This window comes from Scomber scombrus, chromosome 12 (genome assembly GCF_963691925.1).
Source record: "Scomber scombrus chromosome 12, fScoSco1.1, whole genome shotgun sequence".
Lineage (NCBI taxonomy): Eukaryota > Metazoa > Chordata > Actinopteri > Scombriformes > Scombridae > Scomber > Scomber scombrus.
The window spans coordinates 5,272,003-5,416,181 of record NC_084981.1 but is presented as its reverse complement, the minus strand read 5'-3'; the positions used below and the strand labels follow the sequence as shown (position 1 = coordinate 5,416,181).

The following is a 144,179-nucleotide window of genomic DNA, read 5'->3' as shown; positions in this document are numbered from 1 at the left end:
AATGATGATTGTCCCCGTGGTCAGGTTTCACAGAGGAGACGTTCACAGACAAAAGACAGGGAGGGGAGAATCAGCTCAGTGTCAAACACTCCTAGAGACAGACTCCAGAGGTTTTTTGTATGAGGAAATTACAATTTGTCCTCTTTCTATTGTCAAAAACAACAGATTCAAACTGTTGGGTTCATAGAAGTCAAGAAATCTTATGTGGACATCCTAGATAGTTGAAACACACATAGGCTAGAGTTAAACTTGCTTTTTACCTACATTACATACATGTAAACAAACTGCAACTGGATATACAGTAGTTTCATTTTTGACTTTGCTTCATTTACTTAAACGTACCATGTTGAGCTTTTGACCACGTGTAGCACTATGGAGCAATGTTTTTACAAGCTGGTCCCCATTTGGTTGCGAACACACGGGTGACGCAATTCACATCCTGCTGCTCCTTTCACCCTATTCTGCTAAGTGACAATCGGTGTCAGTACCGGGCCAATGAATATGGCAGTGCGCTAACAAAGGCGATGAAGAAGAAGACTGCAAACAAACATGGATATAAACAAAGCAGGATTTAAGCTTTTCAAATGTTTTGAGAGGAAAGACGCATTTGTTGGCCTCAAGGATACACAGAATGGCTGTGGTCAGAATCGTGATACATAATATAAATATAATTGTGGATGGTTTACAAGGAAACTCCACAGGGCACCTTTGATTGCATCGTGCACATTGTGTAAGGATGCGTACAACCTCTGAACGCTATGAAGAAACACTAGATTGACAGGATAACTATCATGGGCACACGACTGTTATAAACAAGTGTATCATAGGCTTTAGGGTTAAAATACCTTCCCCCAAATTGGTTGAACAACTGGGAAAATGTATTGGAACCGCAGTGGAGCTCAGTAATATTTGAATCTTGTAAGTTATGAGTTCAGACGACACAACCGCCAATCACCGCAAGACCCACAAACACAAATACCCCTCTCAGATAACGACATGTGCGGCGAATCAAGTGATCGAGTGACGCTCACTCACTCGGATGCCTCTCTTCAAACACCAAACTCAAAGCCACCACAGATGGAGACGGAGAGGCCTCCGATGGAGCGAAAAGTCAAACTTCATCTCCGAACCAAACAAACAAGAAGATTTGCTTCAGACAAGCGAGACCAAACAGGATTAGAGTCGATTGAATGAAACACCGGCGTAAAGGACATGAAGGAGTTACTGGGATGTCGCAGACAAAACTCTGCTTTGCTTTTCAGACCACTGTTTGAAGTCTGAAGATCTGGATATAGGTCAACATCGCCTACTCGCTCTCTCTCTGTCTGTTTAAAAAGCATCCAGACCTTTCCTCTTTCCTCCAACCGCAGATATCCTACGATTTCTGCCAATTCTTCCCTTGGCTCCCATCCAGCAGGCGAGCTCAAACCTCCCCTCCCTCATTCCAAGCCAACCATCCATCCATCCCTCCTTCTTCTTTCTTTCTTCTACTTTCTCTGTCTGTTGTGTAAACCTCTGAACTACAACCACAGGGATTTTCATGTTTTTACAAGAAATGAAGTTTGACATGGCCCTTAAAGGTACAGCGAGCTGCGTGACCCCAGGTCCCCTGAAAGCTATTCAAACCCCACAAGAGCAAATTAAAAATGCATTGTCATTAATCTAAAGTGACGTCTGTTTTTTTCTGTTTTTTCAAGTTCAAGGACTTTTTTTTTTTTTTTTAAGGTTACAAGCTTTCCATCCCTGTCCCTCCTCCTACTCCTCTTCTTCATCATCCACCCATCTCCCTGGCAATAACTATTACCACTAATCCTGCTGTCTGACTCAAGCCTGGGACCCTTTTCGCATTGATGGCCAAGAGGGAGAAACCCCCAACCAAAAACCACATTGCTCTATGAAGGACGTGTGAAAACCCTGCAAATATCTAGGTTTGGAGTAATGAGAGGGAATCTGATGTATAGCTCGGAAACATGAACGCTGTTTCTTTGGTTTGTTCTCTTGCCCGCTCCTTCCCTCTGCTCCTTTCCCCCTCACATACATGTGATGCATCAGTGACTCTCGGTTTGTGTTGCTGGTACATTCAAGGAGCTGATAGTTGTATCAGGCCTAATTTTTATTGGCACAGGTCAAAAGCAAATACCAGTGTTCCAGCAGTCAAACACTGTACACACACACACACACAGCTTTCTTTGTTTAAAGATATGACGGCGTGCCTGGGATGTAAAATTAAACATGTTTAATCAACAAAACTCTTCTTTTTGTTTCCAGTCATAAAATTGTCCACAGATCCTCATCCAAGATTCGAATGTGAAAGCAAGTAGTGGTTTAACATGCAGTTTCACTATTCGAGTTACAGATAGCTTGTTTTTCTCAAGTAGACTGAAGTATATTTAAGTTCTGTATGTCCATGCCAAAACGCTTAATAGCTTAAAGGCTGCAAATGGAAATCAGACGGCTCCTGATATCACGTTTTAACTTGTGTGAATCAACATGAAGTATGAGCATTGTGCAACTTTGCAAAACCACGGTTGACTTATTCTCATTACTGATGGATTAAGTTTATCGCTTTAAACTCTCCAGAGTTGATTTCGACATATCTTCGGTCATTCCGCCTGCACACAAATATAGTCACAGTACGCACAGAGTATGAGAGAAAAAGCATACTGGCATCGTCCTTTAATAAATTATCTAAAAGCAACAAGTGAACAATTGTAACTATAATTTACATTACCCTCAAAAAAGCTGCTTAGACACCACGATGCTCAGCGGTGATGCTATTTACTTAAGGGGCGCAAGTCAAATCCATTAAGTTGTAGGAAAACAGAAACAAAAAGGACAGAGGTCACAATGCTTTTGTCCCCCAGGATGATTATATGATGATTTATATTGGTGGAGCTGGAGTGTCTCATCTTGTTTTGCTAAAGAGACATACAGAGTCTCAACGCTAACCAACATTAGACCACCCATCAAACACGCGGACATATACACACACACACCAAGGTTTACTTAAATCTGGTTTGTGTCCCTGAAAGTGACTTAAGTCCTCCACAAACACACACACATACACACACACACACATACACACAAATAAGGCCAGATTTCAATCCCAGTGGTGAGAGATAAATGGGAGGCCTGAACATGAGACTCACTGTATCAACAGGCCTTGAAGGGTCACTGAGGGAGAGGGCTTGTCTTTAACGCCTTTGTCGTAACAGCAAACATGCAGCCAGACCATGATTGGAATCTGAAAGGCATTCTGGGAAAACACAGCTGATGGCTGATGAAGGGCTAAACCACTCAAACAGACAGTGATGTGAAAGCTGAGTTCCAATACTGTAGTCCTTATACTCTGCAAAGTAAGGCACAATTTGCAACATGGTGTTTTATTTATATACACTCTTGCTGCTGTAAGCCATGTCACTAACTCTACTTTTGGTAAATTGCCTTAATTCTTCATGGCATAGATTCAACAAAGTGCTGGAGACATTCCTCAGAGATTTTGGTCCATATTGACATGATAGCATCAATGCATGCTGCAGATGTGTCAGCTGCTTATCCATGATGTCAATCTCCTGTTCCACCACATCCCAAAGGTGCTCTACTGGATTGGTATCTGGTGACTATGGAGACCATTTAAACATTGAACTCTTTGCCATGTTCAAGAAACCAGTTTGATATGATTTGAGCTTTGTGACCTAGTGCATTATCCTGCTGGAAGTAGCCATTAGAGGAAGGGTGCACGCTGGTCATAAAGGGATTGGACATGGTCAGGAGCAATACTCAGGTCAACACTGTGGCATTTCAACGATGCTTAATTGGTACTAAAGTGCCAAAATGTGCTTAGAAAATAACCTCCATACCACCATGACCAGCGTTGATGCAAAGCAGGGTAAATCCATGCTTTCATTTTGTTTTAGTAACATTTTGACCCTACCAACTGAATGTTGCAGGCGAAATCAAGACCAGACCATTTTTCCAATCTTCTATCATCCAATTTTAATAAGCCTGTACTGTACCAATTGTCTCAGTTTCCAGTCCTTAGCTTTCGGCAGTGGCACCCGGTGTGGTCTTTAGTCCATCTGCTTCAAGGTTGGATGTGTTGTACATTCAGAGATGCTCTTCTGCGTACCTCAGCTGTAACGACTGGTTATTTGAAAAACTTTTGTCTTTCTATCTGCTCGAACCAGCCTGGCCGTTCTCCTCTGACCTGTGGCATCAACAAGGTGCTGTCTTTTAAAATCATAAACCAGTCGGCAATGTCTATTGTTCGCTATCCATCCTTGATTTGTTGCTAGCAGTAATGTTTTTTCCTACTGTTTCATAACGACTTAAAACATGATGATTCAGTGTTGAACTTGGCTTGGCAACTTAATGTATTTAAGGACTTATCTTGGTACTTGCCTGTCTTGACTTTGGACTTGAAAAACAATTGACCCTGACCACCTCTGTTCTGCAATGTAGAATCTGATAAAACATTCAAATGAACTGCATTAGAACAAGTTCAGTTTAAGGGCTTTTCAGCACTGGTTGACAATAAATGGACCGCATCTGAAACCACATCTTTTAAATAAAAACATACATGCAGATCAACAGAATCATACATCAGTTTAAGGCTGATATGTCATGAAATATTCTAAAGTGCTTTCCTGTAGTGCTGAAATGGAGAATGGTACTCAAGGACTATTTTTCCTCTTCACACCCTACCCAACATACCATTTATTGTGGCATTTTTGAAGTGCCATTATTAGGTGCTATTACCAAGTAAATTACAGTATATCTCCCAGCACACATGCTAGCTGCAATGACACCGTTAAATGTGTTCATAAACACACTCACACACACACACAGCAGCTGGTGCATAGGCTGCATCTGTACATCTCAAACACTGATAGACCCCCATTACTTTAATATGAAAATTACAACCACATGAAATTTCTCCCATGGTTCAAACATGCAGCGGCTGGCGACCGCACTGTATGGCAGCCTGTCGCTCCAGTCCTGTTTTTTTTTTTTCTTTCTTTGCCTCCCCTCCCTCAACTGTAGATCAGGCACTTCAAGGTTTGCCAACCATAACACAGTTGGCACAGCATTTGCCCTCCCATCACAGCAGTGCACGCAAACGTTGTTTCACTTCTTTCTTCTCTTTTTTCCCCCCCTCCTCATCTGTTTATTTTGGTTTTTCGTCTCTTTTCCGAATGGAAATTTTGAGGTCGATTGGTGTTGCCTGTTCCGGGCGAACAGTTCCAAGCACAAAGGGTAGGATGAGGGATGGGCGGAGGGTTGAAGGGAGACAGTAAGAAGTCGCGGGGGAAATTTCGATTTTTAACCGGCATTGAGGGAGCTTCAAAACAGCTCCCATGTGTTCTTTATTTCAGCTGGGGTTCGATGGCAAATGGAGCGAAGCGAGAGCTGGCTAGACCCTCTCCCCGACACACAAGTACAGTGCACACACCCGCATACACACAAACAGAGAAAGACGTACATACTCTGCCCACTCTCCCCATCCGCCAACCACATCCACTGACTACAAACCAATACAGAGCAGAGGACTGTACTTTCCCAGACCCTGCTGCCAGTTTGGACTTATAACATTACCTAGATTTGGTTTATGACAATACAACAAGACACTGAGGTTTGCAGGAATGCAGGACTGTCTTACAAAGCCATGGATATACACATATTATAGTTAACAGTCATCCAGGGGAGGGAATTGAGTATATACTTTCACTTTTCCAGGAGCAACAGTCTGTTTCACATTCAATCTGTTTCAGGCCTGGGAGCTGCCAGTATGCTGTTGGCCACAGAGCAGTGTTTCCTGCCTTGCTCAAGGGGCATAGCAATGCTAGATGACGAGTGAGAAGACAGCATTACTCATTCATTTTTCCCTCATCTTGCTGGCTGGTCAAGACACTGAAAAAAAACAAAAAACACCCATCTAGCCACAACCCCACCGTGTCATACTTACATGACAAATTTCTTGGCCAAGTTATATTAAAAGGAAAGTTCTGGTTAATTAGAACTTGCGTCTTCGTTTCGTCTTTTTGGCCGTCTATTCTTTTGGTTACGAAAACAGTCTGATCTGATCAGGCAAGAAATATAAGAGGTCAGACAATAATCAGACTTGCTGTAAACAAATCAGTCTTTCATTTGGACAAGAAAGGAAGGTCAAAGTTGAACCAGTAAATGAGTCTGTAAACTGTGATGTGTTGTTTACGATGGATCATTTGAGATTTATTTTATTGCTGTTTTATCTTCCATTTCCAATACTAAAGCGATGTTTCCACATTCTAAGATCTAACCAATTAATTTGCTCAGTAAAAGTTTTATTATTAAAGAGAAAGAATTATGGCCCAAACTATTAAACTTCCATTATTTATTGTTTTGACATTTTGGGCCGGCGCTACAAGCTGTTAAAAGTTGATATGTTTAACGTCTTAGCCAGCAGACATGGACCAACATTAACATTCAGTTGGAGTTGGGTTTAGGCAACCTTACAATCACAATAGTCACACACTCCTTTAAGCTCTGCTTTGGTCTCCACAAACTCTATATGGTAATGCTAAATGTTCCACTATGTTCACTAGCTAGTCACTAACTCTGTTGGTCTGCTGTTTGTACGTTACCTTCCCAGTAACAATGTGTTTATCAGAGCTTTATTGCTGAGAACAGCTGCCAGCCACAGCTGGAAACTGATGAATGCAACAAGACATAAATAATAATTTTAAGTTGCTGAGCTAAAATATGCTGAAAAGATGTAATAGAGCTCATAGTTGTGGTTTATTGTTAACCTTCCTGTTGTCCTCCTGGGTCAATTTTGACTGTTAATAAAGCATAAAGTGTAAATCATCACCCAATTCTGAGTTAGACCTTTTTAGCCAACCTCATTCCAACTTTACACTTCATTAAATTATGGTGAAAATGCCTCATTTAAATGAGATTATAGCTAATTTTTTAGTTTAAAAAAAAGCAGAAATTATATTATATTAAAAGATGGATTATCGCAAACTGGTACATGTCAAAGTTTGGTCAGGATACAGTTTTGAAACCATTTCAAATATTTGAACAGCAGTAGTTAATCACACCCGTTGTCCTCATGTGTCCAAATTGACCTGGTCTGGTTTTACTGTTTATAAATCATAAAGTACAAATTATTATCCACCCATTATTATCACTTTCAAAGAATGTAGTATGGAACCATCCATGTGATTTTTTTTTAGGCATTTAGATGAAATAAATTCATACTTTTTTTTTAAACCAGAGGACAAAAATATTGATTAGTTCAGCTTTACAATAAGACAAAGTTATAATGAATACAAATGATCCTTCTACAGGACAAAATTATTGACTAGTTACTAATGTCTGACTAGACATTTGATCCCATTTGTGACACAACTGTGTAATCTTGAGTATAAATGCCAATGATCATTACTAATGACAACAAACATGTATCAGTTGTTCTTTTATGCATGCTTCTTGTCAGGATCTAATCCATCAGAGCAAATGTTTTGTTTCTTACTGCTAGGAGGGAAAGGCGGTCATGGAAACAAGCGTATTACAGATAAACACAGGAGGTGAAGCCCTCCTCTGTTTGTTCTGCTGTAAACATGAAAGCACTTTTCATGCTGGTGGAATGCAGCGATGAGTGTGTTTTCTGAGCGAGTGTGTGCGCCTCCATGTATGAATGTGTATAGAGCTATATGTCTGTTTATCCTCACCCCTGCATTTGTCAGATTTATTGCTCAACCTAGATATATCAGTTAGATCTCCATGTCATGTTTCAGTGAACAAACTGAGCTTACTCTCTGCTATTTGTAGCGCAAATGTTGTTGCAATAACAGGCGGGACATATAGTTATTCTAATCTTGGCTGCTGATGGGAGATGCTGATCCAAAGTACAGCTACAGCCAAGCTCTCAAACCCACCGAATGAAAAAAACAAGGTGACCGTGGTTAAGATCAGTCAGCCAAAGTTTTGCTTGTCATTGAAAATCAATGGATTTCTTGAGGTTTGGTTTATTGCAGTGAATACATCTCTAGCATTTAATGCATATGGTTATAAAGATGGTATACATAGAAACAATGGTCATAAATTCATGTGTTGAAGTCTGAGAAAGCAGTTAAAGGTGCATTTTTCAGCATCAGTATATATGTTAAATTGCTGTTAACATTGCTAAATCATGAGGTTTGTCTTTATATTTGAACAACATATGAACTGAAAAGACTATAAACCAGTGATGAATTTGGAATTTGCTATAACTGTGCTACAGAATTCAACTGTTGTCTTAAAAACTATTATAGACATGCTATATAAAAGAGACATGTACATTAGAAGACATCATTTCAATAAACATGGCCAGTGTGGCTTAGTCAGTTTATTGCCAAACTAGCAGAGCAGTCTAAACTAAGCCCTAAACTAAACAGCACCAGCAATTTTGGTGTAGTGGCCATAGTCGAAATTACCAGTCAAGTAACACATTGATGATTTTGTGTTTGGGAACATGTTGTTACCACACATAATCAAAGGAAACTCCTGTAAAACAATGGGGACATGAAGGAATGGTTCTTCAAATTATCTCAATTTGAGTCACAGAACCAATATGAATGACCAAGACAGGCTAACATGTTCACAATGACATTGTTAACAGATGTTTAGCAGGTATAATATTTACTGTTGTTATCTTATTTTAACATGTAAGCATGCTAAATGAGTTTGCTAATAGCAATACAGAAAAAGTTCAGTTGAGGAGAAGTTACAATTCATACTGCAAGGAATGGACATCTGTTCAGTATTATATTTTGGGCATTTTTTTTTTTGCCTTTATTCGAAAGTAGCTGGCATAGAGGCCAACAGGACACAGGGAGAGAGAGAGAGGGGAATGACTTGCAACAAAGGTTCTTTGCTGGAGTCGTACCAGGGACATTGCGCTAACGCTACATGCACGGTAAGTGCTCAGCTACCAAATTGCTCCGTTCTGCACCTAAATTCAATTGCAATCAGTCCAGTGGTTGTCAAGACATTTCAACGAAACCTTGTGGTGACAATAGTCCAACAATTCCGATATTATCTAGTGGACTGAATGATTGACAGTTGGTTGCTAGTTGCCGTCCATAAGGCAATGCTGCTAGCATGGTTAAAAAGTCATTACCTGACCTGTATCAGTATATTGTTCTTGAGTCTCCCTTCACAAAATAACATAATTGGTCAAAAGATGTAAAAATGACCCTGGTGTAATTTCTGGTGACAACCTTATCAAGTACTTTTGAGTGGTTACAGTTAACTAATCCTTAATTACTGAAGTGGCTGATCATAAAATGCTTAAATAGTCTATTTAGGAGGTCAGCAACATAATGTTGTTGGTGGCTCAACCAGATTGGGGGATCATTTTGTAACACAGCATGCAGTTCTACTCATACACCATTGCTGTAAACACATACCATGCTTGATGATGTCTTGCCTCTCACGGAGCTGCTTTCAACAGATCAAAAATGCAGATGTGGATTTACGTCAAAATAAACGGCACTGATCATGATCACTGTAATGAAGTAATGTACCCCACTGCTCTATTATTTATAATGCAAGCAGCTCTTAAAAAATAATGAGTAAGTTCAACTATTAAACTCTGGACAGCTGTAACAATGAGCAACCTGTGGCCTTGTAGTCTAGACACACTGTAACAGGTTCCCTCGTGACTGTGATTATGCTCTTAATCGCACAGAAAATGTCAACGTGCTAAACCTGTGCTAAATGACTTGACCTATACCTTTGATACACACACACACACACACACACACACGCACACAAATAACTTGACCTTTGGCCTTGTTACACATACATATAAACATTCACACACCAAGCAGATCAGGCAATACCCCCCCCCCCCCCCCCCCCACAGACACAGGAAAAGGTGTGGTATAACAGATTACCGGGATATGCATCGATCAGAACGTTACATCGCTCCCCAGGTTCTCACATACTGTTCAAAAACACACTCAACCATTTCAAATTGAGCCAGATCCTCCCTTGAGACGAGCTAACGGCAGACCAGATGTGGCTGTAATGCTGTTTTAATGTCAGACTTATATAGAAAAACCTCTATAGGAACAACCCGCTTCAACCAGAGGGGCCTTCAGCACCTCATCACCAACACCAGAGCCACCGAAGCGAAACAGTCAAATCCCTTGTCTGAGGATTAATTTAAGCTTCAGAGCAGCAAGTGTAGGCGGTCAGAGGGTGAGTGTACTTTGATAGCATCACTGCCAAACGTTTGGATGTTTTATCTTTTTTTAAAGTTTGGCTGTTCTGCTGTCTGGGGATGATGTTTGTTAACATTGCTATGGAAATGTTGGACATAACAATTATTATCATAGAGTCATGATGAGGGAATTTCCACTGGTGGTGTGTGTGTGTGTACGTGCATTTGTGTGTGTGTGTGTGTGTTGGCTGAGGAGGAGATGCAAGCAGAGATGGGAGAGATATCTGCGTGATGATAATGGTGGTTTGGACTAAATCATCATGCAGGTTGGTACAGCCAAATGTCTCTCTGTCTCATTTCTCTCCCTCATCCATGAAGCCTCTGCCTCTTCTTCTGATTCTCTCCCTCTTTCTTTTTTTTTTCTCTCCTCATTACTCTCTCTTATGCAAAACATCCCTGCTCTCCTGTTTCATAACCTACCATCGTCATCATGATTTGTGTTCAGGGCAGCTAAAATAAAAAGCTTTCCTTGGAAGAAATGAAATGCTTTCAGTGGAAATAAAGTCTTAACTGACCAGACCTGAACTGAACTGCAGCTCAGCATGATTTAAGAGGGAACACACCTCCAATTCTCCACTGACTCACCAATGGGACAGTCATTACAAACTACAGGCCGTGCAAGCCAAGCTTTGTTCAAAAACAGCAGCTTTATTTAAATTCCAGCGGATAATCCAGAGTTTACAAAGACACCAAAATAATGTGGTCTTAAAGCTCAGTGTAAAACGAGGAAAGTATGTTAATAGGTTACATTTTATATGAAAGTGAGTTGTGTCTGGAGCAAAGGTGTGTGAGTGTTTGTTCATGTTTGCCACCTCAAAAAAAAAACACTTGGTTGGGTGTAGCCAACTCATGAGTTAGATTTATTGTGGGTGTAATCATTACTGTTTGAGTGATAAAGAGAAGCAAAAGTATTTTGGCCCCTCTCTCACTTTGGACCACAACCCTGTGGGTGAGTTGCAGTTCATTCAGAAAGCTGCAGACAGAGTTCTGACTTGGAAAGAAAAGAGAGCACATTACATCTGTCTGCATACTGTATCATGGCTTCCAGTATGCACAAGAGCTAATATAAAAGAGTGAAGTAAAAAAGAAGCAAAATTTCCTTACTTGGTGTGGTATTATTTGTAGTTTATGGTGTCTAATTTTCACAAACGTAACATAGATATTACAATGTCATGAGCTACTTCAATGACACTTGTGCTTTTATTAGGCCACATTGTAGCTTCTACCATCATCCAATAGTTTGCATTTTTGGCCACTGCTCAGCAAAAGTTACATAGGCTCATTTTAAGGACTTAATGAATGCATCAAAATGGGTTTGACATGCTTAGAAGATGACTCCAACTACGAAGACTCTGATCCAGAGTTGTTTACTGACAGGAGTAAACGCTCAGAGTTTATTTTTTAAACTTGGAGCAGCAGAAACAGTGAGTGCTCCGTCTGTGTGTATGTTAGCACGTTAGCAGAGCAGTAGCAATAGTGAGTACTCAGTAGCGCTCTGTGGCTACTGGTTAGATAAGCTAGGGGGTTTATATCGCATTAACGCCATCATATAGAAAACCTATGTCAGGTTGAAAAATGACAATTTAGTGCTAAAACATATGGTCTTTTTTCAGATTTGAATACATATGGAACACTACTGGGAAACTACAGAAAACCATGTGGTTGGTGAATGGGTCTCCTGAACTACTTTGACTTTAAAAATGCATTTTTCTGTCTTTTCTTTTGAATTACCAACCTAATGGCACTGAGTTTTTCATAGCAAAATGTTGCCATTTAATGTCATTATATCAGCTTACCTTCTCGCCAGCAGTCAAGCTGTTAATAGTCAAAGCTTTGGATGATCTCAACATGAAAACTAGTTGGAACAGCACAGCCAATTTCAGTAAATGCAATCAGGGGAGATACGTTATAAAACCAGTCTTGGATGCCGTTGTAAGACCATTTGGACACTTTCAATCCAAACACTATTGAGCAACATGTATTTTTAGCACAATCCGAGTTGGAAATGAAGCCAATACCATGACAGTATTGATATACTTAAACCATAATTAGGTCTCATTATATCAGAGATACAGACCGTAAAGATGTCAAATCTCACAACAACTTTATGATATTCATCGTTAAAGCGGCTTTTGGCAGTCTGGCAGCACCTTCAGGCAGTAAGGGATAGCAGTTTAAACTGGAAAACTATTAGGTTCTTTATTCTTTATCCAACTTTAATTGTTGGCGAGTATTTACAGTTGAATTAATTGTGCAATCGTCCTTCAATATTTTTGGCTGGACCGTGACAGCTGGACCAGTCCGACACACGCGAAAGTCTGTCACTGACTGATTGAGTGACTCACTGACTTAGTGATGAAGTTGGACCATTTGGCCGCCAAAAGTACGTATCCAAGAATGGATTTCGCACCAACCAGCAGCAAGCAGTAATTGCAGGGATTAAGCCGTCGTAATTTTCGCTGTCAGGCTGTTAATATGTCAGTTTGTTAAGTTTTAATATTTTTTTAGGCGAGTATAGTGCCTACATTACCTACCGATGGAGACTGTCGTATGACATTTACGTGAGAAGAGTGGATTTGTTCGCCGTTGCCAACACACATGAAACTCATTTACACCCAACATTAATGATGAACTTCATGGTTACTGCATCAAAACTATTGCTTGGGTTGTCGGTAAGCGAAGTAATATATCAAACATAAAAAACAAGAGCACCATACAGTCTATAGTATTGTTAATGTTTTTTCTCAAGTGTATAGCGCCTCGAGAAAAGTGCTATACAAATAAATAAACTTATATAAATCAAGTATGTTAAAACTGCTGCATGTCTGATACTAACCAGTACAATTTAAAGGACCAGTGTGTAAGATTTGGAAAAGTTATGGTAGTGGAAAAACTTTCAACAAAAAACTCTCTCTAGAGTCAGTTTTTATCCGTTTTGGGCTACTGTAGAAACATGGTGGTGCAACATGATGGCTTTTGTGGAAGAGGACCTGCTCCCTATGAAGATATAAAGGGCTGATTCTAAAAAAAACCCACACAATTCATATTTTCAGGTGATTATACACTAATTAAAACTTACTTATTAATGTTATATTCCATTTCTGCCAAGTCCATTCCGCTAAATTCTACACACTGCACCTTGAAAAGCCCTCTAGCCTTTCAGCCACACTGGGTTTTGACCTAGTGTTGTTTATTGTACGTGAGATCCTGTTTCTCATGCAACGCGCCAGCACTCTGTGTATCCTACTGTGACGAGCTATTTGCCAATATGTCATCATCGGTGTAACAACATGAAAATTCTTAATTTTTATTGCACTCTGTGATTTAAAGTGGCTCTCGTTCTGTTCCTGATCTAATGAGTCAGAGTTGCAGACAGCCATTGCCAAACATTTCTGAGAGCCAGTTCCAAAACAAACCCTTGCAGACGTTGGGGTGAGTCTTTCAGTCTAGTGAAATCAAACCCATTAACCTCCTCTTAGTCCTCTTCCTCCTCCTTTACAGTAAATGTTGATGAATAAATACACCACAAAGAGTAGAGAGAAAATGCAAACAGAGAGCCCTCCTTTCATTCACAATCTCTTCTCCTTCCTCTTTCAGTATGATTACATAGTTGCACAAGTTCAACTCACCCTGAAATTAAAATAATGTTTGCTTTGAAATTAGTACAATGGTGTTTATTTTGACTTGTAGCATATTTGGCTGAAATTTAGCGCCCCCTGCATTAGTGTTCTCTAGAAGCATGGGCTTTGGTATCTGCAGTTTTATTGGTGCAATCTGTGTGGTCGGGGCACTAAAAATAGCATCTCTTGAATTTGTTAGCTTAGCTCTATCTGTGATTACAGGGGGTTACTGGGTAATCTACCAACATCTGTTCCCTTTGACTGTCTGGTTATCTGCCATCACCACAACTGGAGTCATGAGAAGGAGACAACGAATGCTAACTAGCTTTTATAATGTGGGATGAACATATGACTGAGTGTGCAGCAGCTGCCAGTGACTAAGCAGAAGTTGAAAAAACATAAAGGAGAAGAGAGTCTTGTGGGAATCAGCGCTAATGCTAATAGGCTAGGCTAGCTTCCAATTTCCGAGTGGAATAAAAATTTACCAGCATGACGGCTCCTTCCAAATGTTAAATGTTATAAAGGGACAGATGGTTCAGAACACTGCACACTAAAAACCACTGGGTTAAATATTGCCTCAGTTTAGGTCAAATATAGCACCAACAGAACACTGAGTTACCCAAAAAGCTACTCAAGACAATGGGTTGCTTTTAGGGGGTTTTGCTTATCTTTTTTTTTTTTTGCTAGCAAGCTACGCTAGCTTCCAGTTTCCAAGTGGAATAAAAATTGAACAGCATGACGGCTCCTTCCAAATGTTTGTTATAAAGTGACAAAACATTACACACTAAAAACCACTGGGTTAAATTTTGACTCACTTTGGTTCAAATATAGCCCCAACAGAACTGGGTTTGCAAAAAAGCTAGTTAAGACAAGGTGTTGCTTTTACCCAGGTTTAGTAGAATTTTTTATTTGATCATTGGGCTTTTACCCAAACTAGAGCTTTTTATAATCTTTTTAAGCTAAAATCTCTTGAGTGATATATGCACATTGTTTTGCACAAGAAACAATACATTTGTGATTGTTTTTAGCTATAGCTTGTTGTGTTTCAAAATAACAGATTGCTAATAGGTAACTGGGCTCACCCAGTGTTATACTGGTGTTATATTGACCCAAACTGGATAAACTTTTAACCAAGATTTTTTACTGTGTAACCAGTCATTACCAACACTGTGTGCACTTGTTGAAGAGGGGGAAGAAAGAAGGAATGAAAGGAACTAAATATTCAGTTGAACTTTTGCACACATGCTATATATATATGTAATTAAAAACCAAAGTCAACACACAAAAACATATTATACACACACACACGGGATCAGCAGCCAAGCAGGTGTACACACACTAAAGCCCCCCCTTTATTTTTCTACCTGATTAAGCACTAAATTAAAAGGCCTTCATGTTCCTGCCTGGGGACTCTGCTTTGGCACACCCACCTGGCTCGAGCTCTGCTGCACATCCTGGGAAAAATCATCATGTATGGGACTTACACAATTTCCATGTCGAAATCCAATGGAACAATATTGATGTTTAAAATTCTGTATTTCCACCATCCTTCATACACACACACTCACACACTCACGCACACACGCACACTTTAGGACAAGGAGTTCATTGAGGGAAGAAAATAAGGCTAAGCCCTCTTGATTGCTGGACCGGCCTTTTCCTCCGATTCCCTTGGGTCACCTGCTGCACCAACCCCCCCGCCCCCCCCACCACAACCACCAGCTCCTCCCTCTCCTCCCTACTCCACACATCTTTTTTTTTTCTCCTTTCTTTACATTGTTTGCAGACAGCGGGCCAGGAATGTGTTAATCCGTTGAGCACGCCTGCAGATTAATTGAGGGTGTTTTTCTTTGATCAGGACGGCGGCATCTGACGCTTGAAATATTTAAACTCAATCAGCGATGATCAATTAGCAGAACAATGGCTACGGGGTCGGAGTTGAAGAGCAGGCAAGTGCCCCCTCGTCTTTCTTCTCCTCCTTCTCCTCCTTGTGTTATTCTGCCTGTCTGTTGATGATGACCCCCTGGCCAGCAATCAGGGTAGCGCAGGAAGGATTAGACGGACATTAACTATGATTAATGGGAAAAATAACAAGACAGCCAAACAAAGGCTTCCCTTCCATGGCATCTCGGAGACGCTTTGAAGGGGGCTTCTCTTTCTTGAGCTCTTTGCACACACTGCACGCAAACACACACGTACGCTCACGCTACGCAATACTCACGGATGTACCATGCAAAACGTACAAACACACACACAGAATGTACACTTTTCCATCTGTGGGCCGCCTTTCACTCAGACTGAGGACCAATACATCAAAGCTGGAAGAAAAAGAAGGACCCCTGGGCTTGTGTTTGTGATATAAAGAAGCAGAGTGTGCGTGCATGTGTGTCTGAGAGGGAGAACGAGAGATTTAAGGGGAACTGTAGGGCCATAAACCCCCTAGGCTGAAAGAGAACAAAGGGCAGACATTCATTAATCTCTTTGTGCAGACCTCTATTCTCTCCACTCTACTGGAGTACAGTCAACCACACACAAACACACACACACATTCTGCTGCACAACTTGTGTGTGTGTGTGTGTGCGTGCATGTGATCTCAAATGAAGCCCATATGGAAACACTGCTTCTTGAAAAATGCATCTTTTCGGTACTGTTTATGTATTTATTCCATTGATGTAGACACAAATAAATAAGTGATTTGTGTGTGTATGTATGTGTGCATGTGTGTGTGTGTATGGTGCCTCAGAGGGAGCTGGTGCTGCAGCCGGGCCAGGGAGGCAGGATGTTCCCATGCTATGGAGTGTCAGGCAGCTGGCTGGCCCTCAGCCAAGCCAAACCTGTGGCGGCTGGAAGGAGAGCGGCCCAGCACCGAGATCCAGTTACCATTTCCTCAATCACCGAGCAGGAGAGAAAGAGACCTGATGAGCAGTCTTTCCTGTCTACAGGGAGATGATAAAATGATAGATTTTGGAGAGCAGGCTCGGCTGTGGGCGAACGCCCCGCGCCAGAAAGAAAGATGAAAGCCGCATTTCAAATTTCACTAAGAAAGATAAACTGCCAATTCTCTCATTCCTTCTTCTTCTTCTACTTCTTCTTCTTCTTCCAATCAACCTCTGTGCCCCTGTGGAAAAAGAAGGGAGAGGTAAAATAGCAAAAGGGGGGTTGTGTGTACCCCATATGGAAGCCATTCTCCTGTTCCTCTATTCACTGCTGGGAATGTTTTGACGTTTTCGGGAGATGAGCACCGTGATGTCACACACTGGCACAGTACTGCTGTGTCAGGAAAGAGGAGGAGAAAATAGAGAGAACGGAGGGGAGGGAGAGGTGGCGGTCTGCGAGAGGAGGGGGGGGCAGGAGAGAGCGAATTGCTGAGCCGCCAGTTTTTTCTCACCACACTGTAAATTAGCGTGCCGGTTCCTTGATGGAAAACATTTGGGGGGCAATACTGAGGGGCCTCCTGAGACCCCGAGAAATGCGAGAGAGCCGTGTTCAGTCAGGGATTTTGGGGAGGGGTGGGGGTTTTGGTGTCCTTTCAGTAAAAAAAAAAAAAGAAAAAGAAAAAAAAAAGCCTATGAACAAAACTTCTCTCCATCAGGATGAGTCCCAGAAGAGAGGAGCAAGAGCTTGAGAGAGAGCAGATGAGCCCTGCTCTGAACCAGCAGGGGCTGCTTCTAATAAAGTCTCAACATACCCCCCCTAAACCCCTTTTACGGAAAAATCAGAAGCAGTACAAACAGCCTGGCCTCACACTCCACTGGAGATAATTAGTTAAAAATAGAAGAGTAATTTCCACTGGTTAATATTCCAGATCTGCAGTGTTGTCCAACTGACTGTCTCTTCAAGGGGGGCATGCTGTGATCTTCAGATGCACTCCAATGGCTTTGTTTACCAAAGACCCTCCATATAAAGCAGATACACCTCACTAACCTCACTGGTCATTCAAAAAATATTGGATGTAATAAAATTAAGTCATTTAGTCCAGTGGTTTATACACACTAACTCCAAAATACTTACCATTATAAATGGTTTTGATACATTGATTACATCTATAAAAAGGTTCAAAAGAGGTGAACTCTTAAATTATGTTTCCACAAACTGATGCGCACTGCAGTTGTGTGTGTGTGTGTGTGTGTGTGTGTGTGTGTGTGTGTGTGTGTGTGTGTGTGTGTGTGTGTGTGTGTGTGTGTGTGTGTGTGTGCACGCGCATGTGTGTTTGTGTGTCCACCATACTGCCAGTTGTAATCGGTGCATTTCGTTTTTGACGTGAGCTTCCAGTATTTTTTAGTGTATCAAATCAGGCTCTTGACGTCAGAAAGTAAATTTTGAAGCTATTCCATAGCGTCAGTATGGGTCTGAGACATTATCCCTGCTATTGAAATTTCCTCTGTTACTCCTCAGAAGCTGCAGCTTAAAATTGTAATGTAGCTCTCTACAAACTCACCAACTCTCACTAACCAGTGGTCTCTTATCTAAAATGCAACTGCCATAAACAGCCATGCTAATGTCGCTAACGTTTGCTAATTAGCACTAAAAATACAGGATATTCCTAAGAAAATAATCGTGGACTAAACCCTGTAGCAGCCCTTAGCATAAGAGAGTCTGAAAATAAACACAAAAAGCTGCGTATTAAGCCTTACATGATAGGCCTAAGGAATTTTACCAAAATTGAGCTACATTTTACCAACATGAGCTAAGCCTACCGTTTGCTAGCTGTAGCTTCATATTTACTATAAAAAAACATGACAACCCTGTCAATTTTAGCATGCTAACAATTGCTAATTATCACCAAAAAAATAAAGGACAGTGTTCATGGTGGCTAAACCTTGTAGCAGTCCTTAGCGTAACAGAGTCTGAAAATAGACACAACAATCTGCTTATTAAGCCTTACATTCAAGGGAATTTTACCAACATTTTGATAAATGTGCTTATTTACTTGCCAAAAAGAAGAGACAGCTTAAGACTGGGTGACTGCGCTTGGCCAAAAGAGACCTACACATAAGCCTCCGTAAAACCACAATATGTCATGCTAGCTATTTCCTGATGTTTTCACATTTTTTGATGAGCTAAGAAGACTGTTTGCTGGCTGTAGCGTTACATTTACTGTAAAAATATGACAACTGTGTCAATCTTCCCAATGCTGCTCTAATCAATATTTATAGGCTATATTAACATTGGATCATTTGACTCTGTGTTTCCCTTAGTGCTACGGAACATTTTAGCATCCTTCAGCTCACTGTTTCAGTTTAATGATCCACAGCTCTACTGTTCTGTTAAGTCTGTCCTTGTTTCCAACTACACACTACATAGCCAGCACTAAACAGCAGATAAAGGTGGTTTACTAGTTGATAAACATAGTGTAGCATTTAGCATATAATGGCCACATATTTCTCTCAGCCCAGTTGTCATCATGGGATCCTTTTTTGAATGTCATTCCCTTCTCTCTCCCCTAATAACCTGTTTGCATCTACACTCCACTGTCAAATAAAGGCAAAAATGCAATTAAAAAACAATTTTCAAAAGATGGTATTTGGGGACCATATTTCGGTCACATGTTGACAACTGACTTCTCCAAGCTGACTGCTGAGAAAGGTCATGACATGTGGTTTAAAGGCCCAAAAAATATTTTATCAGTCTTCTGTTTCCAATGAACCTCCATGCATAATGTTTAAAGATTAATTCTACCATAAATATGTAATCACAATACCTGCAATGACTGAACCATATCTGGTATTTGATAAAAGGCCAGTAGTGGGCTGATACAGATCAGAATGACCAGACCAGACACACTCTTCTCCCTCTCCTCCCTCCTCCTTACAGTTGTGAGACCTGATTTTCTGCTCTCAGGTTATAAATTTGGACAGAGACAGGAGGCGAGAGGTATAAAAAAAAAAGGGAAAAAAGGGAGACAGTCTTTATGAGGCTGAACTGTATTGGCTGTGGCACACACAGTGATCGTGGGGGTGGGGGGGGTCTTCTGTCACACACACCTAAATTTAAGCCATTCCCAGAGGCCAGGCCAAACAAAGTCTCAGGAAAAGGCCCCTGCTCTGGTGCAGTGGGCCGACGCAGTGCTGTTAGTCTGAAAAACAACAGGAAACACATGTGGAGGGCTTGATACAGGGAGGGGACGGCGGGGCCGTGGAACAGCCAGGAACCAGGATCCCAGGGCTGAGACCCAACCTGACCTGGCTGGTTCCCACTGACACTTCCTTATCCGCTACATTAGGGCAAAGGTCAGGGCAGTGGGACAGGCCGGGCAGATATCAGTGCTGAGCTCAGCTACAGGAAGTGGCCTGGGCACAGAGTAACGGATGGAAAGAACGAGAGGAAGAGATGATTGATGTTTTATATCCACAAAGGGATATCGTCCTATCTATGGCACAGGCTTTCTGTGGCGTTGTCATGCTTACATAACAGATAAACACAGCCTTAGCGCTAAACGCTCCTGCAGAGCTATTCCTGAGTTAGAGATGAAAACAGTACATCAATATATCCTGACATTTATATACAAAGATAACAGTTATAGTGAGCAGCTGGAATTAAAGAGCGACACCTGTGTCTTATATTGGAAGCAGAGGTGGACGAGGGTCAGACAGAGATGTTTGTTTTGGGAACGACGACTCATTTGTAGAGAGCTGGATTACTGAATGACTTGAACAGAGGCTGAAATGGAGTGTCAGATGAGATATATGCGATACCTTGTCTTCTTTAAGCTCACACAAAAGAGACACACTTCCTCCTCACCATCATCACCATCATCCTCACTGTCATCATCTTGTTTGACATGCTTCTTCTCTGTCGTTCATCATCGAGTCAGACAGGATGCAGGGCCAGAGTTTAGATTGAATTTGGGAAACAGCGGTGTCCTTTTTAAATGTATTCCTGCTTCTCATCATACAGCCAATGTCAATGTTTACCCTGAATAAAGGGGAAATGATATCGCTTTAGAATTCTGACAAACATCCCCTATTAGATTTCTTTTTTTTCTCATTTCTTGACAATCTCATCTTTTTTTTGTTTTGAGTATATTTCCATATGCTCACTAAGTGTTTTTTTAAAAAAAAATTTTGAATCATCCAACTACCATAAAGAGCCATGCTAGTGTCTCTGTGAAGCTGTACTTATCAGTGCTTTGAGCTGAACGCTAATGTCAGCATGCTAATATTGCTCACAAAACCAATGCTAAAATAATGACTTTTGCCATGTTTACCATCTTATTTTGGCCTGCTAGCATGCTAACGTTTGCTAATTAGCACTAAAAAATAAAGGACAGTACTCCTGAGAAAATAAAAGTTCTCTGGTGACTAAACCCTGTAGCAGCCCTCAGCATAAGAGAGTCTGAAAATAGACACAAAATGCGACATATTAAAGAATTTTACCCACATGTTGGTAAATGTGCTTATTAACTTGCCAACAGTGAGAAAACTCAAGAGTGGGTGACTGTGCTTGGCCAAGAGAGACCCTCACATAATCCTCCGTATCAGGCTAGCTGAGCTAAATTGACCTTTTGCTGGCCGTAGCTTAATATTTACTGTAAAAACATGACAACCGTGTCTATCTGAGCATGCTAACACTTGCTAAGTGGCACTAAAAATAAAGGACAGTATTCCTGAGAAAATAATTGTTTTCTGGTGACTAAGCCCTGTAGCAGCCCTTAGCATAAGATTGTCTGAAAACAGACCAAAAAAAGCTGCTTATTAAGCCTTACATTCAAAGGAACTTTACCAACATTTTGGTAAATGTGCATATTTACTTGCCAAGAGTAAGACAACTCAAGACTGGTTGACTGCGCTTGGCCAAGAGAGACCTTCACATAAGCCTCTGTAAAACCACAATGTGTCATGCTGGCTATTTTTTGATGCGTTCAGATTTTTTGATGAGCTAAGTTGACCGTTTGCTGGCTGTAGCTTTATATTTACTGTGAAAACATGACAGCCGTGTCAATCTTCCCGTTTAACTCTCAGCAAGAAACTGAGTTAGCGTATTTCCCACACACTGTCAACTTGTCCTTCAACGATGCTCAACTGCTTGTACATAAAACTCAATATTACAAACTTTGCTCACCTTCCAAGGGGTAATACTGTGGGAAACTACAGAGTTTTAGGCGTAGTGCTTTTCTCTAGATTAACATGGAAACATATGGACAGGGCACATTTTAAAAAAAGAATGAAAACACATAACTAATCAGTGTTGGGGACAGAAGAGGCTTTTTGATGCGGATGTAGAATATGCTATTTAGATCCTGGGTATGACTGACCAGTCAATCAATGAACCAACTAACGGTTAAATGCAAAACTATATTTTCTATGTTTTTTAGAACAGTGGCCCTGAAGTGCTAATCACAACAGCAAATCACAAAACACAACAGCATTAGAGAGACTCAAACCGGAAAAGGTAGGTACATGGTAGGTACCTACAGGTTGGTAGGTATTGGACAATCAGGGTTTCCAGCAGAAAATGTGTTAGTTAAGGTGGTGGGGAGCAGTGAGACTGGGGGGGCGCGCGATGTTGCCGTGACCAACGCCAGAAAACAGGACAGTGTAACACGGCGGATATCACTCATATATATGTATATATATATGATTGTGTTTTCTGATTTGCTGTTGTGTTTTCTGATTTGCTGTTGTGATTTGCACTTCAGGGCCACCGTAGTTTATTTATTTTTGTATGGTTTGTGGGATGTAAATACAAATATTGTTTTTTTTCCTAACACTTCTCTATAAGTGAAACTAGAATGGCAATCTTCAGAATCAGTGCATAAATAATACTGAGATGCAGACCACTGGTTTAAATGTGTTGCCAGTTGGTTAAAATACACCTCACAATTCTGAAACCAACCTTTTGCCCATGCCATGACTCATATTTTCATGTTAAATACTCCAGATTTGCTTCATTCCTTTCTCTCTTTGATGAACCACATAATGTCACTACTTCAACCACCCAGTTTCCCTGCAGGACCATTAAAGTTTCTATCCTGACGCACCAGATAATTTGTTACACAGAACCTTGGAAAATTGCTTGGGAAAAGGCAGGCACTTTCAAAAGATACTTGGTAACTACTACAACAACTACTACTAATAGTAGTAGTACTTTCTGACCCAAATCTACTACAGGTAATACAAAGACTATGGATGACTCATACAACTCTACCTCAAAATCTGCAAACTATCCCTTTAAAACCTGCACCTACACCCAACCATGCACCTACAAGTTGTCTGCAGCCCTCAGCTCAATCGACATGGGAAAGTGTTGATTCACTGAGTGCTGTTTGTTGAAAAAATCAATCATGTTTAAAGCGTGGGATTGCGGACTGACTCTTTGAGATTAAATGAATTAGGCTGAATTTCTTTCTCATTTGCTTTCCATCCTCATTCGGCACGAAGCTCTCAGGCAAAGCTATTCCGATGGTAAGGAAAATAAATACAGGCCTTGGGAATCCATGTCCATTCCAAGAGCCATTCATCTATGAAGCAACCTCATTCTTATATAAGAGTCCCTATTTGGATTCGGTTCACATCACAGTTTATTTAACTTGATTTCCCTAAATAGGGTCCTGATTGGGTTGCGTAAGCTCTGAGGTCCTCTGTGGTAATGGGGAGGAGTAATGGGACAAGTAGGGAAAGGGGGGATCAGGAGAAGAAAAAAGAGGGCGAATGAATAATGAGAGGGGTGCTTCAAGTTTGTGTCTCACCTTTATTTGTTAAAACTGGGAACTGGTTTGGCAGTACGAAATTACAGTAACATTACAGAAATGTGTAATCCACCAGTGCAATGTGCTGAAAACGAGCAGTGAAAAGACAAATCATGACTGTCATCGACATAATCGACGACTTCATCATCGTCGCTCACATCATGATATCACGACTGAGCCAGAATCACAGCATTGAAAGAAGAAATAGCACATTACCGCTTTTACAAATGAAATTGATATGCATTAAAGTTCCCCTTGTTCAATTCAATTCAACAGCATTACTCGGTCTAATATGACCAGTAGCTTGTAGCGGCTAATGTTAGCAAATTTTAGATAGATATTATGGTATAACTGACATTACTCACTCAACTGCCTTTATGACTCTTCTCTACTTGTCTGATACTGTTTTAACATTTGCTGTTATCCTGTTATTACCACTTGTGGACACAGTTTAGCAAATGTTACTTCAGTTTGTAGTGTGGTAGGGTGATAATGTATTGAAAATGATGATTAAACACACTAGAATAATCATTTCCAAACACAGTGTAGCAGTGTTTCTATTGGACGAGCAAGCACAGCCAATAGGTCAAAGTTTAACAAAAGAGATCTGTTGAATGTGACCATATCTTAAAGGACCAGTGTGTAGGATGGCATCTAGCGGTGAGGTTGCAACCAACTGGATTCCCCTCAGGTTTCCTTCCAAACATGAGGAGAATTTACAACAGCTGCAAAAAACTTGCAAAAAATATGACTTTAGAGCCAGTGTTAGGTTTGTCCGTTCTGGGCTACTGTAGAAACATGACGCTGCAACAAGGCGGGCTCCATGGAAGAGGACCCGCTCTCTATGTAGATATACTGGGCACATTTAAGGTAACGAAAACACAGTTTTTATTTTCATGGGATTATATATTAATTACACATACTTGTCAATATTATATTCCATTTCTGCCAAGTTCACTCCCACAAAATTCGACTCACTGCACCTTTAAGCTTTATGTTTGTGCTTATCAGCAGACATAATTGTCAGATATGTTATATACACCCCTGTATTTTATGACTGTATATAATTAAACACGGAAAATTCTCACAGAGAGAGTTGTAGTATTTTTTACTTTCCAATACAAGACCTGTGTTTTTACATGTGTCCACTGGACTGCAGAAAAAAGATCAACTCTGTGTAACTCTCTCTGACCTCTTCATCGACATATAAAAAGTCACTTCTGATTCCACCAATGCTCGGAAAAACAAGTTCACGTCAGTCTTTTTCTGGCATAAACAACAGACGCTGCTTCCCTCATTTTGCACACCATTTCACTGTTACAATCAAATTTCAGTCAATTATATTTATATAGCGTTTCAGGGTGAAAGAGCCCGTGAACCGAGCAAGCTGAACTCCATCAGCACTTGAAACTATCTAAATAGAACAGTTGAATGCAAGACTTGAGCTGGACTCTTGAATCTCACAAAAGCATGTCCAGGAATTTGGCAATATCTTACTCACAATACCCCTAATGGTTTTTAGAGCAGGATAATAATCCATTGTCTGCTTTCATAAGACCGTTTAGATTTTATAGATGCTATGAATTTGGTTCTTTCATGGTGCATCGGCACCTGAGTAAAATATAATATCTATTTCTCATGGCAAAGACTGACAGGAAATGACAGGAAACCAGACACTTGGTGAAGAGACCTTCCCATGACTGCGTGTATCACAGAATATTTTTGCAGATATTTGGCCCCCAAAAACGTTGCGATGGTACATCCAAAATAAATTTGGAGCTGCAGCTGAGTGAAATAAAAACCCCAAGAACTAGTCTGGTGATTTATTCAGAAGAGGCCGGAGACATTTCACACACTGCAGACACAGCAACTGTTCAGTCAATAAAAAAAAGGTCACTCACACACACACACACACACACACACCCACACACACACATGCATACATTTCCACGCAGGGTGACCTCATGACCCCCCACCCCCAAAAAGCAGCACCGTCACACAAACTCCCAGACTGGTCAGACCGCACACTTAACACATACAGACAGGTGTGTGTGTGTGGGGGGGGGAGTGTGAGAATCCGTGCTAGTGTGACTACAATGGTGAGAGATTGCTAACACCACGGGGCTTAATGTATAGTTTCCAAGGTCAAGCTTTTTTTTCTCCCACATGTCTCATGTGGTGAATACCCCTCTGTGCGGCGCGGCGGCCCGTCCATCGCCCCATCCGGATGCCGAGGCGATTACCACGGGGATATTGCGGGTGGATTCCTTAGTGGCCGCTGTGACATTTCAGGATTAGTCATGATGGCTGATAGCATGAGCGCCTGTTAATTGCATTATCAATGGATGGTACTGTCTGCTCAGTTCGCCCACTCATATTTGAGGCATTCTCTCTTCCTCTCTCCCCCCCCCGACTGTCTTGTCTTTGTGTTTCCTCTCTGCTCATCACGTCTAATTCAAGTCGAGACTGTCTAGCAAACTTTTAAGCTTTTATCTAATGACCTTTCAGATCACAAATCTGCTCCACTCTCTGCTCCTGCTTCCTATTTTCTCTCTATACGTGCAGCAGTGAGTTCAGATACAGTTTGGAGGTCTAATCCTCAGGGGATCACCGTATAGAGACGGGAGGTGATGGACAGTGAGAACTATGTGGACTATGAGATCCTCCTCTAAGCCCTGGTGATTGTGGGATAAGATGAAGGTCTGCCGAGGCGTCTTAGTGGAGCGAGAGGAGGCTGTGTTAAAACCGAGCGCCAGCGTGAAAAAAAAAAAGAAAAAACAACCTCATCTTCTTCTCTTCTCAACATCTGCAGCCACTCACAGTTTCCATGTTCTGGCTTGATGAGCCACAACACATGTTGGGTCTGAGCGAACACACACGCACACACGTACACAACGAATCGGGGGCGACTGGGCTGATGTGTGTGTGTGTGTGTGTGTGTGTGTCTGTGTTTGTATTCACTGGAGGCAGGGGAGAGATGTTCTTGGCCGAGGCACAATCAGGAATCAGACATCTTGCCTTGCCAAGGACAAGTTTAACTCTATTCTGCTTATTTTTGGCAGCAGTGGCCCGAGTAAATCACAGCGCTGCTTTATTGGCAATCGCTGAGAAACTGCCACGGACTGCAGCCCCGCACGGCTCCTATCCGCTCAATACGTCAACAAGACTTCATGCCGTTTTGGGGGGGTCAGAGGTCAAACAGCTACACAACTCCAGGCCAGAGCTGGGGGCACGAAAAAGAGCAGAACGGCAGTTACAGACAGCAAATCTATTTTTCGGATGTCTGAGGAAAAGGAGACAGCTGCCCCTTTTTTTCTTAGTCACAGGCTGAAGAGGAATGTACAGTAATACTAGACTATGATTTAAGGATGCTTAAAGTCAGAGATGCTTCCATTGACTATTGCCAGGGCAATTAAAGGGCAATGATTATTTCAAATCTTAACTTTTGGTGTTCAGCTCAAGGGTCACTGTAAAACACAATACATTTCATGTGGTGTACTTTTATTGGAGGTTATGTGCCAGATCATTTCTTGGCCCTCCTCACAGCGACTCCTCCCAGCCAAGAAACAGTCAACCGCAACTTGTTCTTTTTTGCACGTTGTACATATTTAACAAATGAGGTATAATGTGTTAATTAGGGGAGCTTTAAGAGAGCTGGAGCTTTGTTCATCCATTGCGTAGCTGCTTCTGCCACTTCTCGTCCAACACCGTGCAATAAGACTGTCAGAGAGTCATCGTCCTCGATTATATCATTAATCATGTCGACTACACAGATGCACAAACAACACCGAATTCTTGCAAGGGAGGATCATACAAGCATAGTGACGTAATCCAAGCTGGTTAATTTCAAACATACGGAATCTTTTATACTTTATTCTCTTGTTACACTCAATTGATTCAAATTATGATGCATGAAATAAGAAAAATATCAGTTTAAATGTCAAAATCAGTTTAGATATATGTTTTTATGCAAAAATGAACTGATGAAAAGATATTATGATTTGTAATGTAACACAAATGTATCACCCATATATTGTATAGGACCAACCAATGTTTTTCTGCATTATGGGTCAATGATGTTTTTTTGTGTCCATGTGGTTTAGTCAAATTTAAAGGGGTTACAATTTGAAGAAAACAAACCTTCCTTTTTTTGTGGATCCAGCAAAAACATTTCTGCTTTTAATCCATTTTCAGAGAATATATTAGAGGATTATGGCAAAAATGTCTAAGTGGTGTAACCATAAAAACTTTGTACCAAATAATTCAACTTGCTTAAAAAACACTAAATTCTCAATAAAACAACATATCAACTAGTTTGGCATGATCTTACATTATAACTTTTTATATTAAATCTAATCTGGGGAATCATGTCAATCAGGAACCATTTAAATGGTTTAAAATGAAGTAATTATTTGTATAAGTACACTTAAATACACTGTAGGTGGATAAAATATTGAATATTTATCATTCTTTTGTGGTTACACCATTTGACATTTTCAGGAGCATTCGGTCTTACTTTTGGTAAAAAGAAATGGTGCAACCCAATGCTGCTTTAAGACTATTTTTAAAGACCTAAAATGATGATATTATATATATTAAGCTTACCGCTTACCGGTTTCAATATATAATAGCAGGATCATCTAAGATTTATTAACTTAAATGCTTTTTAAATTAGTTTATGGTTGGGGGACAGAAGGTTGCACCAATTTGGTAGAACTGCCCATATACAGATGTTCACTGCTGGAGCATTGAGATATTGCCAAAATCTCTGTTTTTATCTTCACATGAAAACAAGACTTGAAATGTGGTCAAATTAGGTGGCACTCAAGCACAACTTTCCTTCTCACCCAGCCAATAGAAACACATCAAATTTGTCAGATGTTGCAACATTTCAAACATTTTCTGAAACTTCAAGTAGTAGTTACTGTATGGATGAGAAAATGTACTAGTTGTCATAAAAGTACATAAAAGTTCAAGTGTTACTGAAGATTCTTTATAGTGTCATGGAAGTTCAAGCTGTCATGTTCACAGTCCAAGGTCCTGGTTTGTTGGGTTTAAGGGGGTTTCAGTGGGTAGGAGGGATAACAGGGATAACAGTGTTGGTGTCTCTCCAGTGATTAGAGTATCATTACAGGAGGATTATTCAGAGGATCATCCAGGAGGTTTCACTAAAGACAGCTGTGGGATGTCGGGTGGTCTGGTGGTCCTGGGAACTAAAGGTTGGACACAGAACTGAACACACAATAACGTCATTTAAAGTGTGAGAAAAATCTACTACCAGCTCAGGAACTGTGTTGTGTCTGGAAGTGCGACATGTGGTGGGCAGGCGGCAGAGGCCATTTTGGCTCCAAACTGCCCCCAGCGGTGTAAGCTAGTGTTTGCAGTGTCACCAGTGCGATTCGTGCAACCCTGTAACCAAACCTGCTCTCTGGGGAGCTCTGGGCAACCGCTGCCGCAGTGTGTGTCGCTGTGTGGTATGTGTGCGTTTATGTGTGTGTGTGTGTGTGTGTGTATGTGAGGAGGAACGTGAGAAAGTGAAGTGGAACCCCAGAGGTTCAGACTTACGGTCAGGAGGGGTAAAACATACAGCGGGCCAGATTTCACTACACAGTGTAACACTCAAATAGAGTTACACTGACCAGACCAGCATTTCCCCACACATAGCAGCATGTTGTAGGCCAGTGTTGCACATTGTCTGGTCTGCTGGCAGTTTTTATTTCCACTGTTGCACTTGTGGTGTAGATGTCAGGGCCATTTTTCATATGTAAGAAACACAGTCCACCTATGAAAGGAACTTCAGATTGTTTTTCTTTTCTCTCAGTGGGAGTGAAATAATATTTAGAGTTCTACAGAGAGGAAAACATGAGTTCAGATGTTTGAAATCACATACTTACGTTTTTTTTTTTTCCTTTTTAAATGAGAATCATGATTATTGATTTTATTTATTAATTCTTGTTATTAAAGGAATAGTTTGACATTTTGGGAAAGGCACTTTTTCTTTATGTATACTCTCTTGCCAAGACTTACATAAGATCGCTATCACTCTGCTGTTTGTGCATTAAAAGCCCCATGAACTCTTTTTTCTTTTCTTTTTTCATTTATTCATTTTACATACTGCTTATCCTACAGACAGGGTTCCCACGCTCGTGACATTCCTGGAAAAGTTATGAAATTAGAAAAACTGTTTTCCGAGTCTGGAAATGGTTTGGAATGAGGTGAATGCTTTGGAAAAGTTTTAAATTAGGGATGGCCCGATCTGATATCAAAGATAACGGATATAAGACAGGCTGCATGAACTTCACTCACATGTGTCACATGATATACAAGTACACAGCTAGTTGGCAGTGGGAATGTCTCAAGAGTGAGTGAAGTTAGCAAGCTAGCTAGCGGGATGCTTATCTGAAAAAATGGCAGGTAAGTGTGTTTTTAATAATGTGTGGCTTTTTTAAACTACAAATATAAGATGTAGCACAAGAGAGACAGACTCTAACCGTGCTGGATGTTAGCTCTGCAGCAAAACTTTAGACATTGGCAACATGATGGAAGCAGCCTTTATTTGTAAAGGCGTAGACCACCCAAAAAAAATCTGAATTTGCGAATGACTATCTCACCTGTATATTACTCTAATTGTTAAATGAATCCATATGTCACAGCTATGGATCAATGTCTATACTTGTAGCTTTTTGATATCTTCTAATATGTGATCTGGGGCCAAACACATCCTCTGGATGTAATTATAAAATGTTCCCGTCATTAAGTGAGATCAGAGTGTCAAAACACAAGTTAAAAGGATACAGAATACAGGAAATCTTAACTCAAAGTACAAATTGAATAAAATATCTTTGACATCGGGTCACGACCACGAAAGCTCGACTTCTGTCAAATCTTGCTCTGAGGTTTTATGAAAAGTTGGCAGCTCTGGCTATGATGTTCGACGAAAGCCTCAACAAAGCTCTTCAACTGAAACAGATGGACCTGCATGTCCAGATTTCGATACTGTGCCCTATAGTCACAATGTGGGCCTACCTTTGCTAAACTAATTAAATTAAGTGATGGAAATGGGGTAAAATATTATGGAAAAATTTTGAAAATTCATTGGTAAAAAAAATGTGTAGAGGTTCACTGGAGTCTATCAGTACTGACATTGGGCGAGAGGCAGAGTACAACCTGGACAGGTCACCAGTCCATCACATGGCTAACATAGAGTAGACATAAACCCACTCACAATCACAACTATGGGCAATGTAGAGTGACCAATTAACCAAATCTGCATGTTTTTGGTCTGTGGGAGGAAGCCAAAATATCTGGAGAGAACCCAAAGGCACGGGGAGAACACTCAAACTCCACACAGAAGGTCCCCAGCTGGCTGGTGGGTTCAAAACCAGAACCCTCTTGCTGTGAGGCAACAGTGCTAACCACTACACCACTGTGTCACCCTAATTGTTCATTTATCTCTTATTATATGCCAAATATATCTTTAAAAAATCAATATCAGTATCAGAGTATCCCTTTCTTTTCTCTGTCTGTAAAATGGTTTCAAATGTGTGATGACTCATACTGCACTTGGGGGGCGTTTCCAGAAGTTCACCCAATCAGATGTGACTTTGCCTCTCCACTGCTTAATATCCAATAAAATGTAAGAAATGGATAAAATGTTTCCAGTTGAATTGTTTCAAAGGGCAAATCTTAAAAAAGGGTTCTTAAATATGCACTTGAAGGCTACATACATGATATTGTGCCAAGATAAGATGAGGATAATGCTTCATATCCTCATCCTTACCATGAAACAGCTTGTTCTGCAGTGTAGAATTAGTTAGTCCTGGTATTATGAGTCAAAATGCAAGATAAGACTGTTATTTCCTTCTAACATTCAATACATTTTCACTTTGAATGTTACAAGACAAAAAAGGCCTTCAGGATGGGAACTGTTTGGCAAATGCGTCACTTTCCTCACCAACAGGAAACTTTCCCTAAATCTAATAAAGAGCAGGACAGAGCAGCTAACCCTTCCATAAACTCTGATAGCATCCAGGACCATTTTCCACAATGTATTAAAACCAAAGTTACAACACTTTTAGTCCAAATTTTGGTACAATTTTGTAGTTACAATCCTTCCACTGTAGCTCAGAGAGGCACTCCCTGTGGAAACACAAAGAGGGAAGGTGTTTAATGAGCAATTATAAGTTTTACAAAGGTGGTTGTAGCTGTGCTGATTACATTATATTGTTGCTTTTGTTTCACCCAACACACACACACACACACATACACACACTATCCAGCAGCTATGCACCAAACTCTGAAGACACCGTGTCCTCGCCACTCTAACATTTCTTCAACTTTTAGGGCCTCGGAAATCATAACAATCGTGCGTTCACCCACGTTAGATTGTAAGTCTGATACATAACTGATTGAGGAGGAAGGATGAATAACAGCCTTGTGTTTGACGTCACCGTGTCGGCCTTGAAAAGAGCCAAATAGGCCTCCATTCATAATCGCTAATCATAGCCCCGTTCCCCTTAGCAACGGCAACAAAAACACAACTGTTGCGGAACAAATTAGTCGATGTGATTCAGTGAAAATTCATAAAAGAGGACATGAGGCCTTTGGATGGCAACGTTTGAGTCAGGCTTGAGTTGCAGTCAGGCTGCTTTGTGATAAGTCACTCTGGAGAAGTTTTAACACAGAGGGAATCTCATTAGCATACACAATCAATTATCTATACACTTTAACATGCTTGAATATTAATGTACCACACAGACATTCCACCTCTTTCTCTCTCTTACACACACCCACACACACACACATCTCTGTACTACGGAGTGCCTTTACAACTCCCTGTGGATGAAATCCCTTTATTAGTGGCCAGTAGCCCGCTGGCTGGCTTTAAACCTGGCACCGTTTCGCCCGGGCCCCAGCGAGAGCGGCGAGCCATCTATAAATGTGATGATTGTTGCCCTGCGTTTTCCCCTGCGCTGTGTTAAAAAAAACAACAAAAAAAACAGCCAATGACCTCCCTACCTCCCACCCTGGCACCAGTCTCAGCATCCCACTGGCCCCAGAATGGCTCCCGCAACAGAGCCGCGAGCTCCAGCCGCCTGCATTTAACTGTAATCTCAGCAACGTTATTGGGAATTCAATAAAAATAACAGCCGCTGAATCTTTCACCCAAATTATAGGGTTGCTTGTGGGGCAGAGTCGGGAGGGGTAGGGGGGGGGGGGGTAGTAAGGTGTAGGGGTCCTGTGGAATAAAAATAAGGGGTGGGAACAGAGGGGAAAGGGGTGTACAGACTGATTGTTGAGTTATAGCCACAAACTGACCGCTAATGGACAAAACTCACACTCTTGTATGATTTGTGAGGGGTTAGGGGTCACTCCACCAGTCTCTCTCTCCATGCTCCGAATCCAAAAAGCTAACAACGCAACTATTTATTTTCTCCATCCTTCAGTTACTTCCTCCATCCACTAACACAGCGGCTCTCAGTCTGAGGGTCACGGTCCCCCAAAGGAGTCGCAAGGTGATTCATGGTGTGCGAAAACATGGATCTTTAATTCGCAGCCACACTGCAGAGCGATTAATGACTTTTTTCCATATGAAATTAGTGATTGCGGCTTTTAAAATTAATCACATTAAATTACCTCCAATGGGAACGTCGAATAAATGTGAACTTGTAGGAAAGGACTGTGAGCAGGAAGAGGCTCATACGCTATAAGGGATTGATTTGGACCACTGATATGGGCCATCAAAGGATGATTCACCTAATATAATACTGATAATGAAGACATATAAAATGTCAGTATAATCCAACCTGACACAGAGGAAATATGTGTGCACATAGTTGGCTGTTAGATCAGAGCTGAAAAGGGAAATTAGTATAAACTGTGGTGGATGTGTTTAACTGTGTAATAAGTTAGACGATCACCTTTGTTGTGTCTTCCAGATGCGTTTGGCTGAGCAGGCAGTTTATTTAAAAGCTGTCTGATCGCCTGTCTGACTGCTGAAGTTTGCTTTTAGCGATGCTGCTGCATTCCAAGATTTCAACACTTAACTTGGTGAGTGTTGTTATAGCCAACAGAGAAAGTTATAATAATAAGACCACATTTGTAAAGGAAAAAAAGGGACTATATCAGAGATTCAATTCAGATTGAGTCATTTGAGGGTACAATAAAAAGAGATCTGAAGAAAAGAAAGTTCTGGCATAGAGGTCGGGCTTCATTCCACACATACGTAGACTACATGCAAATAAAATAACGCTGCATAAGGGTCAAAATAGACAACAGGTCCATATATCATGTGGAGAATGAAAATCTTAACCAAGGTAGAGAGTAACAGGTGTCCATCTCCTTATAAATATAGGTATTTTTTAACTGTATTGGAGGGCAGTCATATGTTCCATCACATAGATATACAATAATAAACAAAACAATACATCTGAAGAAAAGCCAGCTCCTATGGTCTGCGGACTTTTCCTTTTTACCCATCACATAGATATGTCAGATTTTTTGTACCCATTGTGCTATCAAAGGAAGGTCATGGCTTCATCCAGTTTATAGTGATTATATTTCTCGCAATCAATGGTAAAACCGGGGTTTATGTGCTTTGTCCAATAAGAAAAGCAGAGGGTTCAGAGGGATGTCACTTCTTAAGATTCCTCAAAGTCTTTCCAGAATATCTATGTTGGGGCAGTCCCAAAAAATATGTGACAAAAACCTTTGTAATGCATTAATAGTAATCCAGTAATGTGTTTCTGAAAAAGGACATTACTCCAATTCAGGGGTGTCAAACATACAGCCCGTGGGTCAGAACCAGCCCGCCAAGGGGTCCAATGTGGCCCCTGGATAACTTTGCAAAGTATGAAAATTGCAGAAAAGTAATTCCAAATGTTTTGCTGCTTCAGCGGTTTTACCACTCTGACCAGAATACAATACGCACATATTGTGGTCACATTTAAACCATTCATATATTTAACATTGTGTAAGATGTTGTCAATCAGCAATGTCTGTGCAAAATTATCTGAGACATAATATTATTGAAATTGCACTCATTTTTCACAGTAAATGCTTTATTATAGTAAAGTTATGATATATAAATTATATATTATTGGTACGTTATTATGCAGTGGTTTTACTGGTCTGGCCCACCTAAGATCAAATTGGATTGTATGTGGCCCTTGAACTAAAATAAATTTAACACCCCTGATCTAATGACTTTTTCCAGTAACAAGTAGTAGTGTAAAGGTGGTACTATATGCAAATGTCCGTTTTTACAGTAGCACAACAGGTGTTACATTACACCAAAAAACACTTCACACACACCTCACATACAGCCCGCAGCTCAATATTAACTTGCACATTTACAAACTTAACTTACATAAACATATTCACAACTTTACATAGTATGCAAATCACTATCACGCACAACCATGCAATTGAATGCAACACAATAAAATCGTTCACATTCTTCTTAGATATAAATAAATGATAAACATACCTCGTCCACTTCTTACTACTTAATGAGGGAATCTTCTTGTATGCTTATTGCTTGTCCTTTATAGTTTTTTTTCTTCTTCTTCTTATGTGCTTTTACTTTTAACTTTAATTTATAGCTTATAGATTGTGCTGCTTCTTTCGCGCCGTTTGGCTAGGTACGTCGCTTAAAGGTGTGGTGTAGGAAACATATGACGGCGGCAATTAGTTCCGCCCCAGTGCCATTATAACCAGTAGGAACCAAAAACGGTGCCAATGTTTGGGAGTTACAAGTTTGAATCCTAATACATTACTTATGCTGTGTTACAGACACATTTTTCAAGTAACATGCTCAACAACGATCATAACTAAATAACAGCCACTCCAGTCCAACAATGCATGCATGTATTGCAAACCCCATATTAATCTTACTCATGTGGAAACCGCTCAACTTTTGGACGACGAGCACCACAAAAGCTGTGACTCAAGTAACCTCCAGGTCGCTGGTGTGCTTCATCCAGGGGTCCTGAGAGACCGGCCCGGGGAGGGTGTTTAATGGCTGGGTGGAGACCCAAATGCTCGGACATAAGACTCGCCAAGAATAAAAAACGGTTCAACAGGGAGACATAACAAAAGACGAGTTTGAAGTGTAACGATCCCTGTGAGGACCCTGGGTAGTTAAGGGCAGCCAGTGGTCACAAGATACCGCAGATGATAGTGTAACATGTAAGAGCTATGAAAGAAGTAGTAAATGCATGAACATACAGGCAGCGTTTCATATATATGTGTGTGTGTGTGTTTCCACTGCAATACATTCAGTCCGTGCAACGGTTTGCGCGGTGACGCCATCTCCCCTCTTTTCTCCCTGTTTGACAAGAAGCCAGCGACTCAGAGCAGCCAGCTGTTTCTTATTTTTCTTCTTTCACCCCCCTGAATCCTTCACCCATCCCCTCCCTCGGTCTCTCCTCCATTCCATCAGCACTCCCTCCATCCAAACATCCAACCCACCTCCCCTCCACATGGGAGCCGCAGAGCCATACCTGATATCCAGATCTTTCTCTCACACACACACACACACACACACACAACCACACACACACATGCACAGGAAGGGTGGAGGAACAGTGAACATATACGATTGGTCTTTACACTGTTGGCGGTTGGAGGTGATTTGATTGGCTCGTGCCATGCACACCACAATACCACTCCTACCAAATAAAATGCAATTTCTTCCCCAAACCATATACTTTGTGTATGCAATTTAAACGATGAATTTACAGATGTGTTTGCGTTTTCTTGCGTTCACAATCCTATATACAGTAGAGGCTGTCTATTCAAGCTCTCAGCATGCACCCTGAGGTCGGTAACTCGCCTTACAAGGTGCCGGCAGTGAGCCTCTACAGTGATAGTGTTGTGAGGGGTCCACACATGCAAACTGTCCAATTAGCTCCTGACATGAAAAACAGTGCTTAGTGCTGTTTTCCTGCAGTTTATTGAGTAAACAGCACAGGTAAATGAGCATCAGACAGCACACACATACCTGACAGTGCCTCTTTCTCACTTTCTCTGCATCTCTTTATATCACTCACTAACTCGCCCACTGAGCCTTAAATAGAATCTCTTTATGTATAAATATTTTCTTTTTTTCCCAGATTTTTTTCAGAAAGGGGATGAGGGAATGATTCCTGAAATTTAAACCTGTTAAAATAAGTCCATGGAAACGTGCGTGTGTGTGTGTGTGTGTGTGTGTGTGTGTGTGTGTGTGTGTGTGTGTGTGTGTGTGTGTGTGCATGTCAATGTGTGTGTGTATATTTAAGCCTTTCTAAGTCTTTTCTATCTCCAACTCGGTCGCAGTCACCGACAGCTTCACACACACACACATTTACTCCAAACAGGCTCCTTCATCCACGAAATATCGCACACTTTCTGCTTTTGTATGCTATTTTCTGACTTCACTCATGCGTGTGTGCTCGCTCGGTCACACGCACAAACATAACCACAAAAAGCATCTTTGTTCTTGCCCTATCTGGAGAGGGCCAAAGATAAACAAGCATTCTTTCGGGGGGAGATGAAAGAGAGCCCGAGTGATTGTGAGGGAGGAGGAGAAGGTAAGGGAGGGAGGCGATGATAAGATCTGACCCTAATTATGTGGGTGAGATAGGGCTCCGTCATGGCAGGAGGGGGGGCCTCAAGCCTCTCCTACAGACACCAAAAACTACCTTCAGATAGGCAGGATGGCACAGCTGTTAATCAGCATATGAGCATCACAGAAAGGCTTAGATACATTTTAAAGCAACCTGATTCTTTTACTGACATTTATAGCAAGTTTATTGGCTTATATGGGTAAACAAAAAGAATTCCTCAACATTTTTCTGTGCCTATAAAGCAGGATATACATCTCATTTATATAATCTGTAGTCAAATTAAAGGTGCAGTGTGTGGGATTCAGTGGCATGTAGCATAACAGACTTGGTAGAAATGGAATATAAAATTCATCAGTATGTTTTAATTAGTGTATAATCACCTGAAATTAATAATCGTTGTGTTTTTGTTATCTTAAAATGCGCCATTCATATCTTTATAGGGAGTTGTTGCTCTGCCATGTTTCTACAGTACCCCAGAATGGACAAACCAAACACTGGATCTAGACTTTTTTTTCTCACAAGTTTCATAGCCGCTGTAGGTTCTCCTACATGCTGAGCAGGGAGTTCAGTTTGTTGCAATCTGCAACCTCACCACTAGATGCCACTAAATCCCACACACTGTGTCTTTAACATGTAAAAATGGCAAATTGTGACAGGCTAGGCTCATTCATTTACCTCAGAAGGCATCAAAAGTCCATCTTGTCAGGCCTCAAGCAATGTGCTTGTGCCTCACAAAGTAAGACAGTGGTAGACAGATGGTTCATCCAATCACCTGCCCTTTTCCAAACCGTTTCCATGGACGACTTCTCAGATTGTTTTGTGTAACAAATCGTCTGGTGCATCAGATAAGTATTTTATGCAAAGCTAAGCAAGCTGTTTCCTATATTCAGCTTCACATGTAAGAGAGTTGTATTGATTTTCTTATCTCACACTCATTACATTAACATTATGATATTGTCAGTTACAATGGAGATTCATTGTCGTATGATGGTCTAACTACTTAAATATCACATATTTAAACATTTATAGATATTCAATTTTGTCTCTTATCTTCATTTCCAAAAAAATAAAAGTCCATATTGGCGTGAACCTTCATTCCCCTCGATAATCGGTTCAATGTGAGATTACGTATTAGCTATTTAAAAGGCTAAAGTGACTGATTCTTTGTCTGGTCACTGAATGTTCTGACAGGAACGCCTAAACTAACACAGCTGGTAGGCAGGTGATGCAACTCTCCCGGTGGAAACTTGGCAGGTTTAAAGAATCAGTGTTGATGGATGAAAATGGTTGTATTAACAGTTGTTTAATGGGTGTACAAAGCGAGAGCATGGGATTATTTATCAGTGCATGTCAGAAAGTTTGATTAAGAGTTGTAAATGTTAGGTCATTAAAACATGCTCACAAGTGTCTCATTTTCTAAGCCATTAAGTCGGCATAGTTACAAATGTTAGTGAGTCATTAATAAATTGTTTTTACAACAAGTCTACATTATTAAATTGTTATGAAATAGGGTTTTTGTTATCTGCAGCTGTTTTGTAGAGAATAAGTGGCTGGAGAGTTCTTCCTTATGAACTATAAATATCTTTTTTTTTTAAAGTGTTATCCAAATGTTCTTATTAATGGATTTTGACTGATCTATAAAGCAGTATTTAATTATTTGTCAACCTTTAATAAAACCATTAGCAAGGCTGGATTACCAGTTGATCATTTCTCCGACACAATCATTGATGCGACCTAACCATAGTCCAATGCCTGCTAACCAATCATCACTTGACAAATAAAACAAGTCAATCATGTGACTTAATTTTCTTGAAAACAACCCAATAGCTACATTTGCAGTCTCGAACACTCCCGTTTAGGCTGAAAAACGACCAAAACACACTACACATAACCCACACTGCATACACCCTTCTCCTGATACTGCTTCAAAGCGGTATTCAGAGCCAAGTGTATCCCACAATTCACCACGGTGTATTACATAACGTTGTTGACAGTAATGCACCGATAAGCCGGTTATGCGAAGAGTAACAACAAACAGACGTGAAGAAGTTGAAATTTATGACTTGTTGGATTCAGTGTAAATATTAACATCCAAACACTATACACTTGGCAGAACATCCGCAGATGGTTATCATTTCTTATTCAAACTTGCTCCTCGCGGTGAGATTGATAAGAACAACATTACGAATCTGAAACACTGATTCTAATAACACGATTTTACCGATGACTTCGTTCATTTTTTGCCAGAAAACTTTAAAAAATAACATTTTGTTAGGTACAGTTGACCCACTTGCTTCGAATTTAATTGCTTTATTAACTGAATTGCTCTTAAATGTGTTTTACGACCACATGACTGTAACCATAATACTGTATGATTGATTCTACCTGTTTGTTGGAAAAAATTAATAGAACCAACAAGCTCTGAGCCATGTACAGTGTTGTATTTGTGCAAACCAAAGCCTGGCCTCATTAATCAAGCTCTGATCCACCTCCACACTGTGGTGGTCTTAACGGGTATTTGGGAGCTGTAGCAATTACTGGAAATTCACCACACAAGTAGGCACTTGGCTACTGGAAAATGCTGCAAGTGTGGGTATTTGGATGGTCCCATTAAGTAATCTGATCCATTGTTAATATAACAATACTGATTAGCACAGCTTTTAAATCTGGTGTCAAATCTTTCGCAGTAAATGGCTGACTGGAATCTACAACCGCAGACATCAACAGACACTGACAGTCTTCCCTTTTTTTTTCGCCTTCAGTCTGGTCTTCAAGTGAAACATATGTTCAGTTAAAATTAGGTCAGGTGACGGGTTTGGCCAGTGAAGAACTTTCCGCTATTTTGGCCATCATTTTCTTGCTGCCTTGACTTAAAAGTACAGGGTATTATCGTTGAAAAGGACTACAAGTCATTTTTAAATCCAAAGTGTTTGAATCCAGAGCCAGAGCAACAGATACTGTGTCACTGTACAGACTGCACCGCACAAGGGATTTTAGATCTTTTTAATGGATTATGTTAACATTAAAGTAATGATGCAGTGGTGTAACAGTGGATCATAGCAGCGCTCATCAATATCAGCCACATCTAAATTTGTAACAGTTGGTTCTTGGAAGGAAAAATATATGGTCCAGGTATTCTTACATAAAGCAAGTCCCCTTTATGTAAATCATTAATGTTAGGGTGAAGACTTTGTTTTAAGTTAAGGTTATTTTGGGGTCATTTTAAGGTTAGAATAAGTTTCCAGGAAATGAATGTAAGTCAATGTGACGGTCCTCTGTACTGACTGTGTGGTACAGCTGCTGATACCATGCCACAACTCGAGGCCTCATAAATCACACAAGGGCCAATCCCTTACTGTAAAACACTCCAAGGCACACTGTAAAAAAAGGAGTTATCAACAAGGGAGGGATGGGTGATGTTTGAATGGTGTGTGTGTGTGAGAGAGAGAGAGAGAGAGAGAGAGAGAGTTGGACAGAGGGGGTTGAATGCAAGAGAGCAAATAGTGATAAGATTGAAATATCTCAGCAGTGTGTTTACTTTGAGAGTTAGCGCTGCTGGTCATAGTCCAGACCAGCTGAGAGTTGTCCGCAAAATGAGGGCTCAGGGCGTATGTGTTTGTGTATGTGTGTGTGCATGTGCGTGTGTGTTTGTGCATGTTCATTCCCTAAGTATCGTACAAAAGGTCAAGGGGCTAAAGTAGCAAAAGGCAAGTAACTTGCATCATATACAATAAAAGAAAGAATGCTCTCAATCTGGAAGAATCTTTCTCTATGTCTGTCTCTCTCCATCTTGGTTTCTCATTCTTTCCATCAGTCTCCTTCTCTTTCTCGCTCTCTGTGGGGATTTAACGTGGATCAGTGTGCCCCGTTGCAGCCAATCACAGCCTCCCTGTAGTCTTTTGTGCCAAGTGCGAGTGTGTTTTTTGAGTTATGTGTACTCAGCCAACCGCAAAATCCAAACATACGCATGCACGCAAGCACACACACACACACACACACACACACACGCACACACATGCACATCAACCTATCAAATTTTCTCGGTGTGCATCACATCCCCACTGTTCCAGTGTTGTTCAATCATGCCCCACAAACTTTGGTATTTTATCCTGTACGGCTGATAATTGCATCTAATCAAACACACATGTTGAAAATATTTATTAATCTAGTGGATTTATGGGTTTAGGCCTGTATAGTATTTATCAGATTGTGCATGCATGTGTTTAGATTTTGCGGTTCGCTGATGTAGCAGAACAGTGTCATTCATATTAAAAATGAAGCAACTTTGACTACATACTTTTTTGGGACGGGGGAATAATTAATGTGCTTATTCTAAATTCTAATCAGGTTGTGTAGCTAAAAACACAAAATCCCTTTAATTTGAATTACAACCCTATTTTTAGACCAAAATTAAATAGCATATTAATACAATATAAATATGCTATTATGTTACATATGTATGATTTGTTATTAGTTATTATAAACATTCCTCCTTTCCATATTGACTGGGAAAACATCAACTATCTGTATGAAAGGGAACCAAATCCACAGTCATTTTTTAGGCTAAAATGCACCCCGGTTCAGCCAAAGCTAATATTAGCCTACATTAGACGGAGTTAGCCAACTGAAGAGAGGATCTTCCAAAGTCATAGTCTTGCTAGTATGAAATTCCTTCTTTGTGTTAGTATCCCTCCGGTCCACTGCAGCTTAGCGAGGAAACACCGTCTGGAGAGGTACAAAGAGGGAATTTTGTCTTTAAAAACACGCTAACTTTGGAAAACTACTCACTTGATTTGACTACTTCTTTAACTTCTTCAGTGTGTAGTGGAGGAGAAGCAATCAATAGGCATATGAGTGTTGCATTAAGATAAACTTTAAAAGCCTGAGTTTATCCTCTAAGTGACAATCATCTGTTCTCATGAGTCGAGCGAGGAAAACCAAGTATGCAGGAAGCTAGCTCACGGGTGAATTGCATTGTTTTCCCAGAATTGAGCTAGATTAAACAGAAAATAACTAATTAAGATAGAAAATGTTGAGGCATTCCAGCCTGTGGCTCATAATGAATGAACTCAAACATCCTCATTGACACGTCTTGGTGTTTCTTCACATGCAGAACAAACAAAACTAAACCTCTGATTCATTTTGGGTTCCGACCAACAGTTGAAGAAAGCAGGATCTAAGCCGAGGTATTTTTCCTATTCCTGTGCTTCCCCCTCTCCTTACACGCTCTGCTGCTTTTCATTCTCTCAGATGGTGATTGCTGTCTGTTTTTCAAGAGCCCAGCAATAGTTCCCCGATGGATGGGGGGCCGTGATACTTTACAGATGTGTGTGTGTTTGTGTGTGTAAATGTGAGCATGCCAGTGCAGTTTCCACTGATCTGTTCTTGGATTTATGTGGGCCTATCAGATGAAGAGAGCTCCTGAAACGTCGCTGCAGGTTTCATCTCACCGCAGCAACTGCGAGCCTGACGTATATGCATGCATGCATTTGTTTGTGCATGGATGTGTTGCCCTCCCAACCAACCAGCCTTCCCTCTCTGTCCCTCCAAAGCAGGACCCAACAAGCCTGCATTTATTAACCAAACCAATCCTTTGGAAATCCCGCGTAATCCTCCATAAGTCCCCTATAGCCCCTTTATAAACACTCCAAAAAGTTTACCTCATGCTTTGCCTCATCAAGGATCTGCATTTCCAACCACCATAGACAAAAGATGGAGCACGCCCACCACTCAATAATCAGACAGGCTGATTGAATGGCGAGCAGACTCAGAGGCAGCCAGCGCTCGTCATTTGGGTCACTGTGTTACAAAAGATGAGGATCGCTATTGTCGTGTGAACCAAGATATATTTTCTGTTTGTCCGTCTTTTTCGGCGTGTTCGTGTACTTTTAAAGATTGGAAAAGTCAGTTTTGTTGTCATAACACATAAAAACAGAAAGTGCTTCACAAAACATTTTAAGAAAGACCAGAAAAACATCCACATTACAGTTTTTAAATAATCCACCTCTTCAAACCAGGACTACCAGGCATACGTTTTTTATCATCTGCATGGAAGTTGCCCTGATTGGAGCACAGGTAGATTTGGAAGATTAGGAGGATGGATCCCTGATCTCCTGTTTTCTTCACATGCGAACTTCGCTACTGTTTCCAACTATGTACAAATATATCCATGACAGCAAAGCATAAACTGAAATCAAGTCAACACCTGAGATGTAAAAGGCTGCATTTTAATCAAGTAAAAGTTGGGATCTTTTGACAGAAATAGTAACTTGGGGAATGGGCTGTAAAAAGGTCAGTAGAGTTAAAACATGCTCAGAAATGAACAATGCCAATGCCAAACACACATATACATGTTATTAAAGGAGACCAATACCTCTTCACGTAAGCCATTGTTAGTGGCTTACATCTTATTGCTATTTGCTAGATTTCAGTTGTATTTAACCTTCCAGTTATCCTTGAGTTAATTTTGACCTGGGAGGACAACATGTGTTACTCAAAAATTAGGTATAGTTTATTTAAATGAGGCCTGTTGACCATCATTTACTCGAAATATGTGTAAAACCTGTGGTAATAAGTTGGAATGAAGTTGGCTAAAAAGGTATATTATTTTTTGGGGCTTTTTTGCCTTTATTGGTCAGTTGGTGGCAGAAAGGCCAACAGGAGGAGAGAAGAGAGAAATGGGTATGATATGTCACAAAGGTCCCTTGCCAGATTAAAACCATGGACGTTGCAGGCATATGACATGTACTGTAACCACTCAGCTACGAGAGTGCTCGGTCATTTTTGACCAAGGAGGTCAAAAGAATCGTGACCCCTAGTCATTCTATTAATACAACATGATGTATACAAATCCGATGAAGCTGCACCATCTCATTGAGCAGAGATGTGTCACTTTTATACATTATAACTCAACCTTTGATATGAGATGATATGACGTGCAGTATGTAGCTTCCCTAAAAATCTTTCTATATAATGTTTCTATGTGTAGGTTGTAGGTTTACCTCTCCATGATTTAAGCGAGCCATATTACACAGATTAAGGGATCAATGCAGTTATTGAAAGGGACAATCAAGTGTGTGTGTGTGTGTGTGTGTGTGTGTGTGTGGTGACAGGAAAGAGATCTAGAGTAAGACAGGGGTCACGGGGGGTGTATAATCTCACAAGCACTCACACAAAAGCACCATTATCTACACACTTCTACAGATTTTCACAAATACATTCTACATACATACGTGCACAAACACACGCGCACCAACACACCTTCTCTTCTACTCTCAGTGTAAATGACGCAGCAATAAAGGGGTCAGCGGGTGTCTGCGTGCATACACACAGACGTGGCAACATATCGGTGCAGGTACTGACAGGAATATGTAAGAAAGAGCAGACACACACACACAAACACATATGCACACACACCTCCCACCAACATAACCCCCTACTGCCACTCATGTAGGTCTGGAGTAAAGCTTCTTAAGGCTTAGCATCCACTAACAAACAAGACTGGTTCGAGTCAAATTATCAGAGCGCATATTTGGCAGGTCTTGTTGCGACCCTGCTGGGAGAAGGTCAGCAATCCAACATGCCTGATGTGAGTTTTGTTGAGCAGTTTATGCCACTTGTATGCTAACTGAATGTTTGTGAGAGTGTTATTTGCTGCTGTACATTACCATCACTAGTTTCAGCCTGGTAGCAAGTGGGCAAATGCTTATTGGTGCATCAAATGGGGAGAAAAAAATGTCACACTTGAACAAAGACGTTATTTTTCACTAAATGTGTGTGAGTGCAAACAAACAGCATATTGTAATGTGTTCTAGTTTAATGCGTGCAGATGTAGCATCTCCAAGTCTGCACAAGGCCTTAATTGAAGCACTCTGGACTCATGGTGAGCGGTGTTGCGTTTCAAACACTAAGCAGTCATAATCCGTGTTGCTTCCAGCACCCCACTCTGACACTCTCAAAGAGGGGTCGTAACACGGGACAGGAGTCCAATCAGTGCACCTGATTTGTGTCAGAGGAAGATGGTTACTGGAATAGCGCTTGCTTTAAGTCATGTGCATTAGTCTTTATTTGAAGAGGCCACAGGGAGGTTCTGACGCATGCTGGCGCACCAACAGAGAGAGGCAATTAGAACCAGACTGCAGTGGGTTGGGGGGGTTGAGGGGGGGTGGAGGTAAAGAAAGAGGGAAGGGATATAGAGAGAATTTGATTTCTGACACGTCTTTATGGTTGCAATATAATACCACATACAACTGATAGAAATACCTTACGCTAAACCGAGCACCAGTGCAGCCAGATTGTCTCACATTCACAAATCAAGTTCTGGCATGGCATGAAAATAAGAAGAAAAAGGAACAACAAGTGAGAAGAGCAGCAAAAGGCAGTGAAATCAAGGTCAGCTAAACCATAAGTCTTTTTTTTTTTTTTTTTTTGGCTTTGTGGCCAGTTTGGCAGAGCTAGGTTGGAAGATCCCAAAGAACCCAGAGTTCCAATTAATTTCCAGTGGGTGGATCTGCGTCCAAGGGGGCCACAGTCATGTCCCAGTGTCCCATACAGGCTTGACTTCCTGCTGTCCAAGCAAAGTGAACGGAGTGTGAAAAGACCATCTGGAAAAATGAGAGGTGATCCAGGAGAGGCAGAGAAAAAGGACAGAGGGGGGAAAGAGGTAAAATAAGGGATGGTGGGATATTTATCTTTTCCAACAGAGGCACACAGCTCAGAGACAGCTCTCCTTAGAGTCACAAATGACATCTTGTTGCAGTCCGTTCATGCTGAAATCTGCATCTTAGTTCTTCTGGATGTATGTGCTACTTTCAATATCATGTATCATAATATTACATATGTATATAATCATCTGGAAAAGTTAGTTGGGATATCTGGTACCTCTCTACCCTTTGATGTTCCTCAAGGGTCAATCCTGGGACCTTTTGTATTCTTGGTTTACATGCTCCCTTTAGAGCACTTTAAGAAACAGGTAATCATCGGCTTAAATATATGCCGACGATGCCCTGCTTTATGTATTTGTGTAACCTTTCAAATTTGACCATTTAACATCATTGTCTTAAGGAGATTAGTGCCTGGATGTCTCATAAATCCATGCATTTGAATCACAACAACACTGAATTTCATGTCTTTGCTCCAAATCTGACTCTTCCTCTTTCCAACGGCTCGAACAAATCATCCATTGTTATGCCTCCTCGTGTCACAACTATTGTAAAGCATTGTTTTGTTCCTTGAGCCAAAAAAGCTGTGGCACATCTATAATTAGCTGAAGATAATGCTGCATGATGACTAACCTACTAATTACACTTCAGGATTGACTTTTAAGGCTTTGCACGGTTTGGCTCGACCGTGAATCCACGAGTTTCTGACTCTATAAAGGCCTATTCCTCCTCTCAGGTCATCAGAACAGAGGCTCCTTGTTGTGTCCCAACAGATCAAGACCTGATATGAGATTTTGCCATCCTGGCTGTTTAATTACGGAGCTCCCTCTTGGGGTCAGATCACCACCAACAAGCTCCAGCCTTTTTTATTCTTTCAAATATATATTTTATTGATTTTTTTTGTCTTGGATTCATTCAAATGCTTTTATTCCCTTTCTGTAACTGTAAAGCACTTTGTAATGCAGGTTTTTAAAAGTGCTATATAAATAACATTTTACCTACTTGACTTTAGCAATAGGGTTGTCATTTTGTTGGCGTGTTCCCTCCTTTATAAAAAGAGTCAGATTTGATTTGTTGGGTGTTTAAATATGACTGAAAAATGGAGGAAGAGAAAAGCTGTCAAAGGGAAAAGAAAGGTGTGATAGTATAAATGGGAACAGACAGATATAGTAACAGAGCCAGGTTAAATCATTTTGAACATTTATTTAAACCTGCTCGAAGCATCGGCAGGTTAGGTGGGGTTTACATCATTTAAACGGCTCAAATAGTGTCAAGTCAAGTTGCAAGCCGCAGAAAAGTTCAACAAACTGACTTTCAAATACTTTCAAATGATTGTCTAATAGTTCTGGCACTCATTGTATTGTTCTATGTGGCAAATCCCACCCATCTGGCACCGACGCAGAGCCAACACAAATCATAAAAATTATCGTCAAAAGTTATTTGGCTCCATTTTGGGATCCCTAGTGGGAAGAGAGGAAAGGAAGAATGGAAAAACAGAAGAGTTGTCCTCTCTTCCGTGAGGCTCTAGCTCCCCCAGTGGGGCGGCTGAGGTGTCTCTCAGGCCTTCTGCATCCGTTTGTCATGTTCTTATCTGACATCCATTAAATCATAATGGAGAGCAGATGCCCTGGAGATGGATAGCTAACCATAACACCCACCCACACACACGTACACACACTGAATCACACACACACACACACACACACACAGACATCTGTAGCATCCATAGAACCAGGTCTAATTACATAACACTCACTCGGCACGCTGTGGAACACTGGCAACCATGCCAGGCTTTACTAAATCTAGAGATGCTGAGGTGATAAGTGACACACACACACAGTGTGACAACCTGAATGTACACTCACACCCACTCAAACAGAAGAACATGCATACAAACACACCTCTGCACAAATATACAAAACCAATCAAGTGATCACAGGCAGAAAAAGTCAAATGCACGCACACAAACTCAATCAGTCACACATTCAGATGCAGTGATGTAGCGATGGGGAAATGGAATAACAATTAATGCAACGCTTTGGGAGAGCTACGCCTATAAACTGCTGAGGACGCAGAGTCATCGGCCAAGAATAGACCGTCAGAGAGAGGAAGGGAAGAGAGGAAGAGAGAGAGAGAGAGAAAGAAGGGGAAAATGTGCAGTGTCACTGGGACCGAACCACCATCGTGCGTTTTCACCTGCCAAGAAAAACAGCACATGACCAACAACACAGAAGTAGAAAGAGGAAGAGAAAGAGAGGGAACAGACAGGGAAGGGAGCAATGGAAATAGAGGAGGGAGGGAGAGAGAAGATGGAGAGAAACAGAAGCAGAAGGACAAAGAAAGAGAGGAAAGAAAAAGGAAACCAATGTGAGGTGGATAAGTTGCAAGTCAGTGCGTGGAGGTCAATGCCAGTGGGACGACATAATTTGATGACCCCCTGATTGCGATTATGATGCTGATTGGAGGTGAAGGGCCAACGCTGTGGAGACGGGGCCAAAGCGGCCCTCCGTTTACGTGGAAACGAACATTGTTATGAGTACAGTTTGTCCCCTGATGTCATCCTGCTGCTTCTCAGGGCCGGGCCTTCAGCCATACCGCCGGTCTGCTGCTAACACACACACACACACACACACACACACACACACACACACACACACACACACAGTAGCATCCAAAAGTAGAAATCACAAAAAGAAACTCACATAAAATGCAAATAATGACACATTAACACTCACAAAAATATACAAAAAACCATTTAAACATGCAAATGTATAAAACATCACTCCTGTCACTCACTGCTTGGACCTTGTACTATTTTACCATGAGTCAACGTGGTGATGATGATGATGAGACAAGAGGCTCTGTGTATGGAAATCCAGCAGGTAAGCCGCTGAAAAGTGATGAGAACTTTCACCTCCCTCCCTCCCCTCCTGCTTCGGGGGGGTAAAAGTAAGCTGGCTTAGTCACTCCGGGACTGGGCTCACGTTGACGGATTCTATCTCCTTCTGAGTTTGGCGAACGCTGACTGATCCTGTCACCGTTGGCAAAGTGTGTCTCCACATGCGCAGTCACTGTTCACTCCACCCGCAGTCTCTTAACACACACACACACATACACACACGCTAACACACACACACACACAGTTCGTTGGCTTTTGGGTAGCATGCACGTTGGCTGCCTATTCCAACAGCTTGTTCTAGTATATAATATTATCGAGTTGGGACGATTGTTGCTTATGGAGGATCTGCTCTTTTCTTGTATCATTGGGCCAAACATGACTAACACTTAAAGAATAAATACACCCAAAAACATGTTTTTTTGTTACTAATAAGTCATTTTTCCATCAGATAAGCACATAAGAAGGTGGTGAAATCTTCCAATCCATGCGTGTCATTATCCACGTGTGATCACCCTTTAAATGTTCCTAGCAGAAATTGAGGGTGTGCGTACTCTTTCACGGCTATTTGAGGAGATTTCTTGACTTCTCTTTGCTGAGAATGAGCTCAAACTAGCAGCACTTGGGATAGTTTTGGGACAGTGACGGCACCCAAAATTGGACCAATGATGGATATATTTTGACATGCTATCCATCACATGACTGGCATTAATCCCAGAATGAGGGGAATACTGAATTTAGACCTCTGTTTGGCCTAATATTGGCAACCTGGGAATCTAACATTAGTTTCAGTTATAAACAACATTAGTAGCTTAATCTGAGAGGTCAAAAGGTGCTTATGATGTAATATTTCATGTAATATTTGCCTGTCAAAATGACCACAGTATCCATGACAACGTACTAAACATAGCATAGCCTATACTGAATGTTAGCAGTTAGCAGTCTAACTAAAAAGCTAGGGTTAGGGTTGGGTTAGGGTTATATCGCTCAACACAATGGATATCTGGGTCTTTTTTCCTACATTTTAACATATCCAATAAGCTTGTCTCCACCAAAATAATTATGTACCCCATTGAAACAGAAAGGAAATCCCAGTCGCTGAAGAACATCAGCCAGAGCATACCGATTGTGAACTCCGCTGTAGGTGAGCCAAAACAAGACTAGACCTGCTCCATGCATGGACTAATAATACATGACTGGATTTGTTCTTGTTTAATTAGTCTGGTTGATGTGCAATCTACAATGGGAGTAGGTTTATTTTGGCTAAAGTGACACCGCACTCTTGATTCGTGTCATGACAGATGAGGTGAGCCGGGATCTCGAGATAATTATACGTATGAATTGTGCGATTTGAAGTTTCCTTTTGTTCCTTTAAGTGGTAAATGTTGTCACAGATCTTCTAAACAAGGATCAAGAACCTATTATATTTCAGAAATGTTTCGATGTATTGTAGATTACGATGATTTAGTTATGATTGGACAAAACGGTTCAGGAAGAGTACACAACAACAGCCTGAGGACTTGAGTTGAACGGGAAGGATCAAACACTCACACCTGGTTGCTGTGCTGCAAAACCACAATGAAATATGTTTGGATTTGAACTGGCATCCAATATTCCTTAATGGGAATACATCCCCATCAGGGTGTCCTCAAGCAAGCCACTTGATATGGCTACCATAACTACCCCACATATGGTATGTACATTGAAAGTAATAAAAAGACACCACAAGATTAAAGAGGTAAAATAAAGGTAACAAATATTAATAAATACGTTTAATTAGAAGCATCTTTATGATTAGCTGTGATTAAGTCATCGTTATCTGTATAACATCAACCAAGCTTTTTATTGTTGTTTACAGCTGAAATACGGCAACCAGAGAGTGCTGACAGATGTATAAGTGTTCTCCAGGGCCTGATTATGTGGGTAAGTCCAGTGGGAAACCCAGATAATATGAGTCCCCTCATAAATTTGCAGCTTACCAGGGGACTGCATGTTCTTTGGGCAGCAATGATTAACTGCCACTCCAAGGGTCATTATTTTCCGGGTGAGTGGCTACGTCTTAGGGGAGACAGCGAGTAACTCATGCCTCCAGGACGAGAGCTATAAATCTGTGTGTTTGTGCCAGTGAGCGGGACTACAATATGTATAAATGTTCTGCATGTCAGTGTGATGCTGCTGTGGGGCTCGCTCTCGCGTGGCCATCAATCAATTCTCATGTTATAAATGTAGTGTCTCATATACACAGACAGAGACATTGTGGAGTTACCTTGATTAGTTGATTCTGAAGTTATAAACATCTGAATCCTGCAGCAACTTTGCTGTCGTCCTTTCAGCTGTGCCCATAATACATACTCTAAACCCATTTTGTAGTAACAGGTGTAGCTTGTATTGTAGCAAGATTTTCTCTTTTCTTACCTGTAAGCAAATATAAAAATAGTTTTCTGTTGTTTTTCATTTTTATCTGTAATTATTTTGGGTTCCTTCAATATAAAGGATGTGTATAGGACAATAAGCATGAACCTCAAGGGAGGTCAATCACACCTATTTAACTTCATGATATTTAAATACTTTTTTGGCTATGATAAACCCACATCTAATCTGCAGTATCCTCAGCTCTTTGCAGTTTTAGCATCTTTTAGCTCATTGTTTTGGTTTCTTGCCCCACAACTTTACTGTTTTGGTTCACTCTGACCACTTCTTATCATGAACAACAGGCAGCTGTTCAGTTGGCTTTGTGTGAAACTCCTGCATTACCTGCACATCACCTAACATCAGACAGACAAAGCTAGGAACTGTGCACCTTTTTATCTCCCCTCCCTCGTCCTACCTTGTGACTCAGGTCCTACTTGTTTTGGCAGCACCTTGAACTCCTTCACATCATCCATATATCTATCTAACAGTGTCATTCTGATTTTTTCTATATTATACTTTACTGTTACTGTCTATTCTCTACACTAAACATCTATTTCATGTCTGTCTGTTGCTCTTCCAGTGGTTTCTTCCATTTTTTTTGTTGTTAAACTGTTTATTTTGGGGAGGGTGGAGAGGGTTCCTGATGTGAATCAAATGTCTAAGGATATGGGGCGTTGTATTTAGGGCTACAATTATAAAACTGGCATAACTTGACATTTAACATATAAGGAACCAGATATTTCCCTCAGGAGTTGGTATAGAGCAAAGCAAAGCTAAATGGAGAAGGAATACATTTATAAGGTTGCTTGAAACACTACTCCAAATGAATGCTAATGTTAATCTGTATCAGTTAGATGTGTGAATAGTCTGGTTGCTCATGTTTGTCATATTAACTCTATAATGTCAGTGTTAACGTGGTGTCATTCATTTCAACACAGGAAGCTCACCTGGGCCCCCTTTAGCTTCAGATTAGCTTGACTTTGCTTGTTTGCTAGCCTGCTAGCTAGCAGGATAGCCAACAGCAAGACCTAGTACCTAGTTTAACACCTTTATATTTATTTAACACCTTCACTTCAACAAGAGTCAGTCCAGACAAGAAACTGCTTGAACTTGCTCTTTTCACACACACATGTTTTTGTGTGCATAACTGTCACATCACATGCACTCCTCATAACTGACTTTACTGGTTACCAACTGATGTTCTAAGACATGAACAGGCCTGCGGTTGGCGCAATGAGGATGACTCACTTACCCATAATAACACCCTCTGCTGTGATTTGCCTAAATCAATCAAACCTCAACAACATCCAGTCAGTCTTCTTTGACCTTATAAAACTGAGATTTGAGGTGAACCGGGTCATGATTATAACCTGCTTGGGTAAAAGCTTAAAGGATAGGTTTATAATGTTTCAAGTGTGTCTTAAAACAACAGTTAGGTGTCCATATGAATGGTGAAAGAGGTTTTCCTCGTTGTGATTGTTCCTACTGGCTCTTAAAAGATCTCCTTCAAATGTGTTTTCAATGGATGTGATGTGTGATGGAAGCCAAAACCCACAGTATGTCCACAGTCATTTGAAAGTAAATGTGAAGCTATATGAGGCTTCAGCAGTCTGAGTTAGTAATATCAAGTGGATATCTGCCACATTTGCAGTGTCTTTGTGTTTCCCTGTTGAGCTGTGGCGGAAATATAGTAACAAAAAGAGGGACTTTGGGACTAAAAAAAAATGTAACATTGAAAGATATCTACTTGATTTGACTCATTTGGATGGCTGAAGCTTCATATTAGCTTCAGAGCAACTTTTAAATACAATTTAGCACAGAAGTAGGACTGTGGAATTTTCCCTCCATCACGTACACTATAAGTGGATAATGAAGGGATTTTCATTTTCAGATCACCATTCCACATCTAATAACTATTATAAAACACAGAGAATACAGACTCTTAACAGTGTTTCATTATGTAAGTATTATGTAAGTGCAGAAGAAGTTTTCAGAAATAAGTAAAATCCTAGACAGAAAGTTGGGCAGCAATTTTTTTGATTCAGCCATATTAGACTATTTAGCCATAATTGTCTAATATGGCTAAAGCATCTAAAGCAATGCCAGCTCAGAGCTCTGTGGTGTTGTATATCAGCCCCCTGTCTGCTTCTCATTGATACCATCACATCACTATTTCTGTAAATAGCAACAAACTTCCTCAATCATTGTGACGTAGGCAGAACAAAACAAAGACACACACTGAATGGCTTGACGAAAACCTACGACAACATCCCTCTGAATGTGAGAAGGCGGCGGCAAATCGAGGAAAAGCATTGTGACAAAAATCTGCGTTCTTCTTGTTATTGTTATGATACAGCAGGGCAAAAGTGAAACATTTCTTCTCTTTGCCTTGGAGAACCACTGGGCTCAGCGTGCTCCAGCTGCCTCGGTTTCCTCCCTCACCCGTCTACCCCAGCAAGATGTCTTTCATGCTATTGTGGATGTGGCATGCTGGAAACACAATGAAACAAGCATGAACCCAAACTACACTTCCCCTGGCACTACTGCTGCATTGTGGGACATGGTGGGAGCAGATGCTGGGTTAGAGGAAACTCCACTAGGGCCTTTTGCACCCACAACTAACAATTTACAGTTGAGAAAGCAAAGACAAAGGCTTGCCATGAAGATATAGATTGACCTTCTGGCTGCTTCCTTGTTATCACCAACATCATGTCTTTACATTTACAAAGGTAATTCTCACCATTTTACAGTCGGTTGGTAGGCAACTATGTGGAGGTTAAACAGGATGAAATCAAATCCAAGTTTGGAATTGCTTCACTTAATTTCATCAATTAGAGATATGTCAAGTAATGCAGAAGATAGGGGGACATGTCATGTAACCTGTCAGAAAATGTTTCGTTAATGTGACAGATTTACAGGTGTGTGCTGTCCAACTTTAAAACTTGCACGAACGGAATAACCACAGTTATGCTGCGTTACGTTATCTTGGAAGTTGGAGCTGAAAATTGAAATGTCTATCTGGAACTCAGGAATTCCGACTTCTGAGTATAATTGGAACGCCCCATTAGACTAAAGATAATTGTGCCACAGTCCTAGCTAGAAAAACTCTCCTGACTGACTAACCAGTTAGTATTTGTCAGTGACTGTTTCAGCATAACACAAGTAACAGAGTAAGAATCCCACCCAGTGTCTGTTGGAGCTAGTCTGGTTTAGCTAGTTTTACAGAGACTCATGCTAATACAAAATTACTAGCTTTAACAGAACGGCTAACTTTGTGTTGTCTCGTAGCATGTGATGTGGGGATTTAGAGGACACCCATGAGTGACTGCTGGAAGCACAGACACTCTGCTGGTGATTTGACACTAGAAGTTCATTCATGTCCCTTTAGTTTCTGTATGGTACCAGAAGGGGAGTTCCGGTCCTCTGAAATGAGGCCAACGTGGAAGTAACTTAAAACTGCATCCTATCAAAAGGCCACCAGGGGGCGACCGTTTTGGTGTCAAAAGGACTTCCGTCTATATACAAGTCAATGGAGAATTCACCAACTTCTCATTTGATTTCTAACCTCAGTAAACGTTTTCAAAATGTGTTTATGGTCTCAATCGCTAGTTTAAAGCCTTCTTCAATGCAGTATGATGTTCATTTGTGAAATTTTGGCCTCCCTGATTTTATATGTGACGATAAAGCAGGGTATGCATTAGGGCGTGGCTACGTCGTGATTGACAGGTTGATTGGTTCACAGGTTCAGGAGGGCGCCTCTTGCTCCTCCTGATGCCCATATAAGTAGAATCCGTGTTTTTATTTTTCCCGGCATGCACCTGAAATTTTCAAGATGGCGCTGCTCAGATCAGATACTATTGGCTTCCAAGCAGCAGTCCACAAACCAATGGGTGACGTCACGGATGTTACGTCCATTTCTTATATACAGTCTACGTATGGTACCTGTGTTGTAGCATTGCTAGCAGTTATATACATCTCTGATGTGTCTGCGTGTCTGTCAGGGAATGCTAGTATGTAGCTCCAGCCCTGCTGTTTATCATGGCTGACTTTACTGTCGTCAGCCTTGAATATCTTATAGCCTAAAGCTCTGAATGTAGCACAGTTATCGGTGGACCCACGTGTTGTGTTTACTGCCACAGAAAAGAAATAAATCTTTGCATTATTTGCATAACCATCATTCTCTCAGTCACATGAATGAGTTCACATACAATGTTGCCACTCTGCTGTCTCTTATCAGGCTTGTTAATGGTACCAGACGTTATGTGTGAGAGGCACAGACTGAGGCTATGGTTAACCACTGTTCTGATATTTATACTTGGTGTGGCAGAGTAGACCTCAGAGTCTTGCCTAATATGTCATGATTTTGGAAAGGCAGAGACTTCAGCTGAAATGAATCTTCAAAACCAAACAGCAAGAAATAAACTAATTTTGTGTGGAAAAAAATATTTTATGTGTGTTGGAAAAATCCCCTGTATAACATCATATGCCAACAAAGACTTAAGTGTGTAGTTACCCTTTAAGGAAATGTGCATCCCTAGTTTTGGGAGAAACATGCACTTGGCGAGTATGTATGTCTATCAGCAGATGTAGACATAAAAAAGAGGTGACCACTTTTGATTTTCTAAAGAGCAGCAGAGAGAGACAGAGAGAGAGAGAGAGTCAGAGCTTTTCTAATCATCTGCTCATTTTACACCCAGAACCTTGGAGCCAAGAGTTTTAGAGGACAATGTATTGGTTTAAATAAAGAAACACCCCCAAAGCCCACCAGCAGCCGTTTACAGCACATATCATGAAATCACCCCAGGGGGCTCTATAGGTAGCAATTATAGCCACCACCCACCTGAATCACACACACACATACACACACACACACACACACTCTCTCTCTCTCTCTCTATACCTCTTTCTACTGACCATGACCCCACTACCACCATCTCCTGTGTCTACTAAGCCTCTCCTCCAAGAGAGATCAGATTACAGGCTCATCTGATAACAGTAAACACTGTGGTTAAATCCTGGGTTGGTCCTGTGTGAGTGCATGTGTGCGTGTGTGTTTGTGTGGCTATCACCATCCCTGTTTTTTCTAGGAGCCATACTGCTTTAAGCACACACACAAACACACGCTCATTGTCTTGTTTGTGTTTTAAAACAGATTATAGCCTGTTTTGTTCTCCTAGTCTCCTAGATTCAATTTGCAACCATACACGCAATCTGTGCTATGTGTTAGCAGTAAGCTACCTGTCTGAAGCGTGAAGCATGCTGAAGTGCCTTAAACCTGCATTTCTTTCCTTTGGCCATCGGGGGGCTACTCCGCTGGCTCCAAAAAGAAATTGTATAGAGGTCTTCTCACTTGACTTATTACCTCAGTAAACAGTTTCCTGATGTGTTTATGGTCTCAAAGGTTGAAGTCTTCTTCAACACAGCATGATGTTCATTTTCTACATAACGGTCCCATTTAGAGCATGCTGAAGTGCCTTAAACATGCACTCTTTCCTATGGCCAACAGGGGGTGACTCCACTGGCTCCAAAAAGAAGTCTGGTTGTTTGTAAGTCTGAGAAAATGATTATACTTCTCACTTGACTTTTTACCTCAGTAAACAGTTTCCTGATGTGTTTATGGCCTCAAAGTTTCAAGTCTGCTTCAACACAGCATAATGATCATAAACGATGGTCCCATTTAGCGTACAATAGACGATAGAGCAGGGTATGCTTTACGATGTAACAACATTGGTTACACACATTATGTATCGTAACCCCAGAGGCGTAGCTGTTGCTATTTTAATGTGTTTCCAGTTCATGAAAGTTCATTTTAACATTTCGGTTCAAGCTCAGTTTCGAGTTCAGTTGTACTAAAAGACCCTCTAAGGAGTCAATCAATCAATCAATCAATCAATCTTTATATAGCGCCAAATCACAACAAAAGTCATCTCAAGTTGTTCAGTTTTTCTTTGTTTTACTGGCTTTTTTTTTTTAAACCTGTTTTTCACTAGCCAAAATAGCATAAGTATTATTACAGTTAACAATAGACTGTAAATACATTGTACTAACCAAGCTAGCAGGTAGCATTAGGGTTTGCTTCCCCCTCTCTTCTAAAAATTCAAGATGCTGAAGGTCAAAATGCCAAATTCAAGGCTTCAAAACAGGAGCCCGCAAACCAATGGCTGATGTCACAGTGGCTACGACTATTATTTTTTTTATAGTCTATGGTTGAACTCCATCATCTCTTAGGTCATGGTCTGTTCAGCTGTGACATTCAGACCGTTCTGCCCCTGCAATCCAGTCAGCCAAATACAGTAATCTTATTCATCCAAAACGCACCTAACCCCACCATTACATGTTATCTGCAGGATCGACCAAAACTAGTGAGGCAGCCTCTCGCTGTATACATCCACGCGGTGAATAACCTCTCTGAGCAGCGCGTGATATTTATTAAAGATGACAACTTCCATCCAAATCAGGCCCTTCACTGAAGCCTCCTCCCTTCAGAGTTTGGGTTGGATCGAGAAAAGAAAAAACTCGACGGCTGTAGAAATGTTGCTGTGGTTATGTACAGCTGTCTACTGCCCAAGACGAGCTGGATTTATGTTTACATGCTAGCCTTGTATAATCTGAGCAGTCTGAGTCGTGTGTAAAAGAGCTGGAATGTGGCGGATGTTAATCAAAAACACTCAAGTTTAAAGGGCTGAGTGGAGAATGTCAATCATGGCCTGTCAAAACATTGCCAAAGAGTTTTCGATCAAGATTTTTGTTTTATCTTCATCCTAATGACTTGATGGTCTGGTATACTGGCCAAATTCTCTATGATGGTACTGTATGTGCTGTACGGTTCAAGGTTTTCCTTGAAGGTCTTTGGTCTTAAGGTGCTGATAGCCAATTGTTTTCATGGTCAGTATTTTTAGAATGATATCAATTTTCTTTCACTTCCAGTCAAGTTTAAAAACGTGAGGTTTAGTGTTGTTTTTTTCTTGTAAATAGAGGAAAATATACATAGACAAAACAATAAAAGTCTCCGCTGGTTGATTAACTTTATTATCCCAAAGGGAAATTGACTCACAGTGTGGGCACAAAAAGAACATTACATCAAAGACATAGTCCACACATGACAGACATCCCATGTGATGCATGCAGGCAGGAGAAAACAACACAGCAATAAACAGCCGCAATACTATGCAGGCCTGGCCTCCAGTGCGTGCACGAGTTAAAGATATAACAGCTAATGACAGCCAAAGTGCAGATGAAAGAATACAGCAATGAAAATACAGCAGCTGCTGTAGTGCTATTGTCATAAGAGTGCTAAGAATTATATGCAGACTAGTTTGCAAAAATGTGTGTGGGCACCGGAGCTGCAACTCATTTATTTGTGTTATAAAGTGCAATGGCACTTTATGGGATTAACAAGTTCCTGCTGTTGCTTTTGTAGCAAGAAGCCCGAGGATGTCGTCCTGATGGGAGAAAGTGAAACTCAGATTTTTGAGAGCACACAGCCTCTGGAGGCATCCTGCTTGGTACGTATGGCTTTGTGAAGTAAGCTCTTCTGTGCAACATTAATAATACCATGCAGACAAAGGATACAGAATGTCATGATTCTTTCAATAAAAGGGAAAATAAAAACACTCAAATATGAACAACATAAGGCCAGCTTTCTTTAAATGTATATATAGTCATTGCCAGCTTTTCTTAAACATGAAATCTTATAGTTCCTGTATCCTGTAATCCTCGACAAACCGTATTGGCCGATGGGCTAACAATTTATGGCTGTAGGTGGTGCTTGTGAGCAGTTTTTCTTAAAAGCAGAATGAATAAAATATTTCCTAGTATGTTAGAGGCTCCTTAAGGCAGTTTTTCCACACTGTTCAAGTCTGTTCAAGTCTTCCCATGGTTGAAAATTCATATGTGGCCACTGATTGGAATTCTGCTTATTTTTATGGTTTGACCAACATCAGCTTGGATAAACCTTCCAACTTTTCCGAGACGGACAACTGAACAGTCCAATTTCTGTTTTTCAAGACAACAACATAAAAAACTGGCAATATTTTCATATCGAGTTTCATTTTTATGTGTCTTTGGGACTTTAGTATGTACGCATCATTTGGATAATCGAGCGATATTAGTGCATAAGCTATGTTGCTAAGGAGCTCAGTAGGACTAGCGACTGGCTCTATAAACAGATATACACTGTTTGATAGCAATGCTCATGTGCTGAGTGTTGACGGACTGGCCACATACCATCGTGACAGGCCTGTTTCCATAAAAACAGAGTCCTGTGATCACCTGCTGCTGAGGGGTGGGACTCTCATCTGTTGCTACAAGAGCGCTGAGAGATGGACAGATTGGAAGATGTGGAGGGTGGAGGTGGTGGGTTGGTGGAGGGAGCACAAACACACACCTGAGATCAGATCATCACCTGCGAAGATAGAAAGAAAGACAGGCACACATACAGATTAGACCTCCCTATCTGCCTGTTTCTCTTTCCCACACACACACACACACACTCTGCACAGGCAGACATAGTCCACGTGTACTAACCGCTGAAATGAGTGTAAATTACAGTGACATAAATGCAGAAACCTCAAGGATTTAAATGAATAAGCGGCAACAACAGGTACCGTGATTCAAACCAGACCTGTAGTGTTTGCACATCAATTTTTTGGGCTTTGTTTCACTCCGATGAGATAATACAGTTCATGTCAGGTAAGTGGTGAGGTCACACAGACGACTGCGTGGCTTTTGCGTGCTCTCCGATTAATGAAATTTCTGCTTGAATCGTTATTAAGGTAGCTTTATTTCCAGGAGCATCTGCCACTATGAGCTGGGAGACATACCTCTCCACAATGACACAAAAGAGGTACACAATGTACTTTTCATCCTGGTCAAACACACACATAAACACACACACACGCCAGCACATGGAGTCAGGAGGCAGGCATCCCCTTGTAGGCATTTCTGTGGGCAGCTGGGGCTCTTTAGTGGTCAAGGCAGACGCAGACACAGTCAGAATCAGAGCGGCATGGAAATCTAAGGCCCTCATTAACACAGATGATTCAGCCCCTTTTCACAGGGCCATGCTACGTGTGTGTGTGTATGCATGTGTGTGTGTGTGTGTGTCTGTGAGATTGGGGGATGAGAGTGGGCGTGACAGCATCTTCCACTAAAGTACTGCTTACAATGGAGAGGTTGTGACCCCGTGTATTTGCAAACACTTCTTACAGTTAATTTCTTTCCTGCGTAGATGCCAGGAACTTAATAGTTTAATACACTCGCTGTTACTGTCGTCATGTTTCCCCTCCATCTGGACTGTCCTCGTGTAATCACATGAACATAAACAGCTTTAGACATGGGGGTTAGATTCACGTAAATCTGCTGATGTGAGAGGTTATGGAAGAAAGGAAGGCTGCAGGTGACCACAGGTGTGCGTGGGTGTAATCACCGAGGTGTGTTTTACTGGTAGCAAGGGGTCAAAGGTCAACGGAGAAACTGCCACATAACACCCACAGTAAAGTGCTGGTAATGACAGACGAACTGCACCGTCAAGAATAACAAGGAGGGAATGAGCTGCTCTCCAAACACTATGAAACTGGATCCCTTCATGTCTACCCTTTAGTATTAATCACTGATTTATTAACGATGATGCAATTAACATGTTTTTAAGGGGAAATTAGCTTTTTTTGCATGGATTGTGTCATATGATGGTATTTTAATGGATGTGGTGTAAAGGGCAAAAACACCTCAAAATTTACCCAATAGCATTAGAGCCATATGAAAAAAATCCCTTAATTTATACCTTTAAAAAAACTTAAAATGTATATTAAACCCTCAATTTAAACTGTCATGCTTTCAATGATATAAGGATGAATTATTTAGTAAAGCATTAAAGTGATAATCTAGTATCCCTTCCTAGTATTTGTAGCCCTTCCAATCTACTTAATTTGTTAATTCAGATACTTTGAAGTTAACCTAATAATGACACCATAAATCAGGTGTCCAAACTATTCTATAAAGGTTCATCTGGCTGCAGGCATGACTGATTTCATCTACTGATTAAATGAGTCTTCGTACAGCTGATTGGTTGAATCATGTGTGCTTCTAATTGGTTGGAACAAAAACCTGCAGGCACATGGTCCTTTATGGAATAATTTGGACATGCCAGCCTTAAATGATGGTGAATTTTCAAATGTATCAAACTAATGTGTAAATTAGGTGCCTGAAATCTTTACTTTTTAATAACTATTTAAGGGAATATGTTTGTCTGGGTTTTAAGTTCAGCCTTTTTAAATTAAAGGACAAATTAAGTGGTATCTGGCTAATTTTAAAGCTGTTTTTTGTTGTTGTTTTTTTTTCTTCCCATGTTGGGGCAGCAGAACAGCTGTAAGCTGTATTTACTTATTTATAATAAAGTGCTAATATTATGGTCCATCTCATTTTTAACTTTCTTTTAAGAATATGTTGGTAATTATGTGTATGTGAACAGTGTATGTGAACTTATGTATATATCTTGCTAAATGCCCCACTAAGTTCACCAGCTAGCTAGCTAGGTTCTGGGCAGGTAGTTGTTTTTTATGTTTTTATCAGCACTTTTCACTGAAAACAGCTGTTGTGGGTCATAAAACCAAAACAATGAGCTGAAAGACGCTAAAAGTCTCTGTAAAGCTGAGTTGAACTGCAGGGTGTGGTCATAACTCTCTGTGGGTTCATCAATAGGAATGACCCCTTTTTACTGGAACACACATGTAAATTGTCAATGTATTATCAATATCATCATCGTCATAGTTTCCTCCCAAAGTGGCCTGTGGAGGATCAGAGGGAGATCCATCCTGTCCATGTGTCTGCAGGCGTGGATTGAAACTCAACTTTAACCTTTAATTAATGCAGCCTGAGGAATGATGGAAAATAAGCCTGGCTGCCTCAGGTTACCTGAAGCCAGCCACACACACACACACACACACACACACACAGAGGGAGAGAGAGAGAGAGAGAGAGAGAGAGAGAGAGAGAGAGAGAGAGAGACCTGCCTTCGTGACCACCTGAAGCATTGTGGGATATTGGAACAGCCCCCCCCCCCCCCCCTCCCATCCTCCTCCCCCCTCTCTCTTGTTCCCCTCCACCCAAACCCATTAAAAGTCAGCTCCTGGAGGAAACACCCACTTCCTCCACATTCCTGAAGGATTTTCCATACAGAGAATAGTAAACAAACCTGCGAACAAAGAGCGAGTGGGGTTGGGGGGGCAATGGGTGGGGGGGGGGAGTGCACGGACAAGTTAATGTTATTTCCTTCGTGTAGTAAATCAAACTAAAGGGGGCGAGGAGGGGGATTTCTTTTGTGAGTTTGCTTGAGGTGTTTACCGTCAGCAGCGACGGCGGCAGGAGTAAGAGAAGGAACAAAGGCCTGGGCGAAGGCCTGCATCACCCTCCTCATCCTCCCACTTACCTTTCCCAGCTCCCTTGCCTACACACACACACACACAGAGAGAGAGAGAGAGAGAGAGAGAGAGAGAGAGAGAGAAACAGAAACACCACACACTGCCTGGCACCACTTGGGAGGAGACAGAAGTTGGCGGTGGGAGGAAGGCCTTCTTATCAGCTTTCAGCATGGGAACCTCTGTGTTGCTCACTGACTCGTGTCAAAACCTCGGCCTGAACTTGACGCAGAGGGAGTGCTTTTGTGTGTGTGTGTGTGTGTGTGTGTTAAAAGAGGAGAGAGAGCGAGCGCCGAATTTGGAGAGACAGGAAGTTAAACGGTCTGTCGTTAACTGACATGTACAAACAGCCAGTCAAACAGTTAGCTCAAGAAACAGACAGCTAAATGGAAAGTAGACATTTGGCTTATTCCCAATTGGGCTTCTAGACAGGTACAGGTCTGATCTGTAAACTGATGTGTTTCTGTGTGTGTGTGTGTGTGCCCATCGACAACATTTCGTTTTTTTTATTCGACAGAGTAGGTGAGTCTTTGAATTTTCCAGTGCCGAGGGGTCACGTTGGCATCACAGCTGTTGACTTTTAAAAGTGCTGATTTGTACAGTTGTACAGACGTTTCCTGCTGGCACACTCAGACACTAATACACACTAATACACACACACACACAAACACACACCCCCTGGCGTACACGCAAGCCTCTAAAAAAGTCGGCTTCCTTCTTTAAAGGTCGCTTCGCTCGGTGTTGACAGTTTCAGAGGGCATGTGAATTGGACATCCACCGAGCGTCCAGAAACAATAAACCCCGTTCCAACCTTAGACCTCCGAGCAGCAGAAAATATCTGCTGCGCTCATAACACAGGAGGCCCGTTAAAGCAGTGTGTTCCAGTATCACGGAGGGCCGGCCCAGGATGTGTGAATGACTCATCCTCTATCCTGCTATCTAGCAAGGGCCTACTAAATGTGAGTCCTGACCTGCTGCTTGTTCTGACGACGTCCATTTTCACTCAATCCCTCTGGCAGAGGCCGGCCTGTAGCTGTGGATCCTGCCCCGGCTTGCACACAGGAATGTACTATTGAGAAAGCGCTGCACCGCAAACCCTCCCAGCCATTCCAACCCGTAATCAGATCCAGCTTGTCATCCCCCATCCCGTCTCCAATCTCTCTCTTTCTCTCTCTCTCTTTCTTTCTTTCTCTACTTCTCTTTCTCTCTCTCTCTCTAAATGACATGCTCACACTCAGAACACAAACACCCACATACAGAACAAGCACCCAGACACCCACAAAAGAATCGCAGACACCAATTTGTAGACATGTACGCTTGTGCAAACATTATCGAAAAGTCAAAGAGTCTTCTTAGAGACTTCCACCGCGACAAGTCGATGCAGCTCTACTTGGAGGGAAATGAACGGCGTTACACAACGGAGAGACGAGTAGAATAAACCGATCATTCCATCAGACGTTTCCAGTCTTCAGATTTCTATCATTAAGAAAACAAAGCTGGAATATTGAACATGATGGCACTAGTCAGTCGTAATATGTCTCTGTGTTTCAGTCTATTGTGTTGTGTCTGTTGACTCCCCTCCGGCATTGTGTTCTCAGGACTGTACATCACTTCATTCAATAAAGAGTAACTGAAGATGGGAAAAGCTTAATTTAACAATATAAACTAATTAGAAAAGCTAAATTATCTAGTTTGTTAGCTTGAATACTAGCAGGATAAGCTACGCTTAATCAAAAGACTTAAAAAAAGAAAAGAAAAAATCAATGACACATCTCATGACCTGCTGCACACCATACCTCTTTCATGGAGTAGTTTATATTCACATTATTCAGTCAAGCAACTCAGCCAATAAGCTGTAGTTTCCTCTCCATTCTCTCAAAAGTCAGCACTGTGAAGAAGGTTTGCTATAGGGCAATGGCAAAAAATTGGTGTGTCATAGTTCATCAAAGTTGATCTGTTTCACCTCACCATTGCGACAGAATGTACTGTATATGCATATACATACATGCATACTGTATGTATCCCTGCTGGTGTGAGCCTGGGTACAGTGGGCATCTTTCATGAGACAAGCACACACAGTTATTATGCTTTCCATGTTTTGAATTTCAAATGTGATTCACATTTCTGTCATGATTCTGACACCTTATGAATGATTCAGTTTACCTTCCCTACTTAACATACTCCAGTCGCTGTCTCCTGGACATTGAATAATGTTTAACACATATTAAAACAAATTTGAAAATATATAAAAAATCTGATCTAAGACTTTTTTCATTGTTCATGTATTTATTAATTGCTTTTTAAAGCTATATAACCTTATTGTGAGCAGTTCATTGGAGATCATCTTTATATGTTAGCAGCAGGCTAGCAGCTTTTCGGGATCGGTGTGCTTTTGGATGCAGCAAAGTGCAAAAAAAAAAAAAAAAAACATAAATGAAGAGGAAGTTAGAAAATGACAGAGAGGGGCTTTACACAAGTTTCGCTGCAATTTCAAAGCCCACAAACCAGCCTCAATTACCGGCTGCTACAAGACCCTCAAAACCCAATGACTCAGCAGGAGAGGCAGGTGATTTTAGCCCCGATGTTACATTTCTAGCAGTAACAAGTCACAACTTTGACTAATACTGAGGATGATTCCTTTACAATGACGCAAAAACGACGGATAAAGACATCACATCAACATCAACATCAGCATCAACATCACAGTCCAAGACTATAGAGGAAGTATAACTTCATTTACTGCACATGATACATTATTCTGTACACAACACAAAAAACATCATTTCTGATAGACTACGCATTGCAAATTCATTGTCTCTAGGTATGTGCTGTCCCTCATACCTTCACATCACCTCACTCATACAGCTGTTGTAATGTTTGTTTGCAACAGACATTACTGGGCTTGCCTTATTTGGTATACATATGTGTGCAATGATTTTTTTTTAGACCTACTCTGTAAAGGTTTTTGTATGTAGTCCTCGTAAAGGCTATTTATGATGGAAATAATGATATATAGCATGACGTGATGCATTGGGATGTGAGTTGCATTCAGATTGTAATGTGTAATGTAAGGGTTAGTAAGGTTTTGTAGGCCCATGACTATCTATGGTATCGGTTTATTTGATTGTATCTTAGATTTTTCTGTAGTGTGTGTGTACTTCAGCATTACGTTAATGTAAATCTATGTTTTTTTTTATATGCACATAAATGTCTGTTTTTTATTTGTAAATTGGGAGAAAAGGGGGCACTTCAAATGTGGTGACGATAGGGTACCGCACTGTGTTAATCCAGGCCTGGTTAGTCATTTTGTGAGTGTCAAATATCAAAATGTGTGTATGTGTGTGTGTGTGTGTGTGTCTCTTTGAGGGTGCTCAAATTTGTTGAATTGGATGCAAATGTTTCAGTCTTAGTCAGAGTCTCAGTTAGTCAATCATCCTAACGATGAGCAGTCTCTTCATCCCTCCATCTCTAACCACCAATAATCTCCTCATCTCGTTCCACCTGACCGGCTCAGATTGCTGCTGATCCTTCCCTCTTGATCTCTCCATCTCCAGACCTCCCTCCCTCTCCCTCTCCTCTCTTTTCTCTCTCGCCTTCTTCTCGCTGAGGCGGGATGGGGAATATTTCTTTAAGCTCTCTTTTTCTCTCTTCTTCTTTCAGGAAACTCTGACTGCGGGGCTGTTTTGCTGGCTTTCAATAAACTCTTGGATCCTGCGCCTCTCTGAAAAACCACAGCTTCGATTACACAAAATGAAGCACCACACAACCCTGGGCAACCGAAAGGTGTTTTCAATAATTACTTATTATATGTGTTTGGCGAATCAGAAACATCTGCGGCGAATTTGACTGAAAGAGCCCCAAAACATTCCTAAAATAGGAGTGACGCACGCAGGCCTCTGAGACACACACTGTCTCTCACACACATGCACACACACACTGGAGGGCTACACTGTGCCATTGTCAGTATGGGTCTATTTGCGGGCTGTTTTTTTAGCTGGCCACAGCTGCGGAAATGAATATCAAATGTGGTTCTGCTCCCATAAATCAAAACCGTTTGCCGTGTTCTGACTTTCTTTCCCCCGTTTAAAGTCAATTCGCAAGGGCAGTGTGCATTACACTTACACCCCACGGCTTAACTCTTTCCTCTGAAACAGTCACAGAGGAGTGTTCAGGAGCTGGAGGTTAAAGAAGACGCAGAGAAGAGGAGGAGGAGGGGGGCAGGAGGGATATCAAAGCTTGTTTTGAATGTACAGGCGTTTGAATGTGTATCATGTATTATGTATGGTAACAGTGAGGGTGAAGGGGGGGGGGGGGGGGGGGGGGGCATCCAGTACTGAAAGTGTGGGTAATGAAGAGTATGATGACTACAGAAGAAATGACATATAATGAAAAACTGCCATGTTGTACGCTCAGTATGAATAATGTGAATCACTTGCTTTCTATTTTTCTTCTTGGTGTTAGAAAACATTCTTTTCTCTTTCAGCATGAATGGTTAGCCACATCTTTTCAAACGTTGGGTTAATACTGTCTGGAGTATGTCTTGTGATCGGACTTGGCTTCATGGTTAAGATTAGAAATGATGTAAAGGGGTTGGGGGTGAGGGTGTAGTTCAGGGTTATGGTGTGGGGTTATTTGAGTTTTTTATTATCTAATCTAAAGAAGAACTTGTTCTATAACATGGTCACATCAGCATTTAAAATCCATGCTAATGTTGATGTTGAGTTTGGTGAACTTTTGACGCACTAAAGAACAATGGTTTGAAGACGGTCATGAGACGGAAATTGATTATACAAATATGTTTAAATGTTTATGTGTTAAATAAACTATGTGAGCTAATTTTTCCAAGCAACCAAGCTAACAGAACCTGGCTTGCTAAGTGTTAGCTCGTTAGCTTGGGGAGTTTCTTTTTCCACTTCAATAAAATTAGTCCTGTACCAAGAAAATAGAAAATATGCTTGAAAAGCTACTGTTACTATGTAGCGCTAGCCATGGGCACCTGGAAAATTTAGCCTCTTGGATTAAGTCACGAAACAGGTCTAGATTAGTTAGATTGAGAGAGCTATAAAAACCAAGAATGGATCAAGAACTGTATAACCGGGTGGATAAGGACAGGAAACGATTATCATTATGAAGCCTAAAATGGTAGCAGGTTGCAGCCTACTAGGCCATGTTCAATGCCCAACAAGGACAAACAATTTATATAACTAGCCTTACAACCCAAGCCAATATGATTTGGATAATTAAACCTGGTTAAACAATGTTAGGCCTGAGGTTTGCCATTCTAAATACTCACAATGCCATCTTCAAAGTCTAAACATCTAAGAATTGCAACAAAGTACAAACAATTTGGATGAGTAAAATGGTCCCACAACATCTAATCTATTTAATTCCAATTCCACCAGTTTATTTTACACACAAGTTCAAGGTTTAAGGTTTTCTCAATTTGCCACATTACACATATAAGAGCGAGACTTCCCATCTCCACAGCCGAATCCTGTCTAATCAGCAAGCTAACGTTAGGTGGGCGGGCTCACGCTGGCTAACGTTGGCCCACAAATCAGTATGGCATTTCACCAGCAGTACAATCCTGCTTTTAGCTCATTTCAAGTTTTGCTGGAGTCAGTGAGCCAAGCAGGTTTATTCAGCATATGATAGCCTAGCTTTCCCTATGTGCTATGTTAGTCAGTGATCACAGTTAAGCTAACAAAGGGTAGTCCAAAAGTTTTTGTCAGTTGCTGAAAATAGTGAAATGATCACTGATATAGGCTTCTTAAATATAACCTAATATAACCTGGAAACAGCTCACCAGTTAGCTATGTGAGTAGTCAGTACACCTCTGACTTCTAGAAATACATATTTTGCAAAGATGGGAGGATAAAATTTGCTGTTCCACTTTCTGGTGTGACCAGGCCATTGGGTATTAGAAGACATCATTGCTTATCTTTATGGGATGGGGTCCACTATGTCCACTATGTGTGTGTGTATGTGTGTTTGCAGGTGAAGGAGGGTGTATCCTGAAAGCGCCGGAGGTCCTGGACTCAGCTTTTCCTCTGCTTTTCTGGGATTAGAGGGGATCCAACGCTGTCCAAATCTTATCCTAACCTACCGGCTAGGCCAAACCAACACACACACTCCAGATCAAGCTGTGGGACAATAGACCTGGCCGTCTGTTGGTTTAACAGGTCTGGATGCTTGCTAAAGGGGGATTGGGGAGGCCTGCTCTGATGTCAAAAGGGATGGGGGAGGGCGAGGGAGGAGGCGAAGCATTGCCAAAAGGGAATGTGTGTGTGACTGTGTGTATATGTGTGTTCAAGTAGGGCAGGGTGGAGAGGGGTCACATAAGGCCGTGCATGTGAGCGTGTATGTTTGGGACGGTGGAATGTGAGGGAGGAGAGAGGGGGACATACAGCAAGGGACATCCCATTAATACCACAACTAATCTCCACCCTGGGCACTGAGTACACACACGCACGCACAGGCACACGCACACCAACACACACAGTGAGACTGACAGAAAGCAAAGGGGGTGAAGGTCCATATTTTCAGAGCTGAAATGAAAAGGAAGAGGAAATGTTTTTTATTCCATTTCAACCAACACGGACGCTAACAGAATCAGAAATGAGCAGAACATTAAGTTTCACAAGATTTAACCACTTATTTTACATTACTACACAAGTCAAATGTAACACAAAAAGTACAAAATATAAGCTATAATACATACATACATACATATACATTGCACTGTAACACAATGGTGTGGAGTGACTTACTTTTTTAAGAAGGCTAATGTATCTGAAATCACTCTAATTCATTCTTTCACTACTTACTATAACTGATACTCTACAGCTTACTTAGTAGTGAGCAGTAAACTGGAATTTAACTAATCACTTGCTAATCATTATCAGTGTTTGTGTCATCACTGTCAGATGTAGAGCAGTTGTAAAAATGAAGTTCATTGGGGATTCCTAGTAGAAAGACATTTTTTTTCAGTATTTTATGGCATTATAGTGGATATATTCACACACTCAGAATTCAGACACTCCAATAAAATGGATCAGGGTAGCTTCAGTGCACAATATACCAAACGAGCGATTTCAGACACATGCGGCCTCGTGTTATCTGACACGTTAATACCAAACACGCGATCAAAAGTTGTTTTCCGTCTTGCATGAAATACACACACATGCTCCGGCTTTTGTTTTCCACACCACGGCCATTACGAGCATGTGTTGTTTTCTGTGAATTCCTTGTGTGCGGCTGCATAATTTGATTTCAAAGGCAGCCAATTAGAGAATGTCACACTGAATGTCTATCACTAATATAATAACATGTTGACAGTACATTTAATCAAAATTAGGGTTTGACATAATGAAAATCTCAAGGTTTATAATTAATAACTAGGGTTTTTTGTTTGTTTTTCTGCATAACAATACATGAAATACCCATTTTAATCATTGGCACACTACTTCGGACTCACGCTGCTTTTGTCACTTTCAAATGTTCTTTGCTTTTCATACAAAGCCAAAACAAAAGTGATGAATTGCATCCAACATTTGTATCAACTTATGATGGGTTAACAAAGTTTTAAAGAAGGCTTAGTTCCCATCAGCTATTTCCCACAGTCTGACTTTTTTAAGGCACATGTGAGTGTGGATGGTCAAATAAATTCCAGATTGCACCTTTAAACTCCATTCAGTGAAAATGACTGTTTCACCCGCACCGGGCTGTCAGGCTTCATAAATTTTTCCTGAAAGCATGTTCTTTGCATGCAGCCTAATGTGTTTAAGCCCCGAGTCTGGGCAACATGTGCAAACAAGTGCCTACTTCTACCGACACACACACACACACACACACACACACACACACACACACACACACACACACACACACACACACACACACACACACACATACACACGCCCCCAGCCCAGCTTTAGCTTATTAAGATGGACAGATTTTACAGTTGATGTTGAGCCATAATTGGCGGTTTTACCAGGAGTGATAATGCAGCAGTGTCAGCCCTACACTCTCTAATTAAAATGGATATTATCTACCAGTGTGTGTGTGTGAGTGTGTGTGAGAGAGAGAGAGAGAGAGCTTGGTCTTTTTTTTAAAGCTTACAGTATGTAGGAGTGAGAATGTGAAAGTCAGTCAGCGAGACTGTATCTAAGCGTGTGTGTGTGTGTGTGTGTGTGTCTGTGTGTGTACAGTAGGAAATGGCAGAGCCCCTCTGATGTGAAGTTCCATAGAAATGTTTGTTGTAGTTCCAGCTCCGCGAGCCGAGAATGGCAACAACCCCCTCTGCACTGGAAGGAATGATGTCAGCCTCTCCCCTCCCGTCACACACACACACGCACACACACACACACACACACACACACAAAAACAACTGACACCCCCTGGATCGCTCACATCAGACACTGGCGTGGCATACCAGGCTACGTTAGCCAGTCCTTTACAAAACACAACTTCCTTCACTTTGCTCTCCAGCCTTTCCTCGCACCCTGCGCTGAATAGCCACATTCATAGCCGTCTGTGGCAAAACATAAAACACTTATAATAAAACAGCAAGGGCCTGCTGAGTGACACCTGCCCGGCCCTGCCAATGTACACTTACACTGCTTGGGCACCAAGTGTTATCTTAGTCAGCCCTCTGGAAGGTGTCATAAAAATACGTTAGTGTTTAAAAATATAGGAAAAATAAAGATCCCGGAGGGTGAGTTGTGTGTGGCTGGAGGAGGAAGAGGAGGAGGAGGAAGGTTGTACTGTAGCTCTAAGGCAGGGCAGGGCAGAGCAGAATGGCAGGGCAACAAGTATAACAGTATCTAAAGCCAGGTGTCACTGCATGGTCTGCAGGTAATAAACACCAAGCGATAGCCAGCCTGTATGTAGGGCAGAGAAGAATGGTGCTACATAGCGAGCCAATGGAATAATACCAGCGGGATGACTTCAGTGAGCTGCTGCAGTATGGTAGCCAATGGAAAATAAAGCTGCGCCATGCTAGTGGAAGTGCCAGAGAAGAGGAGGATGAAGGATGAAGATGAAGAGACCATGGCGAGGGGTAAAATGGGTAGGACTTATGCGGGTTAGAGAAAGTGTGTTTGTTATCTGTTAAGTTTTTATTTGAAATTTTCAAATCTGTAAAAATGGAAAAAAAAAGGGGATAAACTTGTTAATTGATATCATTTGTCCTTTTGCTTTCCCCCAGTCCATCCAAATCAAGTCATCCAAATCTTCAAAGTTATTAGCCATTACATTTGTAATAGCAGAAATTCATGTACACATGTAAAAACAATCAAATTTATGAATAAATACTCCTTTTCACCAAAGTGGTCTGCGAGCCGTGTTTACCCACAGATCACAAATGGCGCCAGTTCCTTAATTCACAAATGGTTTTCACTCGCAAAACTGCAGATCATTTTTCAATCAGCTGAGGCAGAAGGAAATGATCTCGCAGCTTGTATGTTACAAATTTGGTGAAATGAGGGCCAGGTCTTCTCAACCAACAGCATAAATAAATAAAGGCCTTGAAAAATACCGAGGGGTGTGCTCTTTGCATTTACTTTTCAAGTCTCTTCTATTTGCTGTTTTTCAAGCGCTGTTAAATAGCTATAAATAAATCTCAACACTTCCTGTACATGTTTCAAATTGAAACCCTGCCAGGAACAGGAGGGATTTTTTAGTGGCTTTTAATGTGAAACATTAATGAAGGAAGTGGTGAGTTTCATTAACCGTAAGTTAGCCGCGCTTGAAAACCAGCTAAAGGGAAACAACTGGAAATAATGATTGAATGAAGCAGTATTTTTTTAATAGAGAAGAGAACCTAAAAGCAACAGAGTGGGTGTTGTACTGATGGAATCAGTGCTGTCTAAATGTACAATATACAATTTATCAAGACAAGTAAACACAGAGGAAGTGTTGGGTTTTTCATTGACAGAAATGATCATCAGGAGCAAATCACTCTCAATAATTTATTAAATACTCTATTACTAAATCATTAATTAAAAGAAAACAAGGCCTGGTTCTCTCTACGGATGATGTAAATAAAGACACAGACGCTACTTGAGAATTTAGATACTACCAAGCAGGTAGCTCTAGGTCTGAAAAGTGAGGCCAATGTGGAAATGCCTTAAGCCTGCATTCTTTCAAATGGCCAGCAGGGGTCGACTCCACTGGTTGCAAAAAGATTTCCCATTGTATGTAAGTCTATGAGAAAATGACCCTACTTCTCACTTGACGTATTACCTCTGCAAATACTTTCTTGAACATAACGTAACCATGATGTAACCTCATATTCACAGAGTATATGCGTAGCTGCCGCTATTTCAGAGTGTTTTAAGTTAGTGAAAGTTAATTGTAACATTTTGGTCACCTCAAAAACTGTTGGTGGTAATAAAAGTCCCTCCAAGGAGTAATACATATTGTTTGAATGGTTTTAAGCCTCTATTTCACTTCCACCCTCTTATCCAAAGATGGACACTTCTGGCTCCAAAACCAAAAGATGGCGATAGTCAAATTGTTGAATTCAAGACTTCAAAACAACAATCCATATAGTATTTGGCTACTATATGGTTACTACTGACTGCTCAGCTTAGACAAAATTCCCTGGTGTGAATAAAAAGATATCTTTCAGCTTGGGTCTTTTTTGTGTTAAGAAATCATGTTTTCATTTTAGCAGCATTACACAGCATTAATGTACATGTATTACCTGTCAAAGACCAGTACACTCTGGTTTTTGTGGCCTCGTTTTAAAACTGTTTCACTGATTGATGAAGACCAGTAGAAATTTAGACATTTAGTGAAAGTAGACATTTACCCTTGTTCTATCAAAATACTTTCAATTTAGAGTTGCAATAAGGCTACATTAAAATAAGTGAAAGGCTGGAAAGATTAAGATCACGTTTCCAACTTCTCGACAGGCTGGCAGATATTTTCACACACTACACTACACTACCATCCGTGCCATCCATCAACGCTTTGCTCTCATTGAAATACATGGGATATTGTGAGTTTTTTCGACAGATCGCAGATTCTGGCATATCACAGGGCCTGAGCAGCACTGTGCAGCACCTGTAAGTCCACTTGCCTCCTTGCCTGTAACCACTCGCGAGGAAGGGGTGGGGAGGGGCTTTGGGAGTTTTCCCAGGCTCGGCCAAGGTGAATATAAAAGCCGGTCTGTTCGCTCTGTGCCTACATCTTCTCCACCATCTCTTTGAACTGGGCGGTCATGTCAGCAGCTCCCTGCCCCCAGCCACCATACCCTTCATGTGCCCACGGGGAGCGATAGGCTGGGCGCAGACAGATCCACACAACACCCAGGACTAATGCACACATGCATACACGTCTATACTGTACGCACACACACACACACACACACAGGCCCGGTTGTACCCTGTCTGACTACATGAGACGTTGATACTGGCATGTGCAGTACACATAAGACAAAGACAGGAAGGAGGAATATGGGCCATTGCCAATATTTTTGCATTGAGAACATATAGACATGTACAGACACAACATTTGAGCCAGACCAAGCTATTGCAATAATAATTTTCTTAAAATATAAAAGTTTATATCTTAAAACCTCTGAGTGACTGTGCAATCATGTTATAAGCGGTATAACATTGATTTTGCGTTGGCCAAACAACAAAATAACTTGTTGGCTTTTACCTAGGAAGCATTCATTATAAAGCAGTGTCTGTGCACTTGGTCAGAAACTCTCACTAAGAAAAATCACATAATATCACATCTGCCACATCTCATTTGTGCGGAGACATCTACATTCACACTAATATATCAATATTTAGAATTTGATATAGGTTATGTAAACAGCATATTCCATTTGTATATTCCAAATGAGGCCTTATTTGTATATTCCAAATTAGGCCTTATTCCAAAGGTAACATTTTCCAATTCACACTTATAATCGACTATTATTCCTAATATATCAATATTATGAATTTGATATAGGTCATGTAAACAGCATATTCCATTTGTATATTCCAAATTAGGCCCTTTTTCCAAATAAAGCATTTTCCAATTAAGACATGTGGGATATGCTGATGTTATCCAAGTTTATGGAGTATTCTTTGTATTCAACATGTGTATAGCGCATTCAGAATATGCCTCTCAATTGGGGTTTATACCGTACATTGTAAACAAACCTCCTAGCCAACAGTTTGCAAGGCTGGGATAGAGGTGCATGACAGGCTGGTTGTGTAACGCACCCCCTGTGCAGGCAAAATGACATGCAGGAAAGCAAGAAAGCAGACGGAGGAGAGGAATGAGAGGAAAGTGGAGAGCTGTTCAGGAGGGGGGCTGGAAAAACAGTCTGCAGCCATGGATTGATGGTGATGACTCAGTGTGATGCACCAAAAACACTCAGCAGTGTTGTAAACATCATGGGACAACCTAGGTGCTGGATGTGCCTGTAACTTTACTTGTATAATATCAATCATACATATTATCACTAAGGCAGCAGCTCACTAAAGTTTTTTACCTTGCTGATTTATTTCACTGCCTGCAGACATCTTATGATTCCCTTTCCCCCTGGGGCAAAGGAAACCCTCACAATATTCATTTTCGGTAGTCATGTAAACAGCTTAGTAGGATTTGTAGATACTGAATTTTCAAATCATTTCATACTGACTCCCTTAAACGTTTCTGAAAAATTCTCATAAGTTTAATGTAATAAAATAAAAAACAATATACTTTATGACTCATATTAATTGTCATATCATTTTAATATTATATTGTATCATTTTATATTTTGTAGCACTTAACAGTTGTACATTTCTTACAGTAACACTGAGCACATGCAGAATGAGAAGTTCATAGACGTAATATTAAGAAGGACAAGCTGTCATTTTTAATACATAACCGCACTAATAGAAAAACTAGAAAAGAATGATGTATTCATTCATTAATAAAATGTTGAAATATGCTCACACACGCCAAGAGTCTTTGCCTAAACAAACACACATACACAAGCGAATACAAATGCACATTCTTTCTCATGAACTAAAAACACACCAATCAGGCCCTCCTTTTCCGGCTGCAGTGGCATTAAGCTGGCCGCACAGGTAGAGCACACAATCGCATTGGCAGAGGATCAGACAGTTGGCCTCAAAAGGTCATGATTCTGTTATTTATACAATCCATATCTGACTCACACTGCGATTGTTACGCAGTGAGCAAAACTGACACAATGGACGCATTATAAATCATTGGGTCCATATTAAGTATTTGTTGGATTTATGAAACACACCTGGCTCATGCCAAAATGAAGATTATGGTGTTTGTCGTAGCAACAAAGCAGCGAATACACAAGTCATGGTGTCTGGACGCCAGTGTATGCGTGTGTGTGTGTGTGTGTGTGTGTGTGGGAGCAAGTGTGTGTTTATTTCTGTGTGTGTTACAGAAGAAGCAGATGTTTCAAACTAGAATGATCAAATTCAGAGATGTGAAACATATGTGTGTTTATCTGCACATGCAAACTGTATAACTGTTCATGGGAAAAGACAGTGCAACAGCAAAGGAGACAACTGTGAAAGCAAGACAAATACACACTGGTATTAACAACATATAAAAATGCTCCTCTCTCTGTTTGTCTGTCTCTCTCTCTCTGTCTCTCTCTCTCTGATGAGTTCAGGTCAGTCAAGCCAAGAATGCAGTTTGGCTCAGACTCTCAGGAAGGACCCTTTTAGAGATTCTGGCCCTCCATCAGGTCACACACTCTTCCTCTTCCAGAAGGCCCTGCGCACACATAAATCAAACAAACTCCCAGCGCTCCCCCCATTATTTGTGACATCTATCTGGATGGGCATTCGCGCAGTAGAGGATGTGGTCGTTCACCAGCCCCCGCCAGGCCAGAATCCCGGGCCAGAGGAGAGGGGCGGACGCTGAGATTCAAACAAAAAAATCTCTGGTCTGGATGATAATACTCCCCATGCTGTTTTTTCCTTTAACAAATGAAAGCTGTGGAAGCCTGAAAACTCTGAAGATAAAGGAAGTTGCAGTAGTTAAGAGGTTATAAGTCCACGTTTCCTGGAAGTTACGGGACGCTGCAATAGTTTGTTGTAAACTTTTAAGTATGAGTTTCCTGGATATAAAACAAAAGAATGAGCACATCCATATATACCTATACAGTACACTGACTCATACAACAAGCTGCATACCTGACCCAAAAGGCCGTAAATGAAGAGTGAAGTGCTGCAAATCCTTTAAATCCACTGTAATTTCCAGGAAGACTGTGCGTGTTTGTGTGTACCTACATGTGTGTGATTGGAGTTGGCGGAGGAGCCAGGCTGTTGGAGGGATGTTTAATTAGCTTAAGGTGGTGCAGCAGGGAAGACAGCCAACAGGCCTTACACACCCTTGTCCTTGACACACGCACACACACACACACACACACACACACACACACACATACACGTAGACACTCCATTTCTTAAGTGCATCTGGCTCTTCGGGTTCAGTGCAAGAAAAAAGTTTCCTCCTGCCACCTGTTGCAGTACTCACTTTTCATTAGTCCTTAGAGAGAAGGCACAGCACAAATTACAGCAAGCAGCAAAATTTCATTTATTTTTAGTTTCTAGTAGAACTTGAGAGGGCAAACCGGTACTGTGTTCGTCATTAACCCCTTAAACATACATATATAACATTTGCACATGTATATGCTTGTCAGTATTGAAGTTCCATGCTTCACCAAAACACAGGTAAACACTGACACACCTGGAAAGCTCTCTGTAGTACATCATAATAAAAAAAAGCATCACCCCACCACAAAACACAGTAACATGTTACTTTTTTTAGTAACAAATAGTGTAAGAGATTCAACTTGTTTGCTGTCTTCCCAGCATTTTAATGGGAGGGGGGGGGGCTGATATCAGTTTGGTATGTTCAGGGAACAGGCTGCTTAGTTTGTGGCAGTTGTAGGTGGAGTTGGAGGCTGTGAGAACAATGCGATGCAGCTTCAGCGAGAGGACGAGACTTCTCATGTAGCCACCGCTGCAGACAGGCTTGCTTGTTTAAACCGCAAACGTCTCGTATTCCTTTTCAGCACAAGTTCAATGAGGTGGTGATGTAACTTGTGGGTGTGGAAGGCTCTGAAAAGCACCTTCAGTGGAGCTGATGGCTGAGAAAGTAAAGTAGTAAGTAAAGTAACTCGCCCCAACATCCTTCATTCATTTGAATAGGAAGCACGCATAAGCACAGCAGAGTTCCCATCACTTTTAAATAGTTAAATCCTGCCTAGTTATATAAACCTCTGATACTGTAAACCTTCAAACTAATGTATGCATTACTCAACTTCTCACCTGTGCCTATACTGTACAATCACACCTACACTATCACAGACTATTACATTCATTTTACACAATACTGTCAGTCTGAAAGCCCACTACGGTCCCTTTAAACTACTAATATGTAGTATAATATAATGTATATAACCGAATCAGCCTAAGAATCTGGGCAGAGGTAGACTTTGCATTTCTTATGTGTTGTTATGCACTAAGACTTCTGTCTTTATGTGTAAAAAAAGAGTTATATAATAGCCAGAAATACACACAACTTAAGCATTTTATGTAATAAGATCATTTAAGATATTACCAGTTTTCTTCAGGGACCAATGAAAGAGTATTAAAGAGTACGCTCTAGACCTGCTCTATGTGAAAAGTGCCTTCAGATGAGTTTTGTTGTTATTTGGCGCTATATAAATAAAAATTGATTGATTACATGAAGTAACGATGTAAATCCATTAAAATTAGAGGCACACCAAAGTGTGTATATGTGTATATGTGTATATGCAGTGTGTCTGATGCTTTCAAACTTCTTGGATTGAAGTTCATTGTGTGTAGCAACACTATCCCATTGCTTTATCACAGTGTTACTCTCAGTGCTACTCCACCCCCCCCACACCAAAAACCGCCCACACACACAAACACAACTTTCACACACTAACCTCCTCTTAAACAGTTGCTGCTAAAGATGAAAGATGACGGTGATGAAGTGTGAGCGACATTCACAGCTTACCTGGGGAAAAAAAAATGTAAATGGCACATCTGGGAATTCTTCACCAGATGACCCCTAAAATTTCACACACTTGCCATGAAGAACACTCACATAATTGGCTTCCTAGGAACAAAACATTATCTCATGTCTTCTTAAAAACTCAGCAACTCCCTGGCCGTAGGTTACATCCCACAGTTGCACACAAAAAACTCAGACACACATGTCTCCCCGTTCTCACAAGACACACCTTTGACCTCACAGTTTGCTGGTGTGCTGCCAGGCAGAATGACATCACTTCCTTTTGGCAACTTGACAGGCTCTTCATCACTAAAGTTGCCCCAGGCTTAAGAGAGCAGTGGAAGAACAAAAAAAAAAAAAAGCAAAAAAAACAATAATGATAATAATTATACCTTCACACGTAATGACCAGAGCCCATGGGCCACAATACATAACAGCTGGGCCTGGGAGCTGTCAGACAGCTAGATAGTGAGCGAACACTCAGTCCTAACCAAACACAGATGTGAATTACAGCTTGTGACACATAGCCGTATGGTTTGTAACATGTTGGACGCTGGTTTAGGTCCAAAGTTCTTAATATATTCTTGCAGGACGTCTTTCAAAAAAACACTGCGATGCAACATTAGAGTTTGACGTAGCTCAGCCCGTCACCTGTTTGCACCCTGCAAAATAGTTGTTGCATGCATTCGATTAAAAAAAACATTTGCAGTCCTTTGCAGAGGTGTGTGTGCATGCAAGTGTGTGCATGAAGATGGCTGGATAATGAGAGGAGGTGATTAATGCTGCAGGGCAGATCAGGGCAGAGATAGAGGAACAGGCCTTTGCCTCAACACCTACAGACTTTACCATTACGGTGCCTTCAAGCTGTTTATTCTCAGCTCTCTCCATCGTACATGTCTCCCTTCTTTCTTTTTTTTTCTTACCTACTTCGCAATCACAGTTTCACTCTTTTAATTACACCATCACTCATGATTCACACGTACACACCCTGATCTCACCTCTCCATTATAATGAAACGGGTCGGCGAGCTGTATATTCGAATCATAACAAACCTAAGCTATTGCGCGGTTAATAAATAACACGATGACCCACATCACGCTCAGACGGACAAAATGTGTCCCAAGAGGAATGTGTTGGTTGATATGAACCTTACTGTATAACCAATACTAACCCCTGATCTCATGATGCTGCACAGGTTGTTCTGACATAATGGAAACAAAACAAAAAAAAAGATGCACTGTGTATATTATTAGACGTTAAGAGTGTACGAACACTTAGCCCTGAACTGTTACATTTTAACCGAGGCACCAATGTCACCAAGACATTGTTTGGATGTGGAAAAATTGTCCCACATGTGAAGGTAACAGGAATAGAAAATCATTCATTTAGCTGTAGATCTCTTAGATTTAGCTACACTAAAATGAGACAGAAGACTCTTAGCTGATACTTTTACATAAGTTATATTGAGAGATAGCTTCAGTAAGGTTCTGTTTTTATCTCCTCTAACACAGTTCCACCATACAATGACAGCTGATTGCGGTTCATACTTTACCCACCGTTGTACCGTCACTGCATAGGATGTTTATCCTACACACAATAATACATCATCCCTCTATTGAGGCTGGGGGGGGGGGAGAGAGACAACACCGGTAGAATGAAAAGAGTCTCCCTGCAGATGTTGGACAGGCAGGTATAGTGCAGCGATTATAAGTACTGATGTGATGAAAATTAAAGAAAGATTACAGTGTGTGTTCGTTGAATCAAGTGGGAAATGTTCTGAGTAGCTTTTATGAGTTTTTCCCCTCCCACACTTCAATAAACTAAATATTCCTTACTTGAAAGAGTAATCCAGTACTCTTTCCAAACCCCGAACACACACACACACACACACACACACACACACACACATACACACATGTCCCAACTTTTTTTGTAATCTGGTGATCTCATGCTCATTGCATCTGGTTTAAAGTGATCATAATGGAGCGAGTTTAAGTCCCTCAGCAGGCCCTGTTTTCTACATTAGCCCTGTTCTTGCGCTTGTCACAGTCAATGATAGGCAGTTAACTCGTCCATCATGAGGTTAACAGTGTTGAAACCAATGTGAGTGTGTGTTGAATTGAGGTTTACATCATAGTTGAACTCCTATCCAACTTTCAGTTCATATATAAATATACCGATCACATCTCTAGAACTTTACTCTACCTTCTTGACAGTATGGCAACCTGTTTCACTTTCATATCATGCGGGAGCAACCAGATGAGTGCAACTGTTTGACTGAAGCTGCACCCTACAAAAGGAACTTCTTAATCTTCATAAAAGCACACAAATAACATTAGCAGACAACCATATGTGCAGATGTGAAGTGATCCCTACAGTGTCTTTGCTCCCGCTGGATAATAAAGTCAGCTTGTGTAAAAAAAAAAAAAAAAATGTTGCTGCGTGTGTAAAATGTGCACACAGATGAAAACACACTGGAGTGCACAAGTGGGAAGATCACAACCGGACCAACTGTTTTCATTCAAACAGGAGACACAGCCAGTCATATTCAAGCATTCACATCTGCATCAGGACAGAGAAGAGAGGCGAGCTCTCAAACTGGTGGACAACAATGACCCCTATTGACAGGATAGCAAAATGTCAAGCCAATCACAATTTATTGTGCATAATTAACACTTTTCACTCACAGTGACTCACAATCAAATCACTTACATGTGAAGTATTTTTTACATTCTGTGATCTTTAAATCAAGTTATTGATGTTTATATACTAATGAAATGCATTGGTCCAAGAGTTCAACTGAGTCTCTTGAGTCTCTGTTAAAGAACAGAGAAAAGAAGTTGTGGAATGATTTAACTCTTAACCTTGAAATTTACAATGCAAAGAAGAAAAATCCTGACCTGAATATACATTTATATATATTTGAATTTAAGTATGTGCTATGGGCCTGATTTGAGAATTTATAACAATTTTAATTACTTAAATCAATATCAAATCTGACATGGTGCAAGATGTAGGATTTGATATTCATTTGAAACAAATTATTATTATATGATGCAATTATGAAGTCAGCATATCGCTTACTGTAAGTGGAAGTGTTCCTCTCTTTTAAGGCATGACTGCAGAGATGGAGAGATGCTACCTCCTACTGGTCATGAAGCTGAATTACTGAATTTGAGTCAACTCAAATAATCAAACTTACATGCTTTGTTACCCCCAAGTCCATGATGTTTTCATGTTCCTCACAAATATGTATATAAGTGATATAATGTGTCTTTGTTGGTAATAAACGAAGATTTCCCATCAGAAAATGTAAATATAATCTAATGCCTCCCTATATGCTTAAATTCTCTGTGCAGACTTTTGTATGTCTCTGATAAGTGAATTTAAGGGTATTGTAGCCTGATGTATGGCATTTGGTATGTTTTTAAGGTGTCACAATAATATCCTCATATGATTTAGGCCTATGTGTAAGAATGCCAGTTACATTACATTTAAAGCTGTGCCACTTATTGTCGTTAGGGGCTTAATTAATCACAGAGACACGACAATAATCTCGGTGTGAATAGAATTCCTATCTTTAAAAAAAAGAAAAAGAAAATATACACCTACACCTGCGATAGATCAGTATCAAAAGACTGCTCCAGGTGAGGCTCGAACTCACAACCTCGGCATTGCTCTACAGTGTACTGTCATATAAGTACCGCGCGCTAACCGATTGCGCCACTGGAGCTCACTACAAGCCGGCCGCAGTTGGGTTTATAAACAAGCACCGGTCAATCAATTGTTCCGGTTATCTTTGAATATATATGATATTGTTGTTACTTCAGCTCCACACAAACGTTTACATTTAAGCTGAAAGTATGAAAAGAAGACGGTAAACTGTATGAATTACTGTGAAATGACAGCTGATTTGTAACACAAAACGCCGTTTTGAACACAAAAGAATAAAACAAACAACGACATTATGTGTAAAATTTCAATTGTGGTGAAATAATGTGTCATCAGGGACTTTTCATGACCTCCCAGACCCCCTGTTTCCCTCAGATGAACATAGCGGAAAGCGGCGCATTGCTCAACGGCTGGCAGCCGAGGCCGGGTCACGTGGATGGACGTCATACACAACCGACACATGAGGAAATACTCCACTATTTTGGAAGTATTTGGAGAGTAATTTTTTTAACCAAAACTTCACTGATCTGTATTGAAAAAACTATTATTACCTGTTGTGTAAAAAAAAATCAACATTTGTAGGTTTGTAAACCTTTTTACTTTTATTTTACCAAAAAGCCAAAATATCAAAAACAACCCCACCATTTAAGTTATTTTTAATTTAAATAAAATATTATTTTGTGTGCCTACTTGTATACTCTACAAGTATAAAAAGAATTAAAAATAAGAGATACCAGACTGGCATGAACGGGGAAAAAAGATTTTTAAAAAGAAAGGAAGAAAGAAAGAAAGAAAGAAAGAAAGAAAAGACATAACTAAACATCTATTTTATGAATGTTAGCACAGATTCTAGAGAAAAAGAAGATAATTGTAGTACTCTTTCCAACTATTCAATTAAGTTGGAAGCCAAGGTTGTAATATTATACTATCAAAACAAAAACCAGACTCTCAATTTATTAATATAAGTGGGAAAAAATGTTCCTTGACGTCTTGACCCATTATTTGAACTTTTCATGATTTAATTTATAAAGTATTTTGATTCTATCCAACGTATAAACACTGTCTGAGGCACTGAACAGCCTTATTGCAACACTAGTGAACCCTGCAGCGAGTGCGGTCAGGTTCTCATCGAGACTGTGGAACCATTGGCGTTCAAATCTTTATGTGTATAAATGAACTTTTTACCTATTGTGGACCTTTGTATATATTATATTTATGTATCTATTGTATGTCTGTCTGGTTGTTTTTTTTACTATGGACCTTCACTGTGTCCTGAATTAAAGTTTGATTGATTGATTGATTGATTGATTGATTGGTTGATTGATTGATTGATTGATTGATTGATTGATTGATTGATTGATTGATTGAAACAATAAGAAATGTGCACATACAGCTCCAAGAATCTTTACTTTTTCTGATTTGTTATTTTTCTGTCTATTTAATTATTATTAGTTCTTTTACCATTTGTCCTGTTACCCTGATGTCTGTATCAACAAACTGAAAGTGTACAATTGTCATACATGTTGTAAGTGACGCTTTCTATAAATAAAGTGATCGAGGGGGAAAAAACACTGATAGTACCTATCATTTTATGATAATTTTTGCACCTGTGATACCTGAATGTTGCAATACTGAACCTTTTGTTTCAAATAAAAAAATTCAGAAAATAAATATCTTTATTATTATTCAGCTTAATGATGTAGTGTGGCAAATATATGAAAGTGGTACCCATAGCTTTCTAGTGTGCCTGCCTCCTCCTATAACCAGCAGATGAAAGGCATTTTTAAATACAATATCAGTAGTTATATATTATATATAGTCAAATTAAATGTCTAACAAGTAGTGCTGCCTAATGCAGTTATTTTCATATTGGGACAGGTTAAATGAAGTTGATTAACATTACATACCCAGTAAGCCAATTGTTATAACTCCTTTGTCAATCATGAGGAAAGATTATTGAAACAGTATTTGTGGAACATATTTGTTTATTTATTGAAAGTTTGCACATTTGTACATAACAATGAATTTGCATACATTACTACCAGTTTATAAAAGACAATATTGATTTTTATAAAATAGAAACGCACCGTATGAGAACAACAGACAACAGTCATGGAAGACACCAGTTCTTGTATGGTAGCAGATAATGTGAATTTTGATATAGCTTAGACAAACTGACAGGTCACATTCATTCATTTTAAAGGCAAGCCAGCTTTATTTATATAGCGCATTTCATACACAATGGCAACTCAATGTGCTTTACATAAAACAAACATTTAACAGTAGAAAGGGGAATGGGAAGAACGGGATGGACATAATAATACAAATAACAATTACAACATTGTTGTGTGTGTCTGGTACATTTTTGAGCTTAATGTCTAACTATCATGTATCTGTCTGTCTTTTGTTTCTCAACCTATTTTCACTGGCACACTGCCACATTGTGTTACACTGTTACACATTTCAAACATTTCCACTGTACAGATTGTACATGTGTGGAAGCATTGTTCAATACATTGTCTCGTTAATGTGTACATGGCGTCGTATTGACGTGGTCGGTGTACAGCAGCAACTGACTGGAGCAGAATATCCACTAAAAGGATAATAATCTATCTATTAACTGACTAATTACTGATTAACGTTTTCTTTGTAAACATTTACATGGTAAATGTCACCTTCTTTCCTTTTGTACATGTTAATCAACAATGATTTTTTTTTGTAGTCATACTGGAATCCATAATCCGGCTGTGTGTGCATGTATAATAATGTGTCATTCTACAATGACACAGTCCAGCATAGTTGCAAAGCTATGTGTTATGTGTAACCATAATGTAAAAAAACCCCAAACAGATACAACCAATACCGCCAGATCAACACAGGTTCATACTTTGCTGCCTTTATTTGTGTTCACATTTATATGATGCAGCATTAAGGAATGAATATTGAATAGTTGCAGGAACTCCGCTGGTCATATTGTATTTTCTCATGTTAGTGTTATTCAGTTTAAATATCATTGCTGTTGGACACAAACCTTGTATGTCCAAAATCAAAAAAACAAAACTCCTCCATTAAATTGTCTTGGATAATACTGATTCTCACTTCCTCTGATAGACAAACCCTTACAAGGAAGGGGGCTCTACATCACTCATACTAGCAGTCATTGGTTTCCCTGCTTGTGGTTTTGACCTTCTTCTTCACAATGCCCAGGTCTCTCATGGATCTCCTGAAGGCGTTGTGAAACATGGAGCTGGAGGAAGAATAAATGATGGGGTCCAAAGCGCTGTTCAGGTAGGTGAAGCTGATCGACATCATAAAGAGCTTGACCATAGGTTTGTAGAACTTGCAGTCCCTGGGGTAGAACCTCTTTATGTACAAACAACTGAGGCCTGTGGCTATACTTGGCAGGAAGCAGATGGTGAACACCAAACAGATCACCCCTACAGCTATGATGGCTCTCCGCACCTTCTTCTGCTGGATCATCTTACGTCGGCACAGGTAATAGGTAATCTTGGCTGAGCAGAACAGCAACAAGAACCAGGGCAGGAAGAACTCTGCAATGTAAGCCACATAGTGCACCTTTATCACCACAGGAGTTACCGTATAAGAACTGAAGCTGCGACACAGGGTGAGGTTACCGTGCTGTCGCAAGAGGTTCATGGACAACAGCGGAACCCGAAGGGCAATCACAATAGTCCAGATCAGGCCTGCCATCTTCCCCGCCTGAGATGAGGTCATATGACTGATTCTGTGATGTGGATGAACCACCTTAAAGTATCGATCCAGTGCCACCGTTGTCATGAATGCAATACTGGCAGCGCGATTGACAGCCAGCATGAAGAGGTTAATGCGGCACCAGACCTCTCCAAACACCCAATCATCAAACCGCAGTTGGGTGTGGATACGGAAGGGCACGCTGATGAGGACCAGCAAGTCAGCTAGAGCCAGATTAAAGAGATAAAGAGTGTGGGGTCTCCAGAACTTCATACGGCAACAAAAAATCCATATGGCTGCTGTATTGCCTGGCAAGCCCACTATTAATTCAATGATCATGACAAACATCAGGGCCATGGCTCCATCTTGGATGGGTGGGCAGCGCAAGAAAGTGTTGGTTTCATTCATCACCTTGGGGATACCAGTCACCAAAGCCATTTCAGCGGTGAGTGTAGTCTGATCTCTCAGGTTTTTGCTCCTTTTTTAGCAGATCTTTCAGCAGAAACCTGAAGAGGAGAAAAGGACAGAGAAAAGTATTTTATACTTCAATACGTCATCGCCGAAATAGTTAAAAGACCACTTTATACAATTTAGCGACATCTAGTGGGGAGGTTGCAGATTGAAATGAACTGAATACCCCTTCCCTGCACCTCCCATCCAAGTGTGTAGGAGAACTTTCTTTTTAAGTCAAACTTGTGAAAAACGTGAAAGGTCCTCTCTAAATCCAGTGTTTGGTTTGCCTGTTCTGGGCTACTGTAGAAACATGGCGCTGCAACATGGCGGCCTCTGTAGAAAAGGACCTACTCTCTATGTAGAAACAGAAATACAAATATTCCCTTTTTTCTGGTGATTATACACTAATTAAAACTTACTTATGAATATTATATGCAGTTTCTGCCAAGCTAGGTGCCGCTAAATTCGACATAGTGCGCCTTTAAAGCAAAAGTATTTTTTTGGGCAATATACTCACGTTCTGTAAGGACCGCTACCTACATGTCTATAGTGATGTCACACTTCGGAGGTCTGAGTTTACTTCAATGGTATAAGATGCACATGTAAACCTTGTACCTAATTTTGTGTTAAAAGTATGTTTTGGAGCACTGAAACCATGACCGGTACCACAATAACATCTGCCTCAATAAAACTACAGCTGAAGTGAGAGTATTTTTCGTCAACTGTTTGTTTGCTAAACATGAAGCTACAGGCAGCAGCCAGTGAGATTAGCCTGGGGTAAAGAGTGGAAACAAGGAGAAACCACCAGCCTGGCTCTGTCATATAAAACAAGATATGAATACAAATCTTTGAACTGAACAGAACAAAATGATTTGGAAAAGGCAGTGATTTGTATTTTGGGATTTATATGAGGTTGCCAGACAACCAGTGGAAACAACTTATTAGATGTCTATCAGAGCCACGCTCGCTTTTTTCCAGTCTTTATACTAAACTAAAATAACCGACTAATGGCTGTAGCTTCATACATAATGGGCAAATATGATGGTATCAATCAGTGGTATCAATCTTCTCATCGAATTCTCCACAAAATGTCAAACTTTGCTTTTAATCTAAATATCCCATACATGATAAAACAGTGAATACATTTTTAACTGAACAAATGAAGAGGGACATGTCAGACAAAGTTACACTTTCACTGAACACGTTCTTTAAGAAGTGTTACAATATATTATATAACATGTAACATGCCAACAGAATTTCACCATTTCAATTTTAAGAGTTTTAATGCAAATGTGATACAGAATAGGTAAAAAGATGAAATTTCAGTACTCACCCGTATCCGTTTATAGTTTTAAGTATTAAATCTGCTGATTCTCTGAGAAACCTGCACACACTCCTGCTCACAAGCTACTGCATGCTTATCAGTCTTTTGAGGGCGACAACAGTAGTGAGATTAGTTCCTTGCCAGCATCCGCTGACGGCTTGTTATAACATGATGGTTCTAGAGAAATCAAGCTGTGGGTTAGGTGCGTCAGGTTTATAAGATCACAGCTGTATGATAACTTTTAAAGCACCAGAGTGTACGTTTTAGTAGAATCTAGTGGAACAAGAAATGGAATATAATATTTATGAGTAGGTTTCTGTATGTTTATGTTCAGAGATGTTTCTATACTAGCCCAGAACAGATAAACCAAACACTGCTACAGAGGGCTTTTTGTTTAGTGTACAATTTGTCATGGAGTGCTGTAAATTGTTACAGCACTGGGTCAAACTAGGCCTTGTGGTCATTGTAAAGCCGTACCAAATCTTAACCGTTAGACACTGTTTCCCCTTGAGACAAAAGCAGACAGTAGGGCTTCTCCTTTTGGGGAAAGCAGGAAGCACCCTGATAGAGTTGCTATGGCAGCCAGGGTCAGATATGTGTTTGCCTATCTCTCTCTGAAGGGAGCAGAGGTAACTGTAGGTAGAGGTTGGATATTGTGGACCCCAGAGGAATGGAGGACAAGGGTGCTGAGGTGCATTCCCAGACATTGTCCTCATCTGTAGACCAATAGACTCATTTCTATAAGCTGTAGATGTGTTGGACCCAACCATATTTGGGAATGGTTAACTTATGGCCTTATCTGTGTGGGTTACTATAAGACTGTTATTATCATTTTTCATTCTCCTTGATCAAGTCTCAATAAACCTTTTTGGCATAAGACATCTTGGACTCCTGTGCACTTTCTCCACTGATGTATGGGTTGCATATATAAACATCTACAACAACACTCAATTATTCTCCACTGACTAACTCATCTCATCTCATATCAAGTCATCTACTGTCTAAATGACTTTAGATTTAATCTGGCTGCATTCAATTCAGAGAACCAGGGCTGCAAAGATAAGCAAAGGTTTTTCTGCTTATTTCCCCAACCAAAACCTTTCTTGGTGATCACTTAGCATGCATCAATATGCAACACAAACATTCTGCACACATGTACACAAAACTCCACTGCGTGAAAAGTCCGACCTTTGTCAGTTTGATAACTTTATGGTCACTGACTCCCATGCAGCGGTGTAGTCCCCCCTTCCGAGTCCTAAAGGTGTGTTTGCTAGAATCACTGGACTCTGATCTGGAGGTCCGCCATTCATCAAACAGTTTTATTAGAGTACACACAAAACAAACACGCAGGACCCAGCAGTGGCACCCACGTCAGGACTGACACCTGCTCTCAAAGACACTTTATAGCAACTACAGTATACGCCGTGCGTGTGTGAAACTGTACAAACCGCAATCGGCATCCATCTGTACGTGTTCTTGTGCGCGTTGGCATAAATAAATGACTAATAATGATCCTGATGGTATCATAAAACTATTAACGGTAGCCGAGACATTCAACTGCTTTAATGAACAAAATCAACAATTACAATGCTTCAAAAAAGATGAGCAATTCATATAGAAGACAGGTTTTTATTGGACCATAACCCTAACCCCCATTCCAAAAATAGCTTGAATATGACTAAGCAAATGATTTGTAATATTTTGCATATAGGCTATACAAACACAGATGTCCTGAATAAACTGACCAACACAGATTTCATCATGCACACAGTATATCAATCAATGTTTGTGTCATTTGTGAAGTTATAAATAACATTGAGAACCTTTTAAATCAGGTGTTTTGTGACTAACAATTCCCTTCATCCATTTTAATTATAAAAAAGAGATTTGAAAGCTGGACATTGTGCTTAAATACTGTATATTAATATGGATGTCCAAAATATATCACTAATGCTAGTGAAGTAGTAAAATGGTTTAAAACAGTACAAAGGTATGTATTTGTGTATGTAATGTAATGTTTAACAGGAGTACCCCAACAATCGGTTTTTCCATCTGTCACTATGTGTATATTATTGAGTAGCTTCCCTGACACACCCAGCTACTGTGGTTCATTGATAACCTCCAAGCTGACCCAAAACACGACTCAAACACAGCATTAAATGGAGCTTTTGCATGACGACCATCCCAAGTTTGCATTCTGAAAGCACACATCGATACACTTACTGTGTGCTTAAAGGAGACCAGTTATCCAGCTTCAACCTGTGACAGGGACATCACTGTCTCACTCTGATAACATGGAGCAGCTTAATGTTTAGCCTAAGATCCACACACACACACACACACACATGCGCGCACACATATACACACACGTGGAAGCAGAGGGATTACAAAGGCACGGAGACCCATATGCTGCCCAAGGATGGAGGCGAGAAAGCTAAATGCGAGAAGAACACAAGGTAATAATGACCAAGGTGAGAATTATGTCTGTTAATGACAGTTTTACATTATGTTGGCAGAAGGCTGCACTTTATGGATTGATTTGGCATTTATTTGCATCCTAATCTCAGTTGAAGTTAGTGAAGTTATGGAGGATTCAACACTATCGTGGAACTTTTGTTAATTCTATTTTACTTTGAGGAGAAATACTTTAGGGAAAGGGACAGTCAACCCAGTTAATCTGTCACTGATACATGAAACTATTTTCTAGTGCTGTGTGAAAACCTGTTGAAGATTTCCCATGCCTTTAACTTGCTAAGAAGGGCTATCAGCCTTGTTAATCCATATTAGAGCACATACACTATGCTGTGTGGAGGATGGACGAAGGCAACGATACACACTTGGAGGTATTACAACGTGCTGAAAGAAAATGAAAGATAAAGGTTGACTCTTCCAACAGGAAATAATATTGTCAATTGTAATGCGATTTTAATATACATGTTATACAAATGTAATCTATTTAATTAAAAATGTCACCGTGTCTTCACCCACTTAAAAGGAACTTGAAAAGAAATTGAAGATTCACTATTATACTTTTATATCTATTAAAGACGGGAGAATTTGATCGCATACGTATCGGTGTGTGTGTGTGTGTGTGTGTGTGTGAGTGTGTGTGTGTGTGTGTGTGTGTGTGTGTGTGTGGGTGTGGGTGGGTTGATTGTGCCACACCAGCAACTGAAAGAGTTTTGCACTTTCATTATTTGTCAGTAATTTTTACTTTTTTGCTCTTTAGAACCATGAACGTGTTTTTACTTAAGAGATTTACGACTTTTTAACGAAAGACATTTCTTCAGACATTTATTATTGTAACCTCTGCGCTAAACTTATATTGGGAGGGAAGGTTAAGCAACTTTAACATGATATACCTATTGTCCAAACACAATTAAGTCACCTAAGATTCATGTTCTTATTCTAAACTATAAATAATATTTGCAATAATTATTTTAAGAGTACCACCATGTGTGTCTTTGACATGGCTGGATTTACCATGAAACATAAAAGTTGTTTGGGGAACATGAGCTATATGAACAGGAATGATTACCCCATGAAAGTGACACTGTCTATATGACTGTATTGTTTTTTGATGTGTTTCAGTGCTTTTTCCTTCTTTTTTTGTATTCTATAGTAAAAACTATTTTAAAAAAATTAAGTTTAAATAAAAGGATGTGTCACTTTTACCACATGCCAACAACACACAGTAATTCAGCTTCTTTGTGACAGGGACAGATGAAGACGACGTCCCAGGAAAGCCACAAGTGAGCGTCTCCAGTCGTCCTCTGTCTTCTCTGCTTCGTCTCTACGTGTACGCGTTGCATGGCTGCCTCTGTGAGGTGGCCTTCACCGCTGTGTTGGACTGGTGCAGCACCCGAGACAGGAGGCTGGCGGGACACAGCAGCCTGTGGGCGCTGCCTATGTACGCCATTGCAATCTACCTCATGGAGTGCCTGAGGGGTCGGCTGCTGGCTCGGCATCTCCCACTACCTGTGCGTCTGACAGCCTACACCGCGTTCATTTACCTCTGGGAGTTCAGCTGGGGGGCGGGGCTGAGGCTGCTGGGGGCCTGTCCCTGGGACTACTCAGGTTATAGGTACAACCTCAGAGGGCTGGTGACACTAGAGTATGCAGTACCCTGGACTGTGGCTGCTTTTGTAGCAGAGCAGCATGTGATCAGGAACACTCTGAGGATAAGACTGCACAACTGAACTGATATCCCTGTGATCTGGATTATGTGCTTCCAACAACAGCCACAAAGCATTTTATGAACATTGTTTTAGGATCAATACCACACTATTGTGAGTTTTTTTAAAATTTTGATATTAAAAAACAAATGGTGAACAATCTGTGAGCTGTCCTATATAAAATCTGACAAGCATTTTTCTTACACACTGACCTGAAATAAGAGAACTACTTTATGGGAATAGTTTGACATTTGAGAAAGACTTATATGAGAGTTAGATGAGAAAATCATAAAATATGAATAATAAATATGAAGCTACAGTCAGAAGACTACAGAAGCAACAGGAAACAGTTAGCATGGACAAAAACCAGACTATAAAAACAACAAATGATGGTTTTATAAGTACAGTAGGAGTTGTGTTGGACTATTTCTCGGTTGAGCACAGTGACTTCACATGATTTCCGCTGACTCCAGGACGTCATTCTACCCCATGAAATACATCAGCATGATCAGCGTGTTTCCAGTGAATTTTACCTACAATAAGCTTACCTGTATGCTTTGTCTGTAATTGTACCCATTACTGGAACTCAGTTTTATATTTCAGTGGGAAAATACCTTCTATTATGTTTCATAAATCAGTCAGCATTGGAATCTGGGCCAGACAGAAAAAACAAGCTGAACTTGGCATGCCACACACAGATATCATTTGATAAGTTGACTACTGCTAAAACTTGTTGAAACTTGAAAGTTAAAAAATGTTAAAAATCCTATAACCTTGAAAGTGTGCGTTAAGCTAAATGATCACATCACACATTTTTTTCACTATAGATATTTATTCAACCTTAAAGATGTTGATATATTCGTTTATATATTTCCGTGACAAAATTAACTTACGCAACTACTACAAAATGCAATTCACAGTTTTAGCTTCAGCAGCTTCTGGTATTTATCAATATGGTCAGAGTTCACTTTGCATTAACACATAACAGAATCCTCTCAAAGAAATGTGGGCGTGATTTACAACACTCACTATATGTAATGATATGCACTCTATCAGATCCAGATAGTGAGTGTTGTAGTTAATGTCGTACACTTTGATTTTGTATAGGTGCAGAATAGGAGTTATCCTCCCCCAGATATACAACATACTGTATATATAATGTGTCAAAGCTCAGGATCTTTTCCGCTCAGGGTTTTGAGCCACAAACAGTGCAACAGTCCCCTCATCTCTCTGCCACCTGTACCTAGAAAAGAAGAAAACAACAAATACGTTTTTTTAACTGCCAAATCACTTCCTTTAAAACTCCACCTGAATGGGAATATTTTAGAATTGCAACACCTTTTGCAACAGGAAACGTTAATTCATAATAATGACTCACTGGCTCTGTTCAGGAATGATTAAACTGTCTCCTGCAGAAAGAGTAAACTCCTCTTCATTCATAGTTACTCTTGATGATCCCTCCTGATGGATAAAGAGAGAAAAGAAGAATGAAACAAAAAAGATGTGGAAACAAAGGATTTAGACATGGATCCTTATGTATGGACTGCAGCATCTAAACAGCACTGACAGACTGCTGGGACAGTATGAGCTAAAGAACAAACAGCACATATAGAGGACGTACCATCTGCCAAATCCACGCGTCACTTTGCCGTAATGACGTCTCTGTTAACCCGGGTCCAAACAACATGGCCTGTGAGGATCATAAGATAGTGAGGATCATAAGATTGATATAAGATAGATATCCTTCACAGGAAATTGCTTGGTTAACAGCAGCTACATCAACAGTTAAGACAGCCACACATAACATCACATAGAAACATAACTCTGACTATCCAGTGGAAAAAACTAAAACAAACGTCTATAATAATAAAATGCTCCTGTTGTCCTTAATGATAATTCTGCCTTTGCTTTTAAACTTACAATTAAACCAACTTTAACTTATTTCCTCTTAAATAAATCAGAGGAGATCTAAACTGAGTCACAGGAAAATTGCTTTTCATGAACAAGTGTGATTTGGAGACTTGAAGCCTTCAGTGCATATACACTCACAATTCAGTTAAATAGGAGACATCTTGTATCCAGCAGTAAAAAAAACACGTTTTTTTGCATATTTTAATATTCTGGATTGTCTATGAGGAAGAAGTAGTAGATGTAATTTGAAGATTTTTAACTGTTCAATTGAACTTTTTTGTGGAACTAGGTCAAAACCTAATCCAGACTCGATCCTACGTGGTAAATATGTAAAATAGTGGTCTATTTGTCACAGGGATACAGGGGTGGTAGTGTCTATAATGTGATTCCTGTATATTAAATGTTCATCTGCAGTTTTCTGTAGTGGTCCCAGTAATACGTGCTGGTAAAGTGTACTCAGGTTGCATATCACATGACATTAAGCGACGTTTGAGTGAAAAAAAGATTATAAATGCGATTGCAAGAACAATACTTTCCACTTATGTCTTGGAAAGTTTGATTTGAAAAAGAACTCATTTCAATTCTAATTATCCGTTAAATCCCTCTCCTCTTTCACCTGGTTCACTCTGTGAACGTTACTCATTTTGAATTTGGCTGTGGTGAACATTATAAGTGAAAGTTTTGGCAGCATTTTTGGTGCAAATCCAGAAAGCTTATCTCTGTCTGGTTACTACAGTTACATTCAAATCAAGCGCACCTGCAGAGCTGCTTCCCCACACTAAACTGATATAACTGCCGACATGAACTGCATGTTTTAACTGCAAGACCGGTGTTTTAATGCTGTAATTAATCATCTGTCATGTGAAAACATCAGATATAAAACATTTGCATAAAATCGTTGGTAGAGGAGATGCAGAGATGTTGGTATGTGTCTGTGTAATCAGGAGTTTAGCCAACTTCACTGCACTTAACATTAGAGCTCAGAGTAGGAAACAATCACTCTGCCATCTCGCACCGATTTATTTTGAAAGAGCAACAGCCAGTGAGGAAACTCCAAAACCTGACCAGCTGACCAATGTAGTAACTTCATCACTCAGTCACTCCCTCACGCACAATTGTGGTTTGTGTGTGTGTGTGTCTGTGTGTGTGCATATATAATGAAACATATCTGTAGGAGAACTTTAAAGATTTAAATTTGAAGTGTCACGTGATGTACCCTGTTCACAGTTTTCATATTTCCAGGTAAACCTAAAGTCATGGTTTGAAATTTGAAAGAAGAATATATAAGTTTCAATAATTATTAACACGATTAAAAACTGTAATGCTACCTCTGAAAACACATTTGCTAACACGTGTCCTCGTACCTCTGTCTCAAACTGAGCTCCGAACATGTCGATGGGCTTGCCGCTGGACAGGAACGGCCTCTGTTTCTCCAGCCAGTCCTTAAAGCAGAAGGGTGACATCACATTCAAGGTGTTCATCTGGAACGGAGGCTCCCTGAAGACTTCATCTGCTCAACCAAAGACAATTATGAAGCTATTTTAACAATGTATAGGGTCCTGGACTGAACAATACAAGAAATCCCCCCAAAAAACTCACTTGGATCAGGTCTTCCGGTTCTGTGCTGCTTTGATGCCAAGAACCTGCGAGTAAGACATCAATCAAGAACAAGGAAGTGCATGAAAACAAATGAAGACGGATGAGGACTGTGTTTAACTGTATATGAAGAGAGAATGTGTCTTACTCTTTGATTATCGGCACGAGCTGGGTCCCTAGATTCTCACAGTAGAACCATTTCTCAAACAGGATGTTGGTGGTGTTGTCCACATAGTACCTGAAGGCACCAACACACCTAAGTTTTAATGCTGGCTTTGAGCACCATTGATTAAAAGCATGAATCCTCTGGTTTATTTGGTAAATGTGTACTTTTGATAATAGGAAGTCTTTGTATTGCACAACTTTATATTTATATCGATTTCCTGTTTTCTCTCTAAATCTGTTGTTGTGGTTTTCCTCTCATACATTGTATGCCATGTTGAGAGAAGACAAGAGAAGACAAGAGAAGAATAGTTAACCTGAGGCAGTCAGTCTCAGTCAGCAGCCGCCTCCTCTCCACCACCAGTCCCACGGTGTTGACCTGTCTTTGGGGGGAGTGGGGGATCCGAGCTGGCAGCAGGAACATCTAAGACCGGTGAGAGAAATGTTCATCGTCCAACCTCTACTGACCAAATAGCAATGGAGCATCTTATTCTCATGTGGAGTATATACAAGCATTTGAGAGCTCACCTCGCCCTCTTTGATGTGTACATCCTTGTGTTTGCCATTTTCAATCACCTTCAGACACATGTCCCCCTTCAGCTGGTAGAACAGCTATTTGAAACAGACAGAGGGTTAATAAAGTGTCAACTAGAACTGATAACACCACATCTTTTTTTTAAGTATCTCACATGATTAAAAATAATATTCAGGGAAGTAGCAGAAAATTATGACATCTTTGAAAATGTTACTCAATTGCCACTGTTCTATGTCAGCTGACCACTTGGATAGCAAAGGATGCCAGCAACAACAAGACCCAGACAGAGTAAATAGTGGTAACATTGCAACGTAGTGCTGGAGTTTGCCCTCAATGGGGAACTACAGTAGGAGTGGGGACTTACCTGTAATTGTAAAATTGAAGGCTCAAATAACAGCCTCAGTTATGCTCACAATTATAAAACATTAATTATGTTATGCTCATAAAGTAATTCACATTTTTTGTACTTAAGCCAAGTTTGCATGTTAATGATTGAAATGAAACCTTGTGAATAAATGATTGCTGCTTGTTTACCTCCTCCCCTTCTTCTATATGGTAATCCTTCCTGGTGTTAGGACCTCCTACAAACATTATGTTCAGCTGGAGAAAGTGCCTGAAAGAGAGAAAAACAAGCATGTACTCACTCACGCACTCACTGCATGTTTTCATGTGGTCATGTGATAGCCATTAGTCGCTCATTTGACTATTAAAAAAATTGTACCCTTGTTGTGATATGCAGAGATTAACAACCTGAAAACACATTGCATTTACACACAAATGAACAATGCAGCTAATATGAAAGAACAAGTGATTACTCACATGAGCTTGTTGCACACCGGTGGCACGAAGGCATTCTGGTTCTCTGCAATCCAGTTTTCCACATTCACAAGAAGAGGACTGTTGCTCATTGTTAAAATCTCTTCAGACTCTCTGCTGCACTATTCAACCACTCTGAACAGTCTGCTTTAACTAGAATAAACAATCTGACTGACACTCTGATGCTAAAAGTCCAAAAAGCAGAAGTGTGTGTAGGCGGAATGGGGAGGAGTTCTGTGTTCTGTAAAGCCGGTGAAAGGTTGCCTTCGCAGTTACAATAAGTAACAGAGTTGTCCTGCAGAGACCCCGTTGCAAGAGTCATCAATCCAAGCTGGAAACTGACATTGTGACTTCTTATTAGGATTTCTTGTGGAGAGCCTTCATAGAGGCATGACAGAAGGATGTAGGACCTGAAGGTCATTATGCTCTGAGTAATTCCTGTGAGACAATAACATACAAACACTAGATAAGCAAAAAGCAGAGCACTGTAATGTATTAGAGGGGGAAAACACAGTTTAAACCTATTATTTAGCTTATTATACATATTAAGATGTAAATTCTAATTTTTAGGATATATTTGGTTATAAAAACAGTGTTGAGAAAAGAGCACATTAACCTATTACAACTAATTGTCATATTTAGTCAAAAACATGTCCCATAAATACATACATTTAACATAAGACACACTATAGTTATACTGTATGTTATGCATACTTGTTGCTAGGTTTAGCAATATAATATAAATCTATTAGGTGATTGATGAGTGATGAGAAAAACGAATATACCACAATAGGATTTTACTCAGGGTATCTTTACAGTAGATGCAATTGTTTAAACTGTCCACTAGATGGAGCTGTTTAACCTGCTGAGATTAGATAAAGCAACAAGTTTTCTAGTAACTCAACTCAGGATAGACAACTTGCAAACAGTGTAACACTGAAAATATATTCATATAACTTATATTCTTATTGAATGTGACTAACAGAATGTGCCTGCTAACAAGGAAAAACAGTGGAGTTAATACCTGCCTTCCTTTATTTATGCAGAGCAGTAGCTTTTATTTGGCGATGCACTTTTACATTTACCATGTGGGACATTGTTACCTTACATTGCTCATGGACGAGCCCCCATTTATTAAAAACCTGGCTTAGGATTTGCAACAAATGAGAGTCCACACACTACTGATAAACTTGGCTTAACAACTCATAATGATATATGGGGATGATATGCATCAGCGGTGTAATGCGTGTGCGGATGAGTGAAGTGTGGGTTGTAGGGGTCAAAGAAAAGAACAAAAGTGAACTAATCTGAAAGGGAAGTCGATGTGGAAGTCTGCTCAGCAAAAGAGGACACTCCAAGGACAACAGCACCTTTTATCTCCTGAAGACACTCCTTCTTCAGGTGCAGACAACCGCCTTTATAGACAGATCTAATCTGAATCTTAACTGAATACCTACATTAGAGATTTAGATGACTCACAGTTTGAGTTAAAGAAATAACCTTTTGTCAGCTTTTATCTGTTATCAGTAGGGTATGCTTTGTTGGAGGGAAAAATGACCCCCGGGTCCAAATTAATAATAAAAAGAGAGGACATTTAAGGACTCCTACTTTTTCGTGAAGGTTCTCCCAATAAACACAACACAGTAATTATTATTATCTATGTTTTTACACACTGAAATGCACTTATGACGCATTATTTTTTAAAATCTTTTTTAAACAAATATAACAGTTATAGTAACTAAAATTCTTCAATGACCAAATTGAAGTTCATCAGTCTTGAACAACATACTTTACAACATTAACTTGCATGCATTGAGCTAATATTCCCAAAGTGTCCACTCAGCAACATACATTAGTTTGTATACTACCCTGTTTTCAAACCATGTTACAAACTATTAAATAATTATGTTCGTTAATTCCTCTTCTTCTCGAGTTTTAATGGTAATTGCATACAGTCTATGGGTAATTGGCAAACCTTAAAGGTGTATTTACCGCCACCTATTGGACTACATAGTGAAACAGCATATTAAAAAAATAGATTATCTCCATTATTCCTGTTACTCTTGAGTAATTACTTAGAAGATTGCGTACTTGGTGTCTTGCCTAGCATATTCCCTAGTGTAATATTGTGTTTTTCACTTCTTAGTACAGATATGAATTCCCTTCTTTCTTCATCATACATGTTGCAATCTGACAGTAGGCCTACATCATTGACAGTTTCCGGTTTATTACAGTGTGTAGTGTACATAATCCAGCAGGGTGATTAATCTCTTCCTTTGGCTCCCACCCAGTATTTCACCAACGCGAACATGCTTTTGAATACTGTACAGATGTCTTACTGTGTCAGTTAGGCTAAGGCAAGGCAAGGCAGCTTTATTTATATAGCACATTTCATACCCAGGGGCAACTCAATTTTTTACATTAAAAAAAAAACATTTAACAGTAAGAATTTGAAACAAAACACATAAGAACATACAATTTGAAAAATACAAATAAAACCCAATTATAGTAAAAATTGGAAACATTAAAACATACAATTAAAAACAAAAAAACACTAATATTAAAAATAAAAGTACAGAAAAATAGAGAGAAAAATAAAATAAAAACCTGACCAAAAATAAAATAAAAACCTGACCAAAATAAAGTATTATATATTAGTGCAGCATAAAATAATGATTTGCTTTAAAATCATTAAAAGGACATACAGTGCAAATGAAAGATTTAAAAAAAGTGCTAAATCTCACTACTCCTGCCAAGTTTTGCGTATATAATATTTGTATGTATGTATGTCAATTAACTGTAGTTTTAACACGTTAACCCTCGCTTTTCCTTATAAAGTGTATATAATATATGTATTTTGCTCCTTAAACACACCCAGTGAGACAGGTGGAGGTATGTTGCAGCTGAATTGAGCGGCAGCTTCAGGGCCCGGTGGTCACGTGATGTGTACCCACAGTGGGGCGGTGCTTCTTTTGACGGTGGTTACCCAGCGTGCTGTCTGCAAACGCCTCTACGTTTGTAGATTTGATTAAAAAAAGAGGACCTAACAGTAATTAAACGCGTGTTTTGTTAATATCACACAAACACCTCGTGTGGTTTGTTAACGAGTTGGCTATGACCCTGCTTCCAGGGTTACGAACGGCTCCGTTACGTTATAAGAAGTGATTCCGGTTCAGTGGCAGGTTTGAACTCTCTGGAAAGTGACCATTGTTGTAATCAGGTCGAGGCTGTTACCACCTCCACTTGCTGACTTTCTTAGTTTTTTTTACGGGTTTAACGTTACAGCGGGACGAACAGAGCAAGCTTTTTACAGTGTCATGAAAGAAATGTCCAGGTGAGTCGTGCATGAGGTGCATTTTCGGCTTGTGAACGTTTCTTGTCGCGTTTGAAGAGAGTCCTGAAAGAAAAGGCTAACAACCAAACAAGGCCTGCAGCCGCCGCTAGCTGGCTAGCCCGCTTGTTTGCTGTTAGGTAGCTCCGCTGCAAATGTGCCAAGCAAACTCACTTCACTTGTTGTAGTTTGAGAAAATGTCAACTCTCAAATAAGTGTGACAGGAAAGCGGGTCAGTAATTAAACCAATTCTTCCTTACCAGGCAGCTAACGTTTGCTAACCTGCTAAATTAGCCTGTTTGTTAGCGGCTCCAGCTTGTTTGTAGCGTCGGGCGCTAGCTGAGGCGCAATAGTTTCACAATTTCACCCATTTCTACATTGTTGCTGTATGTGCATGTTAGACTTAGAATGGCACACTGTTATAGTACTATTAATACCTGTGTCTACCAGGTAATGCATATTAATCACAAAGCTATGTGTACACATGGATTCACGGTAATAGTGACGAGAGGAGCAACAATAACACAGCACTGTGGCTGAGAAATGTCTCATAATTAAGGTTCCCCTCCACACATATACTAAGAGAAATACTCTGCACATTATATAACATTAATATATTCTGACATGTTTTTATAAATATAATGTTAAAATAATTAAAATGATTTTTTCTCCCTCAAAAAAAATCAAGCATCCATGAATTTGTTAGTATTATATTTGTAAAGTTTTGTAACTGTACATAAAATGTTTCCTACTTCACTGTAAAGTCCATTCTTAGTGTATGTGCACTGGATGGTTTAAGTTTCCACATCACACTTATGTAAGTTGAATATTGTTATGATTTGCTTATCTAGTTTTTATGTCACAAATCATGCTTGTAGACCCCTTGAAATTGTATTTTGTGAGTGTGAAAACATCCTTTTAGTGTCAAACTCGTTCTGCACAGTAAAGCTCAAACATTCAACTGAAGCAACAAGAAGAAAAAAAACATCTAAATGGAGGAGGGCTTTAACTTAAGCTGTCACTTTACATCTTCATTTTTTGTGATTGAGTTGTCGAAGCTGACACATGAAAAAAATGAACGCAGTAAGGCTAAATATCGTCACGTTGAAGCTGTCATGTAATGTATTGCGTCTTGTCGTGTTTCCCTCGCAGCGCCATGCCTGGTGGGCAACAGCCTCAGAAGCACTATGGCATCACCTCTGCCATTAGCCTCGCACCCCCACGAGAAATAGACCACCAATACACCAAGAAGCTCTGTGATGCTATGAAGCCTTTTGGGGTGTTTGAAGATGAAGAGGAATTGAACCACAGGTGAGAAATGTTTATACACCTCTAGGCTTTTACTAGTCATCTTGGTGGCAAACGGGAATTGCAACATTAGTACATGCGTGGGTTGCACTAATGTGTAACATAATGTACTTTGCCTTTAGTCAGCACTAGTAGAAACTTAACGTGTCAATGTAGTACAGATTTTTATTTTACATGTGTCCATATGCCGTGTTGCTTGAATGCAAATAAATAAAACTGACGTTTTTAATGTTTTGTATGTATTATTTATTTATTTGCACTGTCCACTGTCTCTTTTCAGACTTGCAGTTCTTGGCAAGTTGAATAACTTTGTTAAAGAATGGATCGCAGAGATCAGTGAATTAAAGGTAGGTTCTGTCATGATGCCGGATGCCTTCTAAATCAAAAAAATAGTATATTATGCAGTATGGAGTCATTCAATTAAAAACACTTAAGCAGTTGAAAGCTTGCTGTTAGGCCGTGAAGAGGAAGAAAGATAATCTGACTTTACTTTTCATGTTTCTCTCTGCAGAACCTTCCACCGTCAGCTATAAGCTGTGTCGGGGGCAAGATATTTACATTTGGTTCATACCGTCTTGGAGTGCACACAAAAGGTAAGCCTAGTTTTATTTATGTGTTTACTCGTAGTGTTATCATTATTTAATGCTGGGAACTTGTCAATGGCAGCACCTGTAGTGTGATTTGTAATACTGATACTCCACTGAACAAATCACAGAGAGGGTTTAAAAGCAAAGAAAATTTCCACCATAACAATACCAGCCCCGCAACACTCAACCCAGTCCAAGCAGGCACATGTCATTGTTTTTTGAAAAGCGCAGTTTTCCCTCTACACACTAAAGCGAGAGGCCATCATTGTCGTATTTGTGCGCACTGGAAAGAGTTTTTGAAAAGCCCAGTTTTGATGTGTGAAAAACGGTAAACACTGGCTCACTGTGGACAGAGGGCTTTAGTGGGAATGTGGTCTGACTACATACATGTTTTAAACAGCAAATACAATGAGTTTGTTTGTTTTTTTAGAATTTGTTTCATAAAATTCTTTTTAAAATTAAACTAATCTCTTGAATTAGTTAACTTGTTTAAACTATTGTACAAAGTTAGTCATTTTGCTGATTTTTGTTGTTTTATTAATTGATTGCCACATTGTTGTTATAAGTGGAATCCATTCGTATTACAGTTGTGAGAAAAGTGAACCACTGAGAAGAGCAAACTAATAAAAAGTGGCTTAAATTCAGTTTGTTCAGCATTTAAGAATGTTTAATTTATTGCAGAATATAAATATATGAGTTTACACAAATACTAAAAGCTGATAAAACTTGGACTTCACCATCTTAATTAGATTTCACATGTATTTGGAAGACATCAGATTTAATAATTCCAGTCTTAAGTTGCCTTTTCTTTTTGAGAGCAAAATTTGAGACACTGAGACACACAAACATTAGTGTGTGTGTGTAAATGGTGTCAAGTCAGCAGATGGAAGATTAACACTTCACCTGCAGTCTTAAAAACTTCCTGCTTCAGGAGGTCATCACTGTCGAGACAGATCAGCCCTGAAGTGTAGTTTTTGTTTCTCCTAAATATAAAACTATTCAGTGTGTGGAGACTGTCTTAAGCAGTGATGGATTTATCAGTTAAACAGCAGTTTGACTCTGTTTATCTCTAGCCCAGTTTTCCTTTTAGTGTCTCTTCATGATCTTTTCAGCTCATAATCATAGTTGTTTACGCATAGTTTTTTTAATCACACGAACTCTTTAACCTTGACTGCAGCCACTTTGTTCTGTGTAGATTGTCATTTAAGTCATCACAAGCATTTAACCCACTGTGTGACACAGACTGCACTGATCCGAATGTTTGTTTATTACAGGAGCCGATATTGACGCCTTATGTGTGGCTCCGCGCCACGTAGAGAGAAGCGACTTTTTCCAGTCTTTCTTCGAGAAATTGAAACAGCACGAAGAGATCAAAGACCTGAGGGTGAGTCTCTGTCATTATGTCATGAAAGCACAAGACGAGGAATATGTTTGTGTACAGGCTTCAGCACCCAAAATCACACAAATCACAGGTCATTTAGAAGAACCATATTTGGTCATTTCCCAGTGGACGAAGCCCGTTTCACCCGAGCCTTGAATAGTCACACTGTTGAATTAAAGGGTTTCCAGTCCGGGTTCCTGTTGATCCTCAAAAAGTATTTAAAAAGTCTTATTTTTTATTTATGATAGGTCTTAAATTTGAGGTCATTTAAATATGGTTTAGTCTGGTCCAGCTGTTTTTTTACTCTGGCTACAGGCTTAAAGAAGTAAAATAAACAGTCCTGATGATGTTTAGCTAAAGACAGTTGGTCGGGGGGGTTCAGAGGAGACACACAGCTCTCTGTTATTTCTGACAGTTGTAAGAATCTGTAGGAGAGGAGCAGACTTGAGATTTGTTACCCATTTAGCAGAAGGTTACAGATTTAATGGGCTGTTTAAGTAGATGAAAGGTGTACTGTAATGTGAATGTGGGCTATTGAGGAGAATCAACTACAGCTCACTCTTCAGTGTGAGAATGACCACAACAGATTTATTGTTTTATAGAAATAACAGTTCCAAGCTATTTAAAACGTTTAGATAAATAAAAACGTTGTATCTAATGTAAAGAGTAACAGTGGGACACATTTCACATATGATTGTTATACGGAGAAACAAAATAACTCTGAAACTATCCTTACTAATACCATCCAATTGAGTTCTAACATGAAGCTGAAAGGATTTTTAACTTTCTGTTTCGAGTTCTTGAAAAGCATTACATTTGAGTTCAAATAGCGTGCAGAGACCTCGTCAGTGTAGAAGATGAAGCAAGAGCAATAGAGGCTTACATCACTGCTCCTGGGAGAGAACGCAGCTCTCCACAGTTCACTGTACTCTTGTATGGCAGAGTTTACATCTGCTGAGTTGGCAGAGGATTAATAAAGCAGAGTAATAATGTAGTGACTCTCAGGAGATGAACAATAATCAGCAGCGTGGCCTGTGGTGTTGCCAGGTCTGCTTGTAAACACTGTTCATTTCCCAAGATGTTTGTTTACAGACACCGATACACATAGTGGATGAGTCTGTACTATATTCAATATATATGAGGTGATGCTATGAAGGAGTGGTGTACTGGAAGTGTTACTTTACATTTTTAAGGAACATATTAGAGTGTTTTATTCTCATTCTTTGTTGTTTTGGCCTTTGTTTCATACAACAATGTCAGTGAGTCATGTGACTTTTCCTTGTCCCTGATTTGTTTTTGATGTGGTCTCTCTTTGTGTCTTTTTCAAGGCCGTCGAGGATGCCTTTGTACCGGTGATAAAATTCAAATTTGACGGAATAGAGGTGAGTCACTGTGAGGTACAACTCAGTTACTCAGTTCTCAGTTAGTGATTTGCTGCCAGCCTGTATGATGTTGGCTACATGAGCAGTTTGTCTGTCTGAGTTTAAAACCTGTATTTTGTTGTGCATAATATTTCACTTGTCTAACCTCAGTGCCTCGTGTATTTAATCCAGAGAACCACAGAATCACCATGTTCAGAAAATTCATTTCTGGTAGTTTAAGATGATATACATGAACAGTATTTTATCCTCTTCTTGGTTTTAATATCTCCTTTCTTTTTAACTCCTCTCTCTGTGTCTCTGTACAGATTGACCTGCTTTTTGCCAGACTGGCCTTACAGTCCATTCCAGACAACTTGGACCTGAGGGGGGACTCCATCCTGAGAAACTTGGACATTCGTTGTATCCGCAGCCTTAACGGTACACAACAAGGCTTCTGTTGGATTCAACATACACAGTAGATAAGTTAATATTGAGCTAAGGCCTGATGCTGTTTTCAACAGTGACGTTTAATTAGTAACACAGTAAAATAGCTCATCACATTTTCTGCAGCTAGTCGTGGCAGGTTTAACAGTGTTTTCAACCTCAGCTTTATTTATATAGCACCTTAAACACAACATGGTTGATTCAAACTGCTTCACACAGAGGAAGAACACACAAAAAATAGAAAAACACAATAAAAAAAGAAATCAGAAATAAAAATACATGGTCATAAAATACATAGTGACAGTCAGACACAGTTAAAAGCTAGGGAGTAAAAGTAAGTTTTTAAGTTTTTCTTGAAATGGTGGGAGAAAAGCAAATGAGGGGAGGAAGAGAGTTCCACAGTTTGGGAGCAGCAATGGAGAAGGCCCTGTCCCCATAGCCCTTAGTCTTGGATCTGTGGACAGACAGGAGTCCGCGGCCAGATGACCATAGTTCTCTGCCAGTGTGGTATGGGGACAAGGCCTTATGAATAATTGTTAGGCATTTAAATCAATTCTGTACTTAATAGGCAGCCAGTGTAGGGAGGTGAGAATGGGAGTGCTGTGATCCCGCTTTTTTGATTTCGTGAGAACTGTGTACATGAACTGTGTTAAACAATGTAATACTGATCCGACAGTGTTTGAGGTTTCTTATATTTTGTCTTATCGCAGGCTGTCGAGTGACTGATGAAATATTGTACCTCGTGCCAAACAAAGAAAACTTCAGACTGACATTGAGAGCCATCAAACTGTGGGCGAAGCGTAAGTGGATTTTAGCTGTTCTTCAAGTGTCTGACACACTTAAGAAACTCTGCTTTTTGCGTCTGCTTTTACCACATTTTTAAAGGAGCCATCAAAAAAAAAATAGTATTTGCAGTTAAACATCTAAAATATCAACTGTTAATTATATGATCTTTGTAGTGACTGAAGCTAAGTAGTGTGTAAAATTAGCACCTGTAAGCTAGTTAAACCTCTTGTAGGTAACACCAGCAGACTTCCCTGTTGTAATGTGCCCTACGTCAACAGGTCGCGGGATCTACTCCAACATGCTGGGGTTTCTGGGTGGAGTGTCGTGGGCCATGCTGGTGGCCAGGACCTGCCAGCTCTACCCAAACGCTGTGGCTGCCACGCTCGTCCACAAGTTCTTCCTGGTTTTCTCCAAATGGTTAGTCTGATCACTTTACCTTCATTTTTGTCATTTTTCCACTAGATGGCAGTATTTCACAACATTGCATGACACAGTATTTCATCATTTATATAAACAAACAAGCGTAAACATGTTTTCACCATATTTGTCATGTTTTTTTCTGCAGGGAATGGCCGAATCCTGTGCTATTGAAACAACCTGAGGACAGTAATCTGAATCTACCTGTGTGGGATCCCAGAGTGAGTATAACCACGTGTTTTAAGATATTATGTGTTTATGTGACTTGTGTTTATTACATGGAGTGCTGTGCAGGAACAGTAAACACGTATCTGGCCACAGCTTAACAGGCCGAGTTGTGTAAAGTTTGTTGGTGTTAAACAGACGCAGGTACATTTCATTTCTCTTATTTCATGTCTCCTTCGCTTCTCTGTCCTCATGTGACCTGGACATGGATCTCGGGTCTCCCGTCATGAGTTCCAATGCTCCTAATTCTGCTCAGAGGGGGCTTCCCAGAGCAGCTCGGAGCAAGGAAGACTTCCTACATGGACGTCTTTTATCAGGCAGTCTCACCCCCCCCCCCTCCCCTTCAATGAGATGTGTCAATAATTGGATAGTGCAGCTGACCAGATATGGCAGACTGTGATTAAACTGAATTTAAAAAAGATAAATACCAACAGAAAAAACGGCACCAACAGCTGTTTGCTACTTAAACCTGCAGTACAGGACTTTTTACATGTAAATGAGCACTCGTTACATTTAAAGCTCTTTGTCAAACAAGTTCACACAATGCTGATAAAGCTTTTCACCAGCAGATAAATCTTCTTGTATTTCACAATACACAGACTTACAAAATTTCGTGTTGGGAGTGACATTCCCGCACTGGCCGCTAATCGTGTGGCTCTTCTAGACTTTCCAAATGTTATTCTGATAGTGAAATGAGTCATTTCACAGGGGTGTGTGACACTCAAAACAGTTTATCCACCATTTTACAGCTGCAGCAGTAGGTTACAGCCACTGGTTTACTGGTCATCAGGCATACTGGGACAAATCCCAGTGTGCTAGTGGGCCATCAAAACACATCCTTTTTACCTCTATGTATGTGTCATTCAGGATGTGCATGAGTTACTTTATCACAGCACCTTTACTCTCAATGCCAGAAGGGGGAGACAAAAGTCCAGCACTCCAGCTTTAACATTGAGACATATGTTAAGATACTTTTTTTTAATTTTTTTTTTTTTTTTACATGTAGTCATTTTTAATGCTAGACCAGTGCTTTGTTTCATTTCTTTAGTTTCTTTTTTTTACCATTATGTTTCTAACAAGAAAATCACCCAAACTAATTCATCTGTAGACATTGTTTAAATTATTCTAGCTGGTGTAATTGCTATCATGTTTATGTTCCTTCAGCAATAAACACATTTTAATTGTGTATTGGTGTCATTTCCGTTCAAAGTAGAGCCAACAGTCTCTGTGCGTTGGACAGTAACTGCAGTTTTACATGTAATGTTAAACTGCCCAGATGTTTTGGCTAATAAATTATTATTTCTGTGTGCTATGAGGGTTTTATGTTGCAGAAAAAAGTAACCAGAAGGCACAGACCTCCTCTTGGTAAAAATGGTTTCTTGTTAATGTGATTAGTGTCCATCAGCTACTCAAAATACCGTACTGTATTCTCACCTCAAAATAATGATTGTCTTGTTTTTTAGCCCTTTTTTTAAAATGGAAAAGCAGGGAGTGTACCTCGAAGAACAGCTGGCAACTGTTGAAAAATAGACTAATTGTTGATGTAAAAACTCAGAAATTGTGGTAGGACTGATCTCCACGCAGTTGAAATAGTTTGTTGTGTGGGTTGAGTTTAATCCTCTTTTTTTTTAGTCGATGTTAACAGTAGTGTCTGTGCTCTCACTGTTTAGGCAGTACAGAATATTTTCTATATAAAGTTAGGCTAGGGTGTAGTTACATCTCATTGAGAGGTGATCCAGCTGTGCAACCTTTATCAAAAACTGCCACCTCACTGGAGATAATATTTGAGAGGGAAGCACATTTCATGTGTCGTCCTTCCTTACATCCTACGTAGTCTCTCCCACAAACATGAGGAAACATGCAAATGAGGGAAACGTGAAGGCAATTAAGGGCATTGGGATGCACCCTCTCTTCTCTCTGTCTGTGTCTGTGTATGTGTGTGTGTGTGTGTGTGTGTGTGTGGGAGAGGCCTGCACACTCTTGGTTTTGATACCTTTTTTTTAATGTGTGTGTGTGGGCGTTAAGTTGCTTTACTGCAGTCAGGTGTAGTGTGGGTGTAGTGTCGTTCTCACAGCAGTCAATTGTGGTCCCTTTTTGCAGTATTTTTTTTTTCCATATTTTTTTAGGTCAACCCATCCGACAGATACCACCTGATGCCCATCATCACGCCTGCCTACCCCCAGCAGAACTCCACATACAACGTCTCCACGTCAACACGCACCATCATGAGCGAGGAGTTCAAATACGGTAATAAAGACTACAGTAAAATCTCACATCTGGTTTAGTATTGTGAAAAGCAGTGGTAACATTAAAATATCATGCTCTGATCCTCTGACACATTATTGTTATAGAGTTAATGGAAGGTAAATATGAGCCTCCGCCTTTCACTTTAATGTCACTTTAAATATTGAAGTAAGTCTAATATGTGTGTGTCCCTCTGTGTGTGTGTGTGTGTGTGTGATGTGTTCAGGTCTCAGTGTCACAGATGAGATTCTTCAGGGAAAAGCGGAATGGTCCAAGCTCTTTGAGCCACCTAATTTCTTCCAAAAGTACAAGTAGGTGTCGATATAGTCACAAGTATAAACGAATTGGATGTTTTGTTTACCAAAATTGTATTATTTGGACAGAAACGTCAGTCTTAATTTCCTCTTTGAACCCAGATAATAATCTTTTAACACGCAAGTTTGGAAAATGTGTTTTGACCACATATTTTAAAAAGTGAAGCATCATAATACATCAGGAAATGAGCTATTTGTGTGACATGTAAGATTTTTTGGCAAGCCACATACTGTATTTGTGCTGTAACTAAACTAAAACCAGATGAAGACTTTTTTTCTTTCTTTTTTTTCTTTTGCCAACTTATTGTTTTCACTTTTTTTGGTTTTAGGCAGATTTGACTCATCCTAACTGTGGTCAGCAGAGTTTGGTCGACTCATTTTGTTTATGAAAGTCCCTCCCACGCTGTTCATGTGCCTCAACACAGTTCCATCCCAGCTTCTGCTGCTGCTCCACCTTTTCAAACTACATTAGTCGCCTGATCATGAGCGTTACATGCTCACTGTTCCTCTGTACAGCACAGCAGAGACAATATTATTGATGATCAAAACGCTGCTGAAATGATCCAATTAAATGACTTGAATCACATGTTTACACAACTCAAGTTCTTAGATTGATGTGTTGGTTCTAATACAGTGAGTCTGCACTATGGTCTAATGTGGTCTTAAAGGGGAACTCCATCAAATTAACACATCTGTTGGTGTTTTTCCATAACTGAGATCTACCAGCTGGGAACTGAACTCGTAGCCGTTGTCCAGGACTCTGCTTTGGTTTTCACCGTCCTCCGATCGCTATAGAGACAAGTTAGTGTAGATAATTTAGGAACCATTCTAGAGGTGGCACTACATAAAGCTGAAGGTACTTGCAGAGGGGAGTGGAGGATGCTCACAGCACTGTTGCATGTAATTGGTCAAGCAAATATGTCGTCACGTCTCTGCTACTACAAACACGACACAACAAAAAAACACTGTTTTACTTCTCATGTGAGGACTTTTTAAACCTCGTATAATATAAAATGATGACACATCTGTCCGGCTGTTGCAAAATCAAGGCAGAACCGACTGTTTTTACCCTACAAGTTCTCAAAGACTAAAGCTCAGACTAAAGGAAGCTTCAGGTTACAGGTTGTTACTTTCCAATAATGTAAAAACACCAGTAGTGTGTTCTTAGGTGTTGGGAGCTTGCAACAAGATTCATACAGCCTTTTGTGCCTCCCAGCTGTTGCAATCTCTGATAAATTCAGTTTGGGCTGAAGGTTGAAAATGAAAAGAGAACATAGAAGTGAGGTTATCAGACCTGTAGCTCACTCCTTTTCTCTGCTCGTCTGTCCATCTTGAGCCTGACAGTTATTTTACATTTTAAGGGTGTCAGGCCCAGTATGTAGATGTTGTATTTGTATGTGGGATATGTTCAGTATGGTGGTTTAGGACCAGTGTTTTAGTAAGAAGTCTGTGTAACTTAGTTGTTTTGCGTCTTTGCTTATTTTCTCTTTTGTGTTGCAGGCATTACATCGTTCTGACTGCCAGTGCATCCACAGAAGAAAACCACTTAGAATGGTGAGTGCCAAAGTCTGCACTTCTAGCAGGTCTACAGGGTCAAATAGTGAAAAATCACTCCCGCTATCACATCATTTGAAATCAGCAACTCTTTACCATTCTACATTGTTAGTATATATACTGTTTTTGTTTTTGTTTTTTTTAGACAAGACACAAAAGTAAACACTAACAGAAAGAGAAAAAGAAAAAACCCAAACAGTATCAGAGAACCATATTGTGATTGCTGCAGTTATATTTGTTAACTTATCACCTTTGACCATTCCTCTTCCAGGTATACTGCTACTGGGGACCAGTCCCTTACACAATCCCTCCTCAATTGTATTGTAATGCCAAGTTAAAATATCAGGGGCTTCTTGTTTAGTTATTTTTGTAATATGAGTCATGCAGCATACAAAGTGATTCTAACAATTGTCCTGTACTAATTACTCTTAATACAAAATCCCAATACAAAGTGATATGGCACCCCCCACCCCCCTGTCAGTGTTTCCTTTTGTGTTGTTTTCTCTATGTCTTGTTTTAACTGTAGGTCTTTGTATTATTTTGTTTATGTTGAAAATAAAAAATTTGAGCCTGTACATTGATATTTTAAGTGTATTTATTATCATGCACATAAGGAACATAAATTACTAAATGGAAAAACTCCTCGAGTCAGGAAACAGTCCTGCAGTACAGTGAAGATACGTTGCGTGACATTATACACAACACTTTTGTAAATAGACTCTGATGTTTTCCCTCAGGATCGGTCTAGTGGAGTCAAAGATTCGCGTTTTGGTGGGAAACCTGGAGAGGAATGAATACATCACCCTGGCTCACGTCAACCCACAGTCCTTCCCCGGGTCCAAAGAGAACCGCAATGAGTAAGTCCAGTTTTATCCACGCATAGAAACAGGCTGAGCGAGGAGGGCAAAGCTTTCCAGCTGCCGGCCAAACAGCCGATGACTGCTCTTTTAAGTCCAGTCGATTCTAATACAATAGTTCTGATTAACAAGTTGTGATTCACTATGAGTGTACATTTCCAAATAGTGCGAGCCTGATGATGGAGAAACAGTCCTGCCTCTACTTGCTGTGTGTGTGTGTGTGTGTGTGTGTGTGTGTGTTCAGCTGAGTAGAGAGCTAAGAGTCATCGTCAAATATAAGCAGATTAATAGAAGACAAAACACATGATGAATTCCATTGGTTGCAGAGTCAAGTGAACGCACTACATTTTCCACACGCACCAGTAACACCACACAGACATTTACAGCCTTAATGAATGTTTATTTACATTGCACTTTTTTACAACAGGGCAATCTCTGTGACGCATTGCCAAACACACAGTAAAACAGGCCATGTTGTCAAAGTAACAGACCTCTGTTTATAGAATGCAAATGTAGGTGTAATGTTCCTCATACACTCAGGATGGTAGTGAGGAAGAAAATGAAGATGACTAGATTCACATGATTTATTACAGAGATATTTTTGCCGCAGATTCATTTTATATAAATAATTGAAATTAAAACCAATACATAAGCTAGATAAGACATGAGATTACCAACATGTTCCCCCTTGAAATGATGTTTATTTTGGTTGAATGTAATATGTTTCTTCTAAATCAACACATTATCATTGTGGCATGTCTTGAAGGTGTCAATAAATAAATAATAGAAAAGGGTCTAATGATTCTTAATGACTAAAGTTTTGTGTGGGCTTAAACATACAAAAAGCCTCATTTTCCTTTGTAATAATAATGATTTCCAGCTCCTCCCTGGCCCGTCTAACTGGCTATTTTTCTACTGGCTGGTCAGCCTGTCCTTGTACAGAAACCTGCTAATCATTAAACCTTTTTTTAAGCACATTAAGCAAGTGTGTTTTTTTCTTTGTTTTCACATGTACTGCTAGTGCAAGCCAGAAAGTCATGAAGTCATCGCTGTCAAAGGTCTTGTTGTTAATTATTAGGCATGCAGAAAAAAATCGCTTGAACACAGCTGTAATAGTTGTTTAATGTGAATGTTGTCAAAGACTCACAAAAATCATTAACCCAATGTTAAGCGTTTTGGTTTAGGAATCATTTTCATGTAGTTCCTTATGTGTTTGTGCAACAGGAACGACTTTGTGTCCATGTGGTTCATTGGGATCATCTTCAAGAAAGTGGAGAACGCAGAGAGTGTGAACATTGACCTGACGTACGACATCCAGTCCTTCACAGACACCGGTACGTCCAAAATATCAGTGCACTAAAGTAGAATGTTCAATATCCAAATAGTCAGGATAGTGAATCTTAACATGGCGTGATGATGTCCTTTGGTTTCCTGCAGTGTACAGACAAGCCAACAACATCAACATGCTGAAGGATGGCATGAAGATCGAAGCAACGCATGTAAAGAAGAAGCAGCTCCACCAGTACCTTCCTGCTGAACTGGTGCAGAAGAAGAAGAGGGTCAGTGAAGTTGTATGTCAATTAAAGGTCATCACATCTTTCAACTCCCAAGTTCTTTTAATGGTCAGTTTACTCAACTGCTTCTCCTTTTCTTTTCTGCAGAGCATAGCAGAGTTGAACCGCAGCTCTAACGGGGGGAGCTCTAAGAGGATGTCTCTGGACAGCAGTCACCTCGACAGCTCCAGAGACACAGACTCAGGGACTCCCATTTGCTCCCCAGCCAGCAAACCCTCCAAGCCCACGTCTGACACAGATGACAGGTACGATAAATAGATCTTCTGAATCTTTACCATAAACCAGCTCAAAGCCTCAACATGATGCTGAGTATATATGTACTGAAGTCATTTTTGCTCTGTATTTTGCAGCGTCAGCCCTCCCAAGCAGCTGTTTGTGGAAGGCTCTCCGGCACCCAGTGCAGCAGCTGCTGCTACTACAGACCAGGGTATGTCCATCGGCTCAAGCGAGTCTAATTTTTTCCACTGACTTCCACATTAAAGCAGGTATCTGTAAAGTCAGACGATAAGATTAAATAATCCAGATTTTGTTCATTCTACAGAGCCGCCAGTGCAAGTGAAGGCTTCTTCTCCACCAGCCAGCAGCTCCGTCACCCCTGTACCGAGCGGGAACGTGAAACCCAACGCCGCAAGCAGCCCCAAAGAGGAGGAGCCCAACGGCCTGGACGACTCTGTCAACGGAGCTCCAGCCAAGAGACCGCACTCACCTACACAAGAGGACCTGGCCAAGAGGCACAAAGACACAGAGGTGTGTGTGTGTGTGTGTAATACATTCAGTATTTGATTTCAGTTTAATGGAATTTGACTGTGACACTCTGCTGTGTTTTTTTCCTGCAGGAGGTCTCCAATGACGACTCTACTTTCAAAGAGCCATATCCACCATCTGACCCTCATGTGCAAGGAGATGGACCCAACATTGTATGTGTTCACTGTCTGATCCTGTCATTATAATATGTTAAAAAAAACATATCAGCAGTTTGACATTTGTCTCTCTCTCCACTATTAGACTCCTCTTTCTGGATCAAAGGCGAAGCCCATTCCAACCATCGATACCTCAAGAACACAGGTAACATATTCTTTGTTTTTTAATAACATTCTTACCATGGGGTTTCACAAATGCAGCTAATAAATAACTGGCTTATGAAATGTCACCGTCTCCCACCTCAGAGACTTCCCAGTATGGAGCTGCCAGACGCCTCCTCGCCTCTTCCAGCCAGCAACAGCTGCCGCGTGGTGAAAAATTCCATTAAACTGGCCCTCAACCGCCACAAGTGAGCTCCAGCTGTTTTTTTTTTTCCTGCCTCTGTTAGAGGAGTCAAAACCCGTTTATTCGATTGTGTTTCTGATGCATTTGTCTCGATGTCGTGCAGCATCACACCTCCCAAGCCCCCAGTGTTTGAGGGAACCCCCACCAGTGACGCTCCTCCCAGCAGTGAAGAAAAAGGCATGTCCATTCCTGTCATTGGCTCAAGTGAGTGTTGTGTTGTTGTTTTTTCAACACTACTTCTTAAAACGTCTTAAAAAGTCATCAAGCATCTCATCATGTCAAAATAAAATTCAGTAACTAAACAATATAGTGAAAGATGAATGAATAGAGAAATGACCTATAATAGTATTTTTCCTACATGTATCAAAAAAAATATCACATGTATTTTTATCACATTAAAAAAGATTGATGGAAACAGCAACATTTGAAAAGCTTGCCTTTTTTGAAAAAGAGTTAACGCACTAAACAGGAAGTGGAAACACCTTTGCCAAAGAAGTCGTGATGTAGTGAACATTTAACTCACATGACTGATCACAATAACTTTTACACCTCTCTCAATCTGAAACTAATTCCTAAAAACCTCTTCCCATTTTTCTTTCGTGTATGGCCAAATGTCTGGTTTTGTTTCCAGTTTCCAACCTCTACTACTTCTTTTTCTTTGTTTATTACAGAGAACACTTTTTCTTTTAAAAGTTTGGACGAAATGGAAACTCGTCTGTTGTAGATCTTAATTAATAAACAGTATATTCTACAGCTTAAATGATCTCTTCAGAAGCTGATTTAGTTGCATGACCTAGACTAAAACTAAAAGTCAAATAATTCAAATAAAATCTAAATGAAGTGTTTTTGTCTCTGTGTCTTTGTGTAGAAAATACTGCATCCAAACCCGTCGTGCCCCCCGTCGGCAGCTCCATCCCCACACTAGTGAGCCGAGGAGCCGACCCGCTGAACGGAGCGCCCTCAAAGAGACCCCACTCTCCCTCCCTGGAGGAACAGGCCAAGAGGCTGAAAGAAACAGAGAAGGCCAGAATCCACATAGCTTGAACACACAGCTCACAGACTCGGACATACACACACACACACATATATAAACACCCAGAGGTGGTGCTTTGCTGTTTAAAAGTCTAACACCGAGAAGTCAACTTCACACGGGGAGTGGGAGAGAGCACGTTCAGTTCGAGAACAAATCCCAAGTGTGAAGCCGCAGGGGGGGAAACCTCAGATCTCCAGTGATTTTTACAGATTTGCCAGTGGATAGGTGATTCGGTCAAACCACGATGTCGTCGGCGTCTTCTTCGGTCACACTCGCAGCCAGAGAGCATTTAACACAACAGTTGCGGAGAAATCCGACACGAGAACTAAAGCGACAGTTTCTTTTTTCTTTTTCTTTTTTTACTCGTCTTCTCCCTCAATGTTTAAAATCGTTCGCAATACAGACGGAAAGTGAGCCGTTCTTTTCATTTACCTTTTTTTTTTTTTTTCTTCTTTTTTCTCTCGAGTTAACATGTTTTAAAACAGCTCAGAACATTTATCGACGCTTGCTACACACACTTCTGGTGTATGCTGATTTTTTTTTTTCTTCTTTTCTTTTTTTCCTTTTCATTTCTCCCAAACAGAAACCTGTACAGTAAATGTTGATGTACATAACTTTTGTCTTAAAAAAAAGAAAAAAAAAGCAAAAGATCACTGTTAAGTCTTTTGATCATTCTATTGTAGTTTTATCTAAAAACGTGAAAAAAAGCTTAAAAAATTGTAAATTTTGTTGTTTTTTTTTCTCTACTGCTTGTCCAAAAAAAAAAAAAAAAAAAAAATTGTCTCCAGCCCTGAATATTTTTTTTGTAAAAACACCGTAAAGGTTTGGATACAGTTGCAGGGAGGATTTATGGAGGGTTTGCTTGGATATCGTAACCCAGGACTCTTTAGACCACCACGACTACCCACAGAGGATTCCAGGTTAGTATGGGACTTGCAGTGTGTAGGCGATTATATGATCCAGATCCTTGTTTAACTGAAAAAACGGTAAAGCGACAGCAGTGCTTCTCAGGTGCCGGTTAAGAGCAAGAAAATCATCTTCACAACAACATCGTAAAAACGGTCAGGCGTTTTCTGAAAGTTGTTCAGCTCTCGGAAAGACCCGTACGAAACGATGGATGAACCATATTGTCTTGGATTAAAAGAAAAGGTTGAGTTTATTCATTATCTGCCTACTTTTTCATGGTTTGATCAAGCTTTAGGTGTCAGATCATTGTGGTAGACACAGTAAAAGAGAGTACATACCTGTATGACCCCCCCCACCTCCTCCACCTCCATCATTTCACCGTGGTCCGCTAGCTAGTGAAGCTCGAACCTGCTTGCGAGCGCGTTTCACGTCCACGAAAGAGTTTGTGGTGCTTTTTTGTGAAGAAGAGGAAAAAAATGGTTCGAAGCTTCTTCCTTCTTTTTTTTTTTTTTTGACAAGTCGTGTGCTGGTTTGTGTGTGTACGCATGTGTATGTGGTTGACTGTGTGTGAGCGTGCATGCATAGAAGGTTGTTTATGTGTCGGAGAGAGACAGAATTCCCTTAAGATGTGGGTATTAACCCTCTGCGCCTCCTGTGGAGGTTCTTAAAAAGGAAAAAAAGCATCTCCTGGGGCCACAGGTGGGGGGGTCAGGAGACAACTTTTTTTTTTTTTTCTTTCTTTTTTTTTTTCTGTCCTGCCTTGGGCCCCAACCCTCCATCTATATGGTCTGAAGCTGGGTATCTTTGTGGTGGATGTCAGCACAGAGGATATATATACATGTGCTGCTGCATTGTGTAACTAACAAGGTGAGAGTTAGGACGCAGGGACACAGGCTCTTTTTTTTGTTTTGTTTTTCCAGCATCAGTTTCCCCAACGAAATGTACAGAGAACAGTTTTTTCAAAAAGGCATATTCTTCATTATTGGGGGTTTTCTTATCACTTTATTTATATTTGCATATTTGTACCATGTGATTTTTTTTTTTTTTTTAATAGCATTCATAGCAGGTAGGTCTTTTTTGAATTAAATCTGCACCACTCTGTTTCAAACAACCCATGTTTTGCTGTTCGGAAAACATTTAACAAAAAGAGGTCATTTAGATGTTTGTTTCTAAAATGTATTGAAAGGGTATTTTTGTATGTGTTTATCACTTCCTTTAAATGAATCCGTACACCCATTAAACCCCTAAAAAAAAAAACAGGTGTCTTTTGGTGTTTTTTGTTGCATGTTTTGCATTAATTTTTTTAAGTTTTCATGTGTAAGACTGTAAGGAGGTTTCTCTGAATTCCAAATCACAAAAAATATCTCAAATAGTTCCCAAGAAAGTGTTCCTTATGTCATTCTTCTACCATAAGAAACTAAATGTACTGAATTTTAAATGTGCATGTTTTAGGTATCTCTCAACTCTAACACACCTGATTCTAATAATTAACTTTGAAGAGCTTCAGCTTCTTGATAGTGAGTTAATAATTAGTGTGTTACAGTGGGGGATATACCTAAAACATGCAAATACTGGTTTGAACAATGGTTATTTCAATATGAAAATTTTTATGACAAATGGACAAACTTATCTGCTGATGAAGACAATATAATACAATTGAAAGGTCACGAACGGTTTCTAAATGGATCTCGTAGATGGAAAGGGAAAAAGAAAGTAGCTAAACAAATGAAAGGATTAACCATTGATCTCAAAATGAAAAAAAAGTTCTTATGTAGGATTAAGTACATGGTTGATATAGTGTAATAATTCTCTTTTCCTCCACACTGAAGTAATTTATCACAAACACAAAATGGTTCGTCTTGTATTTTGACATGTAGATCTGGCAAACCTGACAGTACATTATGCTTTTTGTTTTGTTCTTCTGGATCAAATACAAGCCACTCATAAAATGATCACCATTTGGCATTAACTGACCTCACTTTCCTTCCCCCTTCTCCTTTGTTTTCATTTCTATCCTCGGCCTTCCTCTTCTGCTCATTTGGGGAGTTTTTTTCTTCACTCTTCAGCACAGTCAACAGGAGGAGAGCCTCTTCTATCACCGAACACCAAATCCACCCGAACCATTAAGTAAATCTGCCTAAATTTGTCATCTCATGACATACAGTATATAATTCAGCCAATACAAACAAATTAAAAACAGGCTTACCTTAATACTGGCATGAACAGAAGCAGAAACACCTTTCCTCGACTTCCTTCATGTTATTTTTGTATTCTGTTGCAGTTTTGTTAATTGATTTGTATTCTGAAATGTCCCAATGGCCGATTAGTCCAACAGCCCATTATCCTGAAAAAAAAAATAGGATGGTCGATGGTCGCACTGCCATTAGTTATGGTTAGGCGTTCCGATTAGGCTACCTCCGTCGTCTTTTGGGTTAGGGTTAAGGTTTGTATGCACTAAATGCCTTAGGAGCAGTGGGATTTTTTTTTTTGGTTGGGGGATAATGGGCTGTTGGACTTATGGGCTTTGGAATTTTTTCAAACTATCGGGGTTTTGGAATAATGGGCTGCTAAACAATGGCATGGCACCACTAGCCCCAGCCCCATTTATCTTACTTATACTGTGTAACATCGGTACCAGTCTTCTTATCTAACACTCATCAAGAAACCAAACACATTTATTTTCAAAAGAATCAAGTTATTCATGTAAACAACATTCTGGGCTTTTAAAGGATCAGTGTTGTAGATTTTAGTGGCATCTAGCGAAACAGGCTTGGCAGAAATTGAGTATTATATACCATCAATATGGTAGGTTGCTATATCCAATCTCACCACTAGATGCCACTTAATTCTACACACTGGTCCTTTAAAGATCAGTAGGTATACACAGTATGTTCCATAAAAACAAATAACAGATAATTGCTAATAATTTGCTCTTTAACTACATGAGGGCCACAGGTGAGTGTGGGTTTCCCAAAGTCTGGATGAAATCAAAAAAGTTGGTTCTTTTTCCTCATTGTGGAACATTAAAAGTGCTTTATATGTAATAGCGTGTTAACTGTCGGTGTTGGCTGACATCAGGTATGTATAATGGTGCTTCACAGTGAGTATAGTGCTACTTGATGCATGTGGTGACACGCAGCAGATCTACAGCGCTGCTTACACTTGAATATACATCCAGTAGACCATAGGATGCTTGACTTTTCCACATGCTTTCAACCTTTTTTCTAATGTCTTTCCAAACTGAAAGCTGCTACCATGTGACCTCCTCTACCAACCTCTTCAAATGCTGCTCTGAGCTGCCATACTTCCCCACATTCTGTCTAATCCTGGGGGTTACACGCTCACGTGCAGCACCTATTACTCCTGGAGGCTGTAACACTGAAGGCAAAGACAGTATAAAGGGGAGTGAATCCGCTCCAAGCCCTGTAATGCTCCGCTCTGACTCAGGCGGCCTCTGATTGGTCAGTTCAGATGGAGGGGCGGTGACAGAGGGGAATTCCCGGCTATACTCTTTTTTTTGACAAATATTGCTTTTCCTGTCCACTGTCACTCATTCAGCTCGGGGTTCTCCAAGAGACAATAACCTGTGATAAATCTGAGAGTGTGAGAGTGTGTGTGTGAGAGTGTGCACCATGGATGGTGAGTACCAACACCTTTTATTTACCATAGAATAACAATGCTGAATAGCAGAATGAGAGGTTAAGATAGAATGAAATAGCAGTAATCATGCATGTGATGTTCAAAAACATGTAATAACTCATGTAACTTTGTAATTCATATGGATGTTTTAAACTTAAATATAGAGTAGTAACTCCTAAGTGAAATGATACTATAGGCACTATGTGTTTATGTGTTATTTGATTTCCTCCTTGTTACAATGATTGAGTGTTATTGGGGTCAGTCAGTATCTACAGCACAGCTTTCGCAGAACTCAGTGATTTTGCAAACCACTTCAAGTGCTATGTTATTGCTTTTTTTTAAGTTTTTATCACCACTATGTTGTAGGATTTTGTACCTTATTCGTGTTCATGAGTTGATTTTGCCTATTTGTCAACATTTTCCCCCCTCAGTTCTTATGCCCTCCATGCTGGGGGACGATCCACACCTAAGTAAGTACATTTTGATGTGGCTTGTGTCAAAATAAGCTGCTTGTCTCCACAAGTCAAAGCGTATAAGCGCCAAAAAATGCCAAAAACATCACTTGAATGTGTTTGCTAGTGAGTGTTTGCACTTCCTCATTTTTTGGTTTTATTTGTAAGCAAGAGCTGTTGCTTTTTTCAGACCTGTGAGAGCCGAACATCTTTGTGGTGAAGGGCTTTATAGTGTGTTAAAATGTCTCTGTGTGTGTGTGTGTGTGTGTGTGTGTGTGTGTGTGCGTGTGTGTGTGTGTGTGTGTGCTACAGCAATCTCTCAGTTCTGTTTTTTCCTCTCTGCAAAATGAGAGGAGGTGCAAGACATGACCGAGCTGCTTTTTTGGCAAGGGCACATTTCTTAATTATGTCAGAAATGTAACAAGACTTGTTCTATATTGACCTATATAGCATTTGTGAGTGTGTTAGAGTGTACATGTTTGTGTGGGTGTGTCTGTGTGTGTGTGTTTGTGTGTATGTTAGGGCCCAGCAGGTTAGTTGCAGTGCTTGTGTCGCTCGGCTGTCATAGTCCACAAAACAACATATTTGTGTTGTACGGCAAAAAACAGAAACACTTCCCGGATCAGTTTTAGTTCCTCTCACACAGGCATCATCATGTGAGGAAGCTTTAGTTTCGTGAAAAAGGATCAAAGATTGACTGACAAAACTCATTTTCATGCTTTGTTTTGGATGCAGCGTAGCTGAGGCTCGACTGAACTGAATTGCTGATTTGCTGATTGCTGGTTTAACTGTAGTTTCAACAGTGTTAGCAAACAATTTCAATGAGAAGCTTAATTTTACTTTGAAAAATCCTTTTTTATAGTCTTATTGCATGTAACTATATGTAAATCTAATTATATTCTTATAATATAGTCTTATTAAATGTAACTATGTAAGTCTTATTATAGTCTTATAATATAGTCTTATTGCATGTAACTATATGTAAGTCTTATTATAGTCTTATAATATAGTCTTATTGCATGTAACTATATGTAAGTCTTATTAGAGACTTATAATATAGTCTTATTACATGTAACTATATGTAAGTCTTATTATAGTCTTATAATATAGTCTTATTGCATGTAACTATATGTAAGTCTTATTATAGTCTTATAATATAGTCTTATTACATGTAACTATATGTAAGTCTTATTATAGTCTTATAATATAGTCTTATTACATGTAACTATATGTAAGTCTTATTATAGACTTATAATATAGTCTTATTGCATGTAACTATGTAAGTCTTATTATAGACTTATAATATAGTCTTATTGCATGTAACTATGTAAGTATTATTATAGACTATATTATAAGTCTTATTACATGTAACTATGTAAGTATTATCATAGTCTTATAATATAGTCTTATTACATGTAACTATATGCAAGTCTAAATATAGTCTTATAACACGTCTTCATAGTTGTCAAGATGACCTTTTACTTTTTTTAACATTCAAATTTTAACCAAACAACAGGAGGTGTAGGATGAGGTCATCAGTTGAACACAGACATTCATAGCGGTACAGGTCAGCACACATTTGGGCGCCAACACCCCCCTCAGTATAGAAAACAAAAAAGGAGAAATGAAGAAGCACGAGTTAAAAAACAAAAAAGAAGCTTTTTATCAGTGTCTCTTTCCTTTTCAGCCTCATCTCTCATCTTTCTAGTTAAAGAACAGAATAAGTCATGTTTGTTATGGGGTGTAGATAGTTGGAGTAGGCAGAAGGGTTTTCCGGTTGTTCACTTCAGGCATAACTGACATTAACATTCGTTTTTCACACAGTAAGAAAAGCAACAGGTGTTACTTATTACATTAACAATGCTCTGCATCACTTACACCTGTGTTCTCCTATTGTGACGTTTCTAAGTTTCCTCGAAGGGCCTTTTTCGTCCAGTTTTAACAAAAACATTTGGACGTCTTGTGAGCTGAGAATCAGTGTTTACACACAGTAAATGTCACACACATGAAGCCATTAAGCTTGACTTATTGATGCTGTAACTTTTGTAGTTCCAGCAAAGAAAAAACTCAACCAAACCTAGTTTATCAGACATATCTACAGAAAACTTCAGGGAGGTATTGCTTGAAACTGGCTTGAAACTTTGTTGTAAAAGTAGATTTGATCGTCTGCTTTATCATCATCTTCTAACTTCCCCATCCACATCGGTTCGTTGACCATTCCCATCATCTGTTCTCTCTATAGTGGCTGAGCCAGATATCCAGATCTTCGAGCAGCCCAAGCAGAGGGGGATGCGCTTCAGGTACAAGTGTGAGGGTCGCTCTGCCGGCAGCATCCCTGGTGAGAAGAGCTCTGACAACAACAGGACCTACCCAAGTCTGCAGGTCAGCCAACTTGAACCTCAGCCTCTAAAACGGCAAAAGATTCACTTAGAGTATAGAGATGCAGCCGATTCTGTTTCCATGACAATTAAAACCACATCCTCTTCTTCCATCCTCAGATCCTGAATTACTGCGGCAAGGGGAAGGTTCGTGTCCATTTGGTGACGAAGAACGAGCCTTACCGGCCGCATCCGCACGACCTGGTGGGGAAAGACTGCAAAGACGGATACTACGAGGCGGAGTTCGGCCCGGACCGCAGAGTGATAGCGTGAGTACGCTTCCCACAGTCACCTCTGTCCAACGACGCACTGTAATATCACTCGGTGACTATATACCCTCATTATCACCTCGGTCTCGGTTTTAATCAGCGTATCTCGTCATTGAAATAAATAAACACACGCTCACCCCTTGACACACGTACACACACACCACAAACATAATCAATGTGCTCTCTATTAATAGTATTTCGTGTTTCACTTGGCGGTTTCGAAAGGAGTGTAAATTGGTGACCTCTCAGATACAGAGGAAGAAACTCAAAGAAAATCACACACACACACCCACGCACCCACGCACACAAACACACACACACACACACACACACACACACACACACACACACACACACACACACACACACACACACACAAAGCATACTTGTCAAACCATGTCTGTGATGAGACTGGCAATATGGGAATTCCCCAAATGACATCACCCATATTTTCTGTGTGTTAGCGAGAGAAACAGAGGTTGTGTGTGTGTGTGTGTGTGTGTGTGTGTGTGTGTGTGTGGTGTATGTGTGTGTGTGAGTTTGTGTGAGATTGTGAATGAGTCAGTATTTTTTTTTTTGTGTGTGTGTGTATAATTTGCAATTCTCTCACGGACCTCGAAGTAGTAAAGCAGTAAAATTGAAATACAACTAACAAAACCAGATGGGTGAGAACGGGTTGCACCATAACTTTAACTTTCACATGTCTCTCAGTATGTAGCGTGACACTGTGTGATATGACTCTAATGACTCGTCATCGCAGCGGTGTCACTTTCTCATGTCATGTTTTGTGTTGTCATTCCCAACAGATTCCAGAATCTGGGGATCCAGTGCGTGAGGAGGAGGGAGGTGAAGGATGCGATCATACAGAGAATGGGCAGAAAAATCAATCCTTTCAACGGTGAGTCCTCCAAACGCCCATATTAATAAATGCAGCATACTAACATACTATGAATGATCACGACTGTATTAGCACAGTGTGGCAACCAATCTAATGCCAAGTGATGCACCAACTTAGTAGTGACAGTGCCATCCCTATAGTTACATGACTCGCTTATATAGCAAAAAAAAAAAAAATACATAGAAAAACACCAGCTTTAACTTTGGAAAAAAAGGAAATAATAAAATCTTACTCTTAAAAATGAAGTTATATTTATTAGCAATAAAGTTGCTCAGGGCTTTTACTGGCACAGTTGTACTTAATCTGGTACTACCAGGGACTTTAGACTTTCTTTTTACTTATTTTGTACTTAAAATTAATTAATTAACAGCGCAAATATAACAACAATGTTAAATTGGTAAAGGCACATTGCTTAATTTAGTCAGAAATGTAACAGAACTTACTGGCCTGTGTAACATTAGTGTGTGTGAGGGTCCCAAAGTTTGATCAGAGCAGCAAACCAATAACAAAAAGGGTGTCAAAGTAAAATATCAGAAAATCTGCATTCTCTTGTTATTGGTACAGCTGTTGTTACTGTTGCTGTTGGTTATAGTCAGTGTGTCGGTCCCGTTGTCGCCGGTGATGCTTTTCCTGCTGTTACAGTTAAACACGTTCAAAACAATTCAGAAGAACTGCTTTCAAACTTTTAGTTGACCCAGTTCTCAGGCAGTTGAGAAGATTTTCCTAACATGAAGTCAAAAATCCGCTCTCTTGTCACCGCACTATCTACAACATTGCCATTTCCTCTAAGCGCTTTCATGCTGCGGTCCCTACTGTTGCAGACAGACAGCGGCTTCTCGTGTACAAACAGGCGTTGAGCTACTTCCCCATTCTTGGTCACAGTTGCTCAATTCAGCACAGTGCAGGATGCCACGTGAGAGCTGGGAATGCAGGATTCATTAAAAAAGGGGGAGGGTGGACCGAGGGGGGTTCCCCCAGCTCTCAGAGAGATGATGATAAAAGTAGGGTTTGGCACTTTACAGGTCTGTAAAAAGCAGAGAAGGAATGGAAGGTTTGATCCATACACATGTAATATTATCTGCTTTTCAAACATACAACATGTTAGATGCTGATCTCTAATCCTACAGTTATAGATATGAAGCACTATATTACATAGTTTTACATTTGCACTAGGCAGATTTGCATGTTGGCAGGTCTGAGTGTCAATAAATGGTGACTGAAACGGTTTGAATTAATTTTATTAACAAAAGAGTCTCCTGTAAATCACACAGAGTTGACATATTTATAATTCCACTCATTTATTTTGATCCATCACTTACTGTAATTGCAAAAGTGGGCACTGCGGCTATTTTGCATCATTCTTTTTTAGACAGATTTTGAAAAAGAACAGTCAAAGTGGGAGCAACAGAGGCCAGCATATCCAGATTTTTAGTCCCCAGTGTAGTTCAAGCTCCAAAAAACGCTGGATCCTACATTACCCATAATGCATGCCCAATTGCATCATTCGTAGATCCTCCATGCCTACATCTCAGGCCCAAACCGAGATAACCCCTGATGACATCATCAGGGTTATTGTCTCACCTTTTTAAAATCCCCTTTTAAAGCCACAAAGGGCATTATGCAACAGTTTTTGCAGGTTGAGTAGAACAGGTAAACTAATCTTCATGTATACAATCAGGTGGAGTGCCCCCTTTAATTTCAGTTGAGCCAAAAAAGGTAAAGTACAGAGTCTCAAAGTCTCAAAAGAAACATAAAAAAGCTCCTTTGCAACGTCAGCTCGTAAGTCAAGCTGACATTTTTAGTCTCTTGCTCTGACTTCTGACCTTTACCATAAGATAACCACATCTCTATTCTTTATCTGCTCGCTATAATACATTTACGGAACTAATTTAAGTTTCATCAAGTTGCAGTTAAAGAAGCGTTAGCCTGCTTTACTTTCGTATTACAGCATTACAGGATCGCTGTAGTCTTTGATATTTACTATCTTCCAAAGTCAGAAACTGACCCTTTGGTGCTGCTTCATTTTGGGGACTAACAGCAAATGTTTTTTGGTTTTCTTGCATATAAACGAGCACGAAAATGCGAGTTTACCCACTCGGACGTGTTTTTCGCAACATTTACCGCCACTCCTTAACGGAGCGATTTGTGTTTATTGGTTACAAGTACAAATGGAATTTATTAGATGAATCAAAAAGTGTGAGTAATAGGTCAGACCTAATTTTTTAGTGCTTATCCTCTTTTTAAAAGGCGTGTTTTCTAGCTTTTTATTTATAAAAGGGAGCTCAGGGCGGTCAGAGGTGAGCAGATAACGAGAGCGGCGACCTCCGACATAGATGAGATCACAAAAGAAATCTTTGTTAATGTTATTTTCCAAGAAGAGTCATTTCTGGTACATCGCCGTCATCATCCAGCATGAGTGGAAAAGGGGCCACTGTGTTTAACGGACTTGAAGCTGGATAAAGACAACCTATATTTTCTTACTTTTTACTCTTATTGATTTAAACTGAGCGAATAAGCTTTAATTTCTAGATGAACTAACATTGCAAACAAGCCGAGGGAAAGTCTCGGCTTCACGATTGGTATAAAACAGCTGTAGTGCAAAGTGTAAGGTATAAAGTTGCTGGTCAGGTTTGCAGGTAGACATGCTTCACCACAGTGGCCCATCAAATGTTTTATCACCACAGACATGTGTGATTGACATAGCTTCAAACCGTCCCCTCTATTTAGCTCAACTTCTGCTGTGAAACTCAGCTGCTTCCTGTGTTGGGGGGGGGGGGGGGGGGGGGGCGGGTGGGGGGGGGGGTGGGGGGGGGGGGGGGGAGGGGGGGGGGGGGGGGGGGGGGGGGGGGGGGGGAGAGGGAGAGAGATAAGTACACACCCCCCCCCCCCCCACACACACACACACACACACACACACACACATACCTCCCCCTCTCTGCTCTGCTCTCCTTCCACCCTAACCCTCCACTCACCCCCCATCACACCATGCACCACCTTTTACACAAACAACCCGTCCTCCTTAGAGCTACCGAGCCACATCGGTGTACTTTGCAGGTTTGAGTATCTGAGGCCCTAATGAGATTACACACTGGATGAGATCACTGGCTATTAGTAGACAGCTAAACGTGGAGTCTGATCTCACCTGTGCCAGCGATGACACACCACCGCCTACCGTGTCCCCAAAGCGCATGACGTATTAAAGCTCTTTTATTATTCCCACCAGATTTTACCATGTGGTAGTAAAACCTTGCAAATGTTTGTTCATATCAGGAGAGGAACAAACAGTTCGTAGCAGTTTCATAACCTATATATATATAGAGAGAGAGTGATGCTACTTTATGGGCTTAAATAAGGATCAAAAAGATTTTTAGCTTCCGGATTGATGTTTAAAAAAAAAAAAAAAAAAGCAAACTCAAAGCCTGTGGCTGTAGTAAACCTGTGAAAGAGCTCCTTTGTAAACCTGTGAAAGCACTCATAGACTGCATGAGAAATACAAGTCAGTGATGGTGTAGAGAGGATGTGTAGTTTTTATCTCAGGTCACAAGAAGAGTAAAAATAACCGTTTTCATTTATAACCGTTTCGTGAACCCATTTGAACCCATACATATGTATTATTTCTATTCAGATGTTGCTGGCCTACCGCCTTAAAGTCAGAGCTGGGTGCTTGGTTGAACAGTGCTGTTTAGGAATATTATGATGATGTACTATTGCACTTTCATTTGCACCACTACTGTTTTGCAAGTACAACCAAGAGTACTATTATTATTATTGAGTATTAAGTTAAGTAATAGTCCAGAAGTAACAAGTAATGTAGAGTCTTTCTGAGCAAGCAGTCCAAAGCTGCTTCAAAAATGTAGGTATGTTATTCTTGAATCTTAATTGTGTCACGTCAGTATATGAGATAACGATGGAGAGTTGTATTCGTAGAGGTAGCAAGTTCCATAAAAACTGTTCCGTAAAACTAAATGCTCTTAGTTGCAAAGCAGATATCGCTATTTGTTGTTCCTCTGTTTGTTGCTGGTAGTTTTTCCAGTGGCCTTTTAGTATTTGTATCAGTAGTAAAGGTTTATGTGTATTATGTAACTATAATGATTCAGGAGTCATTCTGTCGGCCTCAGTAAAACATGCAAATATCAGATTGCATGTCAACTTGGTTAAATTGTGAGTCATGCAGTGGAGACGCTGTTTGTGGTGAGGTATGGCACCTGCCTCCCCCTTCCTTTCTCACTCTCACATTCTGCTCCGACACTCACACCAACCACCCCCGGCCGCACCTCCCCCGACCACCCCGGAGCCAATCGCTGCCCCCATTACCACCGTAGTCGATGGTCTCTCTTCCGATCGCAGCTGTCCGACGACTCCGACGGGCCCACGCACAAATTCCTTCACCGTCGCTAACCTACCTTCTTTCTTACCTACAACCCACTTTCCTGCACCTGTCCGGCATCCGCGTCGCTTAATAACATGCTCCACAAACACTCACGCACACATGTAAGACCAACATAGTATGTTCCATGGGTGTTCTGCTACGAGAGTTCCGCTTTCATAAACGAGCGAGCCTTCATTTCTTCCTCCTTCAGTTTCTCCACTGTGTTTGTCTCAGCACCACCTACAGCACATAAACCTGATGACCAAACACAAATCTGAAATAGAAAAGAGTTGAATGCAGCAGCAGCAGCATGATTTTTTACTGTAACAGAGAGACCATAAGACCCCTCCAGAACTTTAGGTTTAACCCTCTCAGCATCATTGTTGTTCAAGACACTCAAACTCCTGTTAAATGTTAAAGAAACACATTTAAAATGACATTATATTAAATGATTCACACGTTGTTAGAAAGCAAGCGCCTGCTATGGCTCGATATAATAATTTGATTTATGTTTGAGATTGTTTGGCAGCCGTCCAAACATAAACGGGCACTTCCTCATAAGAATGAAGTGCTGATTTTGTGATGAGCGGTGTTTATCTCGGTCAATCACTGAATTCAGAAGTGTGATGTAAAGCTATATTATTTCTTATCTGAGAACGACGAAGCCATTTCTTCGAAACATAAAAGGAACTCCTCATTTGGTAAATGCTTGCATACACCAGTAATGACACATCATAAATTTACATACTCTTAAAAACTCTTTTACACGCAGTACTAATTTGGTGAATTTGCTTTGTGGCTCAGACTTAAAGTGCAGTGATACAGCCGGCCTGGCTATTGTATATATCTCCAGGAAGTCCACTGCTCCTGGTCAGCAAAGAATTCGGCATATTACTCACCATAAAAACTGCAACTTGGCATTTTTACACTTCAGTTTTTGTACTTATATAACCAATGAGATATGACAAGTTTATTTTTGTTTTATAGTTACTGGTAGGCAAATCAACTGTTGGCGCCAGGCTAGCTCTTTGAGTGCTTTTATAAAAGTTACAGCTAGGCAAACATGTTTTGACCAAATTTGATCTAATATGAGAGCTTGTAAACACAATTTTGATAACTTCTGACTAAGCAGAAAAATGTGACTTCACTTGAGCTGGAATATTTAGAGAAAGAATAGCTGGTGCCAGAAGCACAAGCAGAGACAGAGCAGGGGGAAAATGTTTGTACTGAACATGTCAATCAACACAAACAGTTTCCCAACGTCTCATGTGTGACTGCATTGTGTTTAAGTGTTTGTGTTATGAATATGCACATATTATCACCATGGAGTATGTTTGAAACAGTAAAAGATACATTTTAATATTGTACTATTGGTGGTGGGTTAGGGTTAGGGTTGGTTTACATATTGAAACATTTGGGTGAAAGCCATTATGAAACTATGTTCATTTAACTAGTTAACATGTCCCACCACTTTCATACACGTCAGGAGCCACCATGGTCACTCATGTCGGGAGTCTCAACTATTACCTCTGTGTTGTGTAGACTCTCGCACAGACACACACACATAGTTCTTTCCACCCCGAGGTGACGTCGCTTTTAGCGTCACCGTGGCGACAAATTGTAGGTGGGGATGGCCTCGACGTGAGAGCAAAAGATAGAATTGAGAGATGGAGGAAGAGAAAGTAGGCAGATGTGAAAGCCTGGTGTGTGTGTGTGTGTGTGTGTGTGTATGTCTCGTGTGTGGGCGTCTCTCAGTTAAAGCTCTCCCTGCAAGGTGTGTGTTTGTGTGTGTTGCCCCTGGGGGCGGTATGTGTGACGCTTGAAAGTGTGTGTGTGTGTGTGTGTGTGTATGTATGTGAGTGTGTGCAGATGAGAATGTAGGCTGAGGACGCTTGTAGAAGCTTATCTGTGACGTGTTTATGTTGATCCAAAGTTGAGGTTTTGGGGCCATCGTACAGGTTTTACTGACTCGGCCACGACATGAGAACATTACAAAGAGTCATCTGTGTCTGTTTAACCACATGTGGTTTATTATATTAATTCTATAATGATCTATTATCATTAGTTATATTCATTGCATACTTATATTGTTCCCTAACCCAATTAACCCAGAAAATTGCATTGGAGTGTAAGAGCTAATAAAGGGACAGTTCATACATTTTGAGATATCCATCTTTAAATCATCTGGTCAAAATAAGTTGTATTGCCAGAAACAGTATTCTGGTTGCTCAAGATAATTCACAGTATTTGCATTTACCTTATTTAATAGGGATTATCCATTTTTGTAGATTCACTGTTTACTATATATACAGTAGATATCTATACATTAAAACTGAGGCCGTTATAGTTTTATCATTGCAATAACTTCTACTTCTTTAATTACATTTTTCTGATGATACTTATTTTTAAGTACTGGACTATAAACAACTTTTGGTTTGTACATGTGTAACTGCGCTCTCATCTGGCTTTTATAATGACACCTGTCTCTATGTGTGTGTGTGTTTGTTTGTGTGTGTGTGACCTCAGTGCCACAAGAGCAGCTGCTGCAGACGGAAGAGTACGACTTGAACGTGGTCCGCCTGTGCATCCAGGTCTTCCTTCAAGACGACGCGGGCCACTACACCCGAGCGCTCAACCCTATCGTCACCAACCCCATCTACGACAACAGTGAGTGGCTGAAATCTGTCTGCAACAAACTGTGCTCACGATGACCTTACATTAGGCAATTTACAAGTGATGAGAACATCATGTAATTGCCCTTTACTGGAATACAGGCTGTCTTAGGTTAGGTGTGTCCAACTTAAGGTTCAATTGATGTTGGAGCTGATGATGTTTCATTAATTAAAGCTGCAATTGGACCAATTAACATGCATGTTTCCCAGAATTACTGTTAAGACATTTAATTCAAATTAAAAGAGAAGCAGCATTAAGACTATTAAAGAACACTGCAACTTGCCATTGAATCCCATGATATTGCTACTAGAAATAATAGTAATAAAACATGCAATAGTGCAAGTGACGCACATGACTGTGATTACACACCTACAGTGTACTGTGTGTACCTGTAGAGCTGCAGAGTCTGTGAACACCAGTGTTTTTTTGCAAGACCTGTGTGTGCGTGTGTCCAGTCAATATTCTCTCAACATTGTTTCAAGTGTTTTGCACTCTGTGAACTAGATTAGTGTTCCTCACACAAAATCTAGAAAGGGGAAGTTAACGCTCAAACAACACCCGTTACCATGGAGTACTTCCTCTTCTGACAGCAGGCATGTGACATGTGACTCAACCTGGTGAGGCTTCAACTGTAAACTGACTGTGGTCTTTTTCTAAACTGAGGCCGATATTAAAACCAGCTCCACCCAGCCACTTCAGCCGTTTGTCATCATAACACATTAACAAAGTAGATAAAGTAAAGGCAGATTCTGACATTGGAAAAAAAATGAAGTCTCATTTTATGTTAAGTATAATTTGACTTTATAGTTGATCTTTGTTGCATGTTTATAACACGTGTTTCTGCATCATCAGGGGCCCCAAACACAGCAGAACTGAGGATCTGTCGGGTCAACAGGAACAGTGGTTGTGTAAAGGGAGGGGATGAGATCTTCTTGCTGTGTGACAAAGTGCAGAAAGGTACATGATCTCTTGAATGCATTTGGAATGAATTGAAAAGCATTTTATGCTCTTTACAATGTAAAGGTTTTTTTTAATCTATCCTGTTTCTATTTTATCTCTATTCTTCTTCATTCAATCCATTTATCCAATCATTTTCTTATCATGAAATTGGCTTTTTCATAGCTGTAGTGCTTCATCTCTTTGCATGTTCATTCATTATCCCATTCCTGTCATCCCATCGTCCCTCTTTCCACCAGATGACATCGAGGTCAGATTCTTCACCACCGATGGCTGGGAGGCCAAAGGCTCCTTCTCCCAAGCTGACGTTCATCGCCAAGTGGCCATCGTCTTCAAGACTCCGCCCTTCTATAACACCTCAATAACAGACTCTTTCACCGTGCACATGCAATTGCGCCGACCATCTGATCAGGAAGTCAGCGAACCACTGGATTTCAGATATCTGCCCGACGATAAAGGTGAGCGGTGATCATCATCTTCTCTTTGTCTGATAGTATCCAGAAAAGAAAGGCCCGTTTCTCAGTTGGTTTCAGGCTGATTGGTGGAAAGTTTAATAATGGTAGTACAACTGGGTAGATCTTATACCACATGTCCTTCATACTAATTACAATATGCAGTATATGTGATCATTTTTGTGTTTCCTTTAGATCCTTATGGCAATAATGAGAAAAAGCGAAGAAGATCAAACTTGATGAAGATGTCAGGTAAGAGTTATGATACTGGATATAGCAGAGCGCTAATCATCCTATGTATGTGCATATCCTTAGTCACGTCAATACCCATTTATGTATTCTAACGAAGATTTCTTTGCTTTCTACGCCTTTAGCTTGCCATTTTGCGCACCTGCCAATGAACAGGCCAAAGGCGGTGCCACACAGTACCATGAGTCACGTGCAGAAAGGTAATTGGTTTATACTGGATTTCCTACAATTAGCAAATAATGAGATATTAAGACAAATACAACATTTCATCCAAATTAGCATAATCCTGTCCTGCTATCACACTCAAAGCCGTTATATGTTTTCCAGACCTCAGCAACATGTACCTAAGGCAACAACCTTCGATGCAACAACAATCTGCTGTATTCAACCAATCCTACCAACCAAACCCCCAAGGTGTAATGATGACATCACAGGCTCCTAATGTGTCAGTCAACCATACATGGGTAAATCCCAACCCAGGACTCTCAATGGATACGGTCACCATCAACCCTACTGGTGCCATGAGCAATTTGCAACGTCTCAATAACAGTAGGCAACAGCAGCAAACACCAGGGTCTGGTTACAACCACTGTGAGGGTAACGTCCTCCCTCAGCTCTCCATGAGGGACTTGCAGTGCTTGGACACAGTCCCCCAGGCTACTGTAATGGGCCAGCCAGAGTCCCAGCACCTCTTCCACATGCAGCAGCAAAGAGAGGAGCTCATCTCTGACACCAGAGTCCAGAACCACCTAGGAAGTCAGAACCAGGGTCTCCAAACTATGTGGTCCAATTACGGCAACTCCAATCCAGTTCAGAACACCTTCAATGGGTCTGGAGGAGGAGGAGGAGGATCACAGGGACTGGGCTCCTATCCCTTTCTAGAGGGAATGGAGGGGCATGAAATTCTAAAGAACCTGGTGGGAGGTGTGCCTCAGACTGGCTTCCAGCTGAAGCAAGAGCCCCAGATCACAGTGGGGCAGGAGTCTCACGCTTCCCTCATGCAGTCCCCGAGAGAAAGCCAAGGAAACACGTACATCAACTTGCTTCCTCGTCCTATGAGCAACGGCATCAACATGGACGGTAGCGGAAACAACCACTCTCTTAAAAATCTTCAGAATCCATACTCGCACAATGGCATGGGCTCCGATGGCCACTTTGCAAATGTGGCGGACTGGCTCAAAACAGCTCGGCAAAGTGAATACAAGGAATGACATTGTTGGCATCAAGAAATAAACAGAAGCAGTGCCAAGGATTACATTGGTCTTGTTAAGCCTTGCAAGACAATACATTTTGGCCTAGTAAGGCTTTGTGGACATTTGCTTGGGTTAGTAAATTCCTGCCAAAGTTACTTGCAGCCAATTGGACCCACAAGCAGAGAACTATATAGTTTCTAGGTGTTAAAACTGATTACTCCCTAGTTTCCTCTTTTGTAAAGATACTTCCTACCTTTGATTGGGCAAAATTGGCACTTGGTAGGCTGTGGTAGGCTGTGTTTTTATTGATCTTTGCTTCCAATTATTCATCTGGAAAGACACCTTTCTCCAAGAAATTTGGTTTCTTGGTAAATATGAGACAAGAAATAGAACGTGCAGTTTCAGAATGTTGTTTCATTTCATATCAAGGACGCCTTGTTTAAGATCTTAATTCACGATTACAACTCAATTCTGTACAAGTTCCACCTCAACTTTTACCATCTGAGCCGTTGGGCTGTTTCGAGAGGTAGAAAGTTTAACGACCTTTGTAATCACACTGCTTAATTCACTGATTGGTTCAGCTTCCAGTTGCTGGTGTTAGTCGATTGTGCTGTAGATGCTCTCCGGGCTAATCGTGAAAACGGAGTTCACAGGAGTTCTGCAAGGTTAAAATTTGTATGTCAATCAATGATGCGTGAGGTTGTGACGATGACGATCTCTCAAAGGACACACCGATGGTTTCCGAACCAAACGTGCTGAAGAAGTGAATGTAGTACTTTCTTTTCTTTGTCTTTCTCATTGTGGATTCATGTGAAATATACTGTATAGTAATGTATGTTTTGGTTGGGTGTTTAATCTTGAATAGTAAAATAATAGGTAAATGGATGTTGGGGATTTTGGAAGTACATCAGAAGACATTTCTTGTTGTCATGGGTTTATTTTTCATTGCTTTTGTACAGGATTCTTACATATTACACGTCAGTTAAATTGTGCTACTGTTTTATTGATTTTTTTTATCAGAGCATTTGCTGTTAAATGCGCTCTGTACATACATGTTAGCCATAGTTGAGAGTGAAAGCTACAACCATGCTGAAGCACTCAAGAACTGGCAAGTACTGAAATTTCCATTGAGGAAGTGGGAGGAAGCACTTTGAGTGGTGTCTTTCCTTTGTAATGACTATGTCATACCAGTGATCACATGTGCTATTCAGAGTTCTCAGAGCATTTCTAACATTGGTTTTATAGATTACAGATGTCAGATTTGTATTTTATTTGTTGTTTTATTCATTCGGCCTCACAGAGCGTCTTGCTTGAGGACATTTTGATAGGACACGAGGCTGATGATGAACAAACACTGGTTCTATTGCAGGGCTCCTCTGTCATCTTTAGCCTAGCTCATCCTAACGTGATGTATTTTAATTCTATCCCCTCCAGGAGCCTTTTTTTTGTCTTAAATGAAAGTAAATATTTTGATGACGACTTTGTAAGATTTTTTTTTTGTTTTTCTTACAGGATTCATTTTTAATAAATGTATTATTCCAGATCTTTTGTCATGTAATAATTATCTGTATACAATATCTTTTACACTATCCACAGATACATAACATTTATGCAAGTGGTGTAAAGCACAACAATGTGTCCTGATAGAAGATCATAATGGTTGAGTGCATTATTTTCTATATTTGGACACCTCAGAGTACCTTTTCACATAAATATCATGCCACTGAACAAAGCATTTTTTCACGACCGATCTGTTCACATATTGATTTAGTATACATAATAACATTGTACTAAATTATCATATCAAGATATTGTGGCTCATTGTGGCTGGTTTTCATGTCTAAATGCATAATAATTTAAACTTGACCAAAATCCATGACATCTCAAATACCTGACACCTTTATTTTTGAAAAATTATAGAATGTTGTTCTAAATTACTTACCATTATATCAACATTAACATTGACATAATGCCCTGATGATTTCACCTAGTTAGTCATAATTTCGGTATGAATATTTAGACTTATTAAAGGTCTACTTTGTAACAGCTTCCAGTAGTATTACCAGGATTTTCCCTTATTTTTTGAAAGGTACCTGTGACTTGTATATAAGTGACCTATATGACGTCATTAATTAATACAACACACTTTACAAGAAGCCATCGCATACCATCACCGAACCTTAATCAGGCCATGACTAATGTCGTTGTAATATCAAATACTGAAAACAAGCCCATTTGCGGGATGTGTGTACGTACGGTGTTTCGCCATGTATTACACTGAAGTTAAATTACCAGACTGTAAACAATACTACCACATTAGAGACGATAGTTTATGTGTGTATTAGTGTGTAAAATGCACTTCTAAAGACACTTCTGGCTGTCAGGTGTATTGTTGTTTTTTTGTTTTTTTCTGTTCTGAGATAATAAGGTGTTGATAACCTGACAGTGAAGTATTTCTTCATGACTTTGACTCAAACAAGTCTAAACAAAGTGATGAGTACATTGAGCCCCATGACTTTGCACTTTCAGTTTAAGCCTCACTTGGCCCTGCCCTCAGATGACTTCTCAGCATGATTATTTTGGTCATGGGCGAAACATGTTCTTCCCTTTCTTCTCAATCGGGCGAAACAACATAAAAAAAAATCCAAAGCCAGACTGAAACCTGTTTTATTGTCACTTGATTAGTACAGTTGTGAAACCTATTGTTTTCATGTCCATTCACCAATGTGAAAAAGTGATAGGTGCTTTTAACATTACTCATGTTTACAATATTACTTAACTTTTGAGTCTTACATTTTCTAAGCCTCTGCTGCCTTCGAGACTGTGTTTGATGATGTTTTTGTGCCATGTCAGGTTTGGCAAGAAATCCGACAAAGGCAGGAAGCAGAAGCTGAAGTGCCAGTAAAACAGTATCAGTCCAGACATCAAAACTACAGAATAACTTACCTAGTGGGACTCCTAGTAAAAGCAATCAAAGGAGAATCTTGTAGAAGTATGAATACTGGATACTATTAGATAATATGTCCTCTATTATGTCAGAGACGAATATCTTGTGGGTAAAATTGTGTTTTTATTTTTATTTAAAGCTCTAATTTATCAGATTTCTGTGTAGAACGAGGCCGAATCTAGAAGTCACCGGTTACTCAATAAAGGAAATGTGGTAGCAATTATAGTCACAAGCGTTGAGCAATAATGGTTGAGTAAGTGGATACTGTGTCAATCCCAATTACTTTTTTAAACTTCTACATTGTTATTATTAACAAGCCTTCCTCATAGTTTCTTTTTCTAGTTTCTATTTCTAAGTTTAAGAAACATTATATATTAAGCATACTTTGTAGCATATACCAAATCACATGTTTAAATACTTTGATTTCTTCTTCTATCTTTAATATTAACATCAACTAGAAGAAACATTTAAATACATGCAGGTGTTCTGGCTTTAAGTAGCAGCTGCATGTTTACTACCAAACAAAAGGGCTGTTTCCTTTAGTCTGTATTACTCTGTAGAAGATGATATTTTGCAGACACGCCTAACGGCTCTCTAGAGATGTTCCTTTTTAGTTCCTCTTAAATACTGTAGCACAGAACAACTTACTTGAAATCAATCAAGTCACATTTTTTGTATTTGTGTGAAATGTGTCCGTGTTTGCCGCCACAAACAGATGATAATCTACCTCGTGCTTTTGTTATGACTTATATGAATAACTGATCAGATCTAGGAAAAGAAAGCAATTATGTCATCTCCTGTTGTGTTCAACGCTGGACATCAAACTGAGCTAGATGCTTTGCACGTCATTTTACATGAATTGACGCTCCGTTCTGACACATGTGAAACTGATAGTCACCTCAAGGTTTTAGCTGTCTTGTGTCAGTAATTAAGAATTACTTGTTAAATATCTTGCCCAAAGTCTGAGGCTTGGAGCATGCTGAGATTTAGGGGTTTTATTTGCTCAAAGTACTGATGTTAAAAGATATTTAGATGACCTGCGTGACACATTTCTATGATTAGCAAAACAGTGGAGCTATTATTCATGCAAGCTATTATTAAATTTAAAAATCGGAACTGTTTTTATAACCTTTGCACCCCCATAGCAGTGAAAAGACTAGAAGACTGACACCTTTTTTTGAAGTGCCTTTTTTTAGCTTTGACTATTGAAGATGTGAAGATTGAATACACATCAAAGTTATAAGTCATCATGTTGTGGCTTTCTATTAAATTATGAGTTTTGATGTTTGACAAGGTGAAAATGTTTTCTCGCAAATGCAAAAAAAAAAAAAATACACTGGTGAAATTTTTTTTTTTAATGATGGTGATGATGACGTTGTGAATTTGTTTGTACAGTTTCATATTCCCATCAGTCTTGTCCACATTTTGATCACAATAAGGCGTTGGATGTTGATTAGGTTTCAAGTGTACATTTTGATCCTAATCTTGTTTCTTGATAAATTCTGTGTTCTGTATCAACAACGTACATTTACAAGCAGTGTGTCCTGAAGCGTCATTACCAAGGAACTCAGGATGTGCTACTTTGGAGATGTTTGTTTTTCTCTTGTATTGGGAGACTGAGGTGAAATGCTGTATGAAGCTTCCTTCCTGTCTGAAAGGAACCACACTGAACCTTGATTTAGCCTCAGCGCACAGGATACTGTGTACAACCTGTCACAGGCTTTTGGTTTTGGTTCACTCGTCCCGATTCGAACATCCGTTGTTATTGAAGTTTCAATTCGTTATATTTATCTTGGTTTAACCCGAAACCCGAAAGAACCCCGATGACCTCGACAATTATTCAAATCTATAATGTCAAGAGTAATATTAATACAGAATAGCTTAGACGAAGCAACTTTTAGTCAGAACAACAACAACAACAAAAAAGCTAAGAATTACACTTCTGATATTGTTTTAAAAAGTCTACACGGCTAATGCGTTAGCAAACTATTGCCACATCCAAGACACATAGAGCTACATTGCACTGACGTTGTGTTTTTTGGCCACCTAAATTAAGTCTTATTCACGCTCCTTTTTGCTCTGATTTGGTCTCCACCATCTCAAAAGGACGCATCGGTCTCTCTGGCTGCTAATTATCCACTCTCTTCACCAGCTAATTGCTAACTTTGTCCGTTAAACGTTTTAGGCTTGATATGTAGCATACAGCGGGTTTATACAAGCTTTCACATTACACAAATCCATTTGATCAAAGGGAGGACACATTTTTTGTACATTTTGTCTAAGTTATCTGGTGTAAATAAGCAAAAACTCCACCAGAAAGTACCAGTGTTCACATAGGTCAATCAAATGTTTTCCTGCTCTTTTGTTGCGTTTAATCTGTAGATAACATGACGGCAACGCACACAATGTTTTTCTTAACGTGACATAACATCTTAACTGACATCTGAACTTCCCTGGCGTAATGTCTTTCTTGACATTCAGTTCAGACAGTTCAGTTCAGAGAGAGCATCAGTTCAAAGGTTCAGGGACGAGATGTAGATCTGTGAGATTACTACACCTTCGTTACGTGACAGTTCGGCTCGTACCACGTCGTACACTTGAAATAATGGAAATGTCGAAGTTAAGAATGAATACACCCAAGACACAAGGGGCAAGAGAAGGGAATTAAATGTGACATGTTAACTCTATCACATAAGAGGGGCAACAAGGCTCCATGAGGACCCTGCTAATGAGTGGACACATTGGTCACACTCATGGCCAAGCAGCCTCTTGACTTTATATACCTCTTCTCGCAATAGGTTTAGTCTAGAGATTTCAATTCCTTTTCAGACTTCTAACATGCCCCCACATTTATCCTCAGGCTAAATAAAGCCTTTCTCACAGTTGAGTAATTTTCAGGTTCATTTCTAAAATAGCATTGTGAAGCTGTTAACTGTGGGCTCCAATGTTAAGGTGTGAACCCTTAACCCAGTGCTTACTGGTCCATGCACGTGTGAAAGTTTAAGAGTTTAAGATAGCACTGAGTTATGTAATGAAACAAGGTATTGCAGCATAAAATTGAGTGTGTTGGTAAATGTTAACAGGACTGCATGTCCTCACAAAGACAATGAAGTAATTATCCCACTCAGGACATTTCACTTCTGCAATGAACCCCACTCTATCAATGTAGGGTTAAACACAAAGTTGTCACCAACTGCATGAGTGTGTGGATGCACATGAGGGTTTAGTATGTTATGTCCAAATGCGCAGCCATATTTGTGCTTCTGTTTATACATGATGAAAGTTTGTTCTAGACACTCGATGCAGTGTGTGTCTTGCAATATTTCCTAACCATGTCCTGGAAAAGGCAAGCTAGACCTGTTTAGCCACCTATTTCCAGTAATGCCCAACCTCTTGCTGCTCTGTCTCCTCCCCCTTCCCTCCACTCCCCTCCTTCCCCTCTCTCCACTACCTTTGAAGCTCTGAAACCCTCTTTCGCTGCAAACAGCGGCATCCGGTCACACTGCATCTGAATGAACGCATCACTATCTCACCAAATTAGGCTTGGCATTGATGCAATCAAACGACAGTGCACTGACAATAGCAAATTAGATTTTAATGGTATTTGTCAGCTAAAAATCATTACTAAGTGATTTATCTGACCCATACACTGTACCAATCAAAATTCAAGTGAATTTTATGTATGTATTCACATATTAACAGAAATTTAACCTACAGCTTTTGCAGTGATTTTAATATAATATAAAGCAGAATGAGGATAACATGATATCTGCCCCGTGGATTTAAATAAATCTTTTTTTTCTTCTTCTTTTTCTTTATCACATGTCAGGTCTGCATACAGCAATTCACCTTTTTAAGGAACAAAACTATCTATCTACTTCTGGATCAACTCGTGGAATGATACCCAAACAAAGTCATAACCTCATATAGTCATCCTTTCCACCTGTAAGATCACTGAGCTAACATCTCTCTATGAATTATGGAGAACAGTTATTACTTCCATTCTCTGAGAGCAATTTCCCTGATCCTACAATTTGCAAACTTCCTGCAGCACATTTTAATTATAGGTACTGTACCTTGTGTGTAGCTAGCAAAGGCTCCTCATACAAGACCTAACTCATGTTTCAGAGAAAGGGAAAATCCCACCACGCTCTTACTGTGAATGTTTGACCAGAACAGCGTATACCTGTGTGTTACAGCATTGTTTTTTAGAGATCTTATTCTATAGATGAGTGAGTACTCCCTGTTGATTTATGCAAATGTTGTAAGTGGATAGGAATAAGCAGCATAACCACTTGTTCAGCACATATACACTACAATACAAAGCCAAAACACAACAATTACACTTAAATTTGGATTAGATTGCCGAAACACAGAGTTCAGTATTTGATAATGAAATATGATAAAGTTACACACTAAAAGTAGTCTTCCTAAAAGCTGACTAGCCTAGATGCCCTTTAGATTACCCAAAAATTGAGTTCAGTATCTGATAGTGATATATGACAAAGTTAAACACTGTGACTAATTACCCTTCAAATTTAAAACCCTTTCCTCTCAACTTCATTATTACATATCCTAATTTCCTCCATGTTCATTACAGTGGACATTACAGTTGTTAGCTTATCACTAAAGACCGTTTCTCTATTTCATTTTTTTTGACAAGCAGCCAAATAACACACAGGTGTTAAATACACACAAAACATCAACTGTACGTTCCACCAATATTTTTTCTCTCGACAGTTCCACTTTTGTACTGCGTCATGTACGCTTCATGCAATACTCACATACGCAGTACAAAGAGAACACACACACATACACATACGTAGGGGCAAAGAGGAACTGGTGCTTAAAGTAACCACATCGCTTTACGGCCAATCCAGCGTGCTGCCCAGCAAAAACACAGCATATAACCAGTTAGGAAGACTGGAATTTCAGAGCGAATGAAGGAATGTTGCGTTAGAGTGATGTCATAGGTCTGGTCCGACCAGCAATCTAAATTTGTACTTAGAAACAGAAAGAGATTAGACAGATATGGGGCGGCAGGAAAAGATTAGGGATTCTTTCAAAGAGTCTTATGATCACTACCAACTGTAGATGTATAAACACAGGAATATACAGGGTAAGTTTGTGGCAGCCCCAGAAATTGTTCTACTCACTTCATTGAGATTGGGAGATCATTATCGGTAATCCTTGATCCCAAAAATATCTGACAGCTTTTAGAGAGACTTCTTGTGCAATACACTGCAAGCAGACGAATGTGATTCATTTGGTTCAACTTTGTCATGGCGATTTCTTGCCTTCAATTCCCCTGCGTGGGATCAGTGTTTTCGATTGTTTGACTTAGGCCCATAGTTTCAATCTAAGGAACATTTTAACATTTTGGGAAAGGCACTTTCTTTGTTTTCTTTGGGAGATCGATAGAGGAATCGATTTCCTTATCTAACTTTAACTTCTCTAACTAAGAATTCAAATAAAATGTTCAGCTCCTCCTTTATTTCAATGCTCTCATCACACAATGGCATTTGAGACTATTGGCTCCCAACTTAATTGGCTTGAGGCTCTTCATACCAAAGTCATACCTACGCATTACCCCTCTTCATAGGTTCTTTATGTCTATGAGTTGTGACCAGTGATGTTCCCTTCTTAGGTTACATTTTAACAGTTTGTACAGACATGAAAAGGTCAAAGAAAAAGCAAAAAAATGTAGGACAAAAATTGTGCTGCAATATCTTGTCAATCACATTTCAATCCCTCAGATTTAGTGTTTTACCCCTTCGGCTATCCAAAGTGAACTGAAGAAATGATATTATTTGTATGATGTAGAATAACATGACTTGCATGCAAAGGTCTGACCTCAACTCCATCCAACACCCTTTGTGTCGAACTTGAACTACGAAGTAGACCTTATCACCCAACATCAGCGGCCGACCTCATTAGTGCTCTTGTGTTGCAGCAAATTTCTGCAAACACGTTCCACAATGTTGTAGAATGTTGTTTGCAGATTGCATGTTCAGCAACATCGTATCATCATGCTTTTGATAGTGTGTTAAGAAGCTGACCTTTACATATTTGCTTAAATGTAATAATCCTATACCGTCTTTGACATCCATATGTCATCGCAGTGCAAAAGGTCACAGGTACTCAACATGAACCCCAAATACCAGGACCATCATCAGCAATGAGATCGTCCCACGCACAGCAACATCACAGGCCACACTTTGGATTCCCACCTTTGGTGCGGGATACTTGACACCGTCGTGTCACAAACGGCAACGTAAACCTCACACACCTACACTGCGGCATCACACAGGCATATTAGGCAGCCCTACCCCCAGAGAATCTGATGTGATTGCTCAGTACACAATCCCCCCCACACAACACTTGACATCACAGGACTCCCTCCTGAAACCACAGGACACCTCTGCACTCAGTGCTTGCGCTCAAGAGGAGCTCTCCTCGCGCCTACAGCAGCGTAAGCACCATCCGCCCCCTCAACAGCCACAGTAGAGGGTTAACTGAACAACGTTTTACATGGTTTTAAGAGCCGATGAAAGCACAAAGGGGAATCCATCGTCAAATACAATTCACACGTCATTATATAGTCTGCTGCTATGTCAACAATACAATGAAACCATCATAGTCTAGACCATAGCTTTAATATTCAGTGTGAAAAACTAATGTCACTATATATATTTTTTTGATTCATGAGCATTCTGCCCCTCAAGGAAAGTCCCCATTGATTGTCAGTGGTCTGACTGTTTGAAATGATGAAATGTTTAAGATTGATTACATGTTAGGCCTTTTTTAGAATGGATTTTTAATTAAGAGAGCAGCTGTTGCAGATGACACCTTACAGCCAGGTAGTCAGTAGAGGAAATCATTAAGGAGAATTAGTATGCAGATGGCTGACTCTTTTGCAGCATTTTGACTTGATAACAGAGGTCTGTTCATTCAGCTCACATGTCACATTTCACCTAATGCAGGTTGGCCAAATAAAAGTCCAAACCTCTGGAAAGTGTTAATGTGCTTCTTCAGCAATGTCACTGGGAATATAAAAGACATGGAGTTAAACTGACTGGACATTAGTTTGTAAACTGTTAACTAACAATGTGGCTTCTTTGTTTATCCACTGTGTATTTCAGAGGGGGGAAATTCCCCTTTTATCCGTAATATTGTAGACT

At 40.2% G+C, this 144,179-nt stretch overlaps 5 protein-coding genes and 1 non-coding gene across 11 annotated transcripts; 3 read left to right on the top strand and 3 right to left on the bottom strand.

Annotated features, from left to right (window-relative positions):
• Nucleotides 1-82,218: 82,218 nt before the first annotated feature.
• trnai-uau (transfer RNA isoleucine (anticodon UAU)) lies at nucleotides 82,219-82,312 on the bottom strand. Its single transcript has 2 exons — nucleotides 82,275-82,312; nucleotides 82,219-82,254 (listed from the first exon to the last, which is right to left on the bottom strand). It is a non-coding gene; the product is annotated as a tRNA-Ile (tRNA).
• A 3,089-nt stretch (nucleotides 82,313-85,401) lies between these two features.
• hcar1-3 (hydroxycarboxylic acid receptor 1-3) lies at nucleotides 85,402-86,400 on the bottom strand. Its single transcript, XM_062430986.1, has one exon. The coding sequence runs from the start codon at nucleotides 86,398-86,400 to the stop codon at nucleotides 85,402-85,404; it is 999 nt and encodes a 332-aa protein (XP_062286970.1).
• A 3,646-nt stretch (nucleotides 86,401-90,046) lies between these two features.
• On the top strand, nucleotides 90,047-92,070 carry LOC133991910 (transmembrane protein 229B-like). Of its 4 annotated transcripts, none has more exons than XM_062430518.1 (2): nucleotides 90,047-90,195; nucleotides 91,457-92,070. In XM_062430518.1, the coding sequence occupies exons 1-2, from the start codon at nucleotides 90,159-90,161 to the stop codon at nucleotides 91,936-91,938; spliced, it is 519 nt and encodes a 172-aa protein (XP_062286502.1). In that variant the 5' UTR covers nucleotides 90,047-90,158; the 3' UTR covers nucleotides 91,939-92,070. The 4 variants fall into 4 exon arrangements, with proteins under 4 accessions (XP_062286502.1, XP_062286500.1, XP_062286499.1 ...); XM_062430516.1 differs by having other exon boundaries at nucleotides 90,090-90,210; XM_062430515.1 differs by having other exon boundaries at nucleotides 90,092-90,225; nucleotides 91,469-92,070.
• Nucleotides 92,071-92,726: 656 nt separating this feature from the next.
• On the bottom strand, nucleotides 92,727-97,105 carry haao (3-hydroxyanthranilate 3,4-dioxygenase). Its single transcript, XM_062430732.1, has 10 exons — nucleotides 96,938-97,105; nucleotides 96,653-96,731; nucleotides 96,112-96,195; nucleotides 95,901-96,007; nucleotides 95,570-95,659; nucleotides 95,425-95,468; nucleotides 95,190-95,335; nucleotides 93,536-93,604; nucleotides 93,293-93,375; nucleotides 92,727-93,157 (listed from the first exon to the last, which is right to left on the bottom strand). The coding sequence occupies exons 1-10, from the start codon at nucleotides 97,024-97,026 to the stop codon at nucleotides 93,085-93,087; spliced, it is 864 nt and encodes a 287-aa protein (XP_062286716.1). The 5' UTR covers nucleotides 97,027-97,105; the 3' UTR covers nucleotides 92,727-93,084.
• A 2,825-nt stretch (nucleotides 97,106-99,930) lies between these two features.
• papolg (poly(A) polymerase gamma) lies at nucleotides 99,931-117,771 on the top strand. 3 transcript variants are annotated; one of them, XM_062430067.1, is made up of 24 exons: nucleotides 99,931-100,268; nucleotides 101,418-101,576; nucleotides 101,854-101,920; nucleotides 102,085-102,166; nucleotides 103,435-103,544; nucleotides 104,870-104,923; nucleotides 105,229-105,340; nucleotides 106,057-106,146; nucleotides 106,411-106,549; nucleotides 106,698-106,770; nucleotides 108,901-109,021; nucleotides 109,245-109,329; nucleotides 110,833-110,886; nucleotides 111,624-111,743; nucleotides 112,968-113,077; nucleotides 113,181-113,302; nucleotides 113,405-113,562; nucleotides 113,668-113,744; nucleotides 113,859-114,064; nucleotides 114,154-114,234; nucleotides 114,323-114,382; nucleotides 114,484-114,587; nucleotides 114,687-114,787; nucleotides 115,452-117,771. In XM_062430067.1, exons 1-24 carry the CDS (start codon nucleotides 100,252-100,254, stop codon nucleotides 115,625-115,627), a joined length of 2,478 nt encoding a protein of 825 aa, XP_062286051.1. In that variant the 5' UTR covers nucleotides 99,931-100,251; the 3' UTR covers nucleotides 115,628-117,771. The 3 variants fall into 3 exon arrangements, with proteins under 3 accessions (XP_062286051.1, XP_062286050.1, XP_062286052.1); XM_062430066.1 differs by having other exon boundaries at nucleotides 113,181-113,314; XM_062430068.1 differs by lacking the exons at nucleotides 111,624-111,743; nucleotides 112,968-113,077; nucleotides 113,181-113,302; ... (6 more) ...; nucleotides 114,687-114,787; nucleotides 115,452-117,771 and adding an exon at nucleotides 111,158-111,338.
• A 2,305-nt stretch (nucleotides 117,772-120,076) lies between these two features.
• On the top strand, nucleotides 120,077-135,553 carry rel (v-rel avian reticuloendotheliosis viral oncogene homolog). The gene is made up of 11 exons (XM_062430873.1): nucleotides 120,077-120,161; nucleotides 120,593-120,631; nucleotides 122,856-122,995; nucleotides 123,112-123,260; nucleotides 124,067-124,158; nucleotides 131,054-131,194; nucleotides 132,053-132,157; nucleotides 132,397-132,615; nucleotides 132,805-132,861; nucleotides 132,984-133,058; nucleotides 133,186-135,553. Exons 1-11 carry the CDS (start codon nucleotides 120,155-120,157, stop codon nucleotides 134,067-134,069), a joined length of 1,908 nt encoding a protein of 635 aa, XP_062286857.1. The 5' UTR covers nucleotides 120,077-120,154; the 3' UTR covers nucleotides 134,070-135,553.
• The last annotated feature ends 8,626 nt before the right edge of the window (nucleotides 135,554-144,179 follow it).

Bases quoted from the DNA above. Each gene is read 5' to 3' on its own strand.
- hcar1-3 (XM_062430986.1), bottom strand. From the start codon at position 86,400: ATGGCTTTGGTGACTGGTATCCCCAAGGTGATGAATGAAACCAACACT.
- LOC133991910 (XM_062430515.1), top strand. From the start codon at position 90,159: ATGGAGGCGAGAAAGCTAAATGCGAGAAGAACACAAGGTAATAATGAC. The intron at 90,226-91,468 runs GTTAATGACAGT...GGACAGATGAAG, and splicing joins CCAAGGTGAGAATTATGTCT to ACGACGTCCCAGGAAAGCCA.
- haao (XM_062430732.1), bottom strand. From the start codon at position 97,026: ATGAGCAACAGTCCTCTTCTTGTGAATGTGGAAAACTGGATTGCAGAG. The intron at 95,469-95,569 runs GTAAGACACATT...TCTTACTCGCAG, and splicing joins CTCGTGCCGATAATCAAAGA to GTTCTTGGCATCAAAGCAGC. The intron at 93,158-93,292 runs GTGAGTCATTAT...CTTCTTTTCTAG, and splicing joins ATCATTCCTGAACAGAGCCA to GTACAGGTGGCAGAGAGATG.
- papolg (XM_062430066.1), top strand. The intron at 103,545-104,869 runs GTGAGTCTCTGT...GTCTTTTTCAAG, and splicing joins AAGAGATCAAAGACCTGAGG to GCCGTCGAGGATGCCTTTGT. The intron at 113,745-113,858 runs GTATGTCCATCG...TTCATTCTACAG, and splicing joins TGCTGCTACTACAGACCAGG to AGCCGCCAGTGCAAGTGAAG.
- rel (XM_062430873.1), top strand. The intron at 122,996-123,111 runs GTCAGCCAACTT...TTCCATCCTCAG, and splicing joins GGACCTACCCAAGTCTGCAG to ATCCTGAATTACTGCGGCAA. The intron at 132,616-132,804 runs GTGAGCGGTGAT...TGTTTCCTTTAG, and splicing joins ATATCTGCCCGACGATAAAG to ATCCTTATGGCAATAATGAG.